The 144,179-nt window shown below is 34.6% G+C and overlaps 2 protein-coding genes across 3 annotated transcripts; one reads left to right on the forward strand and one right to left on the reverse strand.

The window, feature by feature from the left end:
• Positions 1–315: 315 nt before the first annotated feature.
• Positions 316–109,319, forward strand: CDC73 (cell division cycle 73). 2 transcript variants are annotated; one of them, XM_008685646.2, is made up of 17 exons: positions 318–575; positions 2,980–3,085; positions 5,490–5,559; positions 10,553–10,615; positions 10,696–10,748; positions 14,039–14,127; positions 23,140–23,356; positions 25,889–25,987; positions 28,596–28,674; positions 30,555–30,619; positions 78,760–78,817; positions 85,268–85,303; positions 85,738–85,825; positions 96,234–96,395; positions 99,391–99,491; positions 104,638–104,779; positions 105,749–109,319. In XM_008685646.2, exons 1-17 carry the CDS (start codon positions 445–447, stop codon positions 105,783–105,785), a joined length of 1,596 nt encoding a protein of 531 aa, XP_008683868.1. In that variant the 5' UTR covers positions 318–444; the 3' UTR covers positions 105,786–109,319. The 2 variants fall into 2 exon arrangements, with proteins under 2 accessions (XP_040491955.1, XP_008683868.1); XM_040636021.1 differs by lacking the exon at positions 104,638–104,779 and having other exon boundaries at positions 316–575.
• On the reverse strand, positions 55,987–66,519 carry B3GALT2 (beta-1,3-galactosyltransferase 2). Its single transcript, XM_008685644.2, has 2 exons — positions 64,214–66,519; positions 55,987–59,724 (listed from the first exon to the last, which is right to left on the reverse strand). Exon 2 carries the CDS (start codon positions 59,595–59,597, stop codon positions 58,329–58,331), a length of 1,269 nt encoding a protein of 422 aa, XP_008683866.1. The 5' UTR covers positions 59,598–59,724; positions 64,214–66,519; the 3' UTR covers positions 55,987–58,328.
• Positions 109,320–144,179: the final 34,860 nt, after the last annotated feature.

Genomic DNA, 144,179 nt, shown 5'->3' on the forward strand with positions numbered 1-144,179 from the left:
TGCTGCGAGGGACGAGGTACGTGTCCGTGCGCGTGCGCCCGACAATATTCCCCGTACGTGCGCCGTACGTGGGCGCGGTGTCCCCGCGCTCGGAGTTTCGGGCCGGGATTCGGCCCCGTGCCGAGTGGGAGTCTGGGAGGGGCGTGTTCCTGGGCAGTCGCGGCTCCCCCTGGCGGCGGCCGTGCAGCGCTGGAGGCGCGCAGTCAGGCGTTCTCCGCGGGCAGCCGGCGGCGGGGCCTTGCCTTATAGCGCGGGGTCCTCGGCGGCCTGGGTGTCTACTGCCCCAGCTGCTGTCGTAGGCGAGGACGGCTGCTAGTGCGGCTGCTGTTGGTTCGCGGCTGCGGCGGCGGAGGAGGAGGAAGAGGGCGAGGCGACAGGAGAAGAAGGAGGCAGGCGCGGCGGCGGCGGCTTCGCCCGGGGCCGGCGGCGGCGAGGGGGGGGAAGATGGCGGACGTGCTCAGCGTCCTGCGACAGTACAACATCCAGAAGAAGGAGATTGTCGTGAAGGGAGACGAAGTGATCTTCGGCGAGTTCTCCTGGCCCAAGAATGTGAAGACCAACTATGTAGTTTGGGGGTAAGTCCGGCATGGCTGTGGCCTGGGGATGGCCGGGCAGAGTTGGGCGCCCCCAGGCGACCTCTTTCCTAGCCCCTCCCCCCGATTCCCTTTGGGGATGGAGAAAAAACGGGTCTCTGGGTAAAAGTTTTTCTCTAGAAAAGAAGTTAGACTTTTAGGTGAGGAGGGAATAGGAGGAGGTGCGTTTGGAGTGGTCCATTTTCTTTAAGTGTTTGGGACGCCAAAGGGAAAGGTACCAAGGGAGTTTCTGACTTTCTAGTTCATCTTGCCGGTGTGTGCCGAGTGTTAGCAATGTATGTAGGTGCAGAAAAGGGCACACTGTCCGGTGCTGGAGACGTCTTTTTGTGTTCCTTAGTTTTTTCTTTCTCTTCGAGGCTACCATGTGTTGTAACTATCCTGCTGCCCCTTGCAGCTCCTGGTCTCTTTTCCTTTAGTTATTCCCTCAAGAAGAGTGAAGGGTACCAACTAAGTGAAGTCAGAACGGGAAAAAGATTTGGTCACTCTGGAAGAGTCCTCAAAACCTGCGAAGGCAGGAGTTTCCTCAGGGAGAAAGTTACTGGTGAATTGGAGTGAGTTTTACGGATCTAAGTAAGGTAATGATAGTATTGTGTGATTTTAGGAAATGTGTTTTAAAGAGAAATGTTTTGGAACGTTGATCCATGCGGGGTTTTCTGAGTTTAAGTCATTAAGGAAAACATCTAGAAATAAAATCGTTTGGGGCACTTTTAGTGATGTTTCTGTCATTGGTATTTTATTTGGATAATTAGAACCTTGGGCCAGAACTTCCATATTCATTTTGCTTGATTGAATGGGAGCATTAGGAAGAGTTGATGAAAAGCTAGGGAAAATTTAGTTTGTTGGTTTCTAGTTTTTTGGCTTTGAGGGCTTATGATTCGATTAGCTTTATGAAATGTTGATGCAGTGATATCATTCTGAGTTTCCTGTGTTTTGTCCTTTCAAAAGAATTTGCCCAGACTCAATTATATTTGATTGGAATTTTAACTGATTTATTTTTCTTTAAAAAATGGTTGAGTAGTAGTCATGGTGGAGGGTGATTCAATCTAAGAAATAGAAACATTTCTTAGCACCTTGGTTCCTGAATCAAAGGAGGTTAACTTAATGAGAGTAGATGAATTAAAACAGATTATTTGGTAAGATTGCATTCTGGCCTTTAAGAGTAATCACTTCTAGCTTGAGGTATTAGAAAAGGTTTCATGGAAGTGTATTTGGCATGTAGATGTACTACAAATTTTTCTTGAACAAATGAATAAGCTCTAAAGAATGGGTAAAGAACTTGAGGGTGACATGATGGGTTAGCTCTTAAAGGACGGGGAACTGTATGTTTAACGGCATGAGAGCTGGAAGGGAGATGTTTTGATAGTTCAATGAAGCTAGTAGTGTAAGAGGACTGCTTAGATTTCAAGCTTTAACAACAGTGAATCACATCAATAAATATGTTTTCATTTATTCATCTCTATGTATGTGTACATATGTCCAACTTCGTAACTCTAAACAATAGTTACCGTTATTGCATGCTGTACATTGTTGTTACTTTGCGTTTCTGTATCATTAAAAAAAAAAAATCCCTGGTTACCTATATATTATTACATTTTGCAGTACAATAATTGGTAGTGATGTATGTTTTGAAATATGTTAATTTAGAGGAAAAGTGGAAATGCAGGCTAGAGAAATGTAGGTTGGGGGTGATTACTTTGGTCTGTATTCAGATGAATTTAAATAATACATTGACATTTTTAGGTAAGAATGTAGTAGGAAGGGTGAGATTGGACACTTATATTGTTGAGCAAATAGTATTACATGCTTTCATGAAAGAGCCTGCACCTCTAAACTGCATTGTTTTATCACAGGTAGAATTCATTATGGTTTTACATCAGTGGTTTAATTTGAGGGATGTCATAAGAATTATACCTCTGAAATTCATTGTTGTGTTCACTGTAAGAATGTTGTTAAGGATGTTGTTTAGGAGTATCTTACTTAGGAGATATAGGATAAATTTCTTCTAAGTTTAGCACTGGCAATAGTTGTGCTTCTCCTAATCAGTTTATTTTCTCTTGTGGATCCTCTCCAATCTGTAACTGATTAGGTTTCTCTCTCTATTGACAAAGACCAGAACCAAATTGGGCCAAATTCTAAAAAGTGTGTATAGTACCTTGGAGTATGAATATAGTGTGCTTTCCTTCTTGCTTTTTGTCATTGTCTACCTTTGTGTTCTTTTGCTTTAATGACAGTTCCACTTATTAAATTTCATACTGTACGGGTATTTTTGTTAGTCATGTTAAACCCATTGTTGGGTAGCAAAGTGAGCATAGATAAATTTGTACATATAATGAAGTCCAAGGAGTTGAATTAAAATTGAGTAAAAATCTTATCTTAATTATTTCAGGACTGGAAAAGAAGGCCAACCTAGAGAGTACTACACATTGGATTCTATCTTGTTTCTACTTAATAATGTGCACCTTTCTCATCCTGTTTATGTCCGACGGGCAGCTGTAAGTAAACTTCATTTTAAAACTTTTTTGATTTTCTTTTTTTTTTTTTTGATGGTAGGTATCATTTTGTCGACGCGCACTGAAATAAAGTTCTCAGACACCATTCTGAGCTGCTCAGACTAGTGTCTGAGAACTTTATTTCGGTGTGCAACAACATTTGGCGCCCAAACAGGGTCCTCTTCAGGACTCGATAGAGTCTTTGTCCACAGTGCTGGACGACATTTGGTACCCGGAGGTGGGACTTCTTCAGGACTGGATTGAGTCCTCATCCGCAGTGCTGGACGACATCATTTGGCATGGATCACTTCCCTCATGGGTTTCAAATCAAAAGAATAAAAGGTTTGTCTATATGACTGGAGGGTCAAAATTAGGCCACTGTGATTTATGCAGATTTTTAAATCTATGACTTTCATGTAAAACGTGGGCACCATTTATAAGAACCGTAGTTTTGAAGGCATTTGTAGGAATGTTTTAAGAAATTCATAAGCCTGTGGAAGGACCCTGCTATTCAGAACTCTAGTTTAATCTCAAAACTTTTTTGGGGGGATCAAAAAGAATCAAGATTAACAGACAACTTTAAAATTAAATTTTTAATCATTTTCATACTTTATTGGCAAACTCATTTGTTTTCAGTTTTGCCTGCGTTCAACATATCAGTATTTGAGCACTGCATTTCTGAATAGGAAATAAATATTCAGCATCTAATACATATAGAGAAAGTAATACATAGGGTGAAACTACTTGGAATTTGGGAAATAGTGGGATAAAAATAACAGCATTTCTATAAACTTACGCTACTTCATCTTAAATCTTTAAAAACTGAATTAGGCAGTAATCAGACTATTTTGTTGGCTATATCCATTCATTTTGTGGTAATAAAGATGATCCAGCTATCTGTTTAGATTTAGAAATTATATTATTGGGAAACGGTTGTAGCATGTAACTAATGGCTGTAATTGTTACCCTTCTTCACATAAAATTAAGTTGTCTGTTTTTCTTAAATACTTCACAGATTGGAAGGGCAGAATTCTATAATTCTAGGGTTCTACAAATTTTGTTTTTTCCTCTTTTGTGTTATTTGCTCTTTCTTGTGAGTAGACCATTTCTGAAATAAGTTTTCCTGAGCCATAGTTCCTATTTTAGTGTGAGTAGACTTGTATCTTTCTCAATTGGATGTATTATGTCCATAATTTATTAGTAACCAAATGATAAAGTATGTTATCAGACTTAGAAACAGTAATTTAAAGAAAATTAATTCAAATCTTTTAACTACTTATGATATACTCTATGTAGACTAGTTTTTAAAAACAAGCACACAAAAACCTGTAGGCTCGTAAATGTTTATACTCCTAGCAGAAATTAAAATTTAGCCTGCCCTTCTAAAAAAAAGGTAATTTTAAGTGATAATAATAATAAACATAGTTTATTTCTAACATCAAGGAGTGTGTGCAGAATGATGCAGTAGTCAGTGTAAGATAATTAGCCAAAGGATTCTTGTTACTTCATTTTTGCTTATATAAAGTGACAAAGGGATTTTAATTTATAGTCTTGAAGGCACCAGTCATTCCTATACTTAGTTGTTTGTTGATATTGTAAAAATGATACGGAAAATCGTGGTAATTACAGTATTCATTGAATTCATGGCCCGAAGATGACTTGGTGACTAAAGTATACAGTTTTATTTGTTTTGCATACCTCTTTACAAACTGCTAATGTAGGAGATTAAAGGAAAATTATCCATTTTACTAAAATAGATACATTTTCCAGGTTTAATAATCTTTTCCCGGTCCTTACAAAATTTGCATTACACTCAATGATAAAAAAATGTATAATGTGGAAAGTAAACAACCACCATTAATGTTTTCACACTGTTTTTTCCCATGCTTAAATAACACATATCTATTGTTAATTATGAAAACTTAGGTTAATGGCTAACTTGGTGTATTTTGGAGTTCAAGTAGAATATTTTGAGGAAGTCTGTTTTATGTTTGAGGCAAGGCGGCACTGGGAAATGTGTAAAATGAGCAGGCGGTAGGACTAAAAAGATAATTGCCTAAAACATGCAAAGTATCATGAGTAACTAAAAAAATACTTAAGGTAAGCCAAGGGAACAGAAAGATTGGAATTGATATTTTAAAGAGGGATAGGTCATTGTTTCATTTCTAATGGTTATTTTTTATATACTTTACTTGAATTTCAAGAATGAAGTTATTAAAAGTTAATATTTTTAAAATTTTTCAAGACTCCTATTGGGTTTTTTAGCTTAGTTACCTAAAGATAAGATCCTAAATAAATGTTATCAAGATACGTTGGAATGAAATTCATAAGTTACACAATGTTTGCCTTTATTATGTTTCTTATAATTGTTGTTGTTTAGATAACTAATTTAAAATTTTGACTTCAGACTGAAAATATTCCTGTGGTTAGAAGACCTGACCGAAAAGATCTACTTGGATATCTCAATGGTGAAGCATGTGAGTAATTTTTAACGTGCTCTCACTTTTAAATAGCCATTGTTTCTGTCCTTCGCCTGTGAAATAAGAAGGATTGGGAAGAGAATTTGTATTCCCAGTAAAAAATTAACCTACCAGCAGCATATGTGTGCATATGCTCTCCATTCTTTTCTGTTACGGTGAATGCACTATTTTCGCTCTTAAGGCCAGTCACCACTTCTTTGTCTACAGATTCCATTTCCTTTCACACTCCAAAGACTTTGCCTTTGTGAATTGTTGCTTCTCTCTTGCATCATCATCTTTCTCCTTTTCTCTGCATCATTCCCTTTAAAATGCATACTGTAAGGTCTCATTTAAAAATAATTTTTTTTTTAAAGCTTTTATGTATTTGACAGAGAGAGAGTGAGAGAGGGAACACAAGCTGAGGGAGTGGGAGCAGGAGAAGCAGGCTTCCCGCTGAGCAGGAAGCCCTACACAGGACTCGATCCCAGGACCCTGGGATCATGACCTGAGCTGAAGGTAGATGCTTAACAACTGAGCCACCCAGGCACCCCTCATTTAAAAACAGTTTTTTGACCGCACATTCCTAATATCTATTGTTGAATTTGTCTTCTCCTTTTTATTGCAGAATTCTTTGTTAACAGTTGTGTGTTATCACTGCTTCCCTCTTGAAGCCACTCCAGTCTGGCTTTCCTACTCACCATCTCGCTAAAATCACTGTTGAAAGGTCAACACTGACTTAAGGGTTACCAATTCCTTTGGTCTCTTATCCATATCTTGCTTGACCTCTCAACAGCATTTGACAGTTGATTACTCCCTTTTGGAAAGCCTTTCTTCACTTGACATTTGGGGCACCAAACTCTTTGTATTCTCTTTCTATTCATTGTCCATCTCTCTCTCTCTCCCTTTTGTTTTTGCTTATCTTCAGCACTGACCTATTCCTAAGCTCAAGTTATAAATCCAGTGTCCACATCTTTCCTTGGATATTTAATACGTATGTGAAATTTATCGTATCTGAAATAGATTGCTGATTCCCTCCTTCCCTTCTCCCCTCAAACAAAATTGAAATAGCAGATCTGGTCTCCCAGTGTTCCCATCTCAGTAAATGCTTTCCCATTCATGTAGTTGTTTAGGCCGAAAACCCTGGAAAAATCTTTGGTTACTTTGATCAATTTCATGAGCAAGTCCTTTTCTTTAATTTTAAAAGTATGACAGTTTCTTAACCATTCTACTCCCACCCTGTTCCATTCGTCCCCTTTAGACTTTTCTTTTCAGCCCTCTTAGAGGTCCCCACTCTATATTTTCTGGTATAGTCTTTGCCTGCCCATTAGAGTGACCTGTTTTTGAAAACTCATGTAAACTTGATTGTGTCACTTACCTGCTGAAGCCCATCCTGTGGCTTCCCGTCATGCTTAGAATAAAGCTCACAATCTTTATCCTAACCTGACCTACGTGATCTTGCTTCTGCCTAAATCTCTGTGGTCTCATCTTCAACCTTCCTTTGCTTGCAGCAGTCCAGTCTCGTTGATTCTTTTAACTCTCCTAACTTTTCAAGCCTTTGTACTTGCTGTTTTCTCTGTGTTCAGTTCTGTTTCTCTACATTGTCACATGTCTTACTTCTTACCACCTCATCCTCATCTGTGCTTAAATCTTCTGTCTGAAAGAACTTACCATTCTGAAATATAAAATAGCAGTGTTTTCCCATATATGCCCATCTGTGTATAGTATCTTCCTGATTTATTTTTCATCAGATCCCTTACATTGGCTTGAAATTACATATTTGTTTACTTACATATTGCTGCCCCACTAGAGGGTAAACTCTAAGAGGGCGGACAGTTGTTAAATACCGAGCATTTAGAACAGTGTTAATAGTGGGTACTTATCTGTATAAATGAGCAATCATTAATTTGCTGTCTTAAGGAATATGAATAAATAGGTATAATAAATTGATACATAATATAAATTAATGATTATGAATAAATTGATATAATTTTATTTTATTTTATTTTATTATTTTTAAAGATTTTATTTATTTATTTGACAGAGATAGAGACAGCCAGCGAGAGAGGGAACACAAGCAGGGGGAGTGGGAGAGGAAGAAGCAGGCTCATAACGGAGGAGCCTGATGTGGGACTCGATCCCAGAACGCTGGGATCACGCCCTGAGCTGAAGGCAGACGCTTAACCGCTGTGCCACCCAGGCGCCCCTAAATTGATATAATTTTATAGTAGTATGAATAAATCAATATAAGACTGATTGGTCCTAACCTTCCTTGGGGTGGAGTTTACTACCTTTAAGTCATTAATAGCTATCTTATCACATATTGTGCTCCACAGCTATAAGAGTAAGATTGATTGGCACAGTCTTTTGCATAATGGAAAGACCATCATCAAGAGTGTTATCTTTCTGTACTATCCTCACTGAACATTCAGCAAGCACTTATTGAGTGGTTATTCTTTTTTTTTTTTTTTAAGATTTATTTATTTATTTGAGAGAGAGCACACGCACAAGTGCACGTGAGCGGTGGGGAGGGGCAAAGGGAGAGGGAATCTCAAGCAAACTCCCCCCTGATTGGGGAACCCAACGTGGGACTTGAGCTTACAACCCTGCAGTCATGACCTGAGCTGATATTAAGAGTCAGACACTCAACTGACTGAGCCACTCAGGCGCCCCTTGAATGGTTATTCTTAAAGGCATTGTACTTGGTGCTATACAAAATGTAAATTCCTGTCCTGAACACGTTTACCATCAGGAAAGATAGACTGGTAAAAGAAGGATTAAAATCCTGGGGGAGGATTGAGGAGGGATTCTAATTCTGCTGTGAGGAGCATGGAGTTGAGGAGGATAGGCAAAGGCTTTTTTTTTTTTTTCTTTAAACCATATGGTATACTTGTTAGAAATGGATTTTTTTTTTTTTTTTTTTTTGCAGAAGATCTGGTATAGAGTCTAGGATTCTCTGTTTAAGTATCTCAAGTAAGCTTGATAAATAGGCTGGTTAGTGGGGGAGAGTACTTTAGGGCAAATAAATGCTTTTCTTTTCAGAATCCAGAAAAATGTAACCCTTTATTATAGTAGTTTCTATAGGACAGATAAATTTAGTCATCAGGTATATTCCTTTGCTATTTTCAGAAGATCTGGTATAGAGTGTAGGATTCTCTGTTTAAGTATCTCAAGTAAGCTTGATAAATAGGCTGGTTAGTGGGGGAGAGTACTTTAGGGCAAATAAATGCTTTTCTTTTCAGAATCCAGAAAAATGTAACCCTTTATTATAGTAGTTTCTATAGGACAGATAAATTTAGTCATCAGGTATATTCCTTTGCTATTTTTTAAAAAATTGTTGAATTAATGGTTTAATGAACAAGTTGAGGAAATCTTAAGACATTCCATGTTCTTAGACAAGAGGATGTAACAGCTTTAGGATGTCAGTTCATAACATAGATTATATATTTAACAGGATCCCAATAAAAATCTCTACAGTTTTTCTTGAGGGAAGGGTGGAACTAGACATGATTCTAAAATCCATTTGGTAAAAGTAAGTGTCATAAAAGTTTGGAGAAGAGCATTGAGAAAATACTATTCCAGAGTTTAGAACTTATAATAAGGACTTATTAATTTAAGAAAGTGTGAATAAACTGATAGAACAGTTTTTTATCTGTTAAATGTTAAATTATGTGAATTTGACACAATTGAAGGGAGAGGTCAGATCAGGGGGGAAAGATAGGATTATTCAAGTAACAGGTTGGTAAAAATTAAAAAGTTCTGTAGTATTAAAAAAAGACCTGAGAAGTTGGGAAAAAATACTTCAACTCACATCACAGTGAAAGGACCATTCATACTGATAATGTGAAGTGGTCCTAGAAATACATGCATAAAAGACCAACAACCCAATAGATTATAGTCATACAATTCAAAGAAAAGGTGATGAAATCATATGAAAAATAATTTCACTCATAAGATAATTATAAATTGAAACTATCCAGAGATAACATTTTTTTTACCTCATTGATAAAATATAGCAGTTTAATAATACACTTATGAGTCTCTGAGGAAACAGATATCCTAATATATTTTTAGTCGTAGTGTCAGTTGGTACAACTCCCACTGAAGACATTTGGCTGTATCTATTATTCCAAAATCAGCCTAGAAGTCCTACATCTGGACTACATCCTACATCATATTTGAAAATGCATGAACAATGTGTCATTGTAGTGGCAAAAACCTGTTAGAATTGAGCAGCCCGTGGTTGGATAGGGAACTAGTTAAATAAATTAGTCCATACAATAAGTACCATGTAGATTTAAAAAGAAAGTTAAGGAGTGCTCCACATACTGATATGTAAGAGCTCTATGGTTAGGTTAAAAAAAAAAAAGGTGCAGGACAGTGTGTATAGTATGCTACCATTTATGTTAAAGGGAAAAATAAAAGTAACTTTGTATTTCTTGTAACTACAGAAAGAAACTCTAGAAAGATACACAAGAGACTGTCAGATAGTTATGTAGAGTGGTGAGAACTAGGTGGATGAGGACTGGTACATCCTTTTGTTAGTTTCATTATTTTGAACCATTCAAAAATTAAATGATTTATTTTAAAAGTAATTTTTTTTTCTTACCAATTGTGAATAACTAAAAATTGCATTTTTAAGGTGAATGCTGACTTAAGGTGTTTTCCTTTATACATACATGTTTATGTATTTATTTAGATACATTTTATGTGCATGTGTGGTAATTAACATCAGAGTATGTGTTCTTTAAAGTGACCAGTTGAGTTCAGTCAGATTATCACAGTAATTTGTAAGCTAAATTATTAAAAATATTTTGTCCTTTTACAGACTTTTCAATACAGATTAGTCTTTTATAATGTTTTTATAAAACTGCTTTAAAACTTATTTTTTTCCCTAGGGAAATCACTGTATATAAAGTAAGTAATAACAAATATTGAGCATTTCATTTGTAATAATGTCAAGTATATGTGTTCAAATATTGGTTTTCTTACATAAATCTTTTTAAATCTTCAGCAACATCGGCAAGCATAGACAGAAGTGCCCCTCTAGAAATAGGTCTTCAGCGATCTACCCAAGGTACATTTTGTCACATTTATATTGAACCTTCAAAAACTTATACCAGAACTATGTACTTATTTACTTTTTTTTTCTTAAAGTGAAACGAGCTGCAGATGAAGTTTTAGCAGAAGCAAAGAAACCACGCATTGAGGTAATGGGACTTTATTTTAAATGTGAATCGTAGTATTACAAAATTAGGTTTGTATATGAATAAGAATTCTTTTTCATAGTAGTCCTAGAAGCTTTTTTTCTGGAAAAATTGTTGTAGTATAATGAATGTTTGATTAATAGTAGCTTGAGCTATAGTTTAAGATCTCTTACATATAGGCTATGTGTTAGAGAAATCACTTTATTTTCTTTTATATCCTTATTGATGAAAGTGTTGGGCTACATCAGAAGTTGGAAAATTTCTGTAAGGGATCATATAGTAAATATTTTAGGCTTTTTGGGACCATTTAGCGTCTGTCCAACTATTCCACCCTGGTATTGTAGTGCAAAAGCAGGAAGAAGCAGTACATAAGTGAACTGGCAAGGCTGTATCCCAATACATTTTATAAAACAGATGGTAAGCCTACCTTTGGGTTGTAGTTTGCCTGTCCCTAGAATAAGATGGCGTGAGAATTTGCTTCACTTTTAAGGACTGTGAACATGAAGTAGTTATTACAGTTATTTCTTAAAATACTTACATATATTAGGGGGCACCTGGGTGGCTCAGTCAGTTGAGCATCCTACTCTTGGTTTCAGCTTAGGTCATGATCTCAGGGTCGTGCACTCAGCTGGAGTCTGCTTGAGATTTTCTCCCTTTGCCCCTCCCCCTCCTTGTGTGTGCCCCTTCTCTCTAAAATAAATTAAAAAAAAAATACTGGTGTATTAGGTTGCATATTTTTTGTAGTGTTTTATAGCTTGCAAATAGAATACTAATATTGGTAAATAAGGATAGTTCACATGAAATAGAAGCTGTATAAGAAATGCAGTTACCTTTAGAAAGAAAAGTCGTTGAACAGCTAGGGTACTGCATAAGAAAGTTAAGCCTTAAAAATTATAATTACGTGATTATGAGGCTATTTATTTAAATTTTTTAACAAGCCCCAGATCAGTTACATATAAAATCCCCTGACGATGGAAGATTATGTAGTAGAGGTACACTTAAAATCTGAGAAATGACTGAACTGCTCCATGTATCAATTAATAATAAAGAAATAGCACTTCTAGTCATCACTAATGTTAACTTTACCAGAAACCATAAATCTTTTCCTTTCACACTTGTATAGAAATCAAATAGTTGCATCTTTTGCCTGCTATATAAATAGCATCCATAGTTAAGAATAAAAAGGCAACTGTTAAAGGGACAAGGATGTTGGTAAGTATGTTCTATATGATCATTGACAGAATTTGATGCTGAAACAGTACAATTTTATTTTAATTAATTTTAAAACAATTAATTTTAATTAAGCATACTCTGAGACATGGACTTGATATTTTTTAGTTAATGATCATGATAATTGGCTCATTGTTTTTCCTCTGTTCTGGGTGACTTTTGTATACTTTATATATATTAACTCATGTAATCCTCAGCCACAACCTCCTGAAGTTGGCAGTACTATGCATGTCATCAATGAGCAAACAAACCCCTTGAGAGAGTAAGTTACTTGAGGTTCACAGAACCAGGATTAGAGCCCAGACTATCTGGCTTCTAGCCATTCTACTATACATACTGAGTACAAATTTTGCAGCAGTAAAACAAGTTTTCACCAGCTCTCTCTGTATGAAAGAAGGTTGTGACCCACTGTGAACAAAATGAGTGATTTAGACACACTATTTATTTGGAAAAACCTGAATTTACAGTTTAATTATTAAAATAAATTGAACATGTCAAAAATGCTAATTTGCTAGGTACAAGTAACTTGAAACATCAACAAGAAATAGCATAATTGGGGCGCCTGGGTGACTCAGTCGTTAAGTGTCTGCTTTTGGCTCAGGGCGTGATCCCAGATCCTCGGGATCGAGCCCCATGTCAGGCTCCTCTGCTGGGAAGCCTGCTTCTTCCTCTTCCACTCCCCCTGCTTGTGTTCCCTCTCTCGCTGGCTGTCTTTCTCTCTGCCAAATAAATAAATAAAATCTTAAAAAAAAAAAAAAAGAAATAGCATAATAAGGGGTGCCTGGGTGGCTCAGTTGTTAGTTGTCTGCCTTTGGCTCAGGTCATGATCCTGGGGTCCTGGGATCGAGCCCCATGTTAGGCTCCCTGCTCAGTGGGAAACCTGCTTCTCCCTCTGCCACTCTCCCGCTTGTGTTCCCTCTCTCTCTTTCTCTGTCAAACAAGTAAAAATCTTTATTAAAAAAAAGAAATACCATAATAAAATTCTTTCCAGAGTATTTATGGAATTAAAATGATTTACATAAACAGCTATGTTACATAAACAATTTTCAGTTCAGCATATATATATTGGGAACCTGCAAGGCACTGTGCTAGGAGAGAAACCTGGAGGGCAGAGATTCTGATCTAATCTGATTAAAATCTAGGCTGCAGTTGTCTTTAAAATCAGTAGTTTCCTAAGGAACTTTAGTAATTTGTGTTATACCTTCATTACAAATGGCTAAATTTTGATGCATTTGCTAAAATTCTGTCTTTGCATTCATGTCAGCAAAATGTTTTGAATGATAGGTTAATGTTAGAGCATGAATTGGATGGAGCACAACATTGAATATACTGATGCTTTTTATCCAATATCATGTTTTGTTAGCCATAGACAGTGACTTCGTTCCTTAGTTTTCTCATTTGTTGAATGTGGGCATTGAACTAGATCAAGTTTTGTTTTTAACTGAACACTTTTCAGACTAAATTTTATCTGAAATTCTAACATGTATGTTTGAGAAAAGCTGAGCTACCAAGGTTGAACTCAGAGAAGTGGCCCATGGAGCACTTTGTAGGAAATGCCTAATATTCTAAGGAACATGCTTTGAAAACCATTCGAGTTCAGTATCTGGTCATCAGAAATCCTAATGGATTTAGGACGTGGGCAACAAGTGCAAAAAACTAACTCCAGAATGAAATTTTTGACCATGGTGAAGGCTTTTCACAAAATTTAGTGATAAATTTTCCTGAAGAAAAGGAGAAGGAATTTATTTGTGGTATAATACCTTTATGAATAAAAGTAGATATGATTCATTATGGGAAGAATGTTTTATTGTAGAAAAAAAGTTGCTGAAGTTCTTTGGTAAGCTTTTAATCAGTTCTACTCTTATGTGACCCAACATGTATTTATTATTGTTGTCTTTATGTAACTTAGAAGTAATCTCAAAGACAAGCTGACTTAAGGCCGGCATGCTTGGAATGTTATAGGCAGGAACTTATGTAAGGAAAAGTTACATGTAGTTTTTTGTTGTTATTGTTCTACAAGTTAAATAAAAATGTAAAATATTCACTAACCTGATTATTTTCAGGATGAAGAGTGTGTGCGCCTTGATAAAGAGAGATTGGCTGCTCGTTTGGAGGGTCATAAAGAAGGGATTGTACAGACTGAACAGATTAGGTAAGATTTTCTTTAGTAGAAAATGTTAAGTGTATATGGAAAAGGAGATGGTAATATGTTATCTACATTGAGCTTTACTCCTTGCATTCATTATGTACCTCTGTACCCTAAGTTCAAAAGATGTGTGGGCATGTTTTATGGTAGGGGAGATTGAAAGTTAATTTTGCTTCCGGGAAAGCTGCCTTCTTGGTTCTATTACCATATTGATCTTTCCTTTTTAAAATTACTCCATAACCAGGCCACTCATTTATTTTGTGATCACTTGTTGATTTATAGCAGAGGTCAGCAAACTTTTTTTGTGTAGTGACACATATTAAATACTTTCAGCTTTGAAGGTCACATGGTTTTTGATTTTTTGGTTTTGTCTTTTTGGTAACTATTTAATGCTTGTGGTAGGAAAAGCAGTCGATGATTGCTTCATTCATAGAAGAATTGGCATGGCTGGATTTGGCCTATGGTATTATTTTGTTGATCCCTGATTTTACTATAATTAAAATCACTTCATAGTTTTTCCTTGGCACAATATAATGCTTTGGAAGTTCTATACAACTTTAAAAATTCAATGTCTATTTTTAAAAACCTTATTCAAGGTGACTGACATAACAATAAGCTGCACATATTTAATATAAGTTGATAAGCTTTCACATATGTATACATCTGTAAAACCATCATCGTAATCAAGATAATGAATATAACATCACCCCTACAAATTTCTTGTGTATCTTTATGATTGCACTCTTCTACCTGTCCCCACTTCCTTTCCTCTCTAGGCAACCAGTGATCTGCTTTACTTATAAATTAGCTTTTTCTAGAGTTAAGTATAAATGGAGTTAAGTAATATGTACTTTTTTGGGGGTCTGGTCTCTTACTTAGCATAATTATTTTGAGATTCATCCATATTGTTGGATGTGTCAATAGTTCATTCTGTTTTATTGCTGAGTAGTTGATTCTGTTCCATTGTATGGACGTAATACAGTTTGTTTTCTAGGCACCTGTTTATGGGCATTTCACTTGTTGCTGGTTTTTGGCTATTGCAGCTTAAGCTATAATCATTTGTGTCTAAGTTTTTTTGGACATATGTTTTCATTTCCACTGAGTAAATACCTAGGAGAGGAGTGATTGAATTGTGTACTGTTACAGAGCTGCCTTTTTAAGAAATCAACCTGTTCAGAGTGATTGTACCATTTCACATTTCTACTATCAGTATATAAGAGTTCTAGTTTCTTCACAGCCTTGCCAACACTTAGTGTGGTCAGGCTTTTTAATTTTAGCCATGCTGATCTTGCACTTACCTCCTTATTAATGATAGTATGAGCATCTTATTGTGTGCTTATTTGCCATATTACATCATGTTTGGTGAAGTTTGTTCAGATTTTTGTCCATTTTTTCTTACTGGATTGTTTTCCTATTATTGAGTTTTGCAAGTTTGTTGTATGTTCTGGATAGAAGTCCTTTTTGAGACATAGGCCTTGCGGATATTTCTCGCAGTGTGTGACTTGTTTTTACATTCTCCTAGCTACCTTTTGAAGAGCAGCTCGTTTTAATTTTTATGACATGTCATTTATCAACACATTCTTTTGCGAATTGTGTTTTGGTGTTATATCTAAGAAGTCTTTGCCTGAGCAAAGCCAACAAAGATTGTCTCATATTCTTTCATAGAAATTTTTTAGTTCTAGGTTTTACGTATAAGTCTGTGATCTATTTTCTGTTCATTTTTTGTGTGTGGGTTATATAGCATGGATCAAAATTCATTTATTTTGTTACAATCTAGATACTGAAGTTCAGTTTTGTGCATGTGGATAACCCAATTATTTCAGCACTATTGGTTTCCAATGAATTGTCTTTGCACTTGTGTAAAAAACTCAGTTGTTCTTGTGTAGATCTGTTTCTGGACCCATTCTGTGTTGTTGACCTATTGGTCTTTTTGCCTGTACGAAACCATTTTGATGACTGTTTATAAGTTTTGAAATTAGATAGTGTTAGCTTTCCAACTTTGTTCTTCTGTTTCAAGGATGTTTTTGCTGTTTTTGGTTCTTTGCATTTCCACATGAGTGTTGAAATTAACATGTCATTTTCTACAAAAAAGCTTACTGGGATTTTGATTGGGATTGCATTGAATCAGTAGACCAGTTTGGGGAGAATTGACATCTTAAAAATAATGAGTCTTCTGACTTACAAGCAAGATGTATTTATTCCCCATCTATTAATGGAGAGATATTTAGATCTTCTGTAATTTCTTTTAACATTTCCTAATTTTCAAGTGTATAGGCCTTGTATACCTTTTTGTTGTATTTCATACTTTTTGATGCTATTGTAAGTGATCCTTTAAAAAACATTTCAATACTTGATTTATTGCTCTTATAGAAATACAGTTGATTTTTGGGTATGGATCTTGAATCCTGCAATCATGTTAAACTCATTGATTAGTTCTTATAATGTTTTTGTAGCTATCGTTAGCTTTTCTACATAGATAATTATGTTTTCTACACATAAAATATGTCTTTTTTTCCTTTTTTTTTTTTTCTCCTTTTTTCTTTCTAAACTGGATGCCTTTTATTTCTTGCCTTATAGTCCTGGCTAGACTTGCTGATTCCTCACTAATCCAGTGTTGAAGAAGCAGAGATTAGACATTCTTGTTTTGTTCCTCATCACAGGGGAAAGCACTCTTTGACTGATAAGCATGTTAGCTTAGATTTTTTTGTTAGATACCCTTCAACAGGTTGAGGAAATAGCTTTTTCCTTGTTTGCTGCGAGTTTATCAGAAAGGAATGTTGGCTATTGTGACATGTTTTTTTCTGATTCTACTGAAATGATCGTATAGTCTTTTGTTAATATGGTGAATTAAATTATTTTTTTGATGTTTGCATTTCATGGATAAACTCTACTTCTTTATTTTTTTAGTTATCTTGCTGCATAACAAATTAACCTGAAACATATTGGCTTAAATTACACATATTTATTATCTCATGGTTTCTGTGGGTCAGGAGTCTTGGGGTGATTTAGGTAGCTTCTCTGCTTTATGGCCTCTCACAGTGTTGCAGTTAAGCTGTTGGCCAGGACTGTGTTCTCATGTGTAGGCCTGTTAGGAGAAGGATCTTCTTCTAAGCTCACTCATGTGGTTGTTGGCAAAATTTAGTTCTTGACAGGTTGTTAGACTAATACTTCAGTTCCTCAGGTGTTATATAGAGGACTCTCTTGGTTCTTTGCTACCACATTTGGACTTTCCACAGAATATTTCACAGTATTACAGCTTCATCAGAGTGAGGAAAGAAGAGTGCAAGAGAGCTGTCAAGCAAGCTAGAGGTTATTTTTTTTTATAGCCAAATCTTCAGAGTGACATCCTGTCACCTGTATAGCATTCTATTTGTTAGAAGCAAGTGAGAAGCAAGGTTCAGCCCCCCCGCCCCCAAGGAAGGGGATTACACATGGGTGTGAATGCCAAGATGTGGGTATTTGTAATCATTTCAGTGGCTGCCTACCACAATCATGGTATATTATTCTTTTTATGTATTGTTGAATTAGATTTTTAAGAATTTATATAGAATTCTGTACTTATGTTTTCGAGGTCTGTAGTCTTCTTGTAATGTCTTTTTGTCTTGTTTCCTATCAAGATAATTCTGGTCTCAGAATGAGTTGGAAAGTATTTCCTTTTCTACAATTTTCTGGAAAAGTTTGTTTAGAATTGGTATTTTTTCCTCCTGCATTTGGGACAATTTATTGATGAAGCCATTTGTACTATAGTTTTATTTATTTTCATGTATTTCAGGTAAAGTTTTCAACTGCATACTCAACTTGTTTAATAGTTATAGGTCTCTTCTGGTTCTCTCTCTTTCTTCTTTGAGTGTTTCTTTGAAAGAATTTGTCCATTTCATCTACGTTGTCAAATTTATTTGCAGAATGTTGTTCATAATATCCTTTAAAATGTTATAATCTGGAGCAATGTCCCCTCTTTCATTCCTTGATATTAGCAGTTGGTGTTTTCCGTAAGTTTCCTTATTGCCTGGCCAAAGTTGACCAATTTTATTCTCAAAGACCCAAATTGGGATTTTCCTCTTTCATTTTTTTTTCTTTTTGATTCTTCAATTTCTGCTCTGATCTTTATGATTTACTACTTCTGCATACTCTGGATTTAATATGCTGTTGTTGTTTTTTTTTTATGTTTCTTAGAGGGAAATCAGTAACCTCAGCTTCCACTCTAAGTACTGCTTTAATGGCATCTCATATTGGTATGTTGTGTTTTCATTTTCATTCAGTTCAAAATTACTGTCTGATTTCCCTTTTGATTTCTTTTTTTACTCATGGATTGTTTGCAAGTGAGTTATTTAGTTTCCAAGTATTTGGGATTTTCTAGAGATCTTTGTTACTGATTTTTAGTCTATTCCAGAGTATGGTTATATTTTATGTGACTTTGAATCCTTTGGTAAGTACTGAAACTTGGTTTTTGGCCCCAAATAAGGTCTGTTCTGTAGGCACTTGAATGTGTATTCTGTTATTTTGGAGTGTCTTCCTATGGTCAGTACGGTCAGTGTGGTTGATAGTGTCAGTAGAGTCTTCTATATCCTTACTTGTTTTTTGTCTTGTATTATTAATTATTGAGATAGAATTATTGAACTCTCTGGCTGTGGATTTGCCCATTTTTCTTTGCATTTTTATCAGATTTTGTTCTACTTTCAGGCTCTGTTATCAGGTGTAAATGTTTAGGGTTATGTTGTCTTGATGAATGAATCTTTTTGTCATTATGGAGTGACCTTTATTTCTGACAGTGTTCTTTGTTTAAAAAACTACTTTTTCTTGTATTCACCTAGACACTCCTCCAGCTTTCTTTGGCTTATGTTAGCATAGTATATCGTTTTATTCTTTTACTTTTTAAAAAAAATTATGGTAAAAAATAACATAAAATTTATCATTGTAGTATTTTACAGTATGTAGATCATAGTCCTAAGCACTTCCATATTGTGTAACCATGTGGAGAACTCTTCATCTGAAAACTGGAATCCTTTTACTTTTTACCTATGTGTCTCTATAGTTAAGTGCTTTGCTTATGTGTCTAGATCTTTTATACTTAATGTGATTATTGATATGGTTAGTTTTAGTCCATTTTGCTTATTACCTTTTATTTGTCTCTTTGTCCTGTTTTTGGCCTTCTTATTTTGAATAAATGAATATTGGTTGTAATTCTATTTTTTCTTATTGTTGTTGGCTTATTAGTTAAAACTGTTTCATTATTAGTGTTTGCTTTAGGGCTTTTAGTATGCATGGTTCATAGCATTACAGTCTACCTGCAAGTGTTATGCTCCCTACTTCATGTATAGTATGGGAACCTTAAAATGGTATACATGTGTTGTAAGCACCAGTATGCATTCTTCTTTAAAGTGTTTTCTTTTTAAAGAGCTTTAAATAATAAGGAAAAAATCTTATGTATTTACAGATACCATTTCCATTGTTCTTCATTTCTTTGTTCAGATCTGTTTATCTGTTTTTATCCTTCTTCCTGAAAGATTTGACATTTTTTTGTGTAAACCTGCTGGTGATTAATTCTTTCAACTTCTGTATTGCTGAAAAGCCTTTATTTTGTCTTTTTTTTTTTTTAAAGATTTTATTTATTTATTTGACAGAGAGAGACAGCCAGCGAGAGAGGGAACACAAGCAGGGGGAGTGGGAGAGGNGCCACCCAGGCGCCCCTGTCTTTTTTTTTTTTTTTTTAAGGAATTTTTACTGGATATTAAATTTTAAGTTCCATCTTCTTTTTAGATTTTATTTTTTAGAGAGAGAGAGAAAGCTCTCACGAGCCGGGGGTGGGGCAGAGAGATCTGGAGAAGCAGACTCCTCGGTGAGCAAAGAGCCCAACTCAGGGCTCAATTCCAGGACCCTGGGTTCACGTTCTGAGCTGAAGGCAGATGTTTAACTGACTGAGTCACCCAGCTGCCTCGTAAGTTACATCTTTTTAAGTATAGGTCTTCCTTGACTTAAGATGAGTTACATCCTGATAAACCCATCCTCAGTTGAAAATACCATAAGCCAGAAATGCATTTAATATACCTCACCTACCAAACATCATAACTTAGTGTAGGCTACTTTAAATATGCTTAGAACACTCTCATTAGCCTACAGTTGGGCAATAATAAAGTGTTGAATATCTCATGTAATTTGTTGAATACTGTACCAAAAGTGTAGAATAGAATGGTTGTATGGGTACAGAATGATTTTAAATGTATCAGTTATTTTTCCTGGTGATTGTACAGCTGACTGAGAGCCGTGGCTAGCTGTCACTGCCAGGCGTCATGAGAGAGCATCGTGCCACATACCACTAGCCTGAGAAAAGATCATAATTTGAAGTATGGTTTCTACGGAATGCATACCAGTTTCACACCATTGTGAAGTTGAAAAATTTTAGGTCAAACCATTTTAAGTCTGACCATCTGTACTTTAAAGATGTTATACCATTGCTGTCTCAATTACATTGTTGCTGACGAGAAGTCTGCTGTCATCCTTATTTTCTTAAATTTTTAAATATTTTTAATGAAATGTGTCCTTTTTTCCCTCTGGGTACTTTAAAAGTTTTCTCTATTAAAGGTCTTGAGCTGTTTAATTAGCGCATAACTTGGCCTTTTCTTCATCGTTCTTGTGTTTGAAGTCCATTGAGCTTTTGGAGGGAATTTTTGTGTTCATAATTTTTATTGAATTTAGAAAGTTTTTGGCCTTGTTTCTTAAAATATTTGGGTTCTTTTTTTTCTAGTCACTTGATAGTTTCTGTAGTTGTGTCATTCACTAATATTTTCTTCTGTAATTATATTTGTAATGTATTTGTAGTCTCAAACATTATATTTATCTCTGCAGGTTGGTTAAATATATAGTCCATGTCTCATTTAATTTGTTGAATACGTGGAATAGAGTTATAATTATTTTAATGTCTGTGTTTGCTAATCCTGCATCGGTGTCAATTTATAATTGGTTTTGAGTTAGATTTTTCATTCTGGCTTGTATTTTCCTGCTTCTTGACATGCCTTGTGATGTTTGGATACTAGACATTTTGCATTTTACCATATTGAGTGCTAGGTATTTTTGTATTCTAAATTTTCTTTTGTTTTGGGATATAGTTAAATCACTTGGAAACAGTTTGTTCCTTTTATGTCTTGATTTAAGATTTGTTATTTGAGCAGTGTTCAGTTAGGATAATTATTCCCCACCATTGCCTACACAAAACCATTCTGAGTACTCTACCTAATGCCCTATGGATGTGAGGTTTTCAGTTTGGCTGTGGTAATAGGAACTGTTCTTCACCCTGTGTGAGCTCTGGGCATTGTTCCCTCTAATCCTGTTGGATGGTTTCTATATACCCAGCTTTTGTTTCCTCATACTCTTGTGCTCATCAGTATTCTCCCAGAATACTTGATGGGCATCTTCATTGCAGCTCTTTCTTCTCAGGTACTTAGGCCTATGAATTCCAGCCACCTTGGTTTTGCTGGACTCTCAGCACCAATTCTCAAATCAGGTAATCCACTCAGTTTTGCCTGGATTCTCCTCCCTATGCCATTTTGAAAATTTAAAAGGTGGCAAACTGCAGCATTCATAGGGCTCACTTTATCTGGTTTTCATTTGTCAGAGATCATGGTGTTTCATTGCTTGATACCAGGTATTTAGTAAGCTACTGTTTTATGTATTTTCACTGGTTTATTGGAAGCAGGAGGGTTAATCCAGTCCTTGCTACTTCATTTTAGCTAGAAGTAAAACTCCAGTGATTGAAAGTCCAATTCACATTTGATTATGATTTAGAAAAATATTTGAGTTTGATTTAAGTTACGCTGGTTTGCTTTAGATCTTAAGGAAAAATTGCACAGCATTATATAAAATGAGTCAACTACTAGATGCATATTGAGGATCTGCAGTAAAGTACCTTCATACCTTATATAAATAAGCTAGTATACTATATAATGCTACCATATTTAAACCTGCAAGAATTCCTGTCCTTTTTCCAGATGTTGTTTAAACGTATTTCAAGATTGTCACCTTGTGGTTAGAGTAATAATTTTGTCAACTGTTAAGGTACCCAAACCCTTTTTATTTTTATTTGTTTAAAATATTTTATTTATTTATTTGAGAGAGATAGCATGAGCAGGGAGAGAGGGAGAAGCAGACTCCCTGCTGAGCAGGGAGCCCAGCGTGGGGCTCCATCCCAGGACCATCCCAGGACCCCAGGACAATGACCTGAGCCGAAGGCAGACAGCTTAACTGACTGAGCCACCCAGGCGTCCCTCCCCAAACCCTTTTTAACTCTTTTCCTCATTTTGTAAAAACGACACTAAACTTATCATCTTAACGAAATTTGTACTTTGTGTTAAGTCTTTTTAGTATAGTTCTCAGAATATAGCCCCTGTTTGCTATTTTGAATGTTATTTGAAAATCAGGTAAAGAAAAGAAAAAGAAAACTGCAAAATATGGTTTAATCTTTCAGATAGTAAAAGGAATGTATGTTGTGGCATATAAAAGCCTCTGTCACCTATAAAATGGGTGTGTTATATACATTTTGACATACAGGTTTGAAACTTTGAAATTTCAAGGAAAAGCTAAGCTTTGAATTCTTTACAGAATGAATTTTTCACACATAACCCCCCCCCAAGGGGGGGGTGTGTTTTTGTGTGTTTGTATGTACAGTTTGTGTGGCTAGAGAGGCATTGGCAAATAAAAGTCTGAGAAAATGTTAAGGGAAACAGCTATATTAATGGGTTCTGCCTTTTGCAGGGGGTCGGGGAGATAAACCCAAGTGAAGATTTTTGTTGCATCGATCTTTCTAAGAAGTTACTGATTTGGTTATAGAGTAATATTTCTACATGGACTCTTGATCTTACATGATTATTAAGTACCAAGTACATAAGTTTTAGATAAGAAGAAAATCTTAATTATTGCCACTTAAGGTTATTTTTACCAAGAACTTACAAATGTAACAAAATATATTTATGATGCACTCAAGAGATCTTTGCTACGAAAATTTTAAAAAAAGGAAATCGCTTTCAGGTCTTTGTCTGAAGCTATGTCAGTGGAAAAAATTGCTGCAATCAAAGCCAAAATTATGGCTAAGAAAAGATCTACTATCAAGACTGACTTAGATGATGACATAACTGCCCTTAAACAGAGAAGTTTTGTGGATGCTGAGGTAGATGTGACACGAGATATTGTCAGCAGAGAGAGAGTGTGGAGGACACGAACAACTATCTTACAGAGCACAGGAAAGGTAATTAAAGTATTTCAGTCATTCATTAGAGTGAGTATGTGTATCTAATCTGTGATTGGTTATAGAATTGGCTAAAATTTGTTATTAGGAGCAATTTTCAAGTTTTGTCTCTGAAAGATCAGTAATAATGTAGATTTCTAAGTGACTGTATTTGCCATTTAGTGGTTGTTGGTTACCAAAGTAGCTGGTGAAAATGTCTGAATCACAGTGCCCTTGATTTGCACCTCATTTGTAAATCCAACGAATAGCCCAGTTTTCTTGTTGATCAGTTTTTTGTTTTAACCTAATAAGGAGGGAATATTGATGGCTGTTTGGTCATTAATGTCGTTATTAATTTTTTTCCCCACAAAGTAGAAACTTAGGAAAATCAGCAATCATTTATGTGTGTATTTTAGACATTATATCCTGTTGTGTGGATATAGCAATATTTATTTATCTTTATTAATGGCGTTGGGTGGTTTGTTTGTTTTTGTAGCTGTAGGATTGTGGAATTTTTCTCTCCCTTTTTCTCCTTTCCTCCCTCTCTATTCACAGTTACAAGTAATGCATTAAAAAACATCCTTGTACATGTACCTTTGTGCATTTATGTGTATACAACAAAAAGATTAATTCCTAGAAGCAAATTTCTGGTTAAAGGAGATGTGTACTTTAAATTTTGAGAGAAAAAATTTGAAAGATACTGGATGTTCGGTATCTTGATGCATCTCCAAAAGGGTTGCTTTGGTTCTCTTTCCTTTACATATTTTTATCTATTTTTCCCTCACCTGCTAATTTTCTCTTAAACGTCAATTCTCCACTGATGCACGGTTGTTAATATGATGTGGTAAGAGAGTGTGTAGAAGTGTGTGAGGTTACAATGAAAGTGAACTTTAACTTTGGTCAAGGCAGACTGGTTTTCTTTGCAGATTCTCGTCTTAAATTTACTGTGTCATATTAGTAGGAATTGGGTTACTCGAAAAGAGTATATGAAGGAAAGAATTTTTGTCCTTTTGTACTTTGTCATATTTTAGAAATCAGAGTACTTGAGGTCAAGATTAGGAATCATTTCCCAGAGCTTAGAATTATAGAGAAATCTGAGAATATAAATAAACTTCAGTTTTTGTATTTACAGTAAAGTGATCTGTTGATACTCATTTTCACTGTGTAATATGGCTAATAGTTGAATATTGCAACCTGCTAATGTTCTGCCAGTATTCATTATAATAGCCAAAAAATTTGAATCTTATGGTAAAGGAATAAAACATACGTGCTCTGCTCCATCTTACTTTTAGACCAAACATTAAATTTTCAAAAAACTGAGATGAACAATTTTCTTTGAGCTCTAGGTGGCAGGGTTTTACCATCATTTCAAAAGTTAGTGCTCTAATTTAAGTTAGTGTTGTTGCCATCACAGTATAATTTAAGAATAAATTATGGTTTAAGAATTGCTTGGTAGTTAGGTTTACTTCCGTGAGCATTAACGTTTTTAAAAACCGGAAACAACTGTTTTGACCGATAGTCTTTCTGTATATGATTTTTCTTCTCTGAACACTAAAAAACCTTTTAGGTATTCAGTTCTAATAGATCCTATGATTTTTAGATAGATCTTCATTATTACCAGGGATTATGGCCTTCTTACATTCTAAATTTCTGGAATAAAAGATTCTTGAGAAAAATCAGTATGTTCCTTTATAGTTGTATTATTATTGCAAGCAACCCACATAAAGCAAGCTAATTTTATAATGCCATTAAGAACATACTTTTAAATAAGTTAGTTTTCCTTGTTGAAAAGTTGATTAAAAGAGATCATTAAAAGGAAGATAATAATCACCTGAAATTCTACCACACAAAAATAGCTGATAACATGGATTCTTCTAGATTTAGTGTCTCTCACACAATACTTTATTATTTTTAAAGTATGAGATTTGATTTTCATATATTTTCAGTGATTTTCATAGGATTAAGACTTTGTTTGCATTTGTTACTGTTTTGACTTTTGCACTGCTGGTGCAAAAGCAGTGGTTGATTAACTCCTGGCATCTTGGCATGAATCAAGTTTTTAAAAATACTTCCCAATTTAAAAATCTTTTAAAAGTGTACAATAACTCCTAACAAACAGTATTTTAAAGGTTTCCACATCTCATATAAATTGTAGCAATCTGAGATTAGAACTGGAGTTTATTATACCTAGAAGAAGATATAGTAATTGATTTCTTTGAGAATTAAGCCTCTTGTGACAGCAAATCTCATTTTTATTTCAATAACTTGTTTCTTAGCTACATATTTGAATAGATGCAGAATATGCATACATTTATAACCAATTAAACAGTTTAAGTAAAATAAAAATCAATGAATAACAATGTATTTACAATATTTTGTTTTGGAATCAGTTTTTAAGTAGTAATTCGATTTTTATTTGTGTGTATAGTAAAGAACACCTCAGTGATGTAGTAGGGAAGAATTAATAGGAAGAAAACAGTCTGAAATTGTTTATTAAATAAACTTACTGCCTTGAATACTTAAAGTGGACTAATTAATCCATTTATATTTTAGAATTTTTCCAAGAATATTTTTGCAATTCTTCAGTCTGTAAAAGCTAGAGAAGAAGGGCGTGCACCTGAACAGCGGCCAGCCCCAAATGCAGCACCTGTGGTAAGAATGTTTTACTGCTTATATATTAATTTTAATGAAGATGACTCTTGTTTTTCAGTATTGTAATTTTGAAAACATGTCATCTTCAAGTTTTTAAATCAGTAGCTTTTAAATCTTTTGCTGCTTCAATATTCTTGAAATATGTGAAAATCTTCCCCACAGTGAGATCTCACCTCACAAAAGTTGGGTTGGCTGTTATCAAAAAGACAGGAAGTAAGTGTTGGCAAAGATATGGGGCAAAAGGAACCCTTATGCACTCTTGATGGGAATGCTAATTGGCATAGCCACTAGTGAAAACAGCATTGAAGTTCCTTAAAAAATTAAAAATAGAGCTGTTGTATGAACCAGCAGTTCTACTTCTGGGTATTTATTTGAAGAAAATGAAAACACTAACTTGAAAAGATATGTGCACCTTCATGTTCATTGCAACATTATTTACAATAGCCAAGAAACAGAAACAAGTGTCCATTGATGGATGAATGGATAAAGAAATTGTGGTATATACACACAATGGAATGATGTTCAGCCATAACATATAATGTAATTTTGACTTTTGCAACAACATGGATGGACCTTGAGGGCATTATGCTAAGTGAGATAGGTTAGAGAAAGACAAATGCCTTGTGATCTCTTTTATATGTGGAATCTAAAAACAAAAAGCTTATAGATACAGGGGACTGATTGGTGGTTGCTAGAGGTGGGGGTAGGTGAGGAGTGTGAGAAATAGGTGAGGCTGGGATGGTGGTTAAAAGATAAACCAACAATAGTAACAACTTAAAAAATGCCAAGCAACCAAAACAGAAAAAAAAAAAAAAAGTTACTTAAGCAATAATTCTTAGAAACACGCATGGGTTAGAATCTGAAAGGGGTGAATTAGGAAAAGCCCTCTGAGAAGTTGTGTAAAGTAACAGACCTATTCATTCTTGCTTGGGAGAATCATTACCATTGTTAGAGATATAAATCCCTATTACAGCCCATTTTGGGGCTTTTTCTGAAATCTTTGGTATCTGTGACTTCCTGGTGAATGTGTTGTGTTTCTCCTGATCACAGATGATTTGGTTCTTCATTGTACCTTAGTTTTAGCCATTTGGAGAGTTGACTGCCTCACTCATTGAGTTGCCACTTAGGACCTCTCCAAAGTAAATTTCGTGTATGGCATATAGCCTATATTTAAACTAAAATGTGTCCTCCAGTTTTGTTGAAAATCCTTTCAGCTAGTTTCATATGATTCAACAAAGGAAATAAAATTGTTTTTATGTTATATACATTTTTAAAAAATATATTAAAATTTGAAAGAGCACTAATACAGTCTTTGAAATATCTAGTAGTTTTGCTTGTTCATAAAATCATTGGTATTTAATTCTTAAGAGGTAATGGACTTTTATTGGTATTTAGGTTAATACTTCGAGTTGACTTTCCAGTAGGTACTTAAGTGCCTACTATTGTCAGGCAGTGTGCTGACAAAAATACAAGAGATACCTGCACTCCTCGAGCTTAAAGTCTTGTAAGACATAGAGATGAGTAAAAAAAAGTAGTGAAACAAATATTGTGATGGTAAAACACAGGGTGCTTATAATTATGAATTGGTTGATTTGAATAGCATTTGGTAGGAAACTTATGTCAGATCTTAAAACAGTTGAACCATTATCCTTGTGATAGAGGTTTTTTTTTTTTTTTGTATTTCTATAATCATTAAGATACATAAAAATTTTAATTTCGGCATTTAACTATAGTGTATACCTAGTGAGCATCTTGAATTAACCATCTTTTATCTCGATTAATACTTAGGGTAGCATCCTGTTGTAACAAAATGAAAAGTACTTTAGTCTTTCTGAATACCATGAATTTCCCAAGTAATTTAGGGAATATTCTTTAAATATGCTTTTTTAGATTATTATAGACTGAATTTTTTTTTAAGAAATTTTTTTAAAGATTTTATTTATTTGACAGAGCACGAGAAGAGGGAGAAGCAGGGAGCCCAATGTGGGGCTCAATCCCAGGACCCTGGGGTCATGATCAGAGTTAAAGGCAGATGCTTAACTGACCGAGCCACCCAGGTGTCCCTAGACTGAATTTTAGATAAAGTATTTGTGAATTAAGCTTACATCATTAGATTGACAACTTATTCTAAGTATCTTCACAAATAACACCTTTATTAGCTTCAGTCTTATCTTACACATTTAAGTATTAATAACAGTTTGGAGAATAATTTTGTTAAAAGGCTCTAAAATGTCAGTTCAGTAAACTTTGAATTAAGTTTTTTTGTTAAAAGCAATTCATAATTGAGTTTTATTATTTCATGAAGAAATTTAATCAGAATGAAATTATTAAGCACACCTATTTTATTTCTGCAGTTTGTAAGAGTTTTGCATTTTGCCTTGATACAAGTTTATTTGGAGTCCATTGCCCTTGTCCCTGATAGCAATGATAATTTTCTACCAGTAAACAGTATCTTGAAAATAAGAATCAAATGACTCCCCACTTCTGTCTTATTGGCTATTTTAAGAAAAAAATCTTAGAAAATAATATACTTATCATGGCTTTTATTCTGAGTTTTAAGTAACAATTTAAAATATTAACATGTAACTCATAATTAATTTTTCTACAGGATCCCACATTGCGTACCAAACAGCCTATCCCAGCTGCCTACAACAGATACGACCAGGAAAGATTCAAAGGAAAAGAAGGCAAGTTACTTAATTATTATATTCCCTTTACTTTGGTGGTGCTAAATGTGAGAGGTAGTGTAGCCTGATGTTCACAAGCAGGTGTTGGCAAACATCTGCAGGCCAAATCTGGTCCAACACATATTATGAATAAACTTTTGCTAGAACACAGTGGCATTCATTTTTGTATTATCTGTGGTTCCTTGGTGTTGTGATAGCAGTGTTAAGTTGTGACAGAGATTGTCGGGCCTGCAGAACCTTAAAATACTATCTGGTCTTTTACAGAATACATTTACCAACCCTTGGGGCGCCTGGGTAGCTCAGTCGGTTAAGTGTCTGACTCTTGATTTCAGCTCAGGGCATGATCTCAGGGTTGTGAGATTGAACCCTGCGTTGGGCTCCACAATAGGTGTGGAGCCTGCTTGGGATTCTCTCTCTCCCTCTGCCTCTCATCCCCATCATGCTCGATTGCACAGTCTTTGTCTCTCTCTCAAAAAAAAAATTGCCAACCCCTGGTTAACTGCATGGATTATGGATCCAGATTGCCTGTATCACAGTTACTTTTTGTGTGAATTTTGATAAATTAACTGCATTCTGTTTTAATTTCCTCTTGCGTTTCATTGCAATACTGATAATAGTTTTAGTATCTATCTTTTAGTTTCATTGTGGGGATTAAACTAGTTAATGAAGTGTTTGAATAGTGACTGGTATATAATCTATCTATAAATATTTCCTATTATTAATATTCTGCCTCTCAGAAGTTCAGACTGGAGATTCTATATATAAAATCATGTTTCTGAAATTGTAAATGTATACATTGAGATCTTGGGAAGCATAGATTTTAGAAACTGTGAGGGCTTATTTTGGCATAGCCTACGTGGTATACTGGCTAATGCAGTAGTGAACCATTTCCATGTTATTGTGGTGGTTAGTGAAGTGGCACTGATGTCATTGTAATATCTCTTGGGATCTTCATTTATCTTGATTTGTGGGGAAAAAATGAGGTAGAAGCAACTGGAAGTTTAACTTTTACGATTTTTTTTCTGCTTAATCTGAAATCTCTATTTAAGCTTCATTAAAGGATATATTACTTCTATACAGTGAATTTTGTGTGGTGACTTCATTTACTGGTTAAAGGCATGTACTGTGACTACATGCTGTAGAAATACAGTGGTTCATTCTTTTATTTACTGAGGTGTTTTTCTTGTGGAACAAATTATGTAAAGTAGGGTTTGGCAAATTATAGCTCACGGACCAAATCCAGTCTTCTGTGGGCCAAATCAGGCCATGCCCATTTGTTTACGTATTTGTTTATCTTACTTTTGCACTGTACCTGCAAAATCAGTAGTTGTGATAGAGACATATAGCTTGCAATGTGTAAAATATTTAATGTATTTGTATTAATGTAATATGCCTTTATAGAAAGGCATATTGAAATTTTCTCCTGGATCCTTTATCACTATTCACAGCATTGCTTTTCTACAAATAATGTAACATATGCCTATGATTATAATTTTGAAACACAGCTTTTTATATTTTAAGGCTTTTAGTGCTACTGTAATTGAGTATTAGAGGTAAATAATTTAGAAGTTATAAAGTATTTTATTCAGTCTAATTTTTGATATTCCCAAAATATCCAGACTTTTGAACACAATTGTAGAAATAGTCTTAACCAACTTCTACACAAAGGCTTTGCTGGCGTGTATTGAATATATTTTTGGGACTAGTATCCCTTTTAAGGTTTTTATCTTCATATATATGTAATTTAATTTTCTATGTATAGTACGTTTGATGCTTTGCTATACTATTAAACTGTCAGATTATAACACAGATTATTACTTTAGGTTTGTTATTGATCATGAAATACATAAAATCTAATTGCAAACCCCCTTTCTTTGTAGAAACGGAGGGCTTCAAAATCGACACTATGGGCACGTACCACGGTATGACACTGAAATCTGTAACGGTAAGTCACTTTGACTGCAGAGGTTCTTTTGTTTCAGGCGCTTTATGTGAGTAGCGGATGTTGAAGAAAATCTTTGTTCTCCGTTATTTTCTATTTCAAACGTTTATCTTTAATGACTAATGGTGCTGATAGATCTGTACGGTGATTATTTGATTTATGGATATCCTTTTTTTGGTTTAGCTGAGTTGGGTGTGTTTAAATAAAAGCTGTTTTGATTAATGTACAAGTAGGATGGATGCTACCTGGTTAGTAGGTTGGTTAGAGTATTTAATGCCAGTGAAGATTTACAAGGTCTAATTTAGGAGAATTATTTTCCATAGTATCTTATGTTCTTTAAAATGTTATGCCTTATGCTCTTTAAAAAAACAGATTGTAATGGTTGGTGCAATATTTACAAAGTGCATACTTGCCAGAACCAGGCACTTAGATGTCCACAATTACAAGCCTTTGGCTCACTTTTGGCAGACTTTCCTTTATACTTTTTTAACATACTAAAAATGATTATTTCTGGATGTTCTGACCAGGCCCCTATTCAACACTTAATTTTTATTTAGTCAGTGATAGATAGAATTTGGTAATGTAGAGCAGGAATTCTGTTAACCTTATTTTGAGTATTTATATTACAGATTATTAATATACTTTAAAATACTATGTATATGTATTAGAGTACCTATATATTTTAAAGCTAATACCAAACTTACTTTGTCTTTGTTTACGAATCATCAGATCTTTGAGGACTCAATATGACATGGAATCATCATATATTTGCTGTGATTTCTCAGAATTAAAATATATCTTGTCATGCTTTTCCAGAGCATATAGCAAATAAATGTGGAGAATCTGATACTAAAAGTTGACCTTTTTTTTTTTTCCCCTGGACTTCAAATTGGAATTGAGTATTAGATATTTTGCTAATACACTTGTTTTTAACTTGTCATCAGATTTGTTTTGTATGATTGAAATTGAATGTGAACTCATTAATTCATTTAACAAGTACTTATTGAGCGCTTGTGGCAGACCCTGATCCAGTTGCTGGGACTATAGATATAAATAAGACAGACAGGGCTTCTGTAGAGAGAGTAGTCAGAGGGGCCTCTCTGAGCAGGTGACTGTTGAGCACAGACCTTGCAGAAAAGCATTCTATGAAAGACTGCTCAAGGGTCAAGACTGAGGCCCAGTGAGTAACAGCATGAGGCCAGTATCTCCGCAGCGTAGAGAATGAGGGAAAGGTGGTAAAAGATGAGATACACTTATCTTACTAGATTTGTCTAGTTCTTCCTGATTTCAAGATGTAGCTCATGGCCGTAAGATTAAATTTTTAAAAGATTCATTTATTGACATTTTCTTGAGAATAGAACTTGCTTATTGGCTATTCCCTAAGTGAGTTAATCGTGGAACTGCGGTTGTTATACTTAGGTAACCATCAGAGGGAGTTTTTTGTGGTTGTGGTCATTGTTGTTTTAACTTTTGTCTCATCTGAAATGCCATGAAATTGGTTTCATTACTGAGCTTCTGTTCAAATAGTAAAATCAGTGATAGTTTTTATAGTGATGCTTTTTACAGAACAGTTTTTCTAAAATCCAAGGACAGCTTCTTAATTAGAGTAATACGGCTCTGCTTCCTCATTAGACTTGGCTTCTAAATATACTTACAAGAGAGGAGAATTTAAACAAATTTATGTTGTTTGTTTTTACAGAGATAATCACATAAAGACATTGTGTGGGAATGCAACAGAAAGACTAAATATGGTCAAATTGTTGGTACTTTCCATATTTTAATGCCCCGTTTGAATATCTTTACCGTTTGTGACCTGATTCATTTTAGCAGTTGTTAGAGAATACATGCAGAAGTTTGAACTTGAAAGCTTTGAAGTTGCTATGATGATTGTTTCTTTTACGTGAATCTCAAGCTTACGCTTCCAGTGTAATGTTTTTTTCTTTGGAATTATTACCTGTTTATGAGCTTTTGAGTTTCACCAACTTTGTCTTATTTTCCAATGAGGATTTCTCTTGTGATACCCAGCCAGACACGCAAAAGCAGTTAAATATATGTTAAAGGCTTTGTTGCACAGATGTGACTTCCTTTCTAGTTTACATATGAGCTCATTTTAGGTACCACTGTTTTTCAGGGTTTTGACATGTTCAGTTGATCTACATAGTTATTAAAATTATCAGTCTATATTAGGACGGGTCTATATATCTTTTAAATGCAAGACACCGGAGTCCTTTTAGATACAAAATTCAGTTAATCAAGTTGTGCAGATGGCTAGAAAATTTTTATGTAATTTATTTTTTTGTCTGAATTTGTTATAGAGAAAGCATGTGTTTTGAGAGTATTTCGTAAGAATCATAAGTTATTGAAATTTATAAAAAATTAAGGCTCTGGCAGGGTATTAGATAATATTTTTTAATGAAGATAATAATTTATACAAATTCATTATATGAATAGAAGCCCAGGTATCTTTAAAGTTACAAGTTTGTATACTTGAGTCTGGTTAACTTTTGACTTAGGCCAAGAAGTACAGTAGCTTAAGACATGGATGTTGGAGTTGCTCAAGGGCTTTTCCGAGTTGGTAGACTTACCCCAAAATATGTTAGTTGGGTTGTATATTGTTTAAGAAATACTAGATTAAACAGATTTTGTGGTACAGAATATATGAATATCTAAATTGGAATACAGTCGTATACGCTCTTTTTCCCAGGCTTGTTTGCCCCTAGTGTTTGCCCCTTTTCTCCCTCCTTTTGAGAACACTGGGAAGAACTAGAATTGTGTAGAACCAGTTTAAGTGAAACTATCTTAGTAGTTATGGGTTGGGACTAGAAACCATTTAGTATAGGGAACATCAGAATGTATTTGCATGGATTCCTTTTGTGAAAGGAGCCATCTTAGACTAAGTAAATGCAGTTGACAGTGCTTTTCGTTATATAGAAAAGAAGAGATGATCAAGACTTTTCTATGTTGGCAAAGAACTTATCTGTGGTTCCACTGGAGAAGGAATAAAAAGATATGATCACAGTTCACTCTTGTTATTTGTGACAATTTGATAATTGAATTGAGAACTACTTCATTCTAACCTCCCAATCTAGCTTATTAATGCTCAGGTAGGAAGGTCACATACTCTAGCCTCTATTCATTCTTTTCTTGGTTCTTACTGAGTATCACTGACTCTTAATTACCTTGCTGTCTTCATTTTAGAGGAAACATTTTACACTCTGAAATTGTGCAGATCAAAAGCTTTCCTTTAAGATTGTTCTTTGAGTTGACTCTAATGGAATTGTAGTTTTTATAATAAGCCTTTTTTGGGGAACCATTTTCCTAGTAGTAGGTACAGTTGGGTAGATATTCAGTATCCACATTAGAGTTGTAATCGCCATCAGCTTTCACTATTTAGTAAAATCCAGAATCTCAATCTCTCAACATAAAGTTATATTCTTAAGAAGGAACACATTTATTAGTAACCTCCAGCTCCCCTGTTTTACAAAGTTTTCTTCATTCTCATTCGGTTATTAATTAACTTGTTCATCTTTGCTTGGAGTGTTAATGAAAGTGCTCTAGTAACAGCAGTGCTGTAGAGTGTTAATGGAAGTGCTCTAGTAACAGTAATGCTGTAGAATTGTGTCTAGTGTCTAGGCTAGCAGAGGATGGAGACAGTTGATTAAGACTTTCTTACTAAACACTCTTCTTTCCTTCCCTTATTTTCCTTCAGTAAATATTTTTTGAGTGCTTATTGTAATAGTTATTGTGTAGATTTTAAGGGTGCCTGTGGGAAAATTTCTTCCCAGAGTTAGATGCAGCCTGTTTATAAATACTAGTGCACTGACATCATATGCCTCTCTTAGCATACTTCTGGGATCATTCATTGTGCCAATCTAAATGTGGTCCCACATATGTTTTATTAGGCATCCACTGTCATTCAAAATTTTATTTTACGCACTAAGATTTAAAAATAAAAGTATGTCACAAAAACAGTCTGGATTTTCAGCTTCTTTTGAAAAGCTGTCTGGCATGACTGGGTACCGGGTCTATAGTCTAGTGTATTTAGAGTCACACTAATCCAAACAATGACTACCTTTAGATGGGATGTTTTCTTTAAGTTGCCCATAGGCCTCACTGCTCTGTTGACTTCGATCTAGTCTTAACTTATTTATGCAGTTGGCCCTTAAACAACACTGAGGTTAGGGGTACTGATACCCCCCAACCCCCTTGCAGGCAGTTGAAAATTTGCATATTGCACATAACTTTTGACTTGCCCAGACTTAACTACTAATAACCTCTTGTTGCCTGGAAGCCTTACAGATAACATACAGTCTATTAACACATATTTTTTATGTTAGATGTATTATATACTGCATCTTAAAATAAAGCTAGCTAGAGACAAGAAAACGTTTAGAAGTAAGGAAGAGAAATACATTTATGATACTGTACTATAAAAATATCCACATATAAGTGCATCTGTGCAGCTCAAACCCATATTGTTCAAGGGTCAGTGGTACTACCTTCTTAGACCCTACTGGCCTTTGAGTTTGAAAGTCTTGATCTAAATAAAGGCAGTGATATCTTGTTAAAGAAGGTAATCAGTTGAAAGCGCTACATATTTAAGGGTTCAAAGTCAGTTCTGGCTGTGAGTCCCAACTCTTCCACTCAATATGCCACTAATGAAGGTGAGATTATTTAACCTTTCAATGAGTGGTCTTGTTTTTATTTTGTAATAAAGATAATAGAACTTACAGTCTTGTTGAGGACTAAAAGAAACACTATGTAAAATGCTTAGCACAGGGAAGACTCAAATAATGGTTACTTTTATTATGAATTTACAATTTTATGTATAATCTCACTTTGATTTAAGTGTAAATGTAGGCAACTATAGTTTCACAGATGTATTTAATATTACATGTTTAATGATGCCATGTTCATTCAAAGTTATGAAGACTAGTTTATTTAAATATTATGGAAACTCTTTTCCTTTTTAGTAATTGGGATATTTTTACTGTGGCTGTATATGTTTATCTTAGTGTTCTTTACCCTGTGAGAGAAAATGGCTGCAAAGAAGTTATCATATAGTGGGTGATAACTTAGCTAGGTTAGGCTTTTCTGACTACCTGTTGGGACTCATATATAAAAAGAAATAAGGGACATCTGGCTGCTTAGTTGGTGGAGCATGTGACTCTTGATCTCAGGGTCATGAGTTCAAGCTCCACATTTTTGGCATAGATCTTACTTAAAATTTTTTTTAATGAAATTTATTTAGATTTAAATTATTTGATCAAAAGAAGTATATGGGGGAATGGGTGACATCGGTGAAGGGGATTAAGAGGTACAAACTATCAGTTATAAAACAAGTCACATGGAATGAAAAGCGCAGCATAGGAATATATTTAGTATTGTATTACACTTATCATGGTGAGCATTTCATAATATGTATAATTATTGAATCACTATTTTTATATTGAAACTACTTTATGTGAACTATACTTCCAATAAAAATTAAAAAAAATTAAAGAGCATAATTGGGATTTTAATAAGTTGTTGTAATTATAAATAAGAATATTATTTTATAATTCAAATTATTTGCATTCTGTATTTACATTGGTATATTATCCTGCTTGAATATTATATTGCACTTAAAATAATCTTCAGAACTTGTTGGCTATCTTGATACTTCAGGGAACTGGGTGGTTCTGTTCTCCGTCCACCTGAGCAATATAAAAGTGTACCCCCAAACAAAACAAAATATTACTTGGTTTCTGTCAGTAACTTGTTCTATGTCTTAAGCTTTTGGAAGTTAATTTTATATGTTTACTACCTGTTATATGAAGTAATACCTAAGTAGTAACATGTTAATATTTTGTACAGTTTTATTTATAATGTTTGCATTTTTATAGACTTTTCTAAGAGTTCATCACTTAGACAATATTTTTTTCTCTGTACTCAAAACACCTCTCATATCCTTTTTATAGTAGTTTTTCCCAGTGATTTTTCCAGCTTTTTTTCTTTTTTTTTTTTTTAACGTGCTCATTATAGATCTGGACTGTGTCTGTATACAGGGAAGATAAGGTGCAAGAGAGAGTTTTCTGTTATGATTTGTTGGCCTCTTTGTTGCAGCAAATTAGGCATTAGTTTTGTCATCTCAAAAATGGTATTATAATAACTTCTCTGGCATTTGTTTAGAGGTTTACATATATCACCTTGTTTACATTGTTCTTTTCAGTGCTGTTCACTTGTAGCATTGAATTAATTATAGTTTTTGAGGAATATTTTTATATTTAAACATGGGTAATGTTTTGTAAACTTTTTATACTGAGTAATACAGAAAATACCCTCCTCTCCTTTTTTAAGTTAGGTAGTATTTATACTGAACACTTATTTAGATGGGTGTGTATTAATCTCCTTCCACTGATACTCCTTGTGGTAAGAGAGATTTATTAAAATCTAATTCTACCTTTGTGTTTTGTCAACATAGTCAACATTTGATGCTAATTTAATTCAAGAAATAATCTAATTCAAGAAAAATGAATTATAAAAACAGTAGGTGTCAGGAAATTTTAATGCATATAAAGTACATTATTTTTATAATACTGCTTTTTTGTTTTTTTTAGTTTATGTATTTTATTGTGCTTTATTGAAAATCCATTGCACAGTGGATGGTACTTTTGGTGTAAGCCTATACAATTAAACTCCATTAATTTAGCTTTACATTTCTTTAAAGAGTAATTATTGTTTTATCCAAAGTATCTTAGAGATTTTAATAAAATCTATAAGGTGTCTTTAAAATTAATCTACTCATGACCATGTAGTTAATATAGTCACAGAACTTCTGAGACTTATTTTTGAAAGAAACAAAGTTAACCTTGGCACATATGTCAGAAGTAGCCTAGAAACTGTTGTGTAATTTTTAATAACAATGTTAGTGTCACCTTTTCTTCAGTGCTTTAATATTGATCAGTGTAAGAACAGGAGAAAATAGAAACCAGTTTGGAAATATAGTATTTTCTTAACGGCATGATAAAAATTTATACTATAAATTTCATTTTGATTATATAAAATCTTTTAATTGTAATTCCATGTATAATGCTATAGTTATTTATGACCCAGATATGCACAAAAGCAAACTTTTAAAAAAAAAAATCTCTCTTGAACCTGCTACAATACAGTGTTTTATTCCAGTTTCTATTTACCTTCATCAGTACTTCAGTCCATTGAACATACTTCATTGCTTTTAAATTCTAACTCCTTCTCAGGTATAATTTTAGACTAACTACCATTGTTGTTTAATACAGGCATGACTGTATTTTATATATTATATATTTCCCTTATTTTGAGGAAAAAAGTTCATATTTAATATTTCCCTTAATTTCATACCAAATGATTTGAATCAGTTTGTTCATATGAAGAAAGCTAGTATATTTAATAATAGTCTATAATTGGATGTTTAGGTATTTCCTTGATAGGTACTTTTCTGTTGGTGGTTGTTGGCTGAGTTTTAGTTTGCTGTATCAGTTTCTAGGTCTTCATAAATTGATTTAAATCTTCAATGAATTTCAATCTTTTGTATAAATCCTACATTCAAATTTTATTTTCTTTGTTGTCTTAATTATATTTGTCTTAATATTCATTGCATTTCTAGTTAGTTCATCCCTTTACCTTCCCTTTCCCCAATCCTGCCAAACCTCATTTGATCTTTAATTCTAAGTTTTGGTTTCTTTTCCAGGTCTTTTTCTTGATGGATGTTTCTTTTAGTGTTGTTCTTCTTGTCTTTCCTGCTTCTCATGTTCCTCTGTGAGTGACTGTTCCCACGTTCACTTTAAGTATCTGTTTTTAAACTCTTACTTACTTCTGGTCTGGACAAATCTTAGTATTTAGAAACTGAGTTCTTACTTGAAATTTCAGAATGGTGCTTTGCTGTGAATAAGTTGAAGACATTCATTTGAAATGCTAAGGAATTAAAGCTTTTTTAAGATTTTATTTTGACTTCATTGGAGGTAAAAGGCATACCATAGAACTCAGGTAATTAACTCACTATTGAAGTTGTCATATTTTATGTTGTCATTAAAAAACATTTGTTCTTTGCATTTAGATTTTTGCAGTAATATATAAGATCAAACAGTTATTTTGAAATCAAGTCAATTTAATATTTTACAAAATTTTAAGTCAGAAATAACTGATTTAATATCATCATCTACAAACAGTGAATTCTGGACACTATCCATCTAATGATTTACCATCCTAAATTTGATAGATGCTTCAAATCTTTTCAGTGTCTGTCATTTCTGTCTTATACATGTGTTGCTATAAACATTCTGGAATTGAATTCCTCATATATTTTAATATATCAAATTTGAGAACTAAAATTAAGCAGTTCTTTGACCATTTGGAAAAATTTGGACTTCTGTTATATAGAAAGCTTTTAGTTTTCTTTATTAAAAAAACAAAAAAAAATTCAGCTTCTGATATGATTGAAACATAATTTTATCTTAAAAGGTTATACAAAATATTTCAGTGTCCTTAGGAATTGTTAAGTTTTAATATAGAACTACATCATAATCAGCCATTCTGATAGTAAATTTGTGGGTACATCATAATTCCTGAAGAACTTTGGTATATATTGTCACATTTTTTTCCCCTACAAAAGTTACTTTAACAGGAAAAATAAACATTAAAAGCTTAATTATTTAAATAAATTTATGTTGGTAACATTTTTTCTTTATCTTGACTAAATGTAATAGATATAATATCTTCCAATAAATTGGTAGATACCAAATTTTGGGAGACCTGTAGTACACATTTGATTTATTTCTAAACATTTAGAGTCATTATTAGTATTTTTGAAAAGTTTGTATAATATATTTTTTAAGGCTTTATAAACATGAGCGTGCTGATGCAACATGCATCATTATGGAATAGTGGTGGGATTACATTTATATTTTATATTGGAACCCTCTTGTGGATTACTGAAGACCAGTCCATGGTCATATAAGCTGGTTCTAATTGCGTTAATTTTCGCCAACAGCTTTGTTATGTAACAGATAAAAGCATAAGTAACTGCTGCTGATGAACAGTGACACAGAAGGTCGTATTCCCCTGGGAAGATTAGTTGCATGGATCCCAGGTTACCCAATAGGGTGGCATTTCCTTATTAATTTGCTATGGCCTGGAAAAAGGCTGAAAAACTGGGTAATAATACCATGGTAATGATACCATGAGAGATTTGTTATTTAAGCTTATGAGAGTAGCATTTGAATTGCTAAATGCTGATTTACTAATTTACACTGAGGAATGTAATTGTCAAGAATGCTGGATAGTCAGCTCTTGTATACGTGTTCTCTGTGTAAAGAAGCTCATGGGAGATCATGGTATAATGATAAGTTTGCACAGTGACATTAAATTATATCCTTCAGATGTTTAATGGTTTTAGAGTAAGGCTGCTTGATATTTGCATCTCTTCAATAAAGACAGACATGTTTGCAAGACCAGGGAACCTTTCTCCTTGGTTACTGCTTAGAGGGGCTTTGTCATCATTTGCCATTGTGACTTCTGTTCTTACTGGTGTGTCTGACTAATTCCAAGTAAATATGATGTATTTCTTTAGATGTATAGATTACTGATTTAAGTTTAGGACTAATATCTCATTCTCTTCTATTTGATTTCTTAAAAGGTGTTGATTAGGGACTAGGTCTTTTGAATTTAAAATTCATGATGTCGATATCCAAAGGTTCTGATCTGTCACTAGAGAGAGTAGGCAACGGTAGGTGGCCTAGCTAGAAGTCTGAGCTGTAGATCTAGGATTAGTCCTGTTTAGATGTGTTGATTTGGAAGGGGACACAAGGAGCAAGAATTTCCTACAGGATTTTGAAAATAACTTATTTCTATCTTCCATTTAGTCTCAGAGTGATAAATTAATGAGGTTACTTAAATCCCACTCTACTGATTAATTCAGTAATTTTAGTGCTACAAGACATTACAATTTAAGTGTTTTCTTTGCATTGTATAAAGGTATTTAAGATTTAGAATGCAGTCAGAATGAGTACAAAAACAAATATAATTAAAGTACAAATGGAGAAGTACTAATATGAGTACTGTTGTAGAAGACTGTATAAATAGATATATAATCATGCTGTCTTGGGATAAATCTTTTACCCATCTTAATGCTTCTTTGGCATATTTATTTGAAAGATGTGCATATATACATAATGTAATGCTAAGTACTAAGGATTTTTTTAATAAGGATAACTGGTCCTAAAGAAAATTTTCCTGATTTTAGTTCACAATTTACTTGGTTATACTTTTTATATAAAATTCAGCTAGACAATTTACTAGAACTGTTTTCAGTAATAGGAGAAGGAAGGTATTTTTCTCTTACACACATAAATGGTACCTCTCCATATAATCCACCCCCACATAAATGCATAAATAATTCTGATAAAACTGTGCTTGAAGTCCTCATTGGTACATTTAAACTATGCTAACATTTGTATTTGGTCTACAATGAAAAACTGCTATTTTTATGTAGGCTTTTATTTCTTTATGCTGTTCTGATTTTTGGTGCTTGCCTATAAAAAAATAAGCAATTCGTCTTTTACTACAGTAGGAGTTTCATATATAAGCTCTGTTTTGCTTTGTAATTTTAGGTTGAATTCATTGAACAATTATCAAGTCTGTAGGGAAAACTAATTTCCAAAACCACTCTGTTTGTTATCTAAGCTGAATTCTTAGAAACTTTACTGTGAAATTGTTTTTAATGCGAGTAGAGAAATGTAGGTTGGGTATGAACAAAAGTAATTAATGTAAAGGAATTTGTGTGGTTTAAGAGTGTTTTCATTATTGCCTTACATTTTCTAGTTTGTAATGATTTAAAAGGCTTAAATGTAATGATTAAAATTGGGGGGTGGCAGACATTTTCTATAAAGGGCCAAATAGTATATTATTTAGACTTGTAGGCTAATAGGCAAAATGAGAGATTTTAGGTAGGTATTTACATAACAGGAGATAAACAAAATCTCCACAAATTTTCAATGACAAATATAATAATAATGAGTAAAATTTTATGTGATACTGATCTGCTAATGAGAAGAATGTTAATTTATTTTGGTGGCAGGATAACATTTTGTGGTTCAGAGTTAGTGTTCTGTATCACCAAAATTGATTGTAAATGTTCTGTAAATCTTTTATGTATTTCGTTTCTGAAAAAGTTATCTTTTCATACAGATAGATACTGGCGAATGCTTATATCAGTACATGAGCATGTGATATTACCTGAGCATATTTGTCACTTTGAAGGTGTTTCTAGAATTTTGTTAGATTATTTTCTTTACATTTGCCTTTTTAGCATGTCATTACATTTCAGATTTATTGTTGTCAATTAAAGGTTAGGTGGAAGTTCCAAACTTGAGTTAAAATTCAAATGTTGCGGTATGGACAAATGTGGGACACAAAGTGCTGTCTTTTGCATTCATTTGACCAATATTTGTTGTGTGCCTGCCATATGCTGGGTAGTGGTATAGGCTGTGGGGATGCAGTGCAGTGATAAATAGAGGAGGGACAGACAGACAAAATATCAGTGATACATGCTTTTTAGAAAATTAAAATAGGATGAAATGATAAAACTGCATTTTTGCTGTGTGCGAGTCAGCAGTGCTAAATCATGAGAGGTCTCAGTCTCAAGTACGTAACTGCTGTGGTGCAAAGGCAGTCATAGATGGTATGTAATGAGTGAGCATGGTTACATTCCAGTAACTGTAAAACTTCCTTTATGGGTACTGAAATTTGAATTTTGTGATTTTTACATGTCAAGAAATAGTATTATCATTTTAATTTTTTTTCTACACCTTAAAAATGTAAAAACTGGTTATGGCCCATGGGACATAGAAAAATAGGCAAGGGTCTGAATTTGGTCCACTAAGCTATAGATGCTAACTTTAGGCTTTGCTTTTTTTTTTTTTTTCCCCTTTTGCTTATAACAACTAATATTGTCTCAGCTCTGGAGGCCAGAAGTCTGAAATCAAGGTGTCAGCAGGGCCATACTCCCTCTGAACCCTTTGGGGGAATCCTTCCTTGCCTTAAGTTAAATTTTTATGAACCTGATGTTCATAAAATAAATTTTGTATACTGAATCAGGCAGTCAATACTTGAGTTGAATTTTATGGCCTGAGGAATTGATATTTAAATGAATTTTAGGAAGTATGTTATTTAAACACACACATACTTGGCATAGTCGTTAAGTAAGAACACTAACTTTTAACATTAAATGTATAAGAGTGGAGGCATTTGCATAATGGCTATTGCCTGTGTAATGTAGTTAGAACTATTATTTCTATTTGTCTTAGGAAATTGAGGAATATTAAATGAAAATTGTTAATGGTGGACTTGGGTTTTAGACTAACAGCAATGAGAAACTTATAAATTTCCTAGTACTGAAGAAATTAAAATTTTACCAATTTTTTACAATAAGGAATTTTTTATTGCTCAAAGCCAAGTAAAATGGATTTTTGGTATTTTTTTTTTAAAGAAAACTTCTCATAATAAAAGAATGTATCGAGTTTTGTTAACACATTCTCCTGATTGTGTGAGAATGTGATATTTGGGGAACAAAGTTATAAGGCTTTTTGATCTGTCAGCCAGACTGAGAAAACACTTCTGTGGAAATAGGAGCAGTTGATGAGTCTGTTGAGGAGTGAGGAGAGCAGGACAGAGTAATAAGCATGGACAAGAAGGAGAGGATTAGCAAGCCCACCTTCCTGCAGATTGCAGAGCCTCCTTAGTGTTCCTATCTTAAATACGCAAAAATGAAGAGATGTACGTAGCCTATTCCAATTACAGAAATGGAAAGGGTTCCTTTTCAGTTCGTTATTATTTGACATCCTGGGAACGATCTTGTATAGTCCAGGTGCCTAACTACAGCATTCTCCTATCCCCATTCAGATTTTTTGCTTTCTGACAGTCATGAAGATTCCAGTGATCTGGCACTGCATTGTTTGTTATATAATGCGTTAGTAAAGAAGCACAATTTACGGGGCGCCTGGGTGGCACAGTGGTTAAGCGTCTGCCTTCGGCTCAGGGCGTGATCCCGGTGTTATGGGATCGAGCCCCACATCGGGCTCTTCTGCTGGGAGCCTGCTTCTTCCTCTCCCACTCCCCCTGCTTGTGTTTCCTCTCTCACTGGATGTCTCTATCTCTGTCAAATAAATAAATAAAATCTTTAAAAAAAAAAAAAAAAAGAAGCAGCACAATTTACCTAGCTACCCTCATCCTTCTCCTACCCTGTTCTTTCAAATGTCAGGTTCTCCTAAGTGTGAAGCCTAAATGTCATCAGTACTTGTTAGCTTAAGATTGTAACTTACTATTTTTCTTAAACCATCACTTTCTATTAAAAAACAAAAATAAAAAATTAAATAAATAATAAATAATACATTTTTAAAAACTCCATCACTTTCTAATTCTAAGATGTGCTAGTTTGATCAGACTAATTTTCTAAGCCCAGGCAGTTGATAATAATGGCAGATTGTTTTTTTTTTCTTTGAAATGAGTGCTGTTAGACAAAGGAGTGCATACTCATAAGATATGAATAGTGCCAAAGCTGTTTTTATTTATTTATTTAATTATTTATTTATTTATTTATTTATTTATTTAAAAGATTTTATTTATTTATTCGACAGAGATGGAGACAGCCAGCGAGAGAGGAAACACAAGCAGGGGGAGTGGGAGAGGAAGAAGCAGGCTCACAGCAGAGGAGCCTGACGTGGGGCTCGATCCCATAACGCCGGGATCACGCCCTGAGTTAAAGGCAGACGCTTAACCGCTGTGCCACCCAGGCGCCCCATGCCAAAGCTGTTTTTAAAAATGCTGCTGTCTTCCCTGAATATTGTGGGGGGAAATCGTAGTAAGCTCTCACCCTCATGAAGTCAGATGACCTAGGTAGTCAAGGATATCATCAGACTGGGGAAAGGGGCATCTTTCTTGATTGTTCTTCAAACAGCAGTGCTTCTTTGTAAATTTGTTTTTCCCTTCTGGGAACTTCTTTTTGTAAAGCAATCAGTGAGCCCCCTCCCCCCCTTAATTGTGAGAAATTTCAAACATAAATATAATTAGAGAAAATAGCATATGATTTTTTCTATCTGCCCATCACACAGATTTCTCTACTTATTTTTATTTTTTTAAGATTTATTTTTATTTTTATTTATTTGACAGAGAGAGACAGTGAGAGAGGGAACACAAGCAAGGGGAGTGTGAGAGGGAGAAGCAGGCTTCCCGCTGAACAGGGAGCCTGATGCAGGGCTCGATCCTAGGACTGTGGGATCATGACCTGAGCTGAAGGCAGACGCTTAACGGCTGAGCCACCCAGGTGCCCCTCTATAATTATTTTTAAACCACTCTTCATCTGTTCCACATCTCCCTTTTTTCCTGAAGTATTGTAAGTATTGTAAAGCAAAACCCAGACACTGTTCCTGCATACTTTACACTTTCAAAAAATACTGAATTCTTTAGCCACAGAGGCATTATTGCATATTGCCAAAGAAAATAATTTATCCTCTTACACCCAATTCATTTTCCTTTTTCTTTGATTTTTTTTTGAAAAATACTTTTTGTAGTTCATTCATTGGAAATAGGGCCCAAACAAGCACCAAAAGTTGCATTTAGTTGTTAGGAATAGTGTTTTGGGTTTTTTTTCTGTACATTAGAGGTTATAGTCTTTTTTTTGTGCTATGGACCCATTTGGTGGACTAGTGAATCCTATGAACCTATATGAGTTCTCTCTCTCAATAATTTTTTTTAAAGATTTTGTTTATTTATTTATTTGATTGATTGATTTTGATTGATTTGAGACCCGAGTGAGCGGCAGTAGGGGGAGGAGCAGAGGAAGAGGGACATCATAGCAGTGAGCATGGGGCCCTACATGGGGCTTAATCTCACGACCCTGAGATCATGACCTGAGCCGAAATCAAAAGCCAGAAGCTTAACCGACTGAGCCACCCAGGCTCCCCTGAATAATATATTAATGTATAAAATAAAATACATAAGATAAAGAAGACCGATTGTATTGAAAGCAAATTATCAAGAGACTTTAAAAATACAAATTTATGACATGGTAATTTGTGCTTCTCTACTAATGCATTATATAACAAGGTCTAGTGACTAATAAATGCCGGAATTTTAACGTGTATTGAGTGTACACAGTATTTCAAGATATCTGTAACAGTTGTAATGTGATATCAAAACACCTGATTTCTTTCAGTGACAACGCCATGCTGTGGTTTAAGGACTTGTTAATTTCTGTTAGAGGTTGGTGAAAGTAAAATTGTGATTTTATTTTTTCCCCATTCAGATTAAGGAACCACAACCCCCTGCTCTATAGTAAAGGTTTTAAGAAAGGTCCTGGCCGCAATTCCGTTTTACTGTTTATTTTCTGGTTTTCTGCAAACTTGTCAAATTCCTGGCCTTTGCAGTTCTATTTGTCTCATTCATTCTTCCTCTTGCTCTTAGTAAAACTGGCTTCTCATAATTCAGATCTTAGTTCAGAGGTCACTTTCTCAGGAAGACTTCCAGGTGTTTTCTGGTAATCTTGTTTTATTCGTTTATCTTGACGATTTTCTTTCAATATGAGGATCTAAAGGTAGGAACCACATCTTTCTTGCTTTCTAGTGTATCCCTGGTTCTGGGAACAGAGTACCTGGTACAGAGTTGTTGCTTGAAAAGTATTTATTAAACTAATGAATGTTTCCTAAGCTCATACTATACATTGTAGTTTTGATTACTTTCCATTCTTTCATATGTCTGCAGAGTAGTAGTTAAAATTTATTATTGTTGATGCTTTAGTAATATGTTGACCCTTAGTTCCCACTTTGCAGTCCTTTTATATATTTCTTAATGGCCCTTTACTATGTCTTCCTTGGTCAATCAGGATCTCATACAGTGTTTTTTCTCTCTATAAACATGACATCATTATCTCCTCAGTGCCCAGGCCAGGATTTTAGGCATTATCCTTGCCACCTGTTTCCCTCTCCTTTACCTCCAATATCTAGGCATCATGAAGTTCTGTTGACTTACTTCATAACATCTCTGGAATTCTTTATCTCCATATCACTACCATACTTCTGCTCCAAACTATTTTTATATCTTCCTAGGATTATGCAGTAGTCTCATAATTGTTCTTCTCCTGTCACTGATATGTCTTTTCAGTGTGTTCTTCACGTTGTAGCCACTGTGCATCAAAAACAGTCAAGATAGAGGCCATTAGACATGATCTAGCCTCAACTTTTTTTTCTTTTATCCAAATATTGCTGTATTTTCAGTGGTTTTCTTTTACTCTTAGGATGAAAGACCATAATTCTTAACATGCGCTGTATGTGGTTTTACCTGTTCCCCCCCCTTTTTTAACCTTTCTAACATCAGCTCTTAATAATCTTTCTCTTTTTATATCTTTGTTTTTTTTCCATCCGTAGGGCTGTTGTACCTGTTGTTCCTTCTTCCTTGAATTGTTCCCTCTTTGCCTGATTAATATCTAATATCTCTTAGACATCAGCTTTAACATTCCTCACAGAAGACTCTCCGACCCTAGGCAACACAGAGTAGGTCAGATCCCCTGTTAAATACTTGTGAAGCATTGTGTACTTTTCCTGAATGACAGCACAGTTGTCCTTTCATTTTTATGAAGATTTGATAAATGTTCTTTTTTTTTTTTCTGTCAAAGGAGTATTATCTCAACAACTTAATAAGATTGTTATTGTCCATTGTTGTATCTATAGCTTATGACTCAATGCCTAGGCTATCAAGTAAGTGAATGGACTTATGGATGTTTCTTCAACTCTAAAGAGGACTGGGCTGGAGAATTTTATTAGCCTAATGTTGGAGTTCTAGAATTTAACGTGGTCAAATTGGTTTGTTTGGGAAATCATGCCCAGCAATTTCATTTGTATTGAATTTATTATTGAGGAAAGTTAACTTTCTTGATCTTAGGCATCATAATCCCTGGTTAGAAATGCACTGATATGCAGTCCTTTAAAACATGTGGCTGTTGGTAAGCTTGATCATCAGCACTTTCACCATTGCTTCTCTGTTTATGATTAAGTTTTAATAGGCAGTTTGTAAATCCATTTCTATATAGTCCAAGATGATTGAGAGGGATTTAAAGTTTGTATAACTGATTTTAGTTATTATCTCTAGAATACTTGTACTTTCTTTTTGGATTGATTTGTATTGAAATCAGTGAATGAGGCTTATCACTATAGAGAAAAATTGATTTGACACCCTAAAAAGGTTTCCTTTCAAATAAGATAAAAATGCTGTAAGCCAGGGGCGCCTGGGTGGCACAGCGGTTAAGCGTCTGCCTTCGGCTCAGGGCGTGATCCCGGCGTTACGAGATCGAGCCCCACATCAGGCTCTTCCGCTATGAGCCTGCTTCTTCCTCTCCCACTCCCCCTGCTTGTGTTCTCTCTCTCACTGGCTGTCTCTATCTCTGTCAAATAAATAAATAAAATCTTTAAAAAAAAAAAAAATGCTGTAAGCCAAAAAGGTAGGGTGGTTTTATTGAGTCAGATTTCAACTCACTGTTTATAGTCTAGGATTCGTTGTTGTTGTGTATTGTTTTTAAAGTTAATCCTGAGGAAGAATGAGGTAATTTATAGAATAAAGTAGGAGGCACAGATGGGATCAGAAGATTGGGCAGAGAGATTATTAGCAAGGAAGAGACCCATTTGTGGATCTTGTAGCTGGCCAAGGATTTTAGGGATTTTGGTCTTTATCCTAAGGACATTGGGAAGCCTTTGAAGCACTGGAATGATGTGAATAGCTTTTTGTTTTGAAAGTACCATTCTCGCTATAGAATGGGAAACGGATTGCATGGATTTTAGGAAACCAATTGTGAAGGTATTGCAGGGTCAAGTGAGAGATACTCATGTGAACTACTAGAGGAGTAAGATGAAGAAAAGTGGATGGATTCCATTAGGAATCCAGGTTTTGGGGATAGATATGGTGATAACAAGAGAAGGAAGTGGCAAGGGTGACTTTTGGTATTCTCATGTGGCCACTGACTGGGGATAGCCATTAATCGAGACATGAAATGATAAAAAGGTATTAAAATTAGACATGAGAGGAGATAACTTGAGTTTAAACATACTGTTAAATGTAGGTGTACTTACAGACACTCAGATCATATAAATAGTGTAAATTTTATTGCTTATGAAGTTTGATTTAAAAATTCATTTTATTTTTGTAAAAATTATCTTAATTTTACCCAGCTGTTAGATTTCTCTCTTCACAGTAGAGGAGTCATTTATTCTCTTCTCTCAAACCTACCAGGAAGAAGGTTGTAGTTGTGTTTTGTTTTTTGTTTTTGTTTGTTTTTTAGCTTGTCAGGAGACAGATTTTTGGTAAAGGAATACAACTTTAAATAGAATGTGAAATGGTATAGTCCTGTCCTCCCTGTTCATTAGTTTCTAAGGTCAGACGGCGTTTTACAGTGTATCAGGCTCAGGCAGTCAGTTTTTTTGGTTACTTTCCAGATGTGTTGGCTCTCCTTCATGGTGGTATGACTTTAGGAAACAAAGTCCCAAATCCTATTTCCCTGACCTCTCCTCAGTAATAAGGTATTTATAGCAACATAGTCTCAGTCGTATTGTTTAAAGGTTTATTTATTTTAGAGAGGGGAAGAGGGGCAGAGGGAGAGGAAGAAAATTCTCAAGCAGACTCCCTGCTGAGAGCAGAGCCCTATGCGGGGCTAAGTCCCAGGACCCTGAGATTACGACCTGAGCTGAAATCAAGAGTCGGAAGCTTAACTGACTGAGCCACCCACCCTTCCCTCAGCTCGCTTTCTTTAACAGAGAAGTTGTTCTTGTACCCCTTTGCATTCCTGATTTGTTCAGGTGGCAGAACACATAGAGGGCATGGTCTTACAGAGCATAATGGAATCATCATAGGAGCTAAAAACAACTTTATTACTTCAAAATTTGCTGGTGGTAGGATTTCTGTCAGTTAGGATTCTTTGGTTACAAGCAAAAATTGAAGCAAAAAAAAAAGTATTGGGGAAAAAGAAGTATTGGAAAATTATGGGCAAGCTCATAAAATCAGAGAACCAAGTGGTAGAAGAAATGGGAACCATAGCAGCTCTGGGGATCTGGGTAACAAGACTCCGCTATGAGCCTGCTTCTTCCTCTCCCACTCCCCCTGCTTGTGTTCCCTCTCTCACTGGCTGTCGCTATCTCTGTCGAATAAATAAACAAAATCTTTAAAAAAAAAAAAAAAAGAATTGATGGATAATTTCTTCAGGGTACTGAAGTTTAAGTGACTTAGCTACAATCATTTTCTCTGTGTGTGTGTGCATGCCTGAGTGTGTGTGTATGTTTGTTTCCCTCAGGATTCAAATTACTAGAAGAGAGGGTCTTTGATATCTTAGCTTGACCTGTGCAAGGCAGGCTACCTTGATTGCAAGTCTTCCTCGAACTTTCTAAATTGAGGGTGGAAGGTTTCCATAGGAAATCTGCTACTAGGAATTTTCTAGAATTTTTTAAAGATCATTCTTTTTTTATGAGTTTACCATCTTCAGTGGATGGAACTCCAGTTTTCTATAGGAGTAGAGTTTAAAAATAACTATACACAGTAGCAACTCAAATCTGGTATTCTCAGTTACAACCTTTTTCTTTTTGATGCTTAATTAGCAGCTCCTCTTTAGTCTGTGCTCTGCGCGTTTATGTCCATCCTAAGCCAGAGCTTTTGTAAGCTTGGTACTTATAAAGATGGTTCTCTCTTTTCCCCTTGTTGAGGCATAATGGTTATCCAGATCTGAGTCTATTGTTTTTTTTCTTCTTTAATGCTCAGAGTTCCCCATAATTCTCTCACTTATCATCTTATTCCCCCCATTTCCTACCAAAGTCATGTATGTGTATGTGTGTGTGTGTCTGTGTGTAAAACCAACCTGTATTCATTATTTACTTTTACCCTTTTTATGGTGATATCCTTGAGATAAATAATCTTTGTTCTTTCTCAGAAAGTTTGCTTTTCCACACCTATTCTAGTGAAGATTGTATAAACACAGACTTATATGGATAATCAGTAGAGAGGATTTTCTTAAACAGTTCAATTCATAGCATTTCCTCATATTAGCATAATTTCTTGTTTGCTCTGATATTTCAGTAAAAATTTCAGAGTGAGAATACTAATATTACTGTTTACTGTAAGCTGGTTGGATGCAATTATTTTTTCCTTAGACTGTATCCCACGGTGGGGGCCGGGTAGTCCCAGTACGTTGTAGTGTACCTTGGTTTATTTAACCAGGCCCATATGGATGGACATTTAGGTTGTTTCTGTCCTCTGCTATTTACAAGTCATGCCCCAATGATTAGTTTTATGCTTGCTTTATCTCATATTGTTATCACTGTATTTTGGGAAGAGATTCCTGGATGTAGAATTGATAAGTAAAGGGTAAATGCTTCTGTACTTTTGCAGGATGTTAACCAAATTCTCCCCCATTAGGAGTTGTACCATTTTTGTTTCCATAGTATGTATGAATGTGCCTGTTGTCCTACAGGTCTATCAAAAGAGTAAAATGTCAGACTTAACTTTTGTTACCTTGACAGGTGAGTAATGTTTTCTTCGTGGTTTTTTTATGCATTCCCAGTGATATGATGATGATTAAGGGTCATATCGTTTCTTTCTCTGTCAACTAATATTTTCCCCCATTTTTCTATCAGAATGTTGGTCTTTTCCACCTCCTTTTTCGATCTCTGTATCTTTCCAATATATTGAGGATATTAAACTCTTACAGGTTACAACTATCTTTTCTCAGATTGTCATTTGTTTTCTGATTTTGTTGATGTTGATTTTATTGCCATGGAAAAGTTTCTTTCAAAATCTTTTGTAATCACATTTATAAATCTCTTACTGCTTCTGGGTTTTGTCGTATTTAGGGAAGTTAACTCTTCTCCCAAATTATAAAGGAATTCACTTTTTCCCACTATAGAACTAGTTTGTTTAATTATTTACATTTAGATCTTTGATCTGGTTGGAAATTATTATAATATATGGTTGAAGAACAGATCTGATTCTTTTTTCTTATAACTGTCCAAGTACCCAAACATCATTTATTAAAATTAGACCATATCTTACCAGGTTATCGTCATAGTGTCTGTACCCAGCAGATTGTAGGCTCTCAAAATATTTGAATAATTGAAAAAAGTATCTCAGACATCTTCTGGTCCAGTCATTTTATTAAAGTTTTGATTATTGTCTATACTTCTAAAAGGTTCTTTAAAAATGTTTAAAATGTATTAGAGTAGCTTCAGTGAACATGTGCTAACAGTGTAAGATGTATAGTACAAACTTTGATATGATGTTCATTAGCTTGTTACTGGCCATTTTTCCTTAATTTTAAACCTGGAAAGATTAAAGAATACAGAAAAATAGGAAGAAGAAAAATACCCATTATTCCATTTTCCAGAAATCACGTTTATTTTTTAACATTTATTTTCTGTGTTTTTTTGGTGGGGGTGGGGGAAGATGTGTATTGTTGTAGATTATGAACCATACTACATTGTTTTGTTTTGGGGGTTTTTGTTCTATTTTGTTTTGTTTTGCTTTGCTTCATAAAGCATATGAGTGTTTTTCTATTATTAAATTGTCTTTGAATTCAAGTTTTGAATGACTGTAATATTCCATTATATAACCAGCACAGTTTGTTTAATATCTCTTTTGGAAATTTAAAAGTTTTTTCCATGATCGATTATGGCCTTATAATAGATTTTTAATTCTGGATTAATGGCTCAAAATGTCTTGGGTTTTTTGTCTTCTGGGTTTTGGTTTTTTTGGTTAAAATTTTTTAAGTTGCTTTTCAGAAAGTCTGTGCCAATTTACACTGCCTCTGGTGGGGAGCTTTCTCATTTTCATTACCTGCGTAGACTATTTTAAAAAATATCTTCCAGTTTAATAAAGATGGGACATAGTTTCTAAGTGTGTTTATATGACTACTGGTAAGGCCGAATATGTTTTACTTAATGGATGATTATTGATTGTGATTTAGTTATGGCTTATGGCCAGAAATCTTTTGGAATATTGATGTTTTCTTACTTGTAAGAATTCTTTATATATCAAAACTATTTTCTTACTTGTAAGAGTTCTTTTTATATCAGGACTCTTGTCCTACTGTCAGTTACTGTAAATATTTTCTCAATTTACAGTTTGCCTTTTGTCTTTTAATTTTATGGCTAAAGTTAATTTTATGTAGAGGTTAGTATTATTTATCTTTTTCTTCCTTGATTTCTTTCTCTGTTTAATTTGTTTTTTATTCTTCGATCAATAAAATTGTCCCCGTAGTCTCCCATTAAAGTGCTTAACAATATCTGGCACATGGTAGGTTTGATAAATATTAGTACAGTATATATTGTACTTACTTTGCTCCACCTGGAATTTATTTTTGTAATAGTAGGACTTGACTTGAATCTTAAGCATTAAAGCCTAGACATCACCTAGTTTCTCTGTTTAATAATGGGAGAATATTAAATTCTAATGTGCTCATGATGTCAGGTTACTATAAATGTTAGGGTCTCTTTCAGGTCTAATTTTTTTTTCTTGATTGAACTACCTAATTATTATGCCAGTATAAACCAAAATTATTGTTGCTTTATAGTAAATTCTTTGTGATCATTTTGAATATTTTCTTAGCTACTGATACCTTTTTTCCAAATTGTCTTTATAATCATATCATGGTTTCCATCCACACACACTAAAAACTTTAAGAAATATTCATTAAGTTTGGATTGGGCTTATACTGACCCTGTATATTACAGCAGTTTTTTCCCCTAGAATATTTAGAAAATGTAGCTGGAAAAAACATGTTAACTGGGGGAAGAATGGCCATTTTTGAAAGTAGGTATCTTGGTAACTAAAAAAAGCGGTCTGTTCTTACATTGTCAGAATTTTTATACCTCTCAGTAAAATTTTTATACCTCTCAGTTTTCTCCATAGAAGTCCTTACTTGTTGTGATCATTCCTTATTTTTAAATTGTTGCTTTTGTGGATTAATTTTTTTACCATCTGTATTGTATAATGGCTTATGTATTATATATATTATATGTATTGTATATAATATATATTATGTGTAAAACTCTTGGATTACTATTTTAATCTTGCTTTTGACTGATTATCTGTGTTCCTTTTATTCTTTGAGTTGATCTGTTGAGTGAATATTTGTATTTTTCTATTTTCTGTAGTTACATTTCAGTTTAAGAATCATTAAGATAGTTCTCAATGAAAAAAAACAAAAAAACATTGGCCTCTTTTCAAATGAACTTTGTCAGGGTATCTTTTCATAAAAAACATGAAAGTGCAGTTGTATTAAAGTGAGGGCAGGACTCCAGAACACTGCTCTCCTGGTTTTACTACTCACTACTGAGATACCTGAGGAAATTAGTTTGAAAACTATTGTTAAACCATAAAACAATGTTTAGTTATGGGTTCATTGAACATTTTTATTTCTTTTCTTAATTTTGTCTGATAATAAGTAGATTTTGGCTATGGCTTATGGTAATGTTTTCTAGTTTTAATTTTCTGATAGTATTTGTTTTTTAACTCATAAGTGGAAACAGTTTTTTTAAATTCCTTTAAATTATTGTGTTTATAATGTGTTTTCATTAACTAGTTTCAAGCCTTCAATATGTTAGAAAATTCTCATTGCCATCAGAATCTCATGTTAATTCTTGTTATCTATATTCTAATACGTGTTTTTAATAGCATTTTAGTTATGACAGACACCTTAATCAGTTTTATTCTATTGTATAAATTTGTATTTTAAACATTTACTTAAAAACTCAAAAAGGCGTAAATTCAAGATTTTGCATATTAGTTTCCTGTTTAATATTTTTTTATGATGCTCTTGACCTATTTTTTCAGAGTTTAGGATACTGACGATAGTGAGATATTTACATTTAGAATCTGTAAGATTCAGTCGGAAGTTGAAATAATTAGATTAATAAACAGTGAGGCAATTCCTATAGCTCCAGGTTTCCTTTAGCTCAGATATTTGCACTGGTAAAGGGAGAGAAAACAATTCCTATAGATACAGAAGTGTTTTTCTTCCTCTTCTCACATTATTGTACTTGAAAGTAATAAGATTTATAGTTATATCATGCTTAGAGGAGGGTGTGTTTGTGTGCGTTGATGAAGTGCAGGGCAGGTTTCTTCCTAAAACTCAACATGTCGCTTTTTAGTATTTGTGTGCATTACCTGTCTTCTGAGAGTAATGTTTAAGTGATAAACTGATATTCTATGAGGTATATTAGAAATGTATGCATAGTAGCAATAATCTCTTGTCTTCTTAAACCTATGTTAATTTAATAGATTTTGTAGTTAAGCAGTAAAAAATGGAAAAACAAACCCAAAACCTAAAATCAGCTAGGTAAAAGGATTTTACCACCTCATCCCAAAACAGTAGGTGACTAAACCTGTAGGGTGAGTAAATACAGTGTTACTTTTGTTTGTTAGAAATGATCCAGTTGTGCTTCGGATAGCCCTCTTTTTATAATTTCTAACTGCAACATGCCTGTTGTTTACAGATGTATCTTAGTGCCCAAAGAAGCAAGAGATAAGCAATAATGCTTTGAGTTTTCTAAGGTTTTGCCCACCAGATGTAAACAATTGAAATGGAGAAGAAAAAATAACAGAGTGATCAGATTTCCTCTCTTTTCCCTTATCTTTGTTTGCACCTAACATCAGGTGCCCCTCCAGTGTAAGAAAATGATTATGAAGCCTTCTTTGGCAAAAGATGAAGAGTAATCAGAGAATAGTGGAATAGAGGACAGGCCATTTTTGCTTAGCTCTTCAGACCTTATAGCAGGTGCCATATGTGAAATATATAGCAGAATAACATAGTGGTTGAGAACATGGTCTTTAAAGATGGAACTCTGCTACTTTTTACTAGCTGTGTGATCTTAGCTGTTTAGCTTCTTGCATGAGTCTTCCTTTCCCATCTCTTAGTGTTATTTTTAAGGATTCTATGAGAGCATGTATATAAAGTGGTTCAAACATAGTACCAGCCATATAGTGTATGGTCTATCAATAAATAGTTCCTGCTGCCATTGTTGCTATTATTTTTATAGGGGTTTTTGGTTAATAGATGTCAGTAAGATTCCAGTTGAGATTATATGATTCTGCTGTATACTAAGAGGTGAGAAATTTAAATTATTTCCTTGAATTAGAATTTCATCACCTATAATCTTGATCAAAACAAACTAGCGTAACTATTAAAAGTTTTGGTGTTTTTATCCCTTAAAATATTTATTAACACTTTGAGCAAAAAGATTACATAGTTGTTGTTCCTGAATCTTTTTCTTTGACCAAATGCAGTGCAAATATAATTTAAAATCATATTTTTATGTATAATAAAAAATCATATAGTACTGGGCATGAATAAGGCACAGTTAACAGTAGGTAAGTCAACATACTTGGTGAGATGTTGAGGTATCATAATATAAAAATTCATATTTTCTGAAGAATTAATCTTACATATTGAGAGTGAAGAGACAAAAATAAATTAATAGAATATTTATTTTAAAATAAAGATTTTCAGCAGTCGTAGGAAACTTTACTATTTGATCCAGTGTTCTTTGAGAATGCAGTGTTATCAGCTTACTATCAGTTCTTAAGATAGTATTCTCAGGGATGTTGAAATGATTTGACATTGATGTCTGAGCTGGGAGAAATTTAGTTATCTGTTAAGAATTCTGTTTTTCATAAGTCAACTGTTTAAACTTGAATTTTTCCAGAAGGAAAATACTATCGTTTAAAGATCCTACACTGTAATGATAATTTAGGCAAATAGTGCTTGGGTTCTGTCTGGGTATATACCTGTGCATGCATACATGCATACACATACACCCCCCCCTTTTTTTTAACTTCTGAAGTATAAATGAATTACTCTACATTGAAGGGAGAATGACTTTTGTCTCTCATCAAACTTATCTAATTTGGTATTATCCTCCTATGTGTGACTTTTATTTAGTAACTTTGGCATTTAGTAATTTTAGTCTTTTTATAATCTTATAGAATAAATTAAGTGAAAAATGAACTTAACCAAGAGCTGGGGGTGTTATGCAGCTTGACTTTCAAAATTACTCTATGTAGAATAGAATACTTAGATTACTAAATTGAAAATGAGAGATAAATTCAGTATAAATAGAATTCAATATATTAAATAATGAGTACTTAAATAGTTTCTGTGATTCTGAACTTTAACAATTATAAAAATTCTGTTTTGGTACACTGTCTCTTCAGAATAGAATCAAAAATAAAAATGGTCATTAGAATTAGGATAAGTAATATCTTCATTAGATTTAAGTTTTACATACTTGTATGAAATAAAAACACTTTTAAACTTAGCAGGTTTCTATTCTTGATTTTAAAATTTGTAATGGAGCCAAACAAAATTACTGTGAAAATATTTGTACTGTAACACTCAGTAAAGATTTTTTTACCTTTTTTTTTTTATTAAAAGCTTGGTAAAAGTGCATTGTATACATTTGTCATCCTAGAATCAAGTGTTCATCAAACATTTGTAGTTTTCCCCATCCCTCCCAAAAAAGGTTTGAAATTGGTGACGCAGAATAGTTGTCATCTACCAAATTAAAAACTGCAGGTTTGTAAACTTGGCACTCTGAGAAAGAAGTAGGTGCCATAAAATGATTAAGTATTGGCATGTGTATACCTGCTGTCAGGAAATAAACTTCCCATATGTTGCAGTTTGGCAGACATGCATCTTAAAAATGTATTGAATGAAACTGCTGCTGCACTCTTTATCCTGTATCTTTTTTCAACAGTACATTCTCTTTTTGCCTGTAATTACTTTTGCTTCCGTTAGAGGAACATGATAAATTTTTACAGATATCCTTGAAGTTAAGTGGTAGTAGTCCTTAAGAGTGCAGTAACTGATCTAATACAATAACTCAGTGAAATACTAGCTTGGCCCTTAACACCAACGAGGAAACAAACTGTCTATTTTGAAACATTTACTTTTTTTTTTTTCTTATAAAAACTTGAGCCTGAGACACATTGATTTTTTTCACATTTTATCACATCATGTCAAAATAATTTCCCCCGATATATGTACTAATAAAAGAAAATGAGTATCTCAGTTGTTTTTAAAAGGTAAATACTTGGATGAGAATTGCATTGATGAAACTTCTGAACTTTATAAATGTGTTTGTGGACTAATTCAACTAAATCTTACTGCATGGAATATAGTTTTAGAACCCTAGAATAGTCAGGTCAGAAAATTTGTCCTTTGCACAATTACAAAGTTTCCTTAAGATTGACAGTAATGTTTTATTTACATTTAATTATATGTTAAAATGAAAAACTGAATCGAAAATGAAGGGTCTTTTGACTGTCTCCATTTCTTAAATTAAAATTTATGTGGAAAATATATGTAAATACATTTTATTGGCCCTTAACATAAGCCTTGAACCATTGATGTATGCATGCTTATTATTGCATGTTAATGCACAGAATCCCCTTACACAGTTTTTTTTTTTTTTAAATAGATTCTTTTGGGATACCTTTTTGTTATATAGTGTTGTATTTTTAACAATTACCTTCAGAAATTAAAAAAATAAATTTTGAATTACTTTATGTGATGAATTTTAACTAAAACTTGTCCTATGGATGTAATCAGTTTTAACTATACATGCTTTTAGCAATATTTTACAGATTGCACATTTGAAAAAAAAAATTGTCTTCTCTAGTGTAATTTACGGTGGCGATACCTGCCTGCCTTTTCTTTTGCTGCGTTGGCACAAGCGTTGTGCTTATTTTGTTGTAAATGGTTCCAGTATTTTATCAGTTCACTAGGCTGGAACTGATGAGAGGTAATTAGGTGGCTATATTTACAGCTTGAATAAGAAACTCGCCAGTGATTGAACACAAACTCATTGGGAGGGGGCACAGGATCAATTCTCAACTTGGCAAGACAGATCCCTACATATACATCTTCTAAGTGCAAACGACGGATACTTAAAGAAACTTTAAATATCTTCTCTGCCAGATCTCCAGAAAAAACATAACCAGTCCCAGAACAAAAGACAGGATAGCGTTCACTTGGGTAGAGGTCTGGTGGCATGTACCACTTGCTATCTTTGTTCCGATTGGGTGCATATCCTCTCATTAGGTAACCAGTAAAATAGTTATGTCTGGGAGGCAGGTCTGGCTTCAATAACTTATGTATTAAATATTCAGTGTTGACAAACATGTCACTGTCAGTTTTCATAACATACGGAATATGTGGACAGTATGTTGCAACCCAGTTCATGCCCATAAGTGTTTTAATTGTCAAATTGTAGTATGTATCTAAATATTCCTGTTGAATGATATCATGATATTGTCTGCTTTCTTCCAGTATTGCACGTTGAAGGTAGCCATTTAACTTAATACTTACGCCCAACAAAAAAATTCGTGTGATTTGGATACCAGGTGCTAGACTTTCATTGCCCCATGTTTGCCGAATAGCTCTTCTAGCTTCTATTTGTCCAGGTTCTGCAGCTATTAGCAGTATTAAAAAAGGACTTTTCTCCTGGCATTTTTCAGGTTCATTGATAATATATCTGAAGTGGTAAGAATTTGGATGTCCGATACCTTTTTCATTGTAAATACTTCCATTGGCACTAAGTGTATTCTCCAGCCCTGTAACTCCTTGTGGCGACAGGTCTGTGTTATTGGAGTTAGTTGCTGTTTGAGGCCTCAGAGTTTGAGGGACTGTTTCTTTCCAAATGTTCCGGAGAGAGCTGTGGTTTGTCTCACTTTTTGTAGAACGAAATCCTCGGAAAGTATATGTTACAGGGTTTTCTTTAAATCCAGCTCTGCCTGGCAGCCAGTCATGATGATTGAAAAACAAAAACATAGCAAAAAGAAACACTAGAGAAAGTACACCAATAAGATGGGTACGGAACAGAGACCTCTTGGCATTCCAGCTCATCTTTGCAAAGCAGCAGTGTCTTCTCCTCCACTGAAGCATGTTGTAAATATCCAGTAATGGGATATGAGATACTACTGGTGGCTGAAAATGTTTCCTTCTCCTGAATCAGTACTGTTCTTTGGTAATCATTTTTTAATTCGGCCACGTTGTCTCCCATGCAGTCATTCTATAAAGATGAAACATATAAATTTACAAAATGCTAAACATTTATAGAACTGCCTGAAAAGAGACTTTGGATGTTAATAATAGGGCAAATAGGAATTTTTTAAGTTGTGAAAATATGATAACCCAGGAATCAAGTTTATAATTTGTTTACCCTTTGTAACGTAACGTCACTGAGAACAGGATGAGCACTTGAGAGAAAGGGATGGGTTAATTTTCCAGTTATTTCGTTGTCTGAGTAGGCCTGGTCATTTGTACTTTTGACCTGAGTTAAAGATTTAAAAGTTGTGTGCATGTAGAAGAGAAGAATGTTGCTAGATTCCTGAGAGAGGCCATGTAAGAAGGCCTGAGAGCAGATGGAAAATTTATTGGCATTAATTAAAATTGATTTGACATACCATTGGTAGTATGGTGCACAGTCAGCGGCCTTTTTTGTAAAATGGTCATGTATCAGTTGTGGGACAGACGGTGCAAGGTTGATTATGGCAGAGTTCTGTTAGTCACAGTACACTGCTTGGCATGTTTCCATTGGCCCCTACTGTGTTGAGAAAGTCAATGAGAAGATGCACCTGTCAAAATTAATTTTCAGGGTCCAGTAACTTCAGTACATGATTTTAAGACAGTAATAAATGATGAACATTTTCAAATATTCTTTCTCATTTCAAATATTCTTTCTCATCCCATCTGATTTCATTCTATAGTGGAATAAAAAGTTCAAAGATGAGGTATTCAGGAGATCATTGTCCTTATTACTTAGACTTAAGATTGATTTTTAAAATATAGCAATTATCTTTATCTTTGGCCGTGGCAGAACACTATCACATAATCTCAGTTGCGTCTCCATGTTAGAATTAAACAAAGAACTACTTTGAACAGTCCTTTCAGATTTCTTACAAAATATAGGCACTAGGTACTATCATATCCAGCTGTTTAAAATTTTAAATTTTACAAAATGCTTTTTAAAAGATTCTCGAATTTTGCTGTGTTCTACATTTGTGTACAGAGAATTTGTTAAATTTTTAGGACTTCCGGTAGCATGGCACTTAGAACCCCAGATTTTTTAAAAGGTTATGAGATGTCAGTATGGGAGGTTCATGATGTTACATATTAAAAACTGGTGGTGTTATCTTTGAACAAGATTTTTCAGTACATAGCACAAATTTGTTGATGTTTTTCAGTTCTTAGTTTTTCTGGATCAAGATGCGAGGGTAAAGGTGGGTGAAGGGAGCTGTAACTTGATTTCTGTTAAAGAGAAAAAACTTGTTGAGAAGGGGACTGATAACTAATTTTAATTTTTTCAGTGTTTTTTTAATGAAAATTATTTCTTACACAAAAGAAAACTCGTCAATTAAATTTAATGTAGTAGCATTTATTTAAAATTCTATGCATATGTATCTTTGTGTTTGGCCTGTGATATTAATAGATTCATGCTTAATGCCAAAGTTGCTTAACCTTGAAATGAAACGTAATTATCTTGGGGAAATGGTATTTACATGGAAGTCTTCATATAATTGAAAAATTACTGGAAATTTCACGTATTTGGTAAGAAGTACTTTGAAAATATTGATTGAAAGGGTTAGACATGTATGAATGAAAGTACTATTCTAGCAGCAGCCACTAGGAGGAGCAAGTAGGTGGGAATTTGAACAAATTTCCGAAGTATAATAGTAAAGGCGCCAGCTTTTGATAATTTCTAGTATCTGAAATTATGTAGTGCTTTTAGAAGTTATGGTTCTCAAATGTAAAATATTGTTCAATCGTTGTGTGAGATACAAACTGATTTTTTTTAAGTTTGGGGTTTTAAAAACATAGAACCTAGTTTGCTATTTATTAGAGTTTATTTACATGACTTCTAATTTCACATTACTGTAATAAAGACCAAGACTGTTCACTGTACCAGCAAAACAGTTCTGCTGTGAACTAAACTGAAAATAAGCTTAGCGTTCTGATTTAGAAACTCAGTTTTTTTCCTTCCTGTACTTGTAAATAGTTGGCCATTCTGTTTAGACCAGGAAACTCTTTCTCAGCTTTTATTTTTACATGAAATATTTGATAAACAGTAACAATTCTTTTCCACTCCGTAAAGATGCCAGTAGATATAAGGGTTATGTGTATAAATTTAAAAGAAACAAAAGTTGCTTTTTAAATTTATTTGGTAATCTATTTTAAACATTCTAAAACTAAGTTAAATATGTTACCTTTTTGTTGATATATGCCTGGTATCTGGTTGAAGTCCCATCATTTACGTCTTTTACAAGTGTAAATTCAATGGTTTTTAAGAAGCAGTAAATATAAGGTCAGATTTTTGAATAAACAACTGAAGAGATGAATGAAGGTAGATATCACAGTAATAAATTGTGATATTTTTATGAAAGCAGTATACTTGAAATGATATCTCTAAAGTATTTCCCTGTTATAGAAATCAGCATATTATTATATATTGTAATCTAGCATAAATACATAGTTTATGGTCCTATATGATTTTGTAGCCGTAGGTGATGGAGATGCATCTTAATTTAAATTCATGACATTTGTATGTTTGTAAATATTAAGCTTCCTAGGCTTTAAATTCATATATACTCAGTTGGTAATCTCCCATTGATAAATGAAGTGCATGTGTCTAGCTTTAAACATTTCTTTATTAAAAGTTTCTCAGGTATTCATAATAATTTTTCTGTTAAAAAATGTAAAATTAAAGTAACTGTACTTCTTTTTATTAAATGTTAAAATTATTCTCCAGTTACTGCCTGTTGTGTTTTAATTCTTAAAAAGTGGGAACATGACAAGAAAGTTAAAATATTGTGGCAATCTAAATAATTTTGCAGTTCTACATTTTCAGCATAGAAATAACGTTTGATTTAGCTCTTTTTGTGATAATTTTTTCAAATTATTAATGTGTATTTAATCTTATGAATTGAAGTTATGGAGAGATTGTTATTAGAAATGTTCAGTTACTTCTCACATACTTCTCTCTCTCTCTCTCTCTCTCTCACACGCAGTTTTTTATCATTTGGCTTTTAAAAGTGTTGTTATCTTTAGTGTGTTGGAACAGTCCTAGATTTTACTGGTGCTTGAATAAAAAAAAATTCTGTGCTTTTGAGATATCTAGCTTACAAAAATGTTTAATTGGTACTATTAACATTGAGAGAAAAGGCTCTAAGAGAGACTTGAGATTTTTCACAACTATATTTTTTTTATTTAATCCCATCTGATTTCATTCTATAGTGGAATAAAAATTTATGGTATGGCAGTGAGAGTTCACATTGAGATGTGATAATAATAGGGCCTGATAAACTTGTTTTATTTTAATTTTAGAATGGAATGCTTACATGTGCCTTTAAAATGTTTTGCCTTTTGTGATTATTAAATAATATTGAGTTGTGTTGTGAGATTGAGCAAAATATCAGGATCTGTGATAGATCTGTAAAAATTTTTGAATTTGAGTTCCTGAGCCATAAGTTGCTCTTCTGTGATTGTTGTTTAAATAGTTTATTAGATTTATTTCTGCCCAGTACACACATACCGTGATGGTAGTTTGTTAGTACATATTAATACAGCCTAGAAGCGCAGTAGCTACATTTATGTTTCATTTTTTTGTCCCTGTATTGCTGTTCATGAATATTTTTATATCAGATTATTTTCATTTTCTGTTTGGAATTTCACTTTAAAAATTATCACCAAGAACAATCTTAAATTTGATTATTTAAAATATGTCAGTTGCTCAAAACGAAAGCTCACTTTTTCAAGTGGGGGAATTTTTAGCAACTATTGATATTTCTTTGTTTAAAGTTGTATTCATGGACACTGTAATAACATGCAAATCTACTGTGGTGGTGTGCTGTGCATAAAACTCACACTGCCTTATGTGATCCTATGCAAATGCTTTCCTTTTAGTATTCTTATAGCTCCAAAATAATATTTGTTGATACTCTCTTAGTTTGTGTTTGTTATCTTTATTTGGGGAGATGGATCTTGGAGGGAAGATTTTGTTAGTAAAAGCTGTTCTATATTAATAATTTGTTTTAAGAGGACTTTGAAAAAAGCTCTTAATATTAAGATCATCTTTGATACTATTTAATATAATTTCACTGCATTGTCTCTTTTGATAGCCGCTTTTAAGAGGTTAATTTACTAGATAAGAATTCATTTTGACCTAATTTGATAGAGGCTTGCTGTGTTTTCTTTAGAGGGCTACAGTTTTTTTCTTTTTAAGTTTAATTTCTCAGAGAATCCTGTAAGCACGTCTTGTTACTATTTGCCTCTTCTCTCTTTTATACATCCTTAATCCGTAATTACTTCAAGCTACATATTTACTTGAATAAAGCAATGACAGCTTTAACAATGACAGATTTTAAAATCATATATCTAGAAACCCTTTCATAGTTTCAAGGACGGTGAACTGGATGAACTTGTTTATCAGATATTAGTGCCTCCAGGGCTATGAAAAGGTAACAGACATTTAAATGAATATTACACACAAGATACCGACATACCTTCCTTGGTCAGGCCATTTATGTGGAGAGGATTATGCCCACTGAAAATACTTTTGGCACGCCATCACTTCAGCAAAAAAGATGCTATCGAACATGCGCACATCCCCCAATAGTCTGCCTCCTGCGATTGCTTTTCACAGTATCCAAAGTGTCCATCTGTCTGCTTGTCTTCGAGTTACCCTCCTTGTTCATATGGATCCTAGTTGTCTGAGATTTTTCCTTTCTTTCATTTTCTTTCTTGTTCTTTAAACAAAAGAGCTGTAGTTGTCCGCTCTATTCCGAGCACTGTTGACTCTTGCCGACAGTTGATGCATTGAAGCTTTTTACATCTGCTGTTTTCCTGGCCGGACAATGCAGTGCTGTATTCTCTTCTCAGTATCCATATTTCTAGTAATAACACTGAGCTGCAAGGTAAAGCAGCCAGAGCTAGAATGTAGTGCTTCGATTGTATTGGAATAGAATAGGATTTAACTCTCTTTCGCTGTTGCCTGGCAGCTGCAGGAAGGATTTTGAGCAGTTTTACTGGGGTTTTAGTCTATAATATGAAATCCACGGTTCCTCAGCTGCTGCACAGGCAGGCAGCAGTTTAAATGTGGGCTTGACAGATGCTCTCTCTGACAGAGCAGAATTTAACGTCACTGCTTGGCTGAATCCCACGTGATTGTTTGCATTCATTTTGACTAAAAACCTAAGGTAGGGGGAAGCTTAAGAGATTTTGCTTCTGTGTGATAAATTATATATATTCAGTGTAAGTGTAGTGATGAATGCATAATATGAAAATGGGATGATTATGAAATGGTTATAATTTTATTTTTCCTTATTTTCTTTTCTTTTCTTTTTTTTTTTTTTTTTTACTTTATGCTTAAGCACAGGCTTTCTAAATGTTTCAGTGTTAGATGTTGGTTTTTATGTTTCTTACATAATTTTATAGGACCCAAGCAATATAAGCTTTTATGTGTAACTTGGTGCATTTTAACCCTTTCAGTGCACTCCTTCCTTTGAAGTTTATTTTTTCAAAGAGCTCCAGTTTTACTAGTATCTATATAAGACTCAGACCATTTATTTTTTTATCTGTAACTTACATATTCCCACCCCCAGTTTTCTGGAGTTTATAAGTCAGCTGGAGTGGATTACTTAATGACACATGATGGGATACAGCCCACTTCTTTTTTGCTCTTATGTGGTTTCTAGTGTTCTTAAAGGCAGCAAAACTTTATTTTTAATTACCTTTTAATGTCAGCATTTTTTATTCTTCCTTTTCTTTAAAATTAACGTGTATGACAATTCAACAAAATGATAAAGTGGATATAGCACACTTGTAGAGGATCTTCTTGGTGAATAATAAGATTTTACTAATCATATTTACTTGTCCTAATATTTCAGGATTGTTTACTAACTTGCCTCAAAGCACATTTTTCAGTAAGCACTAGATACTCTGAAATATTTCTTTGTATGGTTAGTCTCCTGGGCACTTGCTTTTTTTCTGGAGAGTACTGGGTCATTGTCTGTTTTTTTTTGTTTTGCTTTGTTTTTTCTTTAATAGCCTGAATTATCAGTTTTTCCTGTGAGACTGCAAGGACATTAACTCCTAAAAATGTATGGTTTTAGAACTTAAACTGTGTATTTGTAGTCAACTATGCTTTGTCCCACCTGTCTTCTGCAATTAAATCTATTACTTCAAATACAGATTTACACTGTCTGTAGTACTCTAAAATTTTTTGTCCTCATGTTTTTTAGTGTAGCTGATAAAATATTTTTTGTACTTGGAGGAATCCTCTGATTTTTTTTTTTTTTTTAAGGACTGTATGTGACTTTCCCAGAAATATTAGAAGGAATATTGAGAGTTTTATAAATGGGAAACCCAAGGTCTAGAGCTTTGGCTTTTCCTGGTTATATGTGAAGGAGAAAATTGAAAGCCAGTTTTTATTTAGTCCCTATGTCCACTCATACCACATGCTTATTACTTTTTTTTTATATTAAAGGTAGGTGGGAGAGTAATGCTAAAGTGCCTACTTAAAATAATGTATTTTACAAAAGTAGAGGTGGATTTTAGGAGATCACTATTTATCAGTAATTCCTTACATGGGATTTGACTATGCAGCCAGAAGCAGTGACTGTTATTTACCCAAAATCAGATTGCATGCTAAGCCTATCTAAGCTATTAGTTGAATGAATTTTTTTTCCCCTCATAATAGTAGTTTAATTATCATAATACCCATTTTAAACATGAAGAACCAGGGGCGCCTGGGTGGCACAGCGGTTAAGCGTCTGCCTTCGGCTCAGGGCGTGATCCCGGTATTGTGGGATCGAGCCCCACCTCAGGTTCCTCCGCTATGAGCCTGCTTCTTCCTCTCCCACTCCCCCTACTTGTGTTCCCTTACTGGCTATCTGTATCTCTGTCAAATAAATAAATAAATAAATAAAAATCTTAAAAAAAAAAAATAAAGATGAAGAACCAATGCTTAGAGTTGTAAATAATTATCCCAGATATAAGAGAAGCCAGCTGGGAATTAAAGCAAGATAGATTATCTAAGTCTATTTATGCTCTGTTCTTAACCATAATACTAGAGAACACTGCTGGAGAAATTGTGGGAATTCTTTTATAGGACTGGCACAGCATATCCAGAAATCATTCATAGAATTATAAATGGATGTTTATATTTTCATTTTATTCACTTGTCAAACAAATACATATTGATCAACTACTGTGTGCCAATATTTGTAGGTAGGCACAGTTTATTAAACGTTAGGGAGACAAAGGTGGTTTAGACGCCTTCCCTACCCTTTCTCTAGAAAGGATAAAACTATTATTTTTGCTAGTTCCTTTGATTTCACTCTTTTGGTGTCCTGCTGGATTTATTATAGATCTTGATTATTAAGACAGCTCCGTCAGATAACCTGCTGGTTAATGGTTCCCCCAGTATTGGTTTGAGCCCCTGAATACCCACCATTGGTTTCTTAAATTTAAATTAAGCTGGCTAAGAACTTTACATAAAGTACGGAAAACAGAGCAGACTACCAGATACAAGTTCCTTTAGTGACTTTTTCTAGCAACCTGCATGTTTCCAGCCAAGAGAAACTGTAAAAATCTTATGACAGGCAAGCTTGTAGAAGTTCTTCCTTTAGTCTAGTTTCTTTTAACATCTGAATTCTATGGTTAAACTTTCTCAGTAAATGTGACAGATTTCTTTGCCACACTCAGGAAGCTGGCAGCTGTTTTGTTAAGTTTTATAGTTATAAATGTCTTGTAATTTTTACTTGCATAGGTCTACTATTTAATCTTATAACACGTCTCTGATGGGAAAAATAGGCTATTACTCTATATTTGGCCAGAACTGTCCAGGTTGGTTTTAGGATTTTCTTGGGCATGTCTGCAGTAGCCCTCAAGGAGGCAGAATTTAAAGACACGATTTGCATAGCCCCCGAACTGTTAGTTTCTGTTGAGTACAGAAGTAATTACTACTTTATTCATTTGGCTAGTAGTTTCTGAGTCATTATAACATGATGAATCAGGTATAGATTTGCTCACTAATAATAAAGATAAGTCATTTCATGGAATTTACTACCTATGTAAATTCAACTAAATGTCCTTGGTAAAAAGAATGAGGGAGAAAAGGGTGTGGGGGATAACACTTCAACCATGGCAGGCAATTCACTGTGAATGAGCAAATATCCTTGAATAATTTGAGAAGGGGAGACATGAATCTGGTTTTCCCTACATTCGTCTTCATTCCTGTTGGTGCTTTAGTATGAGTAATTGGGCTCTAAATGTAAGCCATTTTTATTTTGGCCAGTGCTCACCTTTCCAGTGCTGGAGAAAAATCTTAGTTTTGGGGCAGGTGTCATTTCCACCATAGTACTCTGAAAAATGCCATTTGACTTAGTTATTTAGAGACCAACTTTAGTTTTAATTGCGGTCAATCAACAGTTTTGCATAGAGTAGTGTTTGCTTAGAATTTATATCTTTTGACTTAAAATCAGATGAAATCTTTTCCAATATATAAATACATGGACAAATGGCATATTTTTGGCTCTTTAATATTAGTAAGTAGTTTTCTCTTTTTGAAGAAAGATTACTGTGTTCATTAAGAGTTTACAGTTTTCCTTTGAAGTCAATAGATGATTTATGAACCAGTTTTACTTTTCCTTGAACTTACAAAGCAGAAATTAGCCTGATTTCAAATTAGCAATCTCAGAATGACCACAAGTGTCAGTGTTTGCCTGCCTTATTTTTCTTCTTCAGTTTTCACCAACTTGTGCAGCAGATACTCATACTGTTTAAGAATTTCTTTTGACTCGGAAGCAGTGCTAAGTTTAAGTGTCTCTTTCAGAACTAATTTTCAACACCCTTATCAGTTTTAATTCATACAAACTATTAATGATCCTAAGGGAAAATATAAGCATTAAAATCAGCAGTAGTTTGTATTAATGCTTGTATGTTCTTCAGTTTCTTAGTATTGTCGCTGTTTCAGTGTAGCATAAATCAACTAGAATCTCATTTGTTATTTGGCACACAGGGGATACTCTTGTTGCGAGCTTTGGGTTCTCAGTGGGGGAAAGGCTATTTTCTGGGAGGTGTTCTAGAAGTCTATGAGGGTATTTTTAGTTGACAAAAATAATTGAAGGGCACTTAGTGAGTGAGGCCAGGGAAGGAGATCTATAGTGGGTAGGGCAATTTTTAATGAACCTAAAACTTAATTAGAATACAAAATATATTTTGTAAAGTTTTCACATGCACTGAATTTTCCTAGGTATGTAACCACAGTATATATTGAAGAAGATTGTACTCAGCTTTGTTCTGAACTTGACCAGTAGTTCACCATTTTGAAAAATCCTATTGCCTGTGGCAGTCCTGTTTGTAGTAGTTGGCTTACCAGTAGAGTATGCCAGTCTGTGGACATTTGTAATCATAACATTCACTGTGATTTTATGAATAGGTGCTAGCATTCAATTACTTCATTATATCTTCTGGTGTAATCATTTCTGAGATTAATATTGAAATACTTGTGTTTGTCATAAATTTCTTTTAAAATTTCATTTTTTGTATTTGTTAGGATACTGATTTCCATTAAAAAATTATATATACATAGGTTTCTTATATTACCTGTGCATTTCATTTCAGATTGTTAAAAGGGGTCAATATAAAATATTTCTTATACACAGGAGACATTGAGTTTGATACGGGTGTGAAGCCCAGTAGGTCAGTGTCTTTTAATAAGTTCTCAGGCACCTTAGTCCCTACTCCTCAAGACATTGATAGTATTTAAAAATTTAAACGCTGTTACTTCATTACAAAGTATAACAAACAATTTGTAAATTCTGGTAGATGTAATGTGTTGAAACTTAAAACTCTACTAAAACTTCACAAAGAAGGGTTATTACTCACATACAAATTATTAGCATCAGAAAATGCTTTTTATTTAATAGCTTTAGTAGATAAGGAGAGAAAGGAAAAGTCAGAAGTAAGTAAATAGAATGTTTTCCCCAAAGGGCTTTTTTGAGAACAGCTGGGAGCATAAATATACTTGATTCTAAATTCATGGGAACTTTCTTCAGAATGATTATTTATGATCTGATTGGAAATAGGAACTTCAGTATAAAGAAACTTTGCAGAGCAGAAAAGAGGCAGGCAAAGGTTAGAGGATTAGGAATGGGTAATGTTTGACTTTAGGGTTGATTTTCTTCCCCTTCCCCAACTTCTTAGACGATGCCTAAGGGATTCTCTTACTTCAACTACATTGAACATTTTTTTATATGCAAGCTACAGAGGGATATGAGCTTTGTCATTAGGTTCCTTTTATTCAAGAAATTGGTAGACTTAGGATACACAGATCATTAAATAGGCAGCAAAATAACTGAAAGAAAATGTTATATACTTATTTTTTTCCCTTCGGTTTCAAATTGTTTTCTGTAATTCATTATGGTGTCACTCAGTTTCACTGTTTTGATACTTTTGATCTTCCCAATTGTAGTTGGTTTGCATTACATTTTTATCTTCTTAATTTTTCATGCTTTTTGAATATTTTTATTCCCTTTAAATAAATAACACGATGTCTTGAGGATAATACAATTGCTGAGTTTTAGTGAACCAGAATTTTAAAAATGAAAATTTTTACATTTTTGTTGTATTCTTCATTTTCTTTCTCCCTGATTACTTACTAACATTGAGTCTGTTTCTTTTCTATATGCTCGTAGTTGACTTTGAGTTTTTTCCATATTTTCTCTGTAACTTTTCACAGATTTTATATTTATTAATACCTCTGGCATTTATAATGTTCCAGAATATTTCAGTTGACTCTGTGTTTGTTGGGGGCTAGGGGGTCAAATAATTAAATATATACAGGTCTGTGTTTATTTTAGCTTCCTCAATTTATTATATTAAACGGTAAAACATTGAATGTTTTCTTTTAAAGCTTTCAATGTTGTTATTTTCCTTTCTGCCTCTATTGCCAGTACCTATAATTGTGTGATTCTCAAAACAGTCAAATTTAGCTAATTCCAAACATGTACCCTTTGATAGAGGGAGATGGGCAGGAGAGTATCACGTTTTTATTCAGTGGAACAGAAGAACAAATTTGTGTGGCTGTACCATCTTTGAAGAAACCCATATTGAATTATGCCTTTAAACTTAGTTAATTGGACTTTTGGGGTTGTACTGCAGTGGCATTGTTCCTAGTGACAAGGTATTACTTACATTATAATAATGGATTTTTAGGGCAGAGTTAGACCTTTCTAATCATCTAAAAATCTACTTGTCTCATTTTGGAGGCAAGTTAATCAAGACCCTGAGAGGTTGTGGTTTTCTCAGAGCTTCACTCTTTAATATGTCAGAGCCAAAGCTAGAACCTGGGGTTCAGGACTTCTAAAGCAAGTTTTTTGCACTGATTTACACTGCCTCTGGTTACATCAGTGTGTTTGTTTTTAGTCCATGGACCCATAACGTACACAATGATGCCTTACCCCTGGCCCTCTGCCACTATAAAAAAAAAAAAAATCCTGCCAGTTTTAAATGAGAAAGATTGTGCTTTTATTAAGCCTCAATGACACATATAAAAGAATTGTTCGTTTGTGCCGGAAAGGTATGTGGCCATTATAGACTTTAGTATTAAAGGAGATCAATTTCTATGCTTTGGTTTGTTTCTAATGCAGTTTTATAATTAAGCATTTCATCTACGTTTATGTGGATGTAATTTTTTAATCTGTAGGTAAACAAACGAAAATTTTTTTTTATATTTTCCTGTTATGCAAGAATACCCCTTTAAAGATTTTGTATTCTGGGGCTCCTGGGTGGCGCAGTCGTTAAGCGTCTGCCTTCGGCTCAGGGCGTGATCCCGGCGTTCTGGGATTGAGCCCCACATCAGGCACCTCCGCTAGGAGCCTGCTTCTTCCTCTCCCACTCCCCCTGCTTGTGTTTTCTCTCTCACTGGCTGTCTGTCTCTGTCAAATAAATAAATAAAATCTTTAAAAAAAAATAAAGATTTTGTATTCTGTCTTACTCTCTTTTCCTCTCTTTTGATCCAAATTTCACTTGCTGTATTTGTATTAGTCTGGATTCTCCCGAGAAACAACCCATAGGATGGATGGTTGGTTGGTTGGTTGAGGAGGAATTGGCACATGTGATTATAGAAACTGAAATGTCCCAGGATTTGCAGTAAACAAGCTGGAGACCCAGGAGCGTGTACAGCTCAAGTCTAAAGCGGGGTCCAAAGGCAAGAGAATACTGATGTCCCAGCTTGACAACAGCCAGGCAGAGAGTGAATTCTTTTTTTACTCTTTTTGTTCTGTTCATTTCTTCAGTGGATTCTATGAGGCCCATCCACATTGGGGAGGGCAATCTGCTTTACTCAGTCTGTTGATTCAGATGTTACTCTTACCCAGAAACATTCTCACAGACACATCCAGAATGATGTTTTAACCAAATTATCTGGGTGTCCCATTGCCCAGTTGACACATAAAATTAACCTTCGTAGTTACCTTCTAAAAACTTTCTAGAGAATGATGAATGGGAAACTGGGTATTTAGTTTTTTAATTAGTGAATATCTTCTAATGTTATTCATGAGCACTTGTATTCCAGTTTTGTCTGTGACTATAAAGAAAATGAATATTTATTCCCAGGTCAAAGTTTTAATTCTGTGAATGGATTTGGGTAGGAATAGATTTTTGTTTTATCTTCATTGAGATTAAAATACTTTAGTCTTTGCTCTTTCGATTTCAAGTAGCAGAAACTTGCTCAAGTCAGTGTAAGGAAGAAAAGGATGTACATTATAATGATATAGGAATATTCCGCAAAACCCAAGACTGAGAAATACAAATTGGCCTTTAAAAGAACACAGTGAGACATTGGAAGACTGTCAGGAATCAAGGAACCTTTTCTGTTTCTGTCTGGTGCCATATGATTACTTGTCACTTTTTCTGCATATGTACACCAGCTCTCTGGTCCTTTGTACATACAGTCCTCCTTAAAGCCAGCCCACTACAGATAACCGTAGCTCACGTTGCTCGGCATATCTCTCAGTATGGATTTCAAACTCCAAAGGAGAGAAGATACGATTGGGTCAGCTTGTTCATGCGTTTATCCCTTATGGGTATAGTCCAGCTCTGAAAAAGGGAAAATAGTGTGTTTTCTGAGTAGACATCCCTTTGTCTGCCATCATTTGTCATTAGACTATGTTTATTCTTTTGTGCTTTTTAAAAAAGATTTTTTATGTTTATATATATGATTTACCGTTTTAAGTGTCATTAAGTATATCCATAATGTTGTGCAGCCATCACCACTCTGTATCTCCAGAACTTTTTCATCATTCCAAACGGAGACTCTGTATACGTTAAAGTTTCCTGTTGCCCTCTCCCCAGCCCCTGGTAACGACTATTCTACTTTCTATTTCTATGAATTTGACTCTTCCAGGTACTTCATAGAAGTACAGTCATATAATATTTGTCTTTTTGTGTCTAGCCTACTTCATTTAGCGTAATGTTTTCAAGGTTCATCCATTTTATAGCACATATCAGAATTTCATTCCTTTTTTTAAGGCTGAATGATATTCCATTGTATGTATAAACTGTAATTTGTTTATCCATTTGTTTGTCAGTGGACATTTGGGTTGTTTTCAGCTTTTGGCTATTGTGAGTAATGTTATGCACATCAGCATACAAGTAACTGGTCAAGTCCCTGCTTTTCAGTTCTTTTGGTTATATACAAAGAGTTGGAATTGCTGGATCATATGGTAATTCTGTGTTTAATTTTTTGAGGTACCACCATACTATTTTTCAGAGCAGCTACACATTTTACATTCCCACCAGCCATGCACAGAGAGAGATTCTAAGTTCTCCACATCCTTGTCAATACTTGTTAATTTCTGTTTTTTATGTGTTTGATAATAGCTATCCTAATGGGTATGAAGTGGTATCTCATTGTGGTTTTGATGTACATGTCCTGAATGATTAGTGATGTTTGAGCGTATTTTCATGTGCTATGGACCATCTGGAGAATGGTCAGTTTCTCTGGAGAAATGTCTGAGTTTTTTGCCCATTTTTGAATTGGATTGTTTGGTTTTTGCTCTTGAGTTGTAGGAGTTATTTTTTTTCCCCAAGATTATTTATTTATTTGAGAGAGAGAGAGAGCCCATGCGTGCGTGCTGTGTGCGTGAGCAGGGGGAGGGGGAGAGAGAAGGACAAGCAGACTCGGTGCTAAGCATGGGGTCTGTCGCGGGGCTCGATGTCATGAGTGGGAGATCCTGACCTGAGCTGAAATGAAGAGTTGGGCACTTAACTACCCAGGTGCCCTTTTTTTTTTTTTTTTTCTTTTCCTTGCCTAATTGCCCTGGCTGGAATTTCAGATGCTATGTTGAACCAAAGTAGTGAAAGTGGACATACTTTTCCTGATCTTAAGGGAAAAGGTTTCAGTCTTTCCCAATGAGTATGTTAGCTGTTGTGGGTTTTTTATATTTAGTTTTTATTATGTTGAAGAAGTTTCCTTTCAAAATTCCTAGTTTGTCAGGGTGTGTATGATGTTGTTTTTAAATCATGAAAGGATGTTAAGTTGTCAAATCCTTTTTCTGTGTCAGTTGAAATGAGCATGTATTTTCCCTTCATTCTGTTAATGTGGAACATCTATTGATGTTCGTATATTGAACCGTCCTTGCATTCCAGGAATAAATGCCACTTGGTCATGGTGTATAATCTTCTTAGTATGCTGCTGAACTTGGTTTGCCAGTTCTTTTCTTACAGAGAATGTTTCTTTATGGAAGGAAGTTGGTTTAATAATTATTAGTTCCTCTTTATTTTGGACACTAAGCTCAACATACATATAAACATTTATAGAAAATACTTATATGCACATTGCAAACAATTAAACTAAATACATATGTAACATTATAATTTTTAAACTTTCATTCATTGATACTCCATTAAATTACAAAACTTGATGAATGCAGGGACCACCTTGCTCTTGTTTATACTGATGTATTCCCAGTTTCTTATTTGGCACCGAGTGCTTTGATGAATGTGTATAGAATGAATAAATTAATGTTGTTTAAGTCTCTCAGTAATTCTTCATGATATTTTTACCATTTTTATTAAACAGATTGAAACAGTTTAATAGTGGTGAATCAGTATTATTAAGGCGAATGGATTTGTTTTAATTAGTTAATGTATATTTTTTAAGGACCTACCATACATTAGGCACCATGTAACAGGCATTGGAGACATAATAGACAGTCCCTGACCCAAGTTATTAGCTTACAGTCTGGTTGAGAGAAGCAGACAAGTAAATAAAGAATTCTATAGCAAAATAAGAGATTTGCTAGAGGTATCAAATCTATATACTTTATAGGTATACTGTAGTATATTTTAGGAATGTGTTAGCTATTTTCTATGTTGGCAGACATTGTATGCATATGTCTCTGGGTTATGGCAAAGGTAAAAAAATAAATTGTGCTTATAATTTGTCTTTTGCTCTTGAAATCTTTCATGTTCTCAGCCTCATTGTCATTTGTCTACAGAGTTGAGTTTTTTCTACATAGTTTTTCCAAAATACTTTTTTTTTAAAGACTCAATATACTTAAATTCAGATTTTTCTTTTTTTAAAAAAGCATCCTGTTATTTGGGAATTCTAAATATTAAATCCACATTTCATGAGAGTGTAGAAAGAAAAAGCGTGTAAGGGTACAATTAGTATTTATTTCATTTTTAAAACATGTTACTTTTGCTGTCATAAATATAGTAGTCAAAAAGGTAGATTATAAACTCATAGAGTCCGCATATGTATTCTGTATGTTTTCTTCATTTTGAATTTTGAGTATTTTATGAAGTTTCATATAAACAGCATTTTTCCAAATTAAGTAAATATAATGTATTCTTTTTTATACTGACACTTGTTACAAATATTTTTTCTTACGATATTACATATCATAGTATTATTTCCTGCTTGTTTAAAACAGCAAATACCAATGTTGTCTCTCCCAGTACCAGAAGATTTTTAAATTTTTCTCATTTGTTAAAATAAGGCAAGTATGGATTTTAAACGGCATAGTTTGTTTTGCCTTGTTATGTTTTACAGAAATGATTCTATCACTTCTGTCGTTCTTATCAGTTATTTCTTTTCTGGAATGCCTCAAGTCTCAGTGGAAATTGTAATTGTTCTGACTTTTCAAGAGAAAGCAGGTTTTCCTCTCCAGTTAGCATAACTTGTCAGCTGTTTTAGTTGTTTTTTTGTTTTGTTTTGTTTTTGCTGATACTTTATTTTCCCATATGGGTAGTATTTTTTCCCCCAGTCCAAATATCTTTAAAAATGTAGAACTGTCAGTCTCTTTTCCATATTACTGCCAAGTTATTATTCCTTTTTTCTTAACATATGCCAGATAAACTATTTTGTAGCCTTTGAAAAACTTCACCGATGTTTCTTCATCTTTAAAGAGTGGTGGGGTTGGATACTATGGCTTTTGAGGTTCTTTATGCAAGGACTTCTATAATTTTATTTTAAAATAGTACGGATTGGAGTGGAATGAATTTTTAGCTCTTAGTGTTGGCTAGGGAGTCCTAAAAGGGCTACAAACTGACATGATTAGCAAAAATCTCAGTTTTCTTTCAAGGAGTCCACAATCTCCAGTTTAATAGCTGTATAAGCTGTGTGTGTGTGTGTGTGTGTGTGTGAGAGAGAGAGAGAGAGAGAGAGTGTGTGAATGCGTGCTTGCACTTACACTTACTTGTGTTTGTTTGCTAACTCCAAAATTAGGCAAAGTTATACTACAATGACTTTGGCGACTCAGAATTTTCAGTACATCTGAGAAGACAAAATTAGGTTGTAACCGACAGTAACTGCTCAACTAATAGAGATAAAAATGTTGGAAGGGGGGATACCTGGGTGGCTCAGTCAATTGAGTGCCTTCGGCTCAGGTCATTATCCCAGGACTCATGATCCCAGAGTCCTGGGATCGAGTCCTAGCATTGGGCTCCTTGCTTAGTGGGGGCCTGCTTCTTCCTCTGCCTGCCGCTCCCCCTGCTTGTGCTCATGTGTGCTCGTGCTCTCTCTCTCTGACAAAGTCTTCAAAAAAAAAAAAAATGTGTGGGAGTGCATAGAGTCATGAGATGAGAGATTTTAAATGTTCATATAATCAAGAAGAGGTAGGAGAAGGCTAGACCGTGCAGGCTATTATAACTAGATAGGTGTTATAAGGGATGTTGTATTCTACCTCTTTTTTTGTGCATACTAGTGTCATTCTGTCCTTTTGCAGATGGGCTTTCCCCATGAGTCAAGAGATAAATGATAATCTGTAATTTTTGGTTTATCACCTTGCAGCCTTGTAGCTAGAGGTGTAACTTGCTATTCCAATTTATAAAACATACAGGGGAGAACTCTTGATTGACCTAGCCTAAGACATATGCCTCTCCCAGTGACCAAGGTCTAAGGCTTATTCCCAAAAAGGGATAATTTGGAGTAGGAGGAGATCATCAAGCAATGATGCTTACTCTGTAAACAGAAAATACCCACTTTTGGTCTTTAAAGAGGTCCCAGTTTTGAGTTTACTCAAAAGTAGATAAAAACACTTAAGGGTTATGATTTGTAATGGAAAATACTTTTTTTTCATATTACTTCTGTGTACTTGTACCTTTTGCTGACCCATGTTATAAGAGCCATAGTCTCTTCATATAGTATAGGTATATTTTAGTAGTCAGCTAAATCAGTTTTGGTTCTGATAGTTCTCAATATGCGCATAGTGCTGTTGTGTTCTTGTGATTTTGAACTTTGTCTACTCTTTTTGAAAGAAGGGGGCTTTGATTTGGATCCAGCCAGCCTTACAGTCAAATGTAGACAGAAAGCTGTTTGCATATGTGTGTGCTCATTGTTCTTCCAGTCTCATTTCTTTTATTTTTTCTGTTTCTGTGTGTACTTAAGCTACATTCCATGACTCAGTATTTACATACAAGGATTTCTAAGTAATATGGGTAACGTTTATTTTATTTTCATGTTTATTATATAATATCTAGTTGATTCTTTATGCAGGAACATGGGATGGAAAGCTAAAATGTCTTTGATTTAGTTATATATTTAAAAAAAATAACTGTGATATAGCCTACCATTCCAAATTATTTTATGCAGAATCTCAAGTTTTGAAGAGAATGTAATATGGTTAAAATTAACATTATTTAACAGTATTTCTTTAGAAATGTTCCTGTGATTCTAATACCAATTTTTATTTTTATGGATTTATGTAACTTCCCTGATAGTTATCAAGTTTCATTCAGTTGAGTACAGCTAGAGTAGTAGCTCCATGAATTACTAGTTGTTTTGAAATTTACATTTGTAGCTTTTTTTCATGTGTAGCTTTCTATTAAGTGTGAATATGATTGAAACTGTTAACACTAAAGACAGCTTTTTGAGTATCTTAAGCATTTCAGAGGCATCTACTCCTGAATATATAATTGATGTATTTCAATACTTAGCATATTTTCTTCTATATATTACATGCTTAGTAATTAGTTGAGATTGTTATTTAGTTAAAATTTTCAACCACTCTTAAATGTAACAAATCTCCTCTTTATAAATGTGATTATTTCCCTGAATATTTTAAAGCCATCTCATTTGAAATGTTTGTGGGATTTTTTTAATGCACTCCAAAGTAACATCATTTACATCTTTCTAATGTGAGATTATGTATCATTTATTCATTTTGAGACTGTTAATGGAAGAAGGATTGACTTGATTTTAAAATGGGTGATAACATTTATACAAATATTAAAATTGTCAACAATTAAGTAAATCATTAAATATTTGAAAAATGTTACATGCTTACAATAAATACTGTATGGTAACAGTTTAAATTTATTTTCTACTAAAGATTCCTATTATTACCTCATAACCAATAGCATAAGAGATAAGGGAGGTGTTTTTTTGTTTTTGTTTTTTAATGCTTAGGATAGTAACTTGTCAGTGGAGACATTGAATGAGAGACAAGGAGATACAGAATTTCTTTGCAGTGATTAAATGAAAGTGTTTATTATGTAAAGGAACTTTTAACATCTTGTTTCAATTTTTATTCTTTTAAAGGAAGGTGCATCGGCCCGTAAGACTCAGGCTCCTGCAGCACAACCAGTACCAAGACCAGGTAAAACACAAAACTTTGGGTTTTTTGTTTTGTTTTGTTTTTTAATGGTCACAATGAAATTTTTTTGATATGTACAATGCTTAGAAGGAATTGAAATTTTACTTTAAAGTACTTATAAAGTAATATAGGAACATTTACTTGAACAAATAGGTAGAGTTGAAGGGTTAAAACTTTTTGGAAAATGTTTATAAGCTCTTAGAAAAATGTTTTAAAAAGCTATGTATATGTACAGATCCCCTCACCAATTCCTTGTTCGAGAGTACATATGGATGTAATTTTTCCTCCCGTGTTGGAAGCACAACACCGTAATTTTAATAGACTGTTAGGCAGCTTTGGTGCTTTGAATTTCAGATGCCTGTGTTCTTGAGCATTTAAGATTCTGTAATCGAGTTTTGTAAAATGTGTGGTAAGCATAGGCATTATTGAAGTTATTTTGAAAATATTTTTCTTCCCTCTTCCTAGTTCCTAAAAAGGTTGATCTTTATAAATGCATGTAGATACCAACAATGTATTCATTTTAGGTGTTTTGGGTTTGATTTTGGTGTTTTTACATTTAGTGTAATTACAGTGTTAGGCTATACCATGTGTCTTTACCTCATTAGTGGTATTGAAAATGCTATGAAGAAAATGAAAAGGATTGGAAAGGAACAGGCAAGAATTTAATTGGGTGATCTTCCTCTTAAGTTTGGCAGTATCGATAGTGTAGATTTGGATGTCTTTTTATTCATAGTATGTTTACAAGCTAACTCTAAAATTATGTAAATTATACATACTAAATATTTCTGGAAGCACTATAGAAGTACGGAATTAAGATTATATGTGGCTTATATTGGAATGTGTCCTGGATCCATACATTTGGTTTTTGACATGACTGGTATTCTTTTCTTTTCTTTTCTTTTCTTTTCTTTTCTTTTCTTTTCTTTTCCTTTCCTTTCCTTTCCTTTCCTTTCCTTTCCTTTCCTTTCCTTTCCTTTCCTTTTCTTTTCTTTTTAAATTACTGGCAGTGGATTTGTTTAGAATCTTTACCGTTCCTGTTTTTGAGGACGAGTGGAGAAGAAGAGAGTGCTTCTTTGGCCGTGTGTTAAATTTGGAGCACATTGGATAAATTTATTTCAGATAACAGGACTGTGGGACTGTTTTTTAAGTAGAGAGGACCTTACCAAAAGCCACTGTAAGAGTATAAGGAAGAGCAATTAAATTTAATAAATATTAGTTCAACGCCTTCCATGTATGTACTCAGTGCCAGAAACTAGGAAACGCGAAGAAGGAGTTCTTTTTTAGGAAGGAAGAAAAGTGAAGGCAATAGGAATTGCCAGACTCAGTTGGGCCCAAAAAATACAACTTGTGAGGTAGAGGAATAGTGTAGAGGCAGTTGCATTATTGATACAGAATTGTTTTCATTTGGAAGGGAGGGATGGGAGCCTATATTTGGTCAGTCTAAAGAGGATCACATTAGAAATTTAGAAATGGTGTAAAAGGGGAGAAATCACCACTGGCGGTTTCTGACCCACTTTTATGTTGTATAATGTAAAATTGTCTGTCATCTCACGTTTTATCGAAGTCATTTGGCAGACAAGGAAAGGGGTAGGGGGAGGCAGTAATATCTAAATAAACCAGGTTGTTCAAATGTACTGTGTGATAAAATGAAGTTAAGGGAGCTGGATTGTACCAGCGAATTTTGTGACCTTGGGGAAGATCATATCTAAACTAAGGAGCTCTCCGTCTTTTCCGCTCTTAATATTCTATCATTCTTTTTCAATTGTTCTACCAAGATGCACTGGTGATTAAACTGATTGAAATTAATGTGAATTAATATCTCAACAAATATTCTCATGCCCATCCATGTGAGATGTCCTCTTCCACAAGTTTTTAGCACTCATTTATCAACAAAACCTGATTTTAGTGGATGTTAAGCAGTTTGTCATCTTTGTCTTGATTAGTGAATTTTTCTTTTGCTGTAGAAATGTTTATTGTATTTGCTTATGGGATGCTACCCAATTTCAAAGAGATACTGTGTAATATATGATATATTCACCTATGTTATCTTTTCAAAATTGAAAAATATATGAATGCTCAAAACCTATCCGGCAGTGTAATATGTTACAGATGAAAGATTTTGCATTTATAACTGTTATTTGTAGGTAGAGTTTGAATCATTTGGAAATGGGGGACTGAACCACCATTTTGTTTACCTCTTCAGTGGGGCAACTCAAATACAGAGTTCCATCATTGATTAATTTTTTCCTCCTTATTATTCTTTCACCACATGTCTATTTAGCTCTGATTGTGCTAGGCAAGTCCCTGGGTAAATTTGATATTTGAAATTGTCTACAGTTCCCAACTTCTAAAGGTTTATTTAGAGAGTGTAATGAACAAAAAGCTCATGTTTTTAGTGGATTAGAAAGGATAAATCTTGGATAAGCCATAGTCCTGTACCTTACTGTCATTTTCTTTCTAGATTAAATCTCTTGCACATATCCCTGCTTCCTGCCGTTTATATACAGTGCATACTTCGCTTCTCCAGCTTTAATTTTTTACTTTTATTTCATAGATTGCCTGAAATGGGTAGGTGGACTACATAGCTCTAGTTTATCTGCTTTACATATAAGATTGAGAGAGAGAATTAGCCCCTTGTATATTTTATTTATTTATTACTTAATTTTTAAAATATTTTATTTGTTTGAGAGAGAGGAAGTGAGAGAGAGATCACGAGCAGGGGGAATGGTAGGAGGAGAAGCAGATTCCCTCCTGAGCAAGGAGCCGTATGCAGGACTCAATTCCAGGACCCTGGGATCATGACCTGAGTTGCAGGCAGGCACTTAACCGACTGAGCCACCCAGAAGCCCTGCCCCTTGTATATTTTAAAAGGATTGTGCTGGTTCTAGTATCTCATTCCATAGTTTTAATCTGTGCACTGATAATTTTCAAATTTGTATCTCCAAATCAGACATCTCTACTTATCTCTGGTATCTTACATAAACTGTCTAACATTTGGATATGCCATAGGCATCTTAAAACTGATGTAAAACCTCTGTTCCCTGATGTTTTGTCCCACGTGTCTTCTTCATGAGTAAATGGCACCACTGTCAACTCTGTTCCTTGAGCAAAAAATTCAGGAGTTATTAATTATTCACTTTTCACATTTCCTTACTGCTCTCATATAATAGGTCAGTGACTTCTGTCAAATCTTTTTTTTTTTTTTTTGCAAATTTCTCTCTTTATCTCTACTACCACAACTTAAGTCTAAACCATTATCGTCAAGACCAGTGCTTCTTGAACTGTTAGTCCATGACGTATTTCTGGCTTCCAACAAGATACATATAGAGATTGAGAGTACAGTACTGTCACAACATCCAAGTGCATGTACAGGAGATGTGACATGAAAATCAAATTATGTCATTTTCTGGCTTAAAAGTTATAGGGTTTTTCCAGTGGCACTTAAATACAAATCTAATGTTGCCTAGAAAGCCTATGTGAATTGATTCCTGCGTATATTTTATTTTTTTTTATTTTATTTTTTTTATTTTTTTAAAGATTTTATTTATTTATTCGACAGAGATAGAGACAGCCAGCAAGAGAGGGAACACAAGTAGGGGGAGTGGGAGAGGAAGAAGCAGGCTCGTAGCAGAGGAGCCTGATGTGGGGCTCGATCCCACAACGCTGGGATCACACCCTGAGCTGAAGGCAGATGCTTAACCGCTGTGCCACCCAGGCGCCCCCCCGCGTATATTTTAACCTCATCTCCTGCCACTCTTTCTTTTGTCCCCGTAATCTGTACATTTGCAGTTCCTCAAGCACAGCAGTTTTTTCCTGTCTTTGGCATTTGCTTACATTCCTACATCTAACCTGGGCTGTTTGTCCACTTATTCCTTGCAAATTGGCTCCTTTTCATCCTTGAAATCTCAGCTTAAATACCACTTTTTTTGAGAGGCTTTCTCTAAGCTTTCTATCCAAAGGACACTTTTCTGTCAATGTACACACCTTTTGTTTCTTAATATTACATGTTCAGATTTGTTTGTATGCTTGCTTATTTATGGTCTTTGAGGTCAGGGACTATTTCTGTTTTATTTATAATAATAAGAGGGCCTTGTGTATAAGGCTCTGAATATTTAAGTGAAGACTAATTATATTAGAAATCAAACGTAGCAATCAATAATAATTATTTACTCTAAGCTTGTAAATTTTCAGTCATGGAATTTGCTGAAGGTACTGGTAGTGTGGTAGTGTTAGTGGTACTAGAAGCAGTAGCACTTAGGATCAGCTATAGCCACCGGGTTCACTAAATATTAAATATAGGTCAAGACCTGATCAAGGACTTAACCTGCATTGTTGTTTTTAAGATTCTCATTGCAGATTCAAGATGTAGAAACTATTATTACTGTTTTATAGTTGAGGACAATTGAGACTGAGTGGTCTGTCAGTTCTTGTTAGGGTAGTTTGCAAAATGGAGAGAGGAATTGAGATCATCTGAGTACAGATTCTTGCTCTTAATCACTTTGCCATATGGACTGGTGTTATTCTGCCCTTTCCTCCCCTCTCCCACTTTAAATCAAGCTTAGTATGGTATGTTTGTCATTGTGTCAGTACCTTGGTCCTTACTTAACCAGGGAACCTATTTATATTCTTTTGTAGTTATTTTTTACTAAGTCTCTAAACTTTAATATGTGTGCTTTTGTATTTTGTCTTTTTCTGAAACATGGGCTCTTCTCACCTTTGAATTTAGTGAATCCTTTCCTAAATTCCTGAGTCCATTGTGGGCTTCTTTAACCAAACCAGTGGTATTTCAGGCAAAGATTTCTTTTTTGTTGTTCCCTTTACTCATTTTCATAGCAAGTCTTGTCTCCTGTTTATCCATGTATCTATCCATCCTGTCATTACTTTATCCCTCCAACAAATACGAAATATTTACTGAGAATGTATTATATTCCAAATAATGCTATCTAGCTAATCAGGTGTTTCTGTAAGTCCTGTTTCTAAAAATGATTCAAGAAAGCTTTAGTATTTTTTTCTTAAGAAGAGAGAGATGAGAACACTATACTAAAGATGTATGTGTGTGAACTTGTATTTATATATATCTTTCTCTGCCTTATGTGACTGGGAAAATCATACTATTGGACTCAATAAAATTTTATCACAATAAGTAGCTATACAAAGGAGTACAAAGTATTAAGTTAAAATGTAACATTTTACCGGCTTAAAAAAGAACTCATTCCAAAAATTAGTATATCCCAACTGATGTTGAGTTAGAATTTTAAATCTCCTAAATTTTCATTTATTTTTGTGATTTAGGAAAATGGAAATTTTAATGCAGTACATGACACATAGAAAGCAGTCAATAAATTTTTATTATATATGTAAATTCTGAAGTTTGAATGTACAACATTTTTAATTCTAAAATATATTAATCTTGAACAAGGCTGATGTTGCTGTTATTTGCCAACAAATATTTCTGTGCACTATAAAGTCTGTTATATAGACAAATAATGAAAAGATGAATATTTGTGTTTTTATAACATACATTCACAATTTTTTTAATTTAAAATTAGCCAACATATAGTACTTCATTAGTTTCAGCTGTAGAGTTCAGTAATTCATCAGTTACATATAACACCCAGTGCTCATCACATCAAGTGCCCTCATTGCCCATCGCTCAATTACCCCATTCCCTACCCACACCCTTTACTTTCACAATTATTAATAATATGGGCAACTGGGGGCTCCTGGGTGGCTTAGTCAGTTGAGCGTTTTAACTGTTGGTTTTAGCTCAGGTCATGATCTTGTGGTCATGGGATCGAGCCCCACATCAGGCTCTATGCTCAGCACTGAATCTGCTTCAGATTCTCTATCCCTCTGCCTCCTGCTCTTGCTCTCTCTCTCCCCCTCTCAAATAAGTAAGTAAAACCTTTAAAAAAAATAATATTGGCAATTCAAGATAATATAGACCTTCACATGACTCACTGCCTATAATGTTTTCTTCTAATGAACAAAAAACAAATATGAAAAGAGAAAAAAATGGTAAGAAATATTTTAGGTCTTAGTTCCCAATAATGCCTTTCTTTTCCCTCCCCAATAGTTAAGCACATTTCCTCCTTCCAGCCTTTCCCCCAGTGTTACATGTTTTTGCATTTACTACATTGGCTATCAGTTAAGAAACTATTTGCTTCCTTTGCTAGACTTTAATATCCATTAATGTAGATACTCAGAGTCTAGCAGTGTAGTATATCTGCTTTGTTACAATAGATTGTTGTATAATGGTAAGGCATTTTAATGTTTTTGTGAAAGAGAAATAAATTGAGAGAAGATTGATATTATTTGAGAACATTGTAATATATTTAAAATTTTTATAACTAGTCATATGTAATTTAAAGTTTTAGGCCTTAGTTGCTTTGTAAATTGGAAGATAAGAATGTGATTTTGTAACACTCAATTTTTTTTCCCCTCTCTTAACAGTTTCTCAAGCAAGACCTCCCCCAAATCAGAAGAAAGGTGAGGTTGGGCATATGATTTTAAACTTATTTTAAGAAAGTAAAAGTAGGGGCACCTGGCTGGGTAAGTCAGAAGAGCATGTGACTCTTGATCTCGGCATCATGAATTGGAGCCCCATGTTGGGTGTAGAGATTACTTAAATAAAGATAAAACTTAAAAAAAAAATTTTTAAATAAAAAGTATAAGTGAATAAGCCAGATTACAAAACAAAGGCTGATACTATGCTTGTGCAGTTATAGCAGATGTTTGTGCATGGTATCCATTCCGATTAGTCAATACTCAGGTCATACTGATATTTTGAGTATCACTGTTGACTTAAAATATTTCTTTAGCCCAAAGGAGTTAAGATTACAAATTTATTAATTGCAAAATTAACTATTTCTTTTAATAATAATAACAACATATTTGCTACCTTTGTACTTTTGTCTTTACAGGATCTCGAACACCCATTATCATAATTCCTGCAGCTACCACCTCTTTAATAACCATGCTTAATGCAAAGGACCTTCTACAGGACCTGAAGTAAGTAATTTGTTAAACTGTTGTTTTCATTGGTATGGAGGTATCTTTGAGAATTAGTAGCTAAGAATTTGGTATTCCTTATTTGGAGAAAAAAATTTCAGCTTCTGTGCTGTAGGCTTTACAGATAGTCTGAAGTGTAATTTTCAAAGCAGAGTACAGACTACTTGAACAGTGCAGGGGTTTGAGGTGCCGATCCCCCATGCAATCAAAAACTTACATACAACTTTTGACTCCTGCAGAAACTTACTCCTAATAGCCTCATGTTGATGGACGCCTTACTGAGAACATAAGTAATATATAACGTAACAGTCAATTAACACGTATTTTCTATCTTATATGTATTCTGTATCTGTACGGTAAAGTAAGCTAGAGAAAACAATGTTAAAAAATCACAAGGAAGAGAAAATACATTTGTGTTACTGTATTGGATTTTTTTTTTTAAAGGAATTTATTTATTTGAGAGAGAGAGAGAACATGAGCCAAGTTGCCGGGGAGGGCAGAGAGAGAGAGGGAGAAGCAGACTCCTTGCTGATCAGGGAGCCCGATGCAGGGGTCAGTCTCAGGACCCTAGGATGATAACCTGAGCTGAGGCAGACACTAACCAGTTGAGCCACCAGGCGCCCGAGTACTGTGTTACATTTAACTGGGGGCGGTGGGGACGACCGTTTATAAGTGGACCCATGCAATTTAAACCAATGTTGTTCAGGGGTCCACTGTATGTTCTTGTCTCTCTGGATCCTTTAGGGAAAATTACAGATATTTTTGGCAAAAGTTGTAATGAAAGGGATACTATATTAACTTTTCCTATGAATCGTTTTGTTTTTACTTTTTCCTGAAGAGCTTTAGGAAGTTCTAAAACAAATTCAAGTTCTCTCCCTCTCCCCTTCTCCAAGTTCTAGTTGAAGAATGGGAAGAGTGATATGACCTTCTGTATAAGATGTTTACCCTGGGTGTAGAGGGTGGTGGAGGTTGGGAATATAGTTTTTTAACTTAGATATTAGTAAAATTTAGTTGAAGTTAAAATGAAACCTGTATCCTATATTAAAATTTCCAAATACTTAGCTTCCGGATTTTTTTTTTATTGAGGTATAATTGACGTAACATTATTATTAGTTCCAGGTATATAGTGTAAGGATTTAATATTTGTATATATTACAGATTGGTCACCACAGAAGTCCAGTTAACATTCATCACCATACATAGTTACAAAATTTTTTTCATGTGATGACAACTTTAAAAATCCATTCTCCTAACTACTTTCAGATACGCAATGCAGTATTATTAACTGTAGTCAGTGTGTTGTACTTCATATCCCTATGACATATTTATTTGGTAACTAGAAATATATACCATTTTAATTTGTAACTGAAATTTTCTACCTGAAATTTTTAGTCTTTTTCTTCCTTCCTCATTTCCTGTTTAAAATGAATATAGTCACAGTTACACTCAAATTGAGCTAATAAACACATCATGATGTGAACAAAATTAATATCTCCCCTACACAACCAGCTTCAGACTTAAAATTTAAGTATTTTCCAGGAGTATTTATCTTTATGTTAGTTAATATGAGTGGGTGTGCCGATTATTATTTTTTAAATCTTTATACTTCATGTATTGGCTGTCATTTACAGAAGAAAAATGGCAATGTTAAAATTGTTTTAGATAACTTTCAATGATATGTGCATTAGTAAGGCTCAAAATGAGCCATGGTTAAGTGATTTTCAGAATGCTGTAAAGTTTATGAACATTATTGCTAGCATGGCAAGTAATAAGTGGTTTTGCTAGTGATTTCCGGATGTCTAGTTTTGCTCATGACAGAAGGATATCCACCATGCTTTCCTCTCATTTTAAATTTCATATGCCAGATTCTCATGATTTATTTGTGCTATTGGTGTTGTGTAGTTTGCATCTGTGAAATGTGGGTGGACCTTGTTCTAGGTCATTACACTCTTATGTAGTATATATTAAATTAACTGTCTTCTTTCATTAAAAACTGAAAAGTGCGTGTGTGGACATGGCACTGTGTGCATGTATGTCTGCATGGGGGTGTACAAGTGCTTTCAGCCTCCTTGCTCAGGTAGGCTCTGCTTGTCTCCTTTTTAACAAGTTCCTGTTCTCTTTGCCTGTGTAGTACTAGACTTAATAAGTTAAATACAATCATTTTATTTTATTTTTTAAGAAGATTTTATTTATTTGTCAGAGAGAGAGCACAAGCGGGGGAAGCGGCAGGCAGAGGGAGAAGCAGGCTCCCCACTGAGCAAGGAGCCTGATGTGGGACTCGATCCTAGGACCCTTGGATCATGACCTGAGCCGAAGGCAGACGCTTAACCAACTGAGCCACCCAGGCATCCCAGAATACAATCATTTTAATAAAATTTTTTCAGAGGGAAAATTTGTTTTCCCTCTTCCCACATACAGGCCCATGAGTTAAGACAGGAGAATAATTTCTAAACATTTATTGTAGAATACACGTAGTTTAGTAGAATGCTATTTTGAAGAAACAGTGGTCACCCTATCCTGTAGTGTTTCTCAGTTAATTTCTTTTTTTCAGCCATGCCGATTATTAAAATGGGTAAATTGTTTATAGACTCATTTAAACACTGCTGGATATTTAGCATTTTGAAGATAGTTCATTCTGCTTTTCATCAGGTAGGTGAAAGAAAACGGAAGAACCAACATAATACTACATAATTTTTTAGAGTATAAGAGTGGCGTCATGGTCATTAGTTGGAGAGAAGGGGCTTAAAGGTATTTTATTATAACCTTTTCCTACTATTTGGTACTCTGTTATGGTACTTCTTATTAAATAGGTGTTGTCAAGTTGTCCAGTTACCTTATGTAATTAGTGATTAAATCTTGCCATTTATTATGGATTTGGACTTTTGCTCACTAAGCTTTAATTATTTGAAGAAATTCTGGGTTGAAGACATCCCTTACTTACAGAATGATTTTATAAATTTGCTTTTGTTGGGTGCTACAGGGATATGACAAGTCTAAAGTTGATTCTCATTTATTTTTATTTTTTATTATTTTTTAAAAGATTTTACATATCTACTTGAGAGAGAGAGCATGAATGGGGGTGGGGGAGAGGGAGAAACAGGCTCCCCATTGAGCAGGGAGCCCAAACTGGGGCTGGATCCCTAGGCACAGCTGGATCCCAGGACCCCAGGGTCGTGACCTGAGCTGAAGGCAGACATTTAACAGACTGAACCACCCAGGCACCCCTTAAAGTTGATTTTTATAAAAGTTAAATTCTCAATTCAAGGATTTCTGGTCCACCAGCATAGCATAAATTCCAATTCAGAATAGACCAGAGTGACATTGGGGTAGGCCATTGGCTGAGAGATTATTGAGGACTCCTTTTTCCTCCCCTACTGTAGAGCCAGATCAAGTTGTTACACACTTCCTTAAAACTTATTTGGAATTTTTCCCCCCTGGTTCATTCTTTTGTTGATTGTTTACCCCTTGTAAGGTTCCAGTTCTAGTTCCTTTGTGTCCTTCGTTTGTGTGGTTGGTAAAAACCCAATCTCAAGATAGTGTTCCTGTCTTCCATTTTCATCCACTGCAGCACTGGTGATTTCTGGCCCATAACTATTTTCTTGCCAGTTCAGCTATACATTTCAGGTGTTTGTTATATTTTATCTGACATTTCTTGGAAGGGTTTTTATAATTATTGGAACTGGAATTTTGTAAGATGTATTTAATCTGTCTTTACTGAGTTTGTTCATTCAACACTATAGAGCAATAACTAAAAGTCAAAGTGCTATGTAGATAAATATATGTCAAGATCAACCTTCTTGGAGCTCATATGATTGTGTTAGGAGTCATTTATTGCAACTGATGAGAAAATATGTTCCAGCATTTAGTATAAAACCCAATTTTAATGCCTTATAGAGAGTACAGTGTTAAGTATAATTTTCTTTGACACTAACTTAAAAACAAATCACATCTTGAAGGTAAGTTCAAAATCAAATTAGACCCCAGCAATACTATACGAGCCATTAAAAACTTCACCTAGCTCCTCTCAAAAATGATGTGGTTTTAGTGAGAACGGACATAACTGAAGTGATTTTTTTTTTAATAATCTAAGGAAATACTTGAAATTTACTATTTCTTAGATTTTGAGACCTAAAAAGGATTGTCAGAATACACTCTTACCCTCAATGAAAATGCCAAGAGATAACCTTAAAGACTACTCTGGTTGCTAGTTGGAGAGCAGGAAATAAAACCAGGTCTCCCAAAGACCAGTTTAGTTATTTTAACCTTTGATAATGGAGATTCTTAACAAACATTCAGATTAAGAATTGGGTTTTAGGTGCGCAGGGTGGCTCATGCAATTAAGTGCCTGACTCTTGATTTCTGCTTGGGTTGTGAGATGGAGCCTGGCATCGGGGTCTGTGCTGGATGGGAGTCCGCTTGAGGACCCTCCCCGACATGCATGCGGACCCCCCCCTTACATGCGTGCTTGCACTCTCTCTGTCTCTTGTCTTTTTCTCTAAAATAAATAAATTTTACAAAAAGAAATTGGGTTTTATTTTGGAATAAAATACTCTTCTGCAATATTCAGGGCCTTATATTCACTGTTAATTACAATAACAATATTTTGTAATTTGGTCTAACATTGAAAATTTTTGTTAAATATTTTTAGTGGTAACTAGGAAAATATTTTCAGTCAGTAACATAATTAGTATCCAAAAAAAGAATGTGAATGCTCTGCCTTCTTTCTCAGTAAAATAACATTGACAATTCTTGATGAAAGAAAACAAAAGCACCCTGACCTCCAAAAAGAAAATCATACTGCTTCTACAATAACTTACAACTAATTAAAAATGAGATACAAAATAAGTTGTAAAACTTGCTGATTTCAGGCTTTACCAAATGCAGAATTGAATTCAAGTACCTTATAACTTAAATAGCTTTGTAAAAAAATCTGTGTAATGTGGCACAAATATATCTATATAGTATTTTTCTTTAGTACTTTTGAATGAAATTTTCACTGAGCTTTTTTCCATTAACAGTAGGGAAAGAAGGAATTTTTATGTTTTATATTTCATTTGGCTTTTATCGTTTAATGTTTTTACAGTGTTATGAATTACTCAAGTAATTCCTCAAGTCATCTATATTTGAGTGAACAAGAAATACAATCATTTTGCCCCTCCTTGCAATTTGATAATGTTACTGAAACTGTGTCAGACCCATGCAAAAATGGATTTCATTAACTGCTTTAAATTTTTTTTTAGTTTTTGTTTAAGCATGTGTCTTCTTTCCACCTTCTAATGAGTATACAAGAGTAGTTCTTTCATTGTTTATATTCTGTGAAGTATGATACACATCTATATTTTTGTTCTTATTTTGTGATGGCTTCTATGTTTTACAGTCTGGCACCCACTTGAAATTCACAATTCCAACAAAATTGTGAATTCTTTAGAGAAAAGGGCTTGTTACTGTATTGTCATTTGTACCTCCATTGTTGAAAGCAGTGTTTGCCCAATAATGGATATTAAAAAAATGTCTAGGAAACAAAAAAGGAGGTAGGAACACATTGATAACTTGGGGACTGGCAGACTTATGTACCTGAAATTCAAATTTTGTTTTTTGTGTGTGTGCAGGCTGTAAATTCATTTAGTGTATTTATGTCTAATTTCAAATTCCTTCTTTGATATATGATAGTTAGTATCTGTATCTGGGATTTGATTTTAGTTCCTAGGAAGTGTCATTGTACTTGGTATTGCATTTTCTACACTTAACTGTATTTGGATCAGGTGATTTTTAAGGCACTTTGTAGTTCTTTGCTTTTTATGATTTGTAAATTTGGTATTTCCAACTCACAATTTTTAGTAATTAACAGGTATTTATATTTTTTATAAATATACCTTAATGGTTACAGAAAATTCACAGGAAGTTTTTGGAATGTTAAACAAGAAATTCTGCCTTTACTTTTTCATTCTCCAGAACCTTTATGGTGCTCATTTGAATGTATTACAAATCTAAATCTTAAATATTATCTATAATGGAAGATAGTAAACAGTGCAAAGAAATCACAAAGTAAATTTTAGTGTTTTTTTCCTTAGGCTCACAACAGAAAAACGAAACAATTAAATAGACCACATTCTTAGGATAGACTGAGCCTAATTTTTCTTCTAAGTATAAAACACTCCCTTCATTGTTTAACACCTCATTGCAGCTGACATCTCCCCTACAGTTTGAGTCAGCTGGAGGCTTCGCTATGTAATTAATGCATAATTGAAACCTCCTCCACACAATTACAGTACTAGCTGTACCCCATAGCTCATTTTGGCATAGATTTTATTTGGTTTCATGTAAAATTAAGGATTCCTCAGGTTTTTAGCCCTTCAATAAGTAAATGAAACAAAAAAAAACCTACCTTAACCTTTAACATCCCTAAATAACAAAATTAAGGTTATATTATGAAAGTACTAAAAAGTACGTTTTACGTATAATTATAAATATCTTGAAAGAAGTTTTAGTAGGACTGTAAGTTTATTTAAATAAAATGATTGGATGGCACTTGTGAAGCCATGATGATAGCTTCACAGGACAGAGTTACAAAGAGGAGAGATTACACATAAAGAGTATTTCAAAAATATCTAGAAGGTTCCCCTCACATTAGTCAAATACTATTGAGCATATTCATGTGAGAAAACTACTTGAGACCTGGGGAAGAAGCAGGCAGAACAATTACTGGAGTTTACTGAGGACCATGAATAGTATATGTTCCCAACAGCCACTGGTAATGCAAAAGGATCCAACCATTTTGGAAAACAAATATAGGAGTTTCTTGTTTGTTTGTTTGTTTTTTCCTCATTTACATTGAAGATACTACTGCGGTACATTCTAGCTTCCTGTGTCGGTTCATAGGTCACCTGTGAGTCTGATAATCAATCCTGTGAAGGAAATCTTTACCTGGTTATTTTAAAGACCATTTTAAATTTGTTTATTTGTTCTACCTAGATGTAGATTTCTTATATATTCCACTTTGGGGTTCATTAGAATTAAGGGTATGGATTTGTGGTTTTTTCAGTTCTGAGTCCTGGCCTTTGTCTCTATACCCCCCGCCCTTTTTTTTTTCTCTTCTCTTTCCAGGACTTTTTCAATTTTAGTGGTTCTGTTTAGTTCTTCTTCAAATCTTTTGTCTTTTTTAAAGTATTTTTTTCTCCTGCAAGCTTGTTTTATAAGCTTTGATCTTTGATAATTGCATTAGAAGTTCTTAGTTACCTTTTTCTTTTGACAGTTGTTTCTTTCATGATACCTCTCATTTCCTTGCGTGTTTAGTTTTTAAAGTACATTTAATGTTTTTCATTGTCTTCATTTACTGTTCATTTTCCTTGAAATTTTTTTCTGTGGAAATTCTTTGAGTTCCAAAATGAAGGTGGGCTGGGGTGGGCAGGGAAGGGGTAATCCAGGAAAGGTTTACATTTGTGTTTGCTAAGTACCTGGGAGCATTGCCAATATTACATCACTTTAAATTAAAATCTCAGTTTGAGGTTTTTTAAACATCCAGACATCGTTACGTTTTTTTTCCTCTACTTTTCAAATTCCAACTTCTTTTATTTAGGAAAAAGGAAAACTATATTTTTAACCTGGGAAATACTCATAAACTTTCTCTGTTTTTAAAATAACATAAAGTCTGTAACTTATTTAGCTACATCATTTATTTGGATTTTATTCTTTGACAGTACTAATAAAATTATTTCAGTAGAACTGTACTTGTTTAAATGTTTAAATGTTACTTGTTAAATGTACTTGTTTAAATGACTATAGTTATATCATCACCCACACTCCTTTACTCATGGAATGTAGAGTGGAATAAATAATTGCAAATATTGGATAAGTCAGTGGACATTATAATTTCTCCAAATCACATATATTCATCTGTCACATGAGTTGTGCAATTCTGGTTGAATTTGTTAGAACATTTTTAGTTATAAATGATAAATACCAACTCAGATGTAGCTTTATCAAAAAATTCTTTATTGACTCAATGCGACTGAACAGTCCTGGCTTCTGCCACAGCTAGACTGAGTGCTGAAATGATATAATCAGGAGTTGGTCTCTCCCATCTCTCAGGTTCTCCCCTTTCAAGGTCAAAGAGGACTATCAAAAACTCCAGGTTACTGATTACAGTAGAAAGATAGTTCCTGTTTCCCAGTAATTCCAGCAAAAATTCCAGGATTGAGTCTCATTGGCCTGGCTTGGATAATGTGTTTATTTCTCAATCATTGTGGTCAGTGTGCATATTAATTCTTGCCTCAAATTCAAGTGAGGGCCAATTTACAATTTTGAGATTTTATTTTCTTGCGCTTGCCAGGGTGTTAATAAGGGCTAGGGGTGGGGGAACAGGAAAAAGAGTGGGCGGTGGGTTTATTTCTAGTTTACCATTATACTGAATTTAATCCCTGAGAATCCAGCCTTTATGAAAGAAGGAACTTCTGTTAGATTCAATCCCTTGAGGAGAATTTGGGCTTTTTTTTTTACTCCAGGATCCCAGTGAAAATATAGCAAAAAAAAGCTTAAGTTTAATTAGTTTGCTAGTACCTTCCATCGATAGAGAAGTCTACATTGTTATTCTAACTTTAAGTTTAGGAGAGCAGGATAGAAGATCTATTTTTATGTTACCACATGAGATCAAGGCTGAAAAACATTTTGAAAACCAGCTGCATTTTACTACAGTGAAGGCTACTATTCTAAAGACCTAGATCTATTCAGAAATTAAAATACTAGAGCATATAAAAATTATAGGATGATAATTAACCATGTTAATGACTCTGAACTTCAGTAAAACTTACATTAACAAATACGTGAACTTGCAAATGCTATGTAACTCATTTCTTAATGCATTAGAAGTTGAATTAGGTGTTTAATAGACTTGTAAAAGTTGGATATTATAGATCATTCATTTGTATGTATATTATAATTCATTAAGGATTATAAGTAATTTTGCATAAGTAATTTTATACTTTTACAACATTTAAAATTTCAAAAGCTAGAAAAGAGTGAGATGCAGTATTGTATTTAAGAGTGTTAAACGTTTTAATCCCATCTAGATATAGACTGAGATAAATTAAAGCATCTTTCTCTTGGCAGTGAGACCACTTTGTATCTGGAATGTAAGCTTCAGGAGGGCAGTGACTGTTTTGTACAGCTATGTATATTGTGTAACTTAGCACAATGTATTACTGTTCACTTAATACATTTTTCTTGTAATTTTATATTAAAACTGTTTCCAACAATACATTTCTGTTAATTTTAAAGTGTTTAATTATTCGGTGTTAGTATAATATTTGGCATTTTCTAAGTGGGCTTGATTAATAAATAACCAAAATCCATATGGAGTAAAATGATTATCTGGAGGAGGTTTTAAATGATATGGAAATGTTAACTTTTCCATCAGATTCTGACATCGTATGAAAACAGCTCAGAAATGAAGTTCGGTTTATCATAATAACTGTCTACTGAAAACTTTCAGGAGTGCAAGACTAGTATTACTAATAATAAATTCAGCTTGTGATATTGAAATTTTTCAAAGGACTCTACCAAGTGCAAGCTCTCATGCATCCCCTCCACCCCATTTATCTGTCTTAAACTTTAGAAGCAGAATGAGTCTCAATGTAATGATTGCATTGCCCCCATTTAATTGGTGGTGCCAGACCACAGCTAATAAAATATGCTAATAGAGTGTGTATTTAGGCTATGCATATTTTTAAAAGAAGACCATTTTGAAATGCCTTGTGAACACCAACAATATAGAGCTGGCAACAGCTCTGCAGATTGCTAAATTATTTTTGAGAATATCTGTTGTTAGTATAGTAGAGAATTGAATCCCATGGTAGAGTTGGTAATTTACTGAATTACTAACAGTATTTATACTAAAACAATTGGCATACACTTATTTAATTACTCCTTTAAAATTTGCAAAGCAACCCTGAAATTAGATGGTATTTTTCTAATTTTGCTAAGTCATAATTCATGGAAGGGAGTGTTTCGTGAAGCTCTTAGGCTAGGTCATGTATCTAGGAAGAAGCCACATCATCTTCTTTTCAAGTGACCTTTTTGATTTATAATAAAATTTCCTTCTGGCATTTGAAAAATCAAGGATTAGTATGGTCTTTTATGTAACTGTGGAAAATGCGAAGTGGTAGATGAATAAATATAAATTGTGTCTGTGTGTGAGAGACACAGATACAGACATACACACCAACTTATGGCCTATGTGTGCTGAGTCCTATCATGGAAAGGAAAGACTATACTCTCCACACATTGTGATCTGTACATGCAGAGCAGGTTCATTAAAAAAAAAAAAAAAAAAAAGTTTGGTTTAGAATTCTCCGTATATTTTCCCATTTGTATCACATTGAAACATTTGACTTTCTCATCTATTTTTTCAAAGATTTGTCCCATCAGATGAAAAGAAGAAACAAGGCTGCCAACGAGAAAATGAAACTTTAATACAAAGAAGAAAAGATCAGATGCAACCAGGGGGCACTGCAATTAGTGTCACAGTTCCTTATAGAGTAGTAGACCAGCCCCTTAAACTTATGCCTCAAGACTGGTAAGATATCTATACTTTTATGTAGTCATTAATTTCTTTTATATAATTAAAATATCAATTTTTGTCATGAGTTCTAAATAGAAACTATCCTTGAAAACCATGTTAGTGTCTAAGTTGGTCATTCATAATGTTCACATTTTAGTAATACCTAAATAAATTGTATTTTGGATAGCTAAACTTTATTTTACTTATAAGAAACACTAACTTCAGGGGCACCTGGGTGGCTCAATTGGTTAATAAGCATCTGACTTCGGCTCAGGTTATGATCTCAGGGTCCTGGGATTGGGTCCTTGTCAGGCTTCCCACTCAGTGAGGAGTCTGCTTGTCCATCTGCCCCTCCCCTGCTGCTGTTGTGTGCTTGCTGTCTCTAAAATAAAATCTTAAAAAAAAAAAAAAAGAAAAGAAACACTAACTTCTGGAAAACTTAGTAAAAATTCTTTCCACTGTTTCTTTGTTCTGGGTAAGCCTTTAGAACAAAATTTCCAAATGTTGTTTTGGAGTTACAGTTTTAGATTTTTGATCTGGAGAATTCACATTTTTGGGTAAGAAATGATAAAAGAATTGTTACTTTTATTGTAGGGGATAATTTAACAAGAATAACATGATCACTCTGGTTTAGCTCTTGGATTGCATTAAAATGTCCATTAATAAAATATTAAGCTATTTATAACAAAGTGCCTATAAACTCAGATACATGAATTATCTTAAATTATTTTATTAATCTAAACTGGAATAAAAATACAGAGTCTGAGAGTGCATCCCTGTGACACAGAGAATGCAACACATTGATGAATTATCTGGTTTACCTTTGAAGTACTCATTAATCTTCATACATTAGGAAGTCAGGGCATTGAGAATATAAGTATGTTTAACATTATATGAATTAAGATGAGAATTTCAGATACCAAGTTTAAAATTTGTAGGAAGAAGGAAAGTTACACATTATTATTGTTTGCAGTTATTTACAGAAAAAATACAAACGGTGTGTGTAGGTGCTATCACCGAGCTACAAAACATTGCTTGTATATATTAGCTAGGTCCCTAGTCATTGATGTCATAACGTAGGAATAATATTTTTCTTACCTTTCTTTCTTTCTCTGTTAATTTGCTTTTAAGAATTCACTGAGAGTAGTATTTATGTTATCCTGCTTACCTCTTAACCCTGTGAAACCCAGTAGGATTCTAGGTGATGTCTCTCTAGCAAATTTCCTTTAGTTTGGCAGATCCCTTGGGCTTTCAACTATTGTATGGCACAAGCTACATCATGAAATTTAAGAGGCCATTTAATAGTGTGCTCTATTACCAAAGATAGTTTTGGCACTATGGGGCAAATGTCCTATGCAAGGAGGAAATTTTTTATTTAAGATTTAATGTTAGCCTTAGAGATTTTGAATAGGTTAAGAATTTTAGGCTGTGGTTTTTCACAGTAACTTGAATTGTTGCTGTAGGTCTTTTACTTAAATAGAAGGTAACCCTGGTTTAATGCTTTGTTGGCTGTATAGAGTCTTCATCTAATGTAGTGGTTATCAGAGTATGATCTGCGAACCTCTGGGCATTCCTAAGACCATTTCAGGGAATTGTAAGATCAAAACTATTTCCATTATAGTATTGAGATGGCTGTTGTCATGATTTATCAGTCCTCACATGGGAACAGTAGCATAACCAGTGCACAAGAGTAATCATTCCCTCTCTTTCTCCTTCTCACTCCTCTTCTTCCCTCCATTTCTCTTCTAATGGACTGTCCATACACTTCTAGTTCCTCATCTGTAAAATGGAGGTAATAATAGTACTTACCTCACTGGATTGTTTGGAAGATTCAGTATATTAACATATGTACTGTGTAAGGTGCTTAGAACAGCACTGGCACATAGTGAATGCTCATAGTACATCTTAATGTTAACTATTATTGTTTATATTATGGTTTTGTTCCCACTTTAGTGCTAGACTTAAACTGTTTATGGCCTTTGTACTTATTATAATTTCTCAATTGAATTAAATATTCTGTGAATTAATGAAATATGAGGGCCTAGAGAAAGGTTTGTTCTTTAGGAAAACAAAGTTGAATGGTTGGAAAGATAAGTTGATTTAAAAAACACTAATTGGGTTCCTGGCTGGCTCAGTCAGTTAAGTTTCTGACTCTTGATCTCGGCTCAGGTCTTGATCCGAGTTGTTGAGTTCAAATCCTGTGTTGGGCTCCACGCTGGGTGTCGGACCTACTTAACAAAATAAGAAAAGAAAATGCTAGTAGAATTTAGGGTGAGTGAAATGTAAACATTTGGAAAAATTTAAGTCTGATGGTTTTTATACTCAAGATTACTTTCCAGAGAATCAGAAGAACTCAAAATTTTATAAAATGATTGGTGATTTACTATAATTTATAATGTTTTTAATTAGAGTAAAGCATTTAAGATGTTTTTAATTTTTAGTAGATTTCCTTTTAAAACCAACTTCTGGGGCACCTGGGTGGCACAGCGGTTAAGCGTCTGCCTTCGGCTCATGGCGTGATCCCGGCGTTATGGGATCGAGCCCCACGTCAGGCTCTTCCGCTATGAGCCTGCTTCTTCCTCTCCCACTCCCCCTGCTTGTGTTCTTTCTCCTCTGCTGAAAAAAAAAAAAAAAAAAAAAAAAAAACCAGCTTCTTCAGTTAATAGATCAACTCTTGTTCCCTATTGTATTGGAAAAGTGAGCCCTTATTCTAGTAGAAGGGCAGATTAAAAGCTTAAAAAGATTGCATATGAGGATTGCGTGTGCAATTATGTTTAAAAGACTTAGGTGCAAAAACAGATGCATGGGAAGTGTAGCAATCATTAGTGCGCTCTGATGATAACATTATAGCTCTAATGATAACATTATAATAGTTATGTAATTTGCCTCACACATTTGTTGACAGTAGATTATATGACATGAATAATTGAATCATTTCCTTAGGGATTTACAGTAATCAGAGTTCATGTTTGAGGTATTGTCTCTAACCCTGCCCCTTTTCTATTTATAGGGATCGAGTCGTAGCAGTTTTTGTGCAGGGTCCTGCATGGCAGTTCAAAGGTTGGCCATGGCTTTTGCCTGATGGATCACCAGTTGACATATTTGCTAAAAGTAAGATTTTCTTTATTTTTACTGCTTATCCAATATAGAAATGGTCTTGCTTTATGTAAGAGAAAGCCATCTATGGCTCTGCATATATGGTGTGTATATCAAAGGATTCCGTTAACATATGCTAATTTTTAAGCACCTGTGAAATATTTTTAGAGTCTCTTTTGGAACATTAATTTTTTTGTGTGTATTTATGTCTAAAAGTGAATTAGCTCCATTCCCTACATTAGGTCACTTAAAAAGCATTACTATTGTTGCACATCCACAGATTTCTATTAAAATTGATGGCCAGTTTTTAATCAGTTGACTTTTTCTGAACAGTTATGTGTAGCTAGAACTTAAAGTACCATATGACTTTTACCAGCTATTTCCATTGTCTGGAATGATTGTAGCATGTTCGGCTTTTTGTTTTCATTCAAGTCTAAGTTCAAGTATTCTCTCCTTTAAAGATTCCTTCTCTGGCCGACCTGGAAATAGCCATTACTTCCTTCCAGTTACTCTTTAAGCTCTTTTATTTTCATGATAGTACTTACTGTTTGATATTATTTATATCTTTATTTTAAGTCTTCCCTGGCTCTAAGGCCAAGTTCCTTGGTGGGAGGAGCCTTTTCTGCCTTGTTTACCCTTGAGTTGTCATCACAGAAGAGTGCCTGGCATAGGGGAAGCATTCAGTAGATATCTGTTAAATGAATATTTCATGTGGCTTATATCTTTTGGTATATTGGTATAGATAGATACACTAAATGTAGATTAATTTAGTCTGGTTTTGCAGTAGAGATATTCCAATTGTTTAATTCAGGTACCCAATTAAGTTTGTAACCGTAGTAAAAGTGTTCTTTAAAAAGCATTCGTATGAAACAAGTATGTTTATTAGAAATGACAACTTCAGTTATTATTAATGTAGATTGTGCTACTGCAAAATCCAGCCTTTTTTTTTTTTTTTTTTTTTTTTTTTTTTTTTTAAACAACCTCAGCTTTGCTAGTGGTTACCACCATTCTTCCAAGACGGAAACTGCCCATGCTTGGAAGTTTTAATCATTTATTCTCCTCTACTTTCATTCATTTTAGACAATGATTCTGCTATTACTAATATTATGATAGATTTTTATGTTATATCTGAAACTTGAATAATGCACAGGGTTGATAAATAGAAAGTTAAAGATAGAGAATGGGGAATTTTAATGAAAGTAAAATGTCCATGAACACAAATGTTTTACCTGCTTGCTTGCCTTTTTGAACAGTGTTGTAACAACAAAAAAAAAAGATTATAATGTCTTCAAGATGTAAATGCTGCCTAAATTTCATTCAGAATGTAATGATGTTGTAATTGTTCAGATTGTTAGTCTTCTGAAATTTAGATAAGAAGAGACTTTTTTATACAGTTACCAATTATGATTTTCTTCCATAAATTATTCTTTCTTTTCAATCTTTCTTCTTTAATGAATCCTTTCTGTCAGCATTTAAAATGAAAGTACTCTTGCCCCTTCCATCTTAAAACCCTTTCTCTTGACCTCAACTCTAGCTCCTTTTTCCTTTTACGAAACTTTTGAATTGTCTCTAACTCATTTTCTATTCAGTTCTCATTTTGCTCTTTGTCTCCCCTGCTCCTCACTAAACTATTCTCACCAAACTTACCAGTGACCCAAATATTAGATACTTTTGACCTCCTTATCAGAATTTGATTCTCTTCAAAAGCGTTCTTTTCCAAGGGCTTGTTACTCCTTCTGAGATTCCCTAGCTACTTTTCCTCTGGCTTTCAGCTACGTGTGTATGTCTTGTTTCTCTTCTTCTTTATTTTAGATAACTCTCTGAAGGAGATCTGATAGCTTTCAATTACCATCTATAACCCTTCCCTTATTCTAAGTCTCTAGCTTTATATTCTGGGTCTATATCTTTCACTAATTACGAGATAACTCCTCTGTGAGGTCCTGTTGGTACATCATACTCAACCTGTTCCAAATGGAATTGATTGTCTTGTACTCTCCTTCATTCCCAGACTGTTTCTTTTTCTCAGTTAGTTTTCTTTTGTAATTTGCCTAAGCCAGAAATTTAGGCATATATTATCTCTTAGCTCTTAGTTTGTCTCCTTGCTTTTTACTCTGCTTTTTCTAGATTTTCACCCTTTCCCCTATGACACACATAGAAAATAGTAACATCTATATAGCATGGGGAAAAACTGAAGGAAGGTATTTAGGAGCGTCTGTATGGGCCCTGGTAAAAACTTATATTTTCTTCATATTGCAAATAGAATACAAAATTTTAGAGAAGATATTAAGTATTGATTTGTATAAAATTTCTAGTTACCATTAAGAAAATTTTTTTCATGAGTAATCTATATTATGTTGCCTCTCTGTCATCTGACATGCCATCATTGTACCTACTAAATATTATGCAAGAGCATTGCCTTTTTTTTTTTTACTTCTTTGTTCCTGTAAAATAATGTCGACGAGATTCGTGCAGTTTGCAAAAAATGAACAGTTCTGAATTGTATGAAGTATTTTGCTTTAGTATTCATTGTGCTACCAGATAGATGACTGGCTTTCTTATAAAAGAACTTCATTTGTTCTATTTTTTGCTGAGGATTAAAAACTAAAAGTCTTTGTCTGAATAAGAAAGATGTTCTATAGTAATGTCTCGGTGTAAGTTTGCTTGCTACCATTCCTTCATGCTAATAAAATATTTTGTATGATAGAGAAACCTTATGCTTTCTCATTTGTGATTTAAACTTTTTGGACTCTCATGTTTCACCTTAAATTTTAAAAGTTGTCTATTCTGGTGGAAAAATAAATACTATATGAACTAAATCTATTGAAATTAAGGAGTCGGACTGTCGGCTTTTAGAGCTTTAGATAAATCATTTTTTAAAAAATATAACTAATACATTTTTAAGAATGAGGGGCACTGGGTGGTTTAGTTGGTTAAGAGTCTGCCTTTGGCTCAGGTCATTTTCCCCGAGTCCTGGAATTGAGCCCTGTGTCAAGCTCCTCACTCAGCGGGGAGTCTGCTTGAGATTTTTTCCCTCTGCCCCTCCACCCCTTTTCTCTAAATAAACAGATAGATAGATAACTAGATAGATAAATAGATAACTATTTTTTAAAACACATCATATTTAGAAAAGTGAAACATGTAGTAAGGAAAATAGGAAGTACTGAAATGTTGACTTCATTTAATTAAAAAATTAAAAAAAAATTTTATACATATAAATATTTTGAAAATGGGTTTTCTGAAGCTATAATATATAGCCATTTTAATGATTCAGTTTAAATTTATTAAATTGACTTAAATTCAAAATGAATAATTATCTGATGAGGGGACCTTTAATTATATAAAAGCATAGTAATTCAGAAGTAATGTTTATATGTTTCTTTGTGGGCACAAATGATTCATTTTGAATTTCCATTAAGAAGTATACTTTGGGGGCACCTGGGTGGCTCAGTCAGGTAAGCATCTGCCTTCAGCTCAGGTCATGATCCCAGAGTCCTGGGATCAAGCCCCACATTGGCCTCTCTTCTTAGTGGGGAGTCGGCTTCCCCCTCTCCTTCTGCCTGCCGCTCTGCCTACTTGTGATTTCTCTGTCAGATAAATAAATAAAATCTTCTTTAACAAAAAAGAATTATACTTCAGTTCATTGTTAGCATCGAAAGCCAGTAGGCCAACAAGCAGTGTGGAACGATACATAAAGTAGCTATCAAAAAAATTAACAAAGTCAATCATTTTTCTCTTCAGAGCCCTCTAATACTAGATGATGATGATAATAACAATTATATCTTGTATGTTAGAAAAAAAAGTAAATTGAAAGAAAAGCTAAACATCTTACATGTAAAACAAAAACTTCACTGATGGTAAACTGATTGCAAAATAAACTAGCCAGGATGATTCAACTGGATGATCAGGGAGAGAGAAAGATTGAAAGTAATACTTTATGGTCCATTTGTTAACCTTTTGCAATATACGCTACTTGGGAGGTTTTGCCCTAAAGTCTTTTATTTGCCCAACACCCTGAATTAACTGTTAAAAATGAAAACCAGATAATTGCACCTTCTTACTCTAAACTTTCTAGTGGCTTACTATCGTATTTGGAATAAATTCATATTTTTTATACCATAGCCAAATTCTACATATAGGACATTGCCTACAAAAGAAGTTCTACTTGTTTATAGAGTATGCCAAGCTTTCTTTCATTTCAGAATCTTTTTTACCAGTTGTCCCGTCTTCCTGAAATCCTCTTATGGATCTCTGCTGGACTCACTTTTTATATCATTTAATTATCTACTTCTAGGTAGCCTTCTCATGAGGCTTTCCAAATTTTTCTTTTTCCCTTTTCATCATTCCTTACCAAGTTCCTTTAGTTCTTACTCCCTAATTATTTCTTGAATCTCTTGCCAGGCATGTATCTTCTCCCAATTTGAGCAAATCTCTTCTCTAGATTACTAAATTGTATCAGTAAGTCACTGCTAACCATTTTGCAGTGATTCTCCCTATCTCTTAGATAAAAGTCCAAAATATGGCCTTCATGGCCAACATTGTTCTGAATCTATGATCTTACCTTTTACTCATTTTTTTTACATTACTTTGTATGATGCAGATCCATTAAATTTCTTTAGTTCCTAGAGGAAACCATTTTCTCTTTGAGGATGTTCTTGGCTAACTGGGTCACTTTTGTTCTGTGTTTGGCTAATTCTTACTCAACCTTTAGATCTTAGATTAGAGTTCATTACCTATGTAAGCCTTTTCTGAATTCCATGGTCTGGGTAAGATACTCTTTTATGTTTCTGTGATATACTACACCTTTATCATACTTTATTTGAATAGGTGTTTTTTCTTCTTCTTAGCCTTCACCAGACCATATGTGTTTTATCTTACCTTATTCCTCATTTCAGTCCCAGTGGCTGGCATGTATAAACCCTCAGTAGATATTTGTTGAATTGAATGTTTTTGAGGATGCCACGGTGCCTATTATCATCTATTTCAAAAATCACTTTGGTTATAATGTAGCTTCATTTGGTGGAAGAAAGTTTGATTTTTTTAAGTTTTTTGTTTTGTTTAGTTTTTTGGTTAATGTCTGTATTGGATATTTTTATTCTTTTGTAAAATATTTTTATAATTTTGATTGCAGTTTGAATAAAAAATATTATTTCCCCCCATATAGTTAAAGCCTTCCATCTCAAATATGATGAAGTTCGTCTAGATCCAAACGTTCAGAAATGGGATGTAACAGTATTAGAACTCAGCTATCACAAACGTCATTTGGATAGACCAGTTTTCTTACGGTTCTGGGAAACATTGGATAGGTAATTCTGATCCTAAAATGCACTTACTTCTGCTTTATTGTAGTAATTTTCCTTTCTCCTCAGTTAGATTTTAAGTTCATTAAAGTTGTGAACATATCCCCCAGTTCCCCTTTTCCAACATTGTCTGATTTGATGCTGATCTCCAGTAGATAATTAACAAATATCTTTGTTATATTGATTTTAGAAACAGATGGAGAAAGGGTGTATACCTGGATAGAAAGAACAGTAAACTCCGAGTCAGAAGACCTAGATTTTAGTTCTGATTTTGTGATCTGGCTCTAATGAACTGTGACCTTTCCGAACCTTGTTTTCTATCTATCCAAGGGGCTTGGATTAAGTGATCCCTATAGTTTTTGTTTTGTTTTGTTTTGTTTTGTTTTGTTTTGTTTTGCATCAAAAGGTCACTGACTGGATTTGTTTTGGGTAGCTTGCGAAAGGAATTCAGGTTTTGAATTTTTTTACTTTTTTATTTTTTTTTTAATTTTAATTACTGTTATAAATAGGATTCTTAAAGCCCTTTTATAGTAACATCAGTTTTGTAATTGGAAAAATTTAAGAACAGCATATGATCACAGTACCACTGAATTTATTCTTGTTGAGGTGCTCTTTAAAAATCTGTCACTTTCTTGGTGTAAGTCTCTTGCTGAATATTAAGAGTTTTCCAAAGTCAGAGGTGACTGAGGTAACCCAGTGATTATAATTGATAATATATTAAAGAGAAACATTTATTATTCCAGCCAGAAGCTCTGAGATTATAGAATTTAACAAGAGGAATGTTTCTTCTGGCTTCAGAAATTCTTATTCTGTATTTCCAAAGTACAGTATCAGGTTTCCAGTTTTTTAGAAAACAAAACATCCTGTTCACTTTTGAATTTTAAGTTTAAAAAAATGTTAACTTATTTTTACATGTAATATTCTAAAAATTCTACAATTCCAGTAATCATTATAACCTGTTATATTATTTTTCAGGTACATGGTAAAGCATAAATCCCACTTGAGATTCTGAATTTTACTTGGTTTCCCCTTTTTCTGGAGATCTGGATTAAGAAGCATGGATATACCTTGACCTAAAGACTGAGACTCAAGCTTTATGAATTTATCAAGAACTTACAAATGAAGAAGGTCACGGATCGATCTTTTATAAGACCTTATTTGATGCTTTATGCTTCAAAGGGATGATGCTTGTCATCCATATAAGCAAACTTTTTGGCTTACAACTATTTTTTTAATATTAGCCTTCTAGTCTGTAATGGAAATTGTATATTTTGATAGAAGTTTTTTCTCCGTTGGTTAAATTAGCATTACTTAAAATTTGTTTCTTTAGAAAATAAATACAGGTTATAAATGTGTGTATATTTAGAGGTTATAAGGCTCCCTAGGCCATCTTGCTTCTGATTTTTCATTGCTCTATAATTCCTTTTATTGAAAATACTATGTTATGAATGGTATTAAATTTTAGTCTCTGGAACTTCCAAAACTAGCAAAGGGATGTGACTATTTTGAATGAATCAGAATGTCAACTGTATGTATACTATACCTATACTTATTCTTTATTTAAAAAAGAATAATGAAAAATCAAGAACAGTTCTTCAGCTTTGGTTGAATTGTTCAGCCTTTTCAAGACTTCTTTACTTAAAATGAATACATTTAATGAATGTACATTCTTTTCACTGACTTTGGTGATTTTAAAACTTAGAATGATATATTTCTATCTGTGCTATCTTTCCACTTGAGAAATCTCAGAACACAGATTAAAAACCTGATAGGCTATAGTACTTTTTATTTTGGGAGCCAGAGTATGTTTGGGGGAAGGAAATGTATTAGTCCTACTGCAATGTAACTTTAACTTTCTTATCTTTTCTCATAAGTTCACCTTTGATTCTTACTTTATATGTATGGCATAGGATTTTGAGTCTTCTATTTCTAGGCATGTTGATCTTGGAGTTCTTATCTTCCATTATCCCTAAATATTGATAAACTCCCCCAGACACCAAAGAACACATTTGCTTAATTAAGTGTCTGAACAGAAACAAGATAAAAACACTGGTATTTTTATGTGCGTGTTCAATATCGTATAAAATATAAAACCTATATTTTAACTTAGTAAAATATTTTACTACTTCTGTACTTTAGAGTGTTGCATCCAAGGTACAAATGAATGAGCATTTTCCTTGAATCTTAATTTCACCTTTTATTACTTAAAAGCAACTTGGAACCTCTACTCCGTTAAAGAGTTTTTGCCATTAGAATCGTTGTTAATCATTCATCTTGTGTCATTTTTTCTCCCTTTCCCCTACCCCCCCCCAGTGATCTCTTTAGATCAACATTTTTTTTTTTTTTGGTAAACATTTAGCTCCTTCTTATGTTATGCTGACATTACCTAGCCTCATTTTGAAATTTAATGCTATCATAAAAATGAGAAGCACTTATTATTTATTTTTAAAATAACCACAAAAGTCCATACCAATAGTGAATAGGAAAAGTATTTATTCATATGGAATTCACTAGATTCTTAAGAAAAACAGTCAGCATTTTAAATTATTAGATTTTAGGATATTTATAAGGTTTGAACAGATTCTACCCCCTTTCTTCCTTTCTTTGCATCCTCTCTTCTTGAAAACAAAAGAGAACTCAAATTTGTTCACCTTAGAATTTCTCAGCATATAAACTGTTTTCAAAATAAATTATTGTATAAACTTTCTCCATGATGAAATCGTCAAGGACTAGATCTGTGACATTTTAATGTAAGATTACTTGTTAAGACTACTACAAGTGGACAAGAACTACCTTTCTATGAAGATTTTTAGTATTTATACTTATGTCATATATGAAATTTACTTGTTACAGAGTGTGGTTAAAATTGGGAACATCTACTTTAAACAGGGTTTATTTTTCTATCTTGAATTTGCCTTATGTATATTCAAAGGCTTCTGGAAATACTGTAAAGGAACATTAGGAAAAGTACAAATATGCTATACTGTGTATTTTAAAATCAGACCCTTAGTATGTGCTTATTTTCTTTTTCTTATTTCAGTAGTTCAGTCCCTTATTTAGGTCCAGGTAATTAATGTAATAGCCCTTAATTTCAAAAACAATTTTTTTCAGCCAATCATTATCTCATGACTCCCAGGTCCTATGGCAGCACCTGTCACTGTGCCTTGCACATAGTAGGCATTCAGTAAATAATTTATATGCATGAATTGATCTTTTCAGTGTGACTGATTTATTACAAAAAGTACTTTGACTAGGTCTTGGAGTTTGAAAATACAGAATTACAAGGAATGAAGAGGTATGCACAGATATTTTAATGGAAATGAGGTATACATTAATAAACTTGACTTACCTGTAAGTTACTGTTAATTGGAGACACCCTTGTCTTGTCCCACTGGTAAAAGAAAATTCCATTTCTTCATCATAAGACCCTCTTCTGAGTCAGGTAACATTAAGAAGCTTGTAGGTTTCAGTCAGTCACTCTCAACCCTGACTGCACATTAGAATCATTTGGGGGACCATTTAAATATACTATTGACTGATTGCTGATTCTGATTTAATTTGGGCTGAGACCTGATCATCAGTATTTTTCAAAAGTTTTCTAGGTAATTTCATGTTCAGAAAGGATTGAGAATCACTGATTTAATTTGTTATTGAAAACAATGCCAGTATTAAATGTTGTGTTTCCTCCTCCTTATATCCCTTCCTCCTCTTCTCTCTTCTTTCTTCTTCCTTCTTCCTTCTTTCTTCTTCCTTTCTTTTCTCTTTTTTTTTTCTTTCCTGCTTTTTTTTTCTTTTGGTGACCACCCTTCACCCTAGACCATCCCCCTTATTGATGGTATTGGCCTATAGTTCCACATGACAAATTCAAGTCTTATTTATTTAATATAGGAGTATTTTGCTGTTTAATATTTAAACAATGTTTAATATATTTCATTATAAACTAGTATAATAGTTTATGATTTGTTTCCCATGTGTCCATATCTTTTACTAACTTTTTTTTTAACAGCAGCATGACAACAATCCATATAGAAATAACTAGTTCATAATGAGGAAAATTTCATAATTAATTTTTAAGGTAGAAGAAAGTAAAGTATTAATTTCTTATCTGCCATGCAGAATTAGAGTTTGCTTATGAAAGGAAAGAGGCATACTTTTTAATTGGTCTGCCAGAAAAGTAAATTATTCATTTAAGTAAAATTCATTAACAACATTGAAGGAAATATTTTTCCTAAATAAAAATTTTTGTGACTCCTAACAAAGTTAAAGCGATACATTCTTTTTTGGAGGGTGGGGAAGGGGTCTTTAGTTGCCATATTTCTTACTATTTAACAGTTCCATTATATTGGTATTAACAATAGAAATGATGATAGGATATACATATGTGGCCAGAAATAGTTCCAGTTTGTCAGATAATGATTATCTGAGTCTTAGTTGTTGAACCAATTAGTTTATAAAACTTTTTGAGACCAACAGGGCGTTTTTTAAATATTATAAAAGCTAATCAAAATTAAAACATGAAAAATAAATTTAATTACATGAGCCTTAATATACTTGACTGAATTTTTATTCATTTGGATTTGATATTCAACTGATTACCCTAACCATAGTAAATTAACTTTTTAAAAGGACAAATGACTGAATTTGACTTAAATTAAGAATTGGATTAGAAATTTTGAGATGCCATCTCCTATATCTTCTGGCCTGTCCATTGCCACATTTGGGTGTTTTGTGGTGCCAGCATGGTTTCTATATTAATATGTTGGAATAATTAAGAAAAAATTGAAAATGTATAATAGGTGTATAAAGAATTATACTTAGTAAATGCATAATAGGCAATAATACTTTCAAGTCAGCGATCTGTTTGGGCTTATATGTATTATTTTAGGTAGTGTTTATTAGAGTATCTTGGGAGTTATAAATGTATGGCATTTAAATGTGTAAAGCTAATGAAATTTTATTGCCAAAATTCAAAAAGTGGGGTGATACTATATCAAATTTAAGTAAATGATGTATCTGAGAATTTTGTTTGCTACTGAATTCCCTTTCTATCCAGTTTAAGTTTACTAAAAGTTACTTAACTTCCAAGATTGATTATAGTGCTTTATATATAATGTAGTTCATTTACATGGTGTAGGCACTATAAATGATTATTTAGCCACCAATTTTTATTATTTCTCAAGCAAAGTGGTTCTTGAATGGAACTTAAATTTGGGCCATGTGACCTGATTAAATGTTCTAGTCATTCTTACTCCATTTCAGTGGATTTTTAAATTTCAAGTTTAATTGTAAATAAAATATTTTGTAGTACTTCAACAGTTTTGGGGACATTCCCACCCCCCACTTCTACCCTGCTCTTCGTCCCTCCAACCAAAAAATCGCATTCAACCAAGAAAACAGAGACTGTATTAGGGAGTAGGATGATGACCGTCTTTCCATAAAAGATTTTATGAGATTTTTTAGGCATAGTATTTCTGTTTTGAAAACAAATGCAAGTTTTCACTTTGAAAACTAATGAAATAAGGACATTTACAGTCTTCTGTTAATGAGTTAAATAATGTAGAGAATCATAGTTCTTCCTAAAAGTAACAAGCCACATGCTCTACTGAACTTAGTTTGTCCAATTTACTGTGTCCTTATTGTTGTAATAGAATTAAGAATGTATCTGGTAAATTACATCATCTTTACAGTTTGAGGACCCTGATTTTAACATTTTACAGTTTGAAAACAAACTGTATTCCGCATATAATCAAATCATTAACAGCATCATCTTATTGGTTGTGCCAGTGATAATGTGTGACTTTTTTGCAACGAAATTTCTTCAATGAAAAGCTTAATGGGCCCTGTTCAAACTTAATTTCTATTCAGTTCATAAATGCCCACTAAATATGTATTTTATCCTGCTCTTCTGTTCATTTGATCATCTGCTCTTAGGCAGATGAGCATTCACATAACTAAAATAGATACAGCATGAGTTGTAAATGCTGTTGGATTTTTTTTTTAAGGCTCAAAGGTGCTAGTATATAACAGCACATTGCCAAATAAGCTTTTTCCCCTCTCATTTTCTAAAACACTTTCCATTTTTATTTAATTGTGTAATGATCAGGTGTTTATGGTGGCTTGGAGGACTTCCTCTTAATTTTCTTCAGTGACCATAAAAAACATAAAAAGTAGTTCTAGAGAAGGCTGTGCTGTTGAGTCTGTCATAATTATTTGTAGCTACTTTGTCACAGAATTATAGTTTATAATTCATTCATTCAGAGAATGTTGATTTATATTACATGACTAATGTAAGTAGGACTCAGGCTATATAAGAAAGAAGAAATCAGAGATTCGGTTAATCACACTTGAATATTTTGTTTTTGGACTGTACTTCATTTACCAAAAATTCCAAATGGAAACACATTGGGTTATACAACATTCACTGTGATAAAATATGGTAATTTATACTCAGAGAAGAACTGCATTCATGGAGTTTACCATGTTAAAAATGTAAATATGGTAATAGCATCAATTCCTCTTTTTAAAATTGTTAATATAAATATGTTTTTCTTTAAAACGGAATAGTTTGAAATTTTATCAGGTTGGTGTGTGTAATGGTTGGGGAAGATCAAATGAGCTTGCTCATGGCTTATTCAATTATTTTAGCTCAATTGGGCATCACTAATGTTTATGGCCATTTTGACTGTAAAACAGTTTTAAAGTATTTGTATTCTTAGTTATGTGTTTTTATTTCATAATACATCATTGAGTACAAAAAGGAAGTGTAAGAGTTACTGATGATGAAATAAACTGGGGGGCATTAATGTAGTTGATGTAGGAATTTGAGGAGAAAGAAGAAATTAAATGGGAACTCCAACTCAATGGGAAAAAATGGTAGTAGGATTTGGGCAGTGATGTATCTTTGTTTAGACATAAATTTAAGTGAAATTAGGCAAATCTGTGTTGTGATTTTTCTCCAGCAGTGTTTAGTGGCTTGATGGCAGGTGTAGAGAAAGCAAATTGATTTTCAACTTTTGATGGAAGTAGAAGCAGGCCAGGGAGGTGAAGGTATTCACAAGTGATGATTATAGTACCAGAACATGGAATCTAAGCTCTTCAAGAAATAAATGATATAAAGGAGGTGGTGGATTGTATGAAATTGGGGCTGACCCATGAACTGAAAACTTCAGTGATAAAATGAAGCTAAAAGTAAGTCTGAAAGAGAAGAGAGGATGGGATATTTGAAATCAAGATTTCAGAGGTGATATGATATTGATGAGGAAAAGTCAAGACCTTGGAAGTGACAGATAGGAGAAGAGTTCTTTGGAGTCAAAGATCTGAGACCACGGTTATTCATGTGAGTGTTAAAATAACAGAATGACAAGAATAGGGGTGGCCGGGAGGATAGCCACAGGCTGGTGACTCAGGTCGATGGCAATAAGAAAATTGTAACTGGATAGCATGAGCTTTAAAGGATCCATGCTCAGAATCATTGGCTTTGTGTCAAGAGATCAGTGATCAGTACATTTAGATATTTTAGGATCTTTTAAAAGGTATAGATCATTTCACTGCCCCCGTCTTTTTTTTTTTTTTTAAATCATGTGCTTGTTCCATTAGCACAGATTATGAGGGCTTTTATTGTAACTATGTGTAAATCCTCTCTGACAGCCTTTCTACCTTCTCTGAGTCTTGTTTTCCCCAATTTGCTCCCACATTAGGCTAGTTCTTGTATTCTTTGCCTCTTCTGTAGCACAGTGATAACTGGGAGTGGATAGAATTCTTTGTTGGAAGACCTGAACACCCCTCTGTTGTGAGGTTTCATAATGTGCCCAAACTGAGATCACTCCTAGTTTTATATACATCTCATTTCTGAGGGAGAACATCGTGAATGGTTCCCAAAGTGGCTACAGGGTGCTAGAAAAAAAGGAATACCTGGAAGTACTGGTGGTTGGAAAGGGTTTTTCACTGACATTTCTATGGGCATCTTCTTATTTCCTCAGTTTGTTTTGTTCTAGATTTTGGATGAGAATTCTTGGAATGTTGTCAGCTTTCTTTTCCAACAATGAGGTGGGTTAGATGTTATTTTGAGCCTAATCTAAATCTTACCTGAATCTAATTCTTTCTTTGGTTTCCTTGTTAATATGAAGTGGTGTGTGTCTTTTCTTGTTTGGTGGCTGATGGCTTACTGTTTTTCCTTTTTTGTCACTCCCCTAACAATTCTTTAGTTGTTAAGTGTGATGGAGCTATGATCATACTTACTTCATTGTCTTCACCCAGAAGTGACCTTACCTATTCTTGAGGAAACAAGCCATGGAATTCTCGGTACTATATCTCAGAAACATGTGCATATAATAAGCATCCTTTCTTTCCTCCTATTACAAATGTCCTGTCACCCATCAAGGACTTGTCTATCCATACGTGTTCTCCTACAACCTCCTCCACTGTCATGAGTTTTGCCCTATTACTGTTTCCTCTCTAGCTTGTGTCTTCATCCTGTTACCACCCTGTACTTATCCCTTCCACCCATATTAAAACCGGGTTGCACCTTTCATCTTAAACAGAGTTCTAGGGAGGTGGCTTGAATATGAGCACCTCACTCTCAAAGATTCATGGAGTTAGAGGAAAAGAGTGCAGTCCACACGTGTGGTACTAGGAAGACTAGCTTCAGAGTACCTGCGGGGCTACTGCATGGTGGGCTCTCAGTTCCTGTTTGTATGTGTCCTGGCAGCTTGCTGGGTAGCACATCCTCAGCCCACAGAAGCAGTGGTAACTGGCTTGCTTGTATTGCTCGGGTTTATTGCCACTCAGACTGTAGGAGTTTGACTTGTGCCAAATGGTGAATGAGTAGACAAGTGAAAATAGTCTAGAGAAGTCTAAAAATAAATAAATAATAGAGAACATTCAGAAGTGGGTGGTGGTGAAAAAGAATTGCTGGTGGAGATGGATGACAACTTTAACTTTGAAAAACCACATGAGGAAAGTCACAGTGTAAAGTAAACTTTCTATACATTAAAAGCCCAACACATTAAAATGTAGTAAAAAAGGGAAATGGCCATTTTTGAGGACCAAATTAACGGCCTGGAATTTGTGCAGTAGTAGTTCTCCCTAGAAAAGCAAAACCCAAAGACCTGGAGATTGTAGTAAAAATGAAAACACCTTAAAGAGAAGTTAAGGATATTTAATGTGAACAAGTGAAGAACCATAAGGAAGAAAAAAGGAAACAGACTTATGAAAACAATTCGTAAATACTAGAGGAAAATTTCACTGGTTTGAAAGGGTTCTTGCTCTGTAGGTTCCATGTAACATCAGGGGGAATAAAAGACACCTAGGCAGACATTTCATTCAAATATTGTCTACTTCATGGCAGTGGTAAGCACTGTTTTAGTTGTGGGGATTCAGGGTGAACAAAAGCATTTCATGCCCTCATTGAGTAGGAAGAGGGAGACAATAAGAAAACAACTAAATGTATCAGATGTGAATAAGTGATACAGAAAAAAATAGAGTGACTAACAGTGTTGGGATAAGGTAGAGGCAATACTTAACTATTTTATATGGGTGGTCAGAGAACGTTCAGGTGACATTTGAGCAGCAGTTTGGAGGAAGTGAGGGAACCGACCTCATAAATATACAGAGAGAAAGTACTCTAGGGAGCGAACAGGAAGTTTAAAAATCCTAAGTATCATAGCTGCGACTCAAAGACTGGCAAGGAGGCCCCTTGGGTAGAGCTAAGGCAGCAAGAACAGTAAGACGTGAGCGCAGAGTGGCATCAGGGAACAAGATTATGTGGGGCTTTGTAGACTATTGTAAAGCCCTTGGCTTTTATTCATTGGTACATATGGGAAGCCATTGGAGAGTTTTTGGGCAGAGGAGTGACCTCATGTGACTAGTTTCAAGAGTCACAATGCTGTTGGAAAATAAGACTGTGAGGAGTAAAGGCAGAAGCTGGGAGACCAGCTTATTAGATATTTCAGTAATTAGGTAAAATCATGTGGTTATTGGTGGAGGAATGACAACTAGTCAGGTTCTGGAAATATTTTGAAAATAGATTGGGTGTGGTGTGATAATAGAGTCAACAATCGGGTTTTTTTTTTTTTTGTTTTTGGCTTTTGCCTAAATAACTGGAAAGATGGGGTTTCTGCTTACTATTGTAGGAAAGAATTGTATAAGGGTCAGATTTGGGTATGGTAGCAGCTTAGGGAATCAGGAGTTTTGGGGAATGTTGAGTTTTAGATGCTCAATAGACATGCAGGAGGAGATACTCAAATTCTTTAATTTCAGGATAAAGAGAGGAATTTATAAAGGAAAAAACAAACCTCCAAGATTTAGAGAATGACTGCAACTAAGTCTGTTTCCCAGGTGAGACCATTTATCTTGAAGCTATGCAAGGATCCAAAGAGTTTATCTCCCAAGTAACCTCAATTGAAGAATTCGCACATTAGAACTTTCAAGAACTTCAAACAAATGACAAATTAAAGACCTGTGTTCTGTGGTAGAGTGACTGGAAATTTGTACTGTTCAGTGATAAATAAGTATTCTTCAAGAGGGAAAGACATACTACCTGGAAAATCTCACATCATTAACTTTAAGTACTAAGCTATCTCAGCAAAACCAGAAGTGAGGCCTGAGCAGGGAGTAAAGAGGGAAAGCACCCTAAATTTCTCATTCCTGGTGAGAAAAATGATTTTATAGAAGATGAACAACACTTGTTCTTGCAACTAATCAGAAGTTCTATATTTTTGACAACTTTTTTTTTTAAAGATAGTATTTATTTATTTGACAGGAGAGTGAGCACAAGCAGGGGGAGTGGCAGAGGGAGAAGGAGAAGCAGGCTTCCCGCTAAGCAAGGACCCTGATGCTGGGCTTGATCCCAGGACCCTGGGACCATGACCCGAGCTGAAGGCAGACGCCCAACGGACTGAGCCACCTAGGTGCCCCAAAAAATAACTTTCTAAAACTCACTAAAGCACTTTGGAATATTTAGAAAAAACAAAATATTGTATTAAGATTTTGGAAATTTTTAAATAGGTCAGGAAATTATTTCCGAGTTGTTAAATTGTGAAGATATGGACATTTCGATAGGTATTATGTTTTCAGCTGCAAAAGCACAAAATAATTTTTTTTCAATAATCATTTTTAAAATATTCTTTCCATAGCACGATTTTTTTCTGGCAATAATTACTTTCTTGTTCATTCAAAGACTTCTGATCATCTGACTTCATAGTAATTTCTAACCTTGTTACTTGACAAAGAGCTAATTTAGGTTTAAGAGAAAGGTCAACTCTGTCATTTTCTTGTTCCCACTTGCTTTCATTATTACTGTTATCTTTAAGATGTTTTGTTTTTCTGAGATCTCTCTATGCCACTTTTCCATTTTGTAAAGTATAAAGTGTTGTCTGTCACACTATGCTGGATGAGGGAATGCAAATTTCACTGTCAGGTCTTTTTCTTCCCTCAGTTCACCTTGTACTGTATACAGATCAAGTGAAGGCATCTGTGTCAATTCATATATAAACTATCAATAAAGCTTAATTTAACTGCAAATATATATTTTAGTGTCTTCTTCCCACACCCGACTAAATCATCTTGCATGCTCCCTGGAGTGTGTATGCCCTACTTTGGAGACCAATAGCATTAAGTAAAAATGTTTTCATACAGTATTTATCAAATAATGGTGTGTGGACCAGGAGCATTAGCATTCCACAGAGGGGGTGACTGTGTGATTGTTCTAGTACAGATTCCTTGACCTTTATTTCAGGTTTACTGAATGGGATTTTGTGGGATAAAGCCAAAGAATCCACATATTTAACAAGATTCTCAAGTGATTCACAGATGCACTATTTTGAGAGTCATTGACTTTGAAAACCTGAAGCCAGATTATATTTTCAACCTCATCAAATGCTTCCCTCCCAAAAATTTAGGTCCAGATATACTGCTTTGCAGTCTTTCAACATGCCATCCATTTTCATAGCTCCATGCCTTAATAAATGTTCCTTTTCCTGCCTAGAATATGTGTTCTTATCTCTCAAGAGAGTTTAAATTCACACTTGGTAAAATTCACATCTGTACTTACCAAATAACACATTTGTGTTTTTGTGATTTTTGCCCATTATGAGCAGCATAAGGTATTGCCAATGTTAGTCTTGTCACATTTGAGAGAAAAATCAGACCATACTTAATGCTCTTAAAACCAATTGAACAGAGATGTGTTTGCATCAATGTCATCTATGTTGATTAAGAACGGACAACCATTTCCCACATGAAATCTAACTCACTTTAAAACCTTAAAGAAATCTACCTATATGAGGATTATCACAGAGATTGTCTCGGAAGAAATGAAGCACAATAAAATGAAATCTACATGAAAGACTAAACAAAAGTATACCAATACCTATGGGGCGCCTGAGTGGCTCAGTCGTTAAGCGTCTGCCTTCGGCTCCGGGCGTGATCCCGGAGTCCTGGGATCGAGCCCCACATCAGGCTCCTCAGCCAGGAGCCTGGCTTCTTCCTCTCCCACTCCCCCTGCCTGTGTTCCCTCTCTCGCTGGCTGTCTCTCTGTCAAATAAATAAATAAAATCTTTTTTAAAAAAATTATACCATTATCTAATAAGGAGTAAGTATTTCCATTTTTCTTCTGTATGTTTATAGCGCCAGGGCACTGTACTTAATCATATTTCAAGATGGTAAGGTGGACCAGTTATCAAGTTACTGTCTCTTAGCTCCAAATCTACCCTTCTTTGCCCTATTTTGTAATGTCGAAACCGGACCCTGTACAGATTTCTCCTGCACAGGCTTGATGTTAGGCTGTCAGTGAAGGAACAACATAAGGCCATAACGGAGGAGTTTCCTTTTCTGTTTCTGGTGTGCTGTGTTTGACTTTGCTGCCCCCAGCAGCAGATTAGCATGCAGAAGGTCTGCGAACACCCATTCAACAGCCTTCATAGATCATCCGCAGCCTCCACCTTACTGAAAGTTGTTTGCTCAAGGGAACAGTTCCTCAAGACCAATTGTGACCCACCCACAACCTGCAGGGACTGCACCACCTGATGAGGTGCTCCAACTAGGCCAGCTCCACCTTCCCACAACTGATGGTCCATCTTCCTATGTGAGCCATGCCTTCTCCAATGAGTTCTGACTCGCTGGGGTAAGGGTGGGGAGTGGGGTGGCTCTTATAAGTTCTTACTTTGTTTTTTATTCTCCCACCACTATAGAAGGAGTAACTTCTTTCTAATTTCTATATCTACTAGAATCGTCTTCAACCACCTTTTATTAACCGTTCTGTATATTTCATTTTCTCTATCAAGATTACTGATGACCGCATCAGTCTCCTGTCTCCTGATTGGATTCTGACTGATGTATGGGGATATGCTGCTCATGAGAGGTTTCTTTGAGAGTAAGGAATAAACTACTTCCTAGAAGCTGTGTTGCATCAGGAAGCACCATGTGTTAGAATTATGGTTTACATAAATATTTGAAATTTCAGAAAAAGCAAATGAGAAAAAATCAACACTGTGGTGAATGTGTGGAAGCAAGCGAGAGAGAACGATTTGATAGAGTTTTGGTGGCTGATGGGTGATTGAAACCATGGTGGTGGTCGTGGGAATCATTAGATCAATAAATATAAGTTTATTCACATGCTACAAAAAAATACAAAAGGAGGTGATAACCGTGTCCAGATTCCTGGGAACCTTCCAGAGCTATTTTGCAGATAAATGGTCTAATATATAAACCTCTCTCTCTCTCTCTCTCTCTCTTTTACATATTTAGCATTCTTCTGCATTTTGCTTTGTTCACCTAGTAGTGTATCTTGGAAATCACTATATGTTTGTTCAGTTTTTTTTCTGTCTCACTCTTAATTTTTTTTAAATTGAAGTAAACATCATATAGTAAACATCATTTTCCTTTGGCTGCGTACTGTCCTACTATGGCTGTGCCAACACTGTGGAGGGATCTCTGGGTTGAGTACAGTTCTGTACCATTATAAACAGTGTTGCAGTAAACATCTATGTACATATATATTTGTACATGTATAAGAGTGTACCTTAGATAAATTACTAAAAGTGACATCACTGACTCAGAGATCATGTATTTTTTAAACTTTTTATTTTGAAACAATTACAGATTCATAGAAAGTTGCAAAATTACTAGAGAGGTCCTAGGTCTCCCTTACCCAATTTCTCCCAATGACATCATCTTATGTAACTATAGTACAATATTAAAACCAGGACATTGATACAACCTATAATCTTATTTAGATTTCACCAGGTTTACATGTCCTCATTTGTGAATGTGTATGTATGGTTTTATGCAATTTTATCACAAGCAGATTTGTGTAACCACCACCAAAGACAAGATGCAAAACTGTTCCATCAGTGCAAAGATCCTTTGTGCTACAACCTTTATAGCCACACCCACAATGCCCCCTTCTCCATCTCCCCATTACTGCTCCTGGTAAGCAATTAATCTTCTCTCCAGTTCTATAATTTTGTCATTTTGAGAACACAGTAGACCCTTCTTATCTGTGGTTTTACTTTCTTCAGGTTACAGTTACCCATGGTCAACAGCTGTTTGGAGGGAGATAATCCTCCTGACCATGTCGTCAAGAGGTCAATAGTATCCTAACGCTATGTCACAGTGCCTGTGTCATCACCTCACTTCATCTCATCACGTAGACTTTTTATCATCTCACATCATCACAAGAAAAGAAGGGTGAGTACATTACAGTAAGCTAGTTTGAGAGAGACTACATTCACATAACTTTATTACAGTATATTGTTATAATGGTTCTATTTTATTTTGATACTAACTAAATAATAGTTCTCTATTTTTAGTTGTTAATCTTTTACTGTGCCTAATTTATAAATTAAACTTGATCATAGGTATGTATGTATAGGAAAAAACAATATATATGGGGTTCGGTACTATCTCTGGTTTCAGGCATCCACCAGGGGTCTTGGAACATATCCCCCTCAGATAAGGGGAAACCTCTGTCTTATATAAATGGAATCATGCAACATGTAACCTTTGAGATTGGCTTTTTTCATGCAGCGTAATTCCCGTGAGATCCATCCAGCAGTTGCATGTGTTAATAGTTGTTGCTTTTTATTTCTGAGTAGTGGTCCATGATATGGATGTATCACCATTTGGTTAACCAATCACCTATTGAAGGGTGTTAGGCTGTTTCCATCATTTGGCTATTGTAAATAAATCTGTGAGCATTCATATACACATTTTTGTGTGTTTCTTTTCTGGGATAAATGTCTAAGAATATGGTTGATGGGTTGTATGGTAAGTATATTTTAGTTTTTTGAAGAAACTGTCAAACTGTTTTCCAGAATGATGGCACCATTGTACATTCTCACTAGCTGTATATGAGAGATCCAGTTTCTCCACATCCTTGCCTGCATTTTGTATTGTCATGATTTTTTAGGAGTTTAGCTGTTTTAATAGATGTGTAGTGATGTATCTTAATGGTTTTAATTAGAATGTTCCCAGTGGCTAATGATGTTGAATGTATCTTCAGGTACTAATTTGCTATCTGTATATTCTCTTTGGTGAAGTGTGTGTTCATATCTTGCCCATTTTTTAATTTGATTTTGTTTGGTTTTTTTGAACTGTTGAGTTCTTTATACAGGCAGTTCTCACTTTTCACGGTTCTAATACACATGACTTTTTTTTTTTTCTTCTTTGGAGCAGTTCTTTTTTTCCCCCCACTAACCTTATTGATATATAATTGACATGTAACATTGGGTAAGTCTAAGGTGTACAATATGATGATTTGATACAGGGATGTATTGTAAAATGTTTACTACAATAAGATTAGTTAACATATCACATAATTACCTTTTTTGTTGTTGTTACGGTGAAGTTTCAGATCTACAGTCCAAGCAGCTTTCAAGTATGCAATACACTATCATTAACTAAAGTCACCCTACTATATATTAGATCCCCAGAACTTACTCCTCTGGAAGTTTGTATGCTTTGGCGAACATCTCATAATATCTCTCACTGCCTAGTCCCTGGCAACCACCATTCTACTCTCTGCTTCTATGAATTTGGCTTCTTTAGATTCCTTGTTTTGGTTTTTTTTTTTAAGATTTTATTTATTTATTGGACAGAGAGAGACAGCGAGAGAGGGAACACCAGCAGGGGGAGTGGGAGAGGAAGAAGCAGACTTCCGACGGAGCAGGGAGCCCGATGCGGGGCTTGATCCCAGGACCCTGAGATCATGACCTGAGCCGAAGGCAGACGCTTAACGACTGAGCCACCCAGGTACCCCAGATTCCTCATTTAAGTGAGATCAGACAGTATTTGTCTTTCTCTCACTTTTTTCACTTAGCATAATGCTCTCAAGGTCCAGCTATGTCACAAATGATAGGATTTCCTTTAATTTTATGGCTAAATAATATTCATATACCACATTTTTATTCGCTTATCCGTTGGTGGACATTTCAGTTGTTTCTATGTCTTGGCATTGTGAATAATAGTGCAGTGGACATAAGAGTACAGATATCTCTTAGGGTTAGTGATTTAGTATCCTTTGGATATGTACCCAGAAGTGGAATTCCTGGATCATGTGGTAGTTCTATTTTTAATTTTTTACGGAATCTCCATACTGTCTTCTATAGGAGCTGCACCAGTTTACCCTATTCCCACCAACAGTGGGCAAGGTTCCCTTTTCTCTGCATTTTTACCACACTTATTATCTCTTGTCTTTTCAATAATAGCCATCCTAACAGGTGTGGGGTGACATCTTATTGTGGTTTTGTTTTGCATTTTCCTGATAATGAGCAATCTTGAACACCTGTTCATGTATCTGTCTGCCATTGGTATATTTTCTTTGGAAAAATGTTTTTCAGGTCTTTTGCCCATTTTTAAATCATATTATTTTATTTTTTGCTACTGGGTTATATGAGTTCCTTATATATTTTGGATATTATCACCCCTTAACAGGTATTGGGCTTGGATATATTTTCTCCCATTTGGTAGTTTGCCTTTTCATTTTGTTGTATGTTTCGTTTGCTCTGCAGAAGTTTTTTGGTTTGATTTGGTCCCATTTGTTGATTTTTGCTTTTGTTGCTTGTGCTTTTGGTGTCATATCTAAACAATCATTTCTAAAATCAGTGTCAGAGAGCTTTTATCCTATGTTTTCATCTAGGAATTTTAAGGTTTCAGGTCTTACATTTAAGTTCTTAATCTACTTTGAGTTAATTTTTGTGCGTGGTCAAAGATAAGGGTCTATTTTCATTCTTTTGCATATGCATATCAGTTTTTCCAGCACCACTTATTGAAGAGACTGGTTTTTGCCCATTGAGTTTTCTTGTCTTCCTTATCAAATATTAGTTACTTTATATGCATGGGCTCATTTCTGGGCTCCTGATTCTGTTTCATTGGTCTATGTGTCTGTTTTTATGCCAGTACCACTGTTTCGATTACTATAACTTTGTAATATAGTTTGAAATCAGGAAGTGTGATGCCTCCGGCTTTGTTCTTTCTCAAGATTACTTTGGGTGTTTCAGGGTTTTGTTTTTTTTTTTTTTGCAGTTCTATACAAATTTCAGTGTTGTTTTTTTCTATTTCTGTGAAGTATGCCCCTGGAACTTTGATAGAGATTGCATTGACTCTATAGATGGCTTTGGGTAGTCTGGACATTTTAATAATATTAACTCTTCTGATCCATGAACATAAACTATCTTTCCATTTATTTGTGTCTTTAATTTTTTTCATCTATATTTTAAAGTTTTCAGTGTATAGATCTTTTACTTTTTTAGTTAAAATTATTTCTATATATTTTATTGTATTTGACGCCAAAGTGGTTTTCTTTACTTCTTTTTAGATAATTCATTGTTAGTGTATAGAAAAACAACTGATTTTTAAAAAAATTCCAGTTAACATACAGTGTAATATACAGGTGTACAAGATAGTGATTCAACACTTCCGTGCATCACCCAGTGCTCATCACAGCAAGTGCACTCCTTAATCCCCATCACTTATTTCAGCCATACCCCCACCCACCTCCCCTCTGGTAACCATCAGTTTGTTCTCTGTAGTTAAGAGTCTGTTTCTTGGTTTGCCTCTCTCTCTTTTTTCGTTTTCTCATTTGTTTTGTTTCTTAAGTTCCACATGTAACGGAAATCATGTGGTATTTGTCTTAAACTTATTTTGCTTAACATAATACTCTAGCTCCATCCATGTCATTGCAAATGGCAAGACTTTATTCTTTTTTATGACTAATATTCCATTGTGTGTGTGTGTGTGTATGTGTGTATATATATATATATATATATGACATCTTCTTTATCCATTCATCAGTCAATGGACACTTGGGCTGTTTCCATAATTTGGCTACTGTAGATAATGCTGTTATAAACACCAGGGTGCATGTAACCCTTTGAATTAGTATTTTTGTATTCTTCGGGTAAATACCTAGTCATGGGATTGCTGGATTGTAGGGCAGTTCTATTTTTAACTGTTTGAGGCGCCTCCATACTGTTTTCCAGAGTGGCTGCACCAGTTTGCATTTATGCATCTGTATTCATTGGGGATATTGGCCTGAAGATTTATTTCCTTGTAGTATCCTTATCTGTTTTGGTATCTGGCTAATGCTGGCCTCATAAAATGAGTTTGAGAGTGTTCCCTCGTCTTAAATTTTTTTGGAAGAATTTGAGAAGAATTGGCATTTGATTCTTCTTTAAATGTTTTGTAGAATTCATGAGCAGAGCCACTTGGTCCTGGGCTTCTCTTTGTTGGGAGGTTGTTGATTACTGTTTCAATCTGCTTACTACTAATTGGTCTGTTCAAGTTTCCTATGCTTTTGTAATTCAGTCCAGGTAGGTTGTATGTTTCTGGGAATTTATGCGTTTCTTGTAGGTTGTGCAATTTTTAGCATATAATTATTCATAATAGTCTCATGATTTTTTGTATTTCCATGGTATCTGGCTTTCCTTTTTATTTATTTATTTCAGAGAGAGAGAGAGCATCTGTGCACACACATGGGAGTTGGGGGATAGGGACAGAGGGAAAGGGAGAGAGAGAATCTTAAGCAGGCTCCACACTCAGTGCTGAGCCTTATTCAGGGCTTGATCTCATGATGCTGAGATCATGACCTGAGCCAAAATCAAGAGTTGGACACTTAACCAACTGAGCCACCCAGGTGCTACTGTGGTATCCATTTTAATATCTTATTTTTCATTTATAATTTTATTTATTTGAGTCCTTCCTTTTTTTTCTTTTGGTAAGTCTAGCTAAAGCTTTGTTAATATTCCCTTTTGAAGAAAACAACTCTTAGTTTTGTTGAAGTCTTCTATTGTTTTTCTATTACCTATGCCATGTATTTCTGCTCTGATCTTTGTTATTTCCTTCTATCTACTAACTTTGGGCTTAGTTTGTTCTTTTTAGAATAATTCATTGAGGTATAAAGTTAGTTGTTTACTTGAGTTCTTTCTTTCTTTCTTTCTTTTTTTACTGTGGTCACTTATTTGCTATAAACTTCCCTCTTAGAATTGCTTTTGCTGTATCCCATAAGATTTGGTATGTTGCATTTCCATTTTCATTTTTTTTTAAATATTTGTTTGTTTCCCTTTTGATTTCCTCTCTGACCAATTGTTCAGGTGTATGTTGTTTAATCTCCACACATTTTTTTAATTTGCCAATTTTCCTTCTTTTGTCAATTCTTAGTTTCATACCATTTTGATCAGAAAAGATACTCAGTATGATTTCAATATTTTTAAATTTGCTGAGAATTGTGACCTAACACATCCTGGAGTGTGTCCTGTATGCTGATGAAAAGAATGTATTCTTCTGTTGGTGAATGGAATGTTCTATATATGTTTGGTTCATTTGGTTCATTTGGTCTGAAGTATTGTTTGAGTCCAATGTTTCCTTATTGATTTTCTTTTTTTTTTTTTTTAAAGATTTTTTATTTATTTATTTGACAGAGATAGAGACAGCCAGCGAGAGAGGGAACACAAGCAGGGGAAGTGGGAGAGGAAGAAGCAGGCTCATAGCAGAGGAGCCTGATGTGGGGCTCGATCCCACAATGCCGGGATCACGCCCTGAGCCGAAGGCAGACGCTTAACCGCTGTGCCACCCAGGCGCCCCTCCTTATTGATTTTCTATCTGGATGATCTATCTATTGTTGAATGTGTGGTTTTCAAGTCCCCTACTATTGATGTTTTGTCTGTTTTTCCTTCAGATCTATAAGTATTTGCTGTATATATTTAGGTGCTCCAATGTTGGGTATATAAATATTTACAGTTGTCATACCCTTTTGTTGAATTAACCCTTTCATCCTTGTATAATAGTTTATATATTCCTTCTTTGTCTATCATTACAGTTTTTGTCTTAAAGTCTATTTTGTCTGCTATAAGTATGGGTAGCCTTGCTTTCTTTAAGTTTCCCTTATGTAAAATATATTTTCCATCCCTTCACTTTGAGCCTATGTATGTCCCTAGAGTTGACATGAATCTCATGTAGGCAACATAAACTCGGGTCTCTTTTTTATTTATTTTTTTATTCTTTCAGCCACTCTATGTCTTTTGATTGGAAAATATTCCATTTACATTTCAAGTAATTATTGATAGGTAAGGACTTACTAATGCCATGTTGTTCATTATTTTCTGACTGTTTTGCAGTTTCTTTATTCCTTTCTTTTCTCTCTTGCTGTCTTCCCTTGTGAATTGATGATTTTCTGTAGTGCTATACTTTGATTCCCTTCTCCTTATCTTGTGTCCATCCACTGTAGGTTTTTGCTTTGTAGTTACCCTGAGGCTCACATGAAACATCTTTTAGATCTAACAATCAATTTTGAGCTGATAGCAAATTAACTTCTATTGCATTTAAAAACTCTACCATTTTTACATTCACACCCATATTTTATATTTTTGATGTCACAATTTAAATCTTTTTATATTGTGTACCCATTAACAAGTTATTGTAGCTATATTTATTTTTCTACTTCTGTCCTTTAACTTTTATATTAGAGTTAAGTAAGTAACACATCACCATGTTACAATATTGGAGTATTCAGAATTTGACTCTGTACTTATCTTTACCAGTGTGTTTTATATTTTCATATTTTCATGTTACTAGTTAGCAACCTTTCATTTCAACTTGAAGAATTTCTTTTAGCATCTTTTGTAAGGCAGCCCTAGTGGTGATGAACTCCATCAGTTTTGTTTCTCTGGGAAAGTCTTCATCTCTTTTTCATTTTTTTAAATCTCTTTTTCATGTCTAAAAGATAATTGTCAAATAGAGTATTCTTTGTTGGCAGTGTTTTTCTTTTAGCACTTTGAATATATCATCCCACCTTCTCCTAGCCTGTAAGGTTTCTGCTGAGAAATCCACTGACACCCTTATAATAGGTGTTCTTTGTAAACGACAAGCTTCTTTTCCCTTGCTGCTTTCAAGATTCTGTCTTTGTTTTTTTGACAGTTTTGTTATACTGTGTCTTGGAGAAGATCTCTTTGAGTTGAATTTGTTTGGGGACCTATTAGCTTCCTGAATTTGGATGTGCAAATCTTTCACCAGTTTTGGGAAGTTCTAAGCCATTATTTCTTTAAATATGTTTTCTGCTCCCCTTTCCCTGTCTTCTTCTGGGACTCCAATAATGCATAGATTGTTCCTTTTATTGATGTTTTATTAATCCCTTGTCTCTCTCTTCCTGTCCTTTTCTTTTTTTGTTTTTGCTCCTCTGGTTGGATAATTTCAAATGACCTGTTTTGGGGTTTATTGATTGTTTCTTCCACTTGGTCCAGTCTGCTCTTGAAGCTGTCTATTGAATTCTTCATATAGTCATTGTATTCTTCAGCCTCAAAATTTTTTAGTTCTTTATGTTTTCTCTTTGTTGAACTTCTTAGTTTGTTCTTCTACTGTTTTCCTGGTTTCATTGAATTGTTTATGCATCTTCTTTTGTAGCTTTCTGAACATCTTTAGAACAACTATTTGGAATCCTTTGTCAGACAATTCATGTATCTCCATTTCTTTGTATTCAATTAATGGGAGTTTACTGTGTTCCATTGGTGGTGTCAAGTATCCTTGATTCTTCATGCCTACTTTCCACAGTCATACAGCTAAGAATCACGTTTTTCATGTATTGTCCATAATTATTGTCATAACTAATGAGTATTATAATATTACAACTGATAATAATTATTATTTTCCATTTCCATCTCCAAATAGATGTCATTTGGCTCAAAGGAGTTGCCATTCTATTGTGAAAATGTAAGCGCTTAACTTGACCATTTGCTAGCTATAGCTTTGTATGTTTGCATGGAAGTGTCAACAAAGATGCCGCCAAGCATCGTGTATATTTTCTCACCAAAAATACAGCTGCAACTATGCTTACATACTTGTATAATTGGCATCTTTATTATGTTGAGTTTTCTAATCAGTGAAAACAGTATGTATTCCACTTATTTAGGTTTTCTTTTATGTTTTTATCAGTATTTTGTAGTTTTCAGCATATAAGTTCTATTAGATTTATACCTAAATATTTCTCCTTTTTTTGAGTGATTATAAATGGCATTGTATTTTTAATTTCAGCTTCTTCATGTTTATTGCTAGTATATAGAAATACAAGTGATTTTTTTTGTTGACTTTGTATCCTGCAACCTTGCTAAACGCACTTAGAAGGGTTTTTGTTTGTTTGTTTATTTGTTTGTTTTGCTTTTGGTTTTGGTAGATTCCTTGGTACTTTCTATGTAGATCATTATGTCATTTGTAAATAGAGCCAGTTTTATTTTTTCCTCTTCTATCTGTGTGCCTTTAATTTCTTGCCTTATTGCAATGGTTAGAATTTCTATTAATATGTTGATTCAGAGATATACTGCTTTAAAAAAAAAAAACTTACAGTCAAAATGTACACCAGGGATTGTGATCTAAAATACCCTAGGACCAGGCAAATAATATGTATAAATTGGGTAAGTTAGTAGTAATTGATGGGAATGTATACTGGAGAATGTATATACCTCCTAAAGATAGAGATAAAAGATAACCAAATCCAAAGACTTAAAAACCACTGTTTTTTGTCTTTTGGTTTTTTTTCTGGCCAAACAAAAGGTATTTTAAAGCAGGATTTGGCTGAAGATAGTCATTGGTCTCCAGCCTCTGCATGGAGTTGCATTCAAAGAAAATCCAAATCGAACTCCACAAGCCTTGACTAATACCTTAGATTCTACATGTGCCAAATAAGAGCTCTACTTTTGGTGGATTACAATCAGATCATATTGAGATAAGTATTAGGACTCAGTTGGCAACAGATGTTACATTGGTTAGCTATTCATGTATATCGTACCACCCCTAAACCATTTATTATTGCATTTATTCTTAGTCCATGGGTCATTTGGTCTCTTCTGGCCTTGGTCTTAATTTGCTTTTAAACCCTGTTGGGCTGTTCTCAGCTGGGCTTGCTCAGGCATCTGTATTCAGCTGGCCGATTGACTACAGTATGGCTTTAGTCTAGGATGGACTGGTTCTTATGTGTAGAGTTGTCTGGCTGACAACTAGAGCAACGATGAGTTAGTAGGCTGTCTGTCTCTCGTTATCCAGTGTAAGACTGTAGGAATGTTCTCATGGCAAAGACTTAGGAACCAGAGAGAGCAGAAGCATGCAAGGCCTCTTGAAGCCAAGCTCAGAATTGCCATACTTTTACCTCCACCACTTTCTGTTGGCCCATAACAGGTCACAAGTCAAGCCTGGACTGAAAGGATGAAGAAACAATTTCTACCTCTTGATAGGAGAAGCTTCAAGGGCACATTACAAGGGGTGTGGATATAGAGAAGCCATTAATTGGGGCCATCTATGCAAACAATCTACTGTAAACATGTAGAGTCTCCTTAAGGTTAGAGATTATTGCTCACTTTTTCATCTTCTTATCTGACAAAATGCCCTGCATATAGTAGTATGTAGTTATTTGTGTGTGTATGCTTCCAACACTAGAAACAAGTAGAAGATAGATTATAAATTAAAATACAACCTAACCTTGTACGATAACAAGCAATTCTTCTGCTAACAGGAAGAAATGAAATGTCCAACCTGGACCTAACAGTATGTATTGATGTTTATTCCAAGGAAGCCCCATCTGTATCTACACATGATTTATTAGCACAGATGGTTCCTCCTTATAGAATCAAAGGGCGATGATGGAAAGTTGATAAAAGATTCAAAGAGCCTTAAATATTTTCTCAGAGCAAAGCATGCTACAGCAGTGATGGATACTAGGATTCTTGTCCTTGAGTATGTATTTTATACTTGAGAAGGAAAGACAGAGGTTATAATTAGTCAAGGCAAATTTTCAAAAAAGCAATTCAACCTTATACACATTTTCTACAAGTTACTAAATACTTCTCTCCCTATTTATGGAAAGTATTGTATTAGTTTTCTAGGGTTACCATGACCAAATACTCTAGACTTGGTGGCTTAAAGAACAGAAATTGGTTTTTCACAGTTTTTGAGGCTAGAAGTCTAAGATCAAGCTGTCAGCCGGGTTGGTTTCTTCTGAGTCCTTTCTCCTTCACTTGAAGATGACTGTCTTTTCCCTGTGTCTTCATGTGGTTTTCCCTGTGTGTATGTCTGTGTTCTAAGGTTCTCTTCTTATAAGAACACTGGTCATGTTGGATTAGGACTCACACTAATGACCTCATTTTAACTTAATGACCTTTTTAAAATCCTGTCTCTAAATACAGTCACATTATAATTTTTCCATGTGTAATCTTTTTATTTTCCTCCAGGTGAAATTTTCAGCAGGCCCTTTACTTTTCTGCTCCCTCTTATATGACAGTACTATAGTTACTTAAGTCATAAACACAGGCTTAATTCAATTCAGATGTTAAAATGTATAGTTAATCAAAACTCAAATTTGATTTAATGCCACATCCTCACACCCTTCCTGGCTGGTTGGAAACACTGAGTGGGGAGGGGGGTCAGGGTTTGACAGCTTCTCTATTTCTCCATTTCCTCCTCCCTAAAATTGACCTGCCCCTCTACCCCCACTTCAACTCCAACACTAGAGCTAGAAGAGAGGAATGATTAGACATGGAAAATTCCTATAGGGATTGGTACCCTTGGGAGCTGACTTGGCACTCTTTGAACCCGGCATAGGTTCAAAGCAGACTTTGGCTCTTGTGGGTATGTTTTGTGGATTGGCAGAGGTTTCATGCTGGGTGGCTCTCTTCTGCAGTACACAGGACCTGGAAAAATTCCTGTCTTTTTTCCTGGCTGCACCTTGAACAACTTCCTCCTTACCTCCAGCTTTTTGTTTTCCTAGACAAATCTGCTTCAGGAGACAACCTATACCAACTCCCTTCTCCTTATGGTCCACATCTAGTCCATAGACAACATCTGCCCAACTATAGCTCAGGCCACCATCTGTTTTAGCTCTCTCTAACATGAGTTAGCACAAATTCTCTAAGACTTCCATCTACAAGAAACATTGTTCCAGTTCTCCCTGGGGTCCTGTGAGAAACCCCTTCATTATCCTTGAAGTGAGATGTAGTGCCTCCGCTACACCTCTAACCTCTGTTATCACCTCACTCTCTCCCCCAGCCACAACATGGCCACCAACTCTCTCTAAAGGTGATCATCTCAAAAATATGTCTCCTCTATGCAGGTCTTTTTACTGGATGAGGCATTTCAAAACCCCAAGAATAATTTTCTGCCTTTGTGAATTATGTAGATGATGATTGGGTTTTTAGAATTTTGAATCTTCTATCTAGTTGTATCTTCTATCTCAGTCAAAACTTTAATCTTAACATCCTGTTACATTTCTTTATTACCTGTCTTCTTCAGATGAAAGTCATTAGGATTTCTAAAGTTACCAGTGTGGAAAATAGGAGCGTATCTGAAGTCTCCTAGGCTACAATAAGAGGGGGATATGGTACAATCTCTTCTGGGCTATAAATGAGACAATATTCTTTTACTGAAAAGCCTGGAGTGTATTATGAGTGGCTTGTATCAGCTTACATTCTACATGGTCACACTCTTATTCCATACTGAAATATTGGAAAATTACTTTAAATTTATTATTTAGCCTGCCAAATAGGGAAATAGAAAAAATTTAGTCTTTTGCTTAATCATGCCACTCTTTTAGAAACATTTCTAAGAGAAAAATCTGATTTCTTAGTTACTTGACAAAACAAATCCTGCTTATTATCACAAAACCATATCAGTTTAAAAATATGAAAGTTATCAATCAGCTTAGTGAAATTATCAATAATATTGGTCTTTTATATCTGACAGATTTTTTCATAAAGATGTAGTTAATCTGTTTTTTAAAATGGATATTTTGATTAGTCCATTTAAAATTAAACTTAAAAGAGCCATTTTATAAAACCCACTTCAGTTTATTACTATACTTTTCCAGTTATTTTATTTATAACTTCATCTTAAATGATTTTTCACTGCCTCAGTATTGGTGACAATTTTAGCTCTCTTATTGTCAACAACCACTATTTCAGAGGAAAAGTAGCTTTGGTATATAACAAACTACAGAAAAACTTAATGGTAAAAACAATAAACATTTATTATTTTTCATGATTCTATTAGTTGGGCAGTTCTTCTGGTCTGGGCTGGCCTGGCCAGAGCTGGATAGTCTATGAAGGCATCACTCTTGTGGCTGGCCATTGTTTGACTAGTTAGTCTTGGTTAAAAGCTTCTGTAGTAGCTTCATTGGTTGGAAGCTTAGTCTAGATGGGGCTCAGCTGGGACAACTTATCTCTGTTCCATGCTCGTCATCCCATAGGCTATCAGATGCTTCTTCACATAGCGGTCTCAGGGTTCTAAAAAAAAACATGAAAGTGAGAGAGCCGTAATGAACAAGCACTTTTCACACATCTGCTTACATCATGTATGTTGATGTCTCATTGGCTAAAACAAACTGCACAGCCAGACACAGATTCAAAGTATAAAGATGTAGGCCATATTTCATTTTTTTAAAGATTATTTATTTATTTAAGAGAGAGAGAGAAAGCACAAGCAGGGGGAGGGATAGAGAGAGAGGGACAAGCAGACTCCCTGCTGAGTGCAGAGCCTGATGCGGGGCTCAATCCCAGGACCCTGAAATTATGACCTTAGCTGAAGTGAGACACTTAACCAACTGAGCCATCCAGGCACCCCTAGAAATATGGGAGGAGCTGTGAAGTTATACCGCTAAGGGTATGTGTATGGGAACAAAAGAATTTGTAGCCATTTTTATAATCTAACACAGATGTCTTAGCTTTGTTTTCTCTCCTAGTTTTATCAAGAGGTTGTCATTAAAAAAAAAAACACAACAAACAAAAGCAACCTCTTGGTGAAGCAAATACACTCAACTTCAGAATTTGTATTTTGTTATTTTTTGCCTTCTGAATAAAGTCATATAATCGCATTATCTATTCTGTGCTTTCCTTTATATCTATTCTTAATCAGCATATGTCCTTAATATTTTAGGGTTAAGAGCCCACAATCCATTAGTAATTATGATAACTACAAGGAAGCTGTTTATTTTTTTCACTCCAAATACTATAGGGTGGCAAGAATAAAATTTTGATTTACAGTTGAGTTAGAAAATGAAAATAAAAATTGTAATAGTTGGTAAATCTGCTTAAAAATGACTGTTTTTAAAAACTGGATGCTGAATCTACCCAATTAAGTCAATTGAACAAATGTTTATGAAGGTTCTCTGTATGCCAAACCCTGTTCTAGATGCTGAAAATATACTGAACAAAATGGACAATGACCTGTTTTCACTAAGCTTACCTCTAGTGGGGAAGGCAAATAATAAGCAACTAAACAAATAAGTGAAGTAATTTTGTATTTTTATTAGTTTTATAAGATAAATAATAAAAATAATGATGGCGAAAATAAGAGTATTAGGTATTACTGCTCCAAATATATCAGAAGCTCATTAAGTTTCTAGTTAAATTGCTGATTCTGTATAACATTGAAATGTGCAAAAGCCCAATTTTGAATTTAAACAAGTCAAATAAAACCCGACAAATGGAGGTTCACAGTTCTAAAAATAAGTTTCTTACTCTTGTTTTAGGAAATTTAGGGAAATAAAAGATGACAACTTCATATATCATAAGCATATTTATATTGAACTTCAAGAAAGCTTACACTAGTGTTCTTTGGTGGTAAGCAACCAAAATCAATTAACCAGAATGGGAAAAGGCCTGGAGGGACGTGGGAGAGCTCCCAGGATTGAGGGGAAGGGTAAAGAACTAGAATGAAAACAGGTAAGAAACAGAAGAGCTGAGTAGCTTTGGGTTGGTGTATGTAACAGATAGATTACATTTAATGGCTGGAATTCTTCATCTCCTCTTTTATCCGTACTCTTTATCATGTAACTTGCAATATGTAACTTTGCAATATTCTTCCACTATGGATGGGGATTTTTGCCCTATTCTTTGACTCCGGGCTCAGCTTTGGTGCTTGTTTCCGTCAATGGGATGTTAGTAAATGTGACATAAGCAGAAGCTTGAAAAGTGTTTGCACAATGGTGTTTGTTTGCTATTAACTACTCTGTCATTACCACGAGAACATGCCAGGCTAGCCTACTGGGAATGAGAGTCACATAGCCCAGTGTCCCATCCTCACACTTAACAACAAGCTCCCTGCCAGACACGTGGACAAGCTCAGCCATGACAAGAAGAACCACTTAGTCACTGATCTGAAGATTTAAGAGCCAAATAATGCTTTTTCTTTCAAGGAACTGGGTTTTAGAGTTGGTCACATAATATTATGGTGGCAAAGCATAACTGATATAATGAGGATCTCAGAAGAGTAGCTGATGGATGCCTATTTTAGGCACAGCTATTTTCAGTTCTTTTGTCATTCTGCTCAGTATTCAAATTCTATAAATAAAAACATAAATTGACCTAGCATGTATGCACACCTTGGCTAGAAGAGAGCAGATTACATTGAATGTCATTTCCACCACTTTATCCAGTGGAGGCTGTGCTAAATCTCCTTTAAAAAGGTAGAATGAATATTGATTTGACAAAAATACTTACAAGGCATTTATTTACTGAATAACACTGAGTGTTTGTTTAAAAAGTGTTTTATGTTATTGACAAGTATTTAAATGTTAGGGTGTTTAAAAAGAAAAAAATTATTTTTTTAAGAGTCAGTTTGATTGGGAATTCATTTATTCATTCAACAAGCACTTACTGACTTGCTACCATGAATAAGGTACTTTGCAAGGGCTAAAGATACAGAAATAGCAAATCTGTGTATTTTTGTTTTTTCTATTCTTAAGATCATCCCCACTTGGGGAGACAGGCAATGAATCCCGTGATCATATAGCAGTAGAGTGCTAAGTTGAAAGACATATGGGGTGAGATGAGAAAAGGGGATGGGTGGGTCCTACCTCAATCTAGGGGTCTCAAATCTATTCCTCAAAGAGGAATACAAGGGAAAAATGCTGCTTTAACTAATCTTGAAGGTGGATGAGAATGGAGAAGATTGTCCCAGACAGTTCATGTGCAAAGACAAGAAGGAATGAGAGAAAATGGTGAATTGAGGGAGTTACTTGTATCTGATACAACCGAGTAGTCTGAACTGATTGAGAATAAAAAGCAGACAGACAATGGCCAGATCACGCAAGACAGTGCTTGAAATGCTAAAGGGCTTTAGACTTTCTCCAAAGGTGATAAAAAACTACTGAGGAATTTTAAATAAAAGAGTGGCATACTTATTTTTTTTTAATTGGGGTAAAAACCATATAACATGAAATTTACCATCTCAACCATTTTTTAAGTATATAGTTCAGTAGTATTAAGTATATTCACATTGTTATTAAACAGAACTCTAGAACTTTTTCACCTTACAAATCTGAAACTATAGCCATTCAGCAACATCTCCTCTTTTCCCCTTCTCCCCAGCCCTCAGTAACTACCATTTTATTTGCTGTTTCTAGGAGTTTGACTACTTTGATACCTCATATAAGTAGAGTCATACAGTATTTGTCTTTCTGTAACTGGCTTATTTCACTTAAGATAATGGCCCCAAGGTTCATCTGCATAGTAAGTACGTGACAGGATTTCCTTCCTTTTTAAGGGTGAATCATATTCTGTTGTATATATTTTGTTTATTCATCTGTCCATGGACATTTGGGTTGCTTCCACCTCTTGGCTATTTTAGTGCTGCTATGAACATGGGTGTGCAAATATCAGCATGCTCATTTTCAGAAGCACACTGGCAACAGTCTAGTTGGAGGATGGACTCAAGTGGTTTGCCCCTGGAAGTAGGAAGGTGTGATCATAAGTTCTGAACTCAAATAGTGGCAGTGGTGGAGAGAGACAGGCGGGACAGATTTGAAAAAGATGCTGACTTACAGAATTGAAAATACTTCCAAACTGAACAGTTAGATGTAGTGTGGAAGGAGCGAATGAGAAAAAAAAGTTTGATTGCAGTTGGTTTACACGTAGAGTATGAATGAAGCCATTGGGTTTTGAAGCTAATGTCAACCCAAGGACAGATTTGTGAGGCGAGGCTGTGCCTGACTAAACAGGAAGAATAAAACACGGAAAGAAATAAGGGGACCCACAGGTTCCTCAATGTTCAGATCTAATTTATATGCAAGATAAATATAGTCCCAGGAACAGAAGGGATTAGTTGTGGCCACATTCTTTTGGCAGCATGAAAAGAGCACTTAGAGAAGACATACCAAGGGAGGCGTCTGCATTGTGTGATGCCACTTTAGATAGTTGGGGGTTAAGTATTGTTGTTATAGGATCAAAGGCTGTACGTAATGCCAGAATACTCAAGCTCATGGCGAGCTTTGAAGCTTGTGAACCTCAAATGCCTGTGCAAGTATTGGAATAATCCTGAAGATGATAAAACAAAGAGGCTCAACATATCAAAATTACTGTTGCTGAAATCACACATGAAGGCTGGTGTTCTCAGGACTTATATTAACACCAGTTGTGCATAGGGCTTACAGAAGTTTGCATCCTAAAAAATGTGCATTTTTTAATATTTAAATTTTTGCTACATTAATCCCTTTTTCTGTATATTTGAATTTTGCATAAAGATTTGGTGTTCTAAAATTTTTATCTGTAAGTAGTTTCAAATTTACAGAAAAGGTGTAACAAAAGCACTAAGAAACCCTGAACGTCCTCTACCAGTTTTACATAATCTTAATATAGTTTAACATTGTTAACATTTAAATGCTATAATATTTGCTTTGTCCCTATCTCTCTCCCCCATCTCTCAACACACACACACACACACACACACACACACACACACACACATACCTCTGTCCATTGAGAGTAAATCACATGTATCATTGTCCTAGTACTTAGTGTGTATTGGTTAAAAAGGGGGATATGTTCTTATATAAACACAATACAGTTATCCATGTAAATAAATTTAATATTGATGCAATAGTTTTATCTACCTTCTGTGTTCCACTTTTGTCAATTGACCCAGTGATGTCCTTTTTAATACCATTTCCCCTACCAGTACAGGATCCAGTCTAGGATTACGTATCAATTTAATTGGCATGGCTCTTTAATCTTCTCCAATCTGGAGGCATTCCCTGGTCTTTCTTGACACTGCCATATTTAGAGAATACAATCACCTTCTTTTAAATAAGATACTTCTCATTTCAGGTTTGTCAGATATTTCCTCATGGCTATTCTCAGGTGGTATTCCTTGTAGGAATCCTACTTAAGTGATTCTGAGACCTTCTGATGATACAATGTCTGGAGGCACACAATATCCTTTTGCCCCTCTTTGGTGGTGATATCTGATCACCCGGTCAAGGTGCCATCCAATTTCTTCACCATATGTTTAGTGTCTTTTCCTTGCATATTTAATAAGCAACTTGTGGGGAGATGCATTAAGATTGTGCAAATACACTGCTTCCCATTCTAAATTTCCTCCTCAGTTCGGCTTCCATTGACATTTCTTGCCCGAACTAGTCTTTCCCGCTTTCCAGTGATGATTGCGAAATGGTAGCTCTGCAACATGAGCCCTCTCTCCTCCATGTGGACCAGTTGGCACTTAGCCAACTGAGTGCTGAAACAAGTACCCTTCTTTCTTCCATTTATTATTTGTATTTTAATCTGTTTATTATCAGTTTGGACTCATGGATTCCTATTTTTTTAATGGCTTACAAATTCATTACTGTCCCACATTTGTCCTGTGGGATTCCCTTCAAGCTATCTCCTGTATCCTTGTGACACTCCCTCCCCCATCCTATTTTCAAACATTTTCTAACTCTGTGGCATAATAAGACTTACAAGATGTAGATTTAATAATTTGAATCAGGCAGTGTCATAAATCTAATGTAAAATTGAATCATTTTGTTCACATATGGAATCTTCATCTCATGATGAAAATTATTAAAGATCTGTCTACATCTAGGACCCAAAGACAGTCGTCTGACAAATCTATCATTGCTACATCAAACTGACAGCAATTGACAGAGAAATCAGCTGTATATCATAGGATATTGAAGAATTTTAATAAATCTTTGCTTTGTAAATGTTAAAAGTTTGTATTTGGTGGCCTCGTTTAAATGGCATATTACCTATTTTTAAATCAATTGTCATAGACATATCATTGAAGAAACCAAAGTTTGAAGATAAGAAATCTCTTTGGAAAATGTATTTAGCTAGTGGGTCTCAACACAGAAAAATTTTCGTTTTGTTTATTATTCTTTTGTGTTAAAATACTTTAAGCAAGGTGTTTGAAATTTCTTGAGAAATTTTGCTCTAGATATTTCTTTTTATATTTTTATATACTTCAATATCATGTCACTATTTCATGTTAATTGTCAAATTCTTTCATCTGTGCCTTTTTATTTCATGCTCATGCTTCTCCTCTCCTAACACGTTTCCCTGTCAACTTTGGCTTCACGAAAGAGAAATCAAAGTAATAGAGATCAGAGATCCTTGTCAGAGGTCTTATTTAATGAAAATGTCCTTTGTGCCAAATTACTTGACTGGTGTTTAGCATCAGTCCTTCAGAGAGAACTATTTTCTTTGTGTATTTTATTATTTGTAACTTAGTTCATAGTACCTTGAGTAATTTTCTAACAGCGTTAAGGTGAACAAATATGTAATAATATGCTCTATTGAAACATCCTTTAAAAAATTAATTCAGCAAGTATTATATATCTATTTGATTGTTTTGATTGCTTACCATGGACTTGGCATTGTGCTTTTTTAGGGGCAACACAAAAGTTCTATAATATTCATTCCAGTCAAAAGCTTAAGACTTTTGGGAAATGAAAAAAATTACAAGAAATATTGGATAATAGTACCAGTGAGAATTACTGAGTCAGATGTTAACGTAGAACTACTACTTTAATAGAGCTGTGCTTGAAAATTATTCTCTGAGTGCACTATTTACCTAGTGGTTTGCCACAAAGTATCCTGAAACTTGGCAGCTTAACACAACAAACAATTATTATCTCACAGGGTTCATGAAGGCCAGAAATCCAGGAGTGGCCTGGCTGGGTGGCTCTGGCTCGGCATCTCTCTTGAGGTTCCTGACAAGTTGTCAGTAGGGGCTGCGGACATCTCGAGGCTTAACTGGGGCTAGAGAATCTGCTTCCAAGTTGACTCATATCAGGATCAGCAAGTCTCTGTTCTTTTATGGCTGTTGGGGAGGCTTTAGTTCCTCACCATGTAAACCTCCCTGTAGGACTGCTCACAACATGACAGCTTGCTTCCCCCAGAGTAAGCAATCTGAGAGGGAAAGAGAGCGAGTGCCCAAAGTGGAAGTCACAGTCTTTTTATAACCTAACCTTGAAAGTGACATATGCTATTGGTCACACAGACTGATTCTGGTAAAATGTATAGAGGACAACCCAAGAGGGTGGGTATCAGGAGGCAGGGTTTATTGGGAGCCATTCTGGAAGCTGTCTACCATACAGAGGCAGGTGAGCTGCGCAGAGGAAGAACCGCTAGTCCTCTAAGGCAGCTGGTGGAGTCTGTAGAATGTACCCACTAAAAGGCCTTCAAGACTTTACCCACTGGCAGCTGGCCCATTTATAATGGTTTGCTTGAGGCCCATATGGCTAGTTGGCTGAGATAGCCTTAATTTCAAGACTCTTGAGGAGGTGTGGATAGCTTATAGTACAGGAAGTCAGAAATATAAGATTTGAACCATCCCTTTGATCTTACCTGTCTAGCCACCTGCATAGCCTTTAATAAGCCTATTTCATCCCAGCATATTATTGAAACCTGGAGATACAGTGGTGAACAAATAGAAATGATTTTGACCCTTACAAAACTTTCAGTGTGATAGACGAGATATGTATTAAACAACTAATTTCACAGATAATCATTTAATTACAATTATGACAATGGCAGCAGCTTTGTTTTAAAGTCCATGGAAAGTGTCAGTGCCTCTTCTAGGCAGGGACACAGAGTCAGCTTTGAGCTGATCTTCAGAGGCCTAATAGTTATGTAACTGTAAAATGAATGGGCAACCTTTACCTTGGGTTTAGAATAAGGCCTTTTTTTGGGAGAGGAGGCAGATTGCTTGCAAATTGCTTCCTGTGTTGACGTGACGAGTTCAGAGAAGCCACACAGAGGAGTTCTGAGAACAGAACATACGTCATCTCCTACAGCCTGATCTTTAGGTTCTCACTATATCTTCAGCATGTTGAACAATAGTGTTTCTGGGGAGACTTACAATTACAGAAATTTGTTTCCCTTCAGAATACATAATCTCTGCTGTAGTCATTAGGCACATTAAAAAAATAAATTAATAATATACTAAATGTATTGATGCCTTGGCAATTAGTTTATCTAATATTTGATGTGCCTCATATACTTTGCTTGCTTATTTATGTATTTATTTTTAGCATATTTATATTAAAAAAACAAATTCAGTTGAAATTTTAGTCTTCTTTTAAATGCATTAAGTTTTCATCAAGCCTTTTAGGTTATTTGGTCACAGTGCTTGCTTTGTTTCTGTGATTGTGTCATGATGGTATCTTAAGTTGTCTTTTTTTGACAGAGACACACTTCTTTGTATAATAAATATGTAGGAATATTTTCACAGGTTGAAATAAATAGGTTTTTCCCATTTTTCTTAAGACACAAAAATGCTTGGTCTACCTTTCATTTCCCCACAGCTGAGGCAAACATATGTAAAACAAATAGTTCATTTTTCTCTAAGCTCTTCTAAAGAAAAAACAGTGCAACCACACTGATAAATGCCAACTGACGTTTGGCCTCAAGTTAGGGAGGCAGCAGGGAATAGCAGGGACTGTGGCAGACAGGAGGGTGAATGCCGTGTTAAAGGGAACAGCTGCTACTCAGGTTCAGCCCAGGTTGCCATTTTGGAATCTGGGCCCATTGTTGGAAGAGCTTCCAAATTTTCAAGAGAAGCTATCACTCCACATTTCCATGTGAAATATCGAGTATGTCATATGCAAATATCTTTTCCCATTCCATAGGTTGCCTTTTAGTTTTGTTGGTTGTTTCCTTCGCTGTGCAGAAGCTTCTTATTTTGATGAAGTCCCAATGGTTTATTTTTGCTGTTCCCCTTGCCTCAGTAGACATGACTAGCAAGAAGTTGCTATGGCTAATGTCAAAGAAATGACTGCCTATGCTATCTTCTAGGATATTTATGGTTTCCAGTCTCACATTTAGGTCTTTCATCCATTTTGAATTTATTTTTGTGTCTGGTGTAAGAAGGTGGTCCAGTTTCATCCTTCTTCATGTCGCTGCCAGGTTTCCCAACACCACTTGTTGAAGAGACTGTTTTTTTTTCCCATTGGATATTCTTTCCTGCTTTGTCAAGGATTAATTGGCTATATAGTTGTAGGTTTATTTCTGGGTTTTCTATTCTGTTCTATTCTGTTGATCAGTGTGTCTATTTTTGTGCCAGTACCATACTGTCTTGGTCACCATAGCTTTGTAATATAACTCGAAGTCTGGAATTGTGATGTCTCTGGCTTTGCTTCCTTTCAAGGTTGCTTTGGCTCTTTGGGGTCTTTTGTGGTTCCATACAAACTTTAGAATTGTTTGTTCTAGTTCTGTGAAAAATGCTGTTGGTATTAAAATAAAAACTTTTTTTTTAAGCGCCTTGTTAAAAAAAAGAAAAAGAGGGGCGCCTGGGTAGCGCAGTCGTTAATCGTCTGCCTTCGGCTCAGGGTGTGATCCCGGCGTTAGAGGATCGAGTCCCACATCTGGCTCCTCCGCTGGGAGCCTGCTTCTTCCTCTCCCACTCCCCTGCTGTGTTCCCTCTCTCGCTGGCTGTCTATCTGTCACATAAATAAATTTTTAAAAAATTAAAAAAAAAAAAAGAAAAAGAAAGAAAAAAAGTGCCTTCTCTAATAAAAAATAAATAAAGGTCAATCTTAAACAGACAACAGAAAAGCACCATTTGGGCCAAACAGAATTTATCTGTAGGCGGAGTTTGAGTTGTGAGCTGCCACATACACAGGTTTAATACAGTGTGGGGAGGACGGGCACAGGCACCTGGGGCTCCTGCCCAGTGTACTGGTCTTGAGAATGAGAGCTGTGCTGGCAAAGCAGAACTGTGCCTGGGATGCCACTGCCATCTGCCAGACACCAGAGCCACACAGCAAGGCAGTCAACGGTTTGGGCCCAGTCCTCTGTGGAAGCTGAGAGGGAAATGACGCTATGACAGGCTACACAGTCTCCAGTGTGCTCTGCACTTGGAAGTAAACGCCTTTTAGACTGATTGGATTGCAGAGTGCCTGGACCATGTAAGGGAAACCTCAAGAAGGAGATGGTAGACTTCCTTCTTTATGGTGCTGGTGGGTTCTTGGGCAGCTAATTGGAGAGAGAGAGAGAGAGCGAGAGAGCACGCTGTGGTTAGATCTGAGATTGGTGAAGCGGGCCACGAATGTTACAAGTGCTGAGAAGAGGCGAAAAGCCATAAGGGGAGGAGGTGACCTCGTCTAGGGTTCAGGGAAGCCTCCCTGAGAAAGTCAGTTTAAGCTGAGATCTGAAAGCTGGGTGGTAGTTAACCACGGAAAGCGCATGTGAAGAGACCTCCAGGTAGAGGAACTAGCATATGAACTGGCCCCGAGGTGGGAAGGCTCACTGTGCATTTGAGGAAATCGAAAATATGCAGAAAAGGAGAGTGATTCTTCTGAAGCTGGAGTCGCGCTGCCAAGGTAAAGTTGTAACATTGTAGCGTGGCAATGGTGCTGAGTTTAGTCCTAAAACTGATGTTAAATAGGAGGATGGCATGATCAGATTAGTGGGTTTTTTTAAGTAAACTTTTTGTTGAAGTATAATATGTAGAGAAAAGAGTGCAAATCATAAGCATGTAGTTTAATGAATTTTTACAAAGTGAACACTCTCATGAAACTACTACCCAGATCAAGAAACAAAAGTCCTAGCACCCTAGAATTCCCTCTTCCAGTCATTATCTACCCCCAGGCTTACCAATATCTTGATTTCCAACATCAAAAATTGGCTTTGCCTCAATGACCTAAATAGACACTTTTTTTCCCCAAAGAAAACATACAGATGGCCAAAAGATACTTGAAAATGTGCTCAACATCACTCATCATCAGGGAAATGCAACTCTAAACCACAATGAACTATCATTTCACACCTGTTAGAATGGCTTTTACCAAAAAGATAAGGGATTACAGGTGTTGGCGAGGATGTGGATTAAAGGAAACCCTGTGTACTGCTTATGGGAATGCAAATTGGTTTAGTCACTATGGAAAACAGTGTGGAGGTTCCTCAAAAGATAAAAATAGAACTACCATGTGATCCAGCAATTTCCCTCCTGGATATATACCCAAAGGAAATGAAAACAGGATATCGAAGAAATACGTGCACTTCCATGTTTATTGCAGCATTATTCAAAATAGCCAAGATATGGAAACAACCCAGGTGTCTGTCAACAGATGAATGAGTAAAGAAAATGTGATATATATGGAAATCCTGCCATTTGTGACACCATGGATGGACCTTGAGGGCATTATGCTAAGTGAAATAAATCAGAGAAAGGTGAATGCTGTATGATCTAACTTATATGTGGAATCTTAAAAAAAAAAAAAAAAAAGTCAAGCTCATAGAAACCGAGAGTAGAGTGGTAGTTCTCAGGGGCTTAGGGGTGGAAGAGTTGGGGATATGCTGGTCAAAGAGTACAAACCTTCAATTCTAAGGTGAATAAGTTCTGGGGATCTAATGCACAGCATGGTGACTATAGTTAACAATACTGTATTATATATTTGAAATTTGCTAAGAGAGAAGATCTTAAGCATTCTACTACACACACACAACACACACACACACGGTAACTCTGTGAGGTAATAGGTGTGTTAATTGAGCTGATCTTGATAATCATTTCATAAAATATATGTATATCAAGTAGTCATATTGTTTACTTTAAATATATATAATTTTATTTGTCAGTTATACCTCAATAAAGCTAAAGAAAAGGAACAAGTTGGTTTTGCCTAATTTTGAACTTTACGTATGTGGAATTATATGTGCTTCTTTGTGTCTGATTTGCTTCATTCAACATCATGTTTCTGAGATTCCTCCATATTGCTATGCCTAGATATAGCTCATTCTACTTTCTTTGCCATGTAGAATTCTAGTGTACCCTTCCTGTTGTTATGGACGTTTGGGTTGTATATGGTTTGATGCTATTACAAATAATACTGCAAGGCATAATCTTGTACATGTCTTTTGGTGAACATAGTACAAATGTGGATTTCTGTTGATTAGTTTTAAAAAGAACATTGTGGCTTCTGTGGTAGAATGAAGTGGAGGGAAGGCAAGAGTAGATGCAGAGAGAAATGGAGAATCTCTTGCAGTAGTTCAAGTATTGAGGTGGTGATAGCTTGGACTAAGGTATTGGCAGTGAAGATGACAAATTGATGGATCCTGAAGCTTTTAGGAGCATTGTCACAATTTAGTAACTGATGAAAGGATGAAAGAAGAGCACGTGTTGGTCGTACCTCCGATATTTCTGAGGTATTTAATGTGGAAATTGGTATTTAATTCATCATTAAGGCATTCTGGTTTTACTAATTTGGAAGTCATTTGTGGAAGTGTATGAGTTACCATGGCTTGAGTTCAGAACTTTGAATTTAAAAAAGTAATAATTTTAGAAAGTCATCTAAAACAAAGTATAATGATTTGCATGCAATTTTTACAAAAATAACCTGATTACTGTAATCTTAAGCTTGCAGAATACATACTTATATATTCTCCCTAAAGTGGTTTTAAATGTGCTTGTTTGCAATATTCCAATTAAAAAATGTTCACATTTAAAAATATGCAGATGGGTAGGGAGTAAATTTCTATTCCTAAGGGAATTCAAGCATTTTCGCTTCTGTCATGGCTTGATAGAGATTGAATTATATCACTTGATGGCTGGATACTGTGTAAAATGAATTGTTCTCAATTCCACTTCTTATAGGCCAGTGTCTTCATCCCTAAATTGCTACTACATTCGCTACTTTATTGGCAGCCTTAGCATCAGGGGC

Source organism: Ursus maritimus, unplaced genomic scaffold (genome assembly GCF_017311325.1).
Source record: "Ursus maritimus isolate PB19 unplaced genomic scaffold, ASM1731132v1 scaffold_2, whole genome shotgun sequence".
NCBI classification, from domain to species: domain Eukaryota; kingdom Metazoa; phylum Chordata; class Mammalia; order Carnivora; family Ursidae; genus Ursus; species Ursus maritimus.

Bases quoted from the DNA above. Each gene is read 5' to 3' on its own strand.
- CDC73 (XM_008685646.2), top strand. From the start codon at position 445: ATGGCGGACGTGCTCAGCGTCCTGCGACAGTACAACATCCAGAAGAAG. The intron at 3,086-5,489 runs GTAAGTAAACTT...TTTTGACTTCAG, and splicing joins TTTATGTCCGACGGGCAGCT to ACTGAAAATATTCCTGTGGT. The intron at 85,304-85,737 runs GTGAGGTTGGGC...TTGTCTTTACAG, and splicing joins TCCCCCAAATCAGAAGAAAG to GATCTCGAACACCCATTATC.
- B3GALT2 (XM_008685644.2), bottom strand. From the start codon at position 59,597: ATGCTTCAGTGGAGGAGAAGACACTGCTGCTTTGCAAAGATGAGCTGG.